Genomic DNA, 109089 nt, shown 5'->3' on the forward strand with positions numbered 1-109089 from the left:
TCCAGGACTGTAAGAAATAAATGTTTGTCATTTATAAGCCACCCAGACTGGGGTATTTTGTTATGGCAGCTCAAACAGACTAAAGCAGCTGTGGACACTAGGCAATGTCGCTCACTGGCGCCATCTTCAAAGATTAGCAACCACATTCATTCAGACCACAGTCCTTAGCAGGTCTAGCTAACATCATTTGCAATTTGTGGTCTCCAAAGTCAGCATGGCAGAGGAAACGAAAGAAAGAGAGAGAGCTAGAGAAAGTACAGTGACTTCTGAATGTTTCTGTTCATTGGCCAGAGCTAGCCCTACAACCACAACATGACTGCAAGAAAAGTTCAGGAATGGAGAGGAGTGGGGGACTATTTAATCAGCCCCAGTGGCCTCTGCCCCATCATCTACTTCCTCTAAGGATGGCCCCTGTGTTGGTGAGCACAAGCAGATTCCCATTCACTGCGGGTGGGTATGTAAACCAGGACAGCCTCTGCTGAAGGGCAGTGCGACCTGCCCAGCTTCCTGCTTGCTCTGGGCTCTAGGACTCAGTGGACATGACTAAGCCACAGAAGACGAGGGCTGAGGAACATCAGGACACCAACCTCCTGTCCTCTTTCCAGAGTATTTTGTGGTGTTGGCCAGAATAGAGAGGAACTCATTCCTCTTGAGGGTGGAGGCCACTGGTGTGACCCTGTTGATTCCCACCTAGTTAAGGAGAACACACAGTATCATTGTGGGAGGCAGAATTGGCCACATTGGGCAAGTTGATTTGTACAGCCCTTTCACATACTGTGCCCAATTCATGGTGCCATATTAGCACAAAGGTGGAGAAACCAGAGAGAAATCCAAGAACAACAAGTCCACTTGACCTATAAGTGAAGGTGGAAGGGACTGGGATTAACTCAGCAAATGAACAGGAAATGACTCAACATCAAATGCCTGTGAGCAGCAAGTCAAGAGTGTGGACATGGGTGTCGAATGGACCTGGCTTGGATCACTGGCTCCATCGTTTACCAGCTGCAGGGCATTAGTCATGTTACTTAACCTCTCTGAATGTCACGTTCCTCATCTGTAAAGTAGCCAAAGTCGTAGTAGCTCCCTCACAGTGACCATTAAATTAAACCATGTGTGAGCTGGGCTCATGGTGAGCTCTCAGTAAATGTGGGTGGTGTTCTTGCTGTTGATGTTATTATCCCGATTTCCAACTATGTTGGAATAACATGACAATCTCTACAAGCCATTAGGTTAACTGAGAGAGAAATCATTAGTAGTCCATCAGTGACCTTGACAGATCCTTAGTGTGGCATAGCAAACCCTCCTAGCCCCAGCCCTTGTCTACCTCTCCAGCATGATCCTACCTCACACCACACACCCCATCCCTGATGAAGGATTTACAGTTTCAAATGGTTAGGGTTCTTCTGGATGAACCTGGATAAACTTAGGCAAACTGAAGATGTATTGAAATATAAACACTAAAGAAGCAGGACTCAGGAAGGGCAAGAACCAGGCAGTTCTTAGAGAAGGAAGGACTTCAGAGACCATGCCATGTACTCTGGGTTTCAGATTTACATGGAAGACAACCTCAGCTCACAGGAACACAAATGACCAAGGATGGCTAAAGTGTAATTCAGGGAAGACTGCTGGGGAAACACTGGTGTAGGGTCAGTCTTTCTGGCAATCTGCCTTAGCATAATCCAATCAGCATTGCCTGGAACAAGGCGCTTGTGCCACTGAGGGCAAGAGAGGATCCATGTTTTATTTTGTGCTAGGAAAAAACCCTGCTGAGTACACCCAACTCTTGTTTTTATGGGGATTACTACTTAGGAAACATAAAATAGGCCTTTACTTTAAAAGAACCCATTTGAAACCCATTATTTTAAGCAAATAGAGGTGGCACCTGGATATATAGCAAGTCACAGAGGGCCTTCAAGGATTAATGCAGCTTAAGGAATGTGGCCTGAAGTGGGGGGGGGGGGGGGGGAGTGTTTCTGCATGCACACAGAGAGCTCCTTATGAATAGAAGTGCTCTAAAAAGTCCAGCATCCTAAATGCAAATTTTAGGGATGAGACAGGAAATCTAAGTAAGCTGGGCCAGGAGTGACACAGTAGGGAGCAAGGGAGCCTGTGGCAGCCTGGAAGAGGTACAATCCAGCTCAGTTCCACTCCATTCATGAGCCGCAGTGGGGAAACACAGGCCCAGCACTGTTGGATCTCCACTTCCAAAGAGAGGTTGGACATTTTTTCAGATTTTTAAATGAGAGTAACTCATTGAGAGTAACTCAAAAGTTTTAAAGCAATGGGTGAGGGTATTTGTTTTTCAACAATACATCATTATGAAAATGTTCAGACACAGAGCAAAGGTGGAAGAATCTTACAGAGAATGTCCTTATCTCTAGTGTCCACACTCTGACATTAACCATTCACTATATTTGCTTCATCATGTCCTGACCCCTCTACCCATCCCCCCAGCCACCATCTATGCAGCCTCATAATGAGGTTCCTGGTAAATTAGCAGGGATGAGGTTTTGAAAGGTGTCCTGGTTCCCCTCAGATCCAAACTCCCACGTTTCCTTCCTCTGCTCTGTACTGAAGGGAGGTAGAATTCCCAGGCCCTGAAGTCTTCTAGCTTGCTGGAATGGACCGACACTGGTGGAATCACACAAGTAGGAGAGAAATTCGGATAGTTCTACTTCTCTCTCTCTGTGTGTTTGAGGTCGCCCCCAACTTGACTACAAGGAACATGCTAGTCATCCTTCTGGGGTTTCAGCTCCTACCTGACATGTTTGAAATGACTCCAACATCAACCACGTAGCCTGAGATCCTGGGCTCCAGCAACACCTCCTCCTCCTCTGTTTGTCCCTATAGCCTAGAGAGGAGAGTGACTTTCTCGCTCATGTCTTGACTGCCTTATCATTCTGTGTTCCACTTCTTACCTCTTTCCACCACCATGGAAACACTTCCTTGCATTGTGTCCTCTATCTGAAATGATGAGTATGGATTCTGTTGTCTTGATTGGATCCTGGATGAAACAAGAGGCCAGCAATTTGTGACCTCCAGTCTTCTGGAAGGCATAGGTCATGATGCGAGATGCTTGTTGTGGATGACGCCTGTGAAAGAAGGAGGGGAGGGAGCTATAGAGGAGGAGACCAACTCAGACCCACCCTGATGGAAGCCACCAGCATGAGGGAAGATGGCAGCCATAGTGGGAGCGTGGGAAAGAGCCCCAGAGGGTCCTGCATGGGCTAGAAAGGGCCAGGCTCTAATCCCCCACTGTGCCCAGAAACTGTCAGGAGCTACCAATAGGAGCAACCTCAGCCCACACACCAGAATAGGTCCTAAAGATGCTGAAGCCAGAGGCTTCCCACAAACTCACTCCACCAGATTTCCAGCAAATTCTTCCTTGAAGGGAGAGCCAAGAGGTACACTTTCATATCCACAACAGCAAACTACTTCTTTGTAAAAATTGTCTAAATTATATCTTAACGTCATCTTAAGGGAACCCTGCTTGAACTGAGAAGTGAACAAGAATGGGATCCAGCCTCAAGAAACCAATGTATGTACACCCACTACCAGAGTTTCTCCTCCATGGACACTTGTATTTTTTTTTTTAAAGATTCTATTTTTAAGTAATTTCTATACCCAACATGGGGCTCAAACTCAAGTCCCTGAGATCAAGAGTTGCATATTCTACCGACTGAGGCAGCCAGGAATCTCCTCAATGGACAATTTTAAATAGGTGATTAATCACAGGGTCACAGTGGATGAGATGGTTAGGGCCCATCTGGAATGAGTTAAATGCGGAAAAATGTTTTTAAGAAATAAATCTCATCCAGTTGTCAACTGTAACATGGGAAACTATACTCTAAAATTGGTATCTAGGAGTGTGCCTGGGTGGCTCAGTCAGTTAAGTGTTTGACTCCTGATTTTGGCTCAGGTCATTATCTCAGGGTTGTGAGATTGAGCCCTGTATTGGGTTCCGTGCTGGGTGTGGAGACTGCTTAAGATTCTTTCTCTCTCTCTCCCTCTGCCCCTCCACCCTTCTAAGAAATAAAATAAAATAAGATAAGGTAAAAAAATAAAATAAAATTGACTTCAGTAACCAGCTCTAGCCACTGAGTCAAAAACCTCCTGCTCACATTTAGGAAAATCTTTTTAATCAGATACAATTTACATCTAATAAAATACACTGATTTAAGTGTACATTTCAACAATTTTTGATGAATGTATACACTTATGTATATGAAGTATACATCTTGATGAATTACAACAAATGTATACAACTATGTAGTCACAACCTCAATGAAGATATAAAACATTTCCATTGCCCCCAAAATGGTCCCCTGTGCCTCTCCTTTGTCAACCCCTACCCTTGGCACCAGACAAGTACTTACCTAAACTAAAAGTTTTCAAATTTCTGGAAGAAATGTCCAGTGATCCAATTGCTGGGCCATATGGGAAAGGCATGTTGAGTCTTCCAGGAAACTGCCATGTTCTTTTCCAGAGGGACTGTACTACTGTACATTTCTATCAGTAATTTAAGTGACTTGGTTGCTCCTCATCTTTCCCAGCATTTGGTGTTATCACAATTTTTTGTTTTAGCAATTGTTTTTTTAAAGAGTTTTATTGATTTTTTTCATTTTATTTTATTTTATTTCTTTTTAGTGTTCCAGCATTCATTGTTTACGCACCACACCCAGTGCTCCATGCAATACGTGCCCTCCTTAATACCCACCACCAGTCTCACCCAACCACCCACCCCACTCCCCTCCAAAACCCTCAGTTTGTTTCTCAGAGTCCACAGTCTCTCATGGTTTGTCTCCACCTTCAATTTCCCCCAACTCACTTCTCCTCTCCATCTCCTGATGTCCTCTGTGTTATTCCTTATACTCCACAAGTAAGTGAAACTATGATAATTGACTTTCTCAGTTTGACTTATTTCACTCAGCATAATCTCTTCCAGTCCTGACCATATTGATACAAAAGTTGGGTATTCATCCTTTCTTTTTTTTTTTAAAGATTTTATTTATTTATTTGACAGAGAGAGTGAGCACAGGCAGATAGAGTGGCAGGCAGAGGCAGAGGGAGAAGCAGGCTCCCTGCTGAGCAAGGAGCCCGATGTGGGACTCGATCCCAGGAGGCTGGGATCACCACCTGAGCCGAAGGCAGCTGCTTAACCAACTGAGCCACCCAGGCGTCCCGGGTATTCATCCTTTATGATTAAGGCATAACACTCCATAGCATATATGGACCATATCTTCTTTATCCATTCATCTGTTGAAGGGCATCTTGGTTCCTTCCACAGTTTGGCAACTGTGGCCATTGCTGCTATGAACATTGGGGTACAGATGGTCCTTCTTTTCACTACATCTGTATCTTTAGGGTAAATACCCAGTAGTGCAATTGCAGGATCATAGGGTAGCTCCATTTTTAATTTCTTAAGGAATCTCCACACTGGTTTCCAAATTGGCTGCACCAACTTTTATTCCCACCAAGAGTGTAAGAGGGTTCCCCTTTCTCCACATCCTCTCCAACACATGTTGTTTCCTGTCTTGCTAATTTTGGCCATTCTAACTGGTGTAAGGTGGTATCTCAATGTGGTTTTGATTTGAATCTCCCTGATGGCTAATGATGATGAACATTTTTTCATGTGTCTGTTAGCCACTTGTATGTCTTCTTTGAAAAAGTGTCTGTTCATGTCTTCTGCCCATTTTTTGACATGATTAAAACTGGGGCATCACGTTGTCTGATTTTAAGCTTTACTATAAAACTGTGGGATGAGAGTCAAGATGGCGGAGAAGTAGCAGCTGAGACTACTTCAGGTAGCGGGAGATCAGCTAAATAGCTTATCTAAACATTGCAAACACCTACAAATCCAACGGGAGATTGAAGAGAAGAAGAACAGCGATTCTAGAAACAGAAAATCAACCACTATCTGAAAGGTAGGACTGGCGGAGAAGTGAATCCAAAGCGACGGGAAGATAGACCGCGGGGGGAGGGGCCGGCTCCCGGCGAAGCGGCGGAGCAACGGAGCACAAAATCGGGACTTTTAAAAGTCTGTTCCGCTGAGGGACATCACTCCAGAGGCTTAACCGGGGTGAAGCCCAGGCGGGGTCAGCACGGCCTCAGGTCCCACAGGGTCACAGAAGGATCGGGGGTGTCTGAGTGTCGCAGAGCTCACAGGTATTAGAACGGGGAAGCCGGCTACAGAGACAGAGCCGAGGAGTGAGCTCTAAACTCGGGGTTACCTTGAACCGGTCGCAGGCTCGGTCAGCTCCGAGCACGGCCGGAGGCCAGGGTGACGGGAGTCATTGGGCGCTGTTCTCTGAGGGCGCACTGAGGAGTGGGGCCCCGGGCTCTCGGCTCCTCCGGGCCGGAGACCAGGAGGCCGCCATCTTCATTTCCGTCTTCCAGAACTCTACGGAAAGCGCTCAGGGAACAAAAGCTCCCGAAAGCAAACCCAGCAAACCCGAGCGGATTACTCAGCCCGGCCCCGGGTAAGGGCGGTGCAACTCCGCCTGGGGCAAAGACACTTGAGAATCACTACAACAGGCCCCTCCCCCAGAAGATCAACGAGAAACCCAGCCAGGACCAAGTTCACCTACCAAGGAGTGCAGTTTCTATAGCAAAGAGAGCGGCGGAATTCCAGAGGAGAAGAAAGCAAAGCATGGAACTCATGGCTTTCTCCCCATGATTCTTTAGCCTTGCAGTTAATTTAATTTTTTTTTCTTTTTCAATTTTTTTTTTTTTCTCTTCTTCTACTATAAAACTGTGATCACCAAGACAGCATGGTACTGGCACAAAAACAGACACATAGACCAGAAGAACAGAGTAGAGAGCCCAGATATGGACCCTCAACTCTATGGTCAAATAATCTTCGAAAAAGCAGGAAAAAATATACATTGGAAAAAAGACAGTCTCTTCAATAAATGGTGCTGGGAAAATTGGACAGCTACATGTAGAAGAATGAAACTCGACCATCCTCTTACACCATACACAAAGATAAACTCAAAATGGATAAAAGACCTCAGTGTGAGGTAGGAATCTATCAAAATCCTAGAGGAGAACAGAGGGAGTAACCTCTTCGACATAGGCCACAGCAACTTCTTTCAAGAAATGTCTCCAAAGGCAAAGGAAACAAAAGCGAAAATGAACTTCTGGGACTTCATCAAGATTAAAAGCTTTTGCACAGCAAAGGAAACAGTCAACGAAACAAAGAGGCAACCCACGGAATGGGAGAACATATTCGCAAATGACACCACAGATAAAGGGCTAATATCCAAAATCTATATTGATTTTTTTGACAGAGAGAGACACAGTGAGAGAGGGAACACAAGCAGGGGGAGAGGGAGAGAGAGAGAAGCAGGCTTCCCACTGAGCAGGGAGCCCAATGTGGGGCTCAATCCCAGGACGCTGGGATCATGACTTGAGATGAAGGTAGACGCTTAATGTAATGACTGAGCCACCCAGGCACCCCTATTTTAGCAATTCTCACAGACAATGATACCTAATTGTGGTTTTTCTGTTGCATTTGTCTCATGACTAAGATGCTAAGCACCTTTTCATGTGCTCATTTACTATCTGTGTACTCTCTTTGGTGAAATATCTATTCATGTCTTTAGCCCATTTTCTTTTTTTTTTTTTTTTAATTTCTTTTCAGCGTAACAGCATTCATTGTTTTTGCACCACACCCAGTGCTCCTGCAATCCATGCCCTCCCTAATACCCACCACCTTGTTCCCCCAACCTCCCACCCCCCACCCCTTCAAGACCCTCAGGTCGTTTTTCAGAGTCCATAGTCTCTCATGGTTCACCTCCCCTTCCAATTTCCCTCAACTCCCTTCTCCTCTCATCTCCCCGTGCCCTCCATGTTATTTGTTATGCTCCACAAATATGTGAAACCATATGATAACTGACTCTCTCTGCTTGACTTATTTCACTCAGCATAATCTCTTCCAGTCCGGTCCATGTTGCTACAAAAGTTGGGTATTCATCCTTTCTGATAGAGGCATGATACTCCATAGTGTATATGGACCACATCTTCCTTATCCATTCGTCCGTTGAAGGGCATCTTGGTTCTTTCCACAGTTTGGCGACCATGGCCATTGCTGCTATAAACATTGGGGTACAGATGGCCCTTCTTTTCACTACATCTGTATCTTTAGGGTAAATACCCAGTAGTGCAATTGCAGGGTCATAGGGAAGCTCTATTTTTAATTTATTGAGGAATCTCCACACTGTTCTCCAAAGTGGCTGCACCAACTTTTATTCCCACCAAGAGTGTAAGAGGGTTCCCCTTTCTCCACATCCTCTCCAACACATGTTGTTTCCTGTCTTGCTAATTTTGGCCATTCTAACTGGTGTAAGGTGGTATCTCAATGTGGTTTTGATTTGAATCTCCCTGATGGCTAGTGATGATGAACATTTTTTCATGTATCTGATAGCCATTTGTATGTCTTCATTGGAGAAGTGTCTGTTCATATCTTCTGCCCATTTTTTTTTCTAATTGGATTGTTTGGGTTTTGTTTTGTTTTATTTTTTTCACTGTTGAGTTTTATGCATTCTTTATATACTCTAGATACTAATCCTTTGTTGCAAATATGTTCCCCCAGTGGGTTGCTTTTCTTTTCCTCCTATCAATAGACTGTTTTACAGGGCAAGAGTTTTTAAATTTTGATACAGTCCCATTTATCCCATTTATCCATTTTTTTTTTCTTTTTTCTTTTGGTGTCAACTCAACTAACTCTTCACCTTGCTCTGGTTTAAAATATTTTCTTTCTCTCTTTTTTTTTCATAAAAATATAGGGTTTTATATTTTATATTTAAGTCTGTGACCCATTTTCAGTTGAGTTTTATGTAACATGTGAGATTTAGGTTAAGGTTCATCTCTTTGCCCATGGACGTCCACTTGTTTTCACACCATTTGTTGAAAAGGTTATCCTTCCCTCATTAGGCTGCTCTCACACCTTTGGCAAATATCAGTTGGGCATATTTGTGTGGATATATTTCTGGGTTCCCATCTTGTTGTATTGATCTATATGTCTATCTCTCTGCCTATTCCATATAGTCTCAATTACTGTCACTATATAATGATGCTAACATCATAATCCATTCCTTTAAAAAAATGATAATTTGAACAAAATTTCTGTTTACCTTCTCTTGGATGCTTTGAAGATCCTGCCAGAGATGGGACACAGGTGAGAGTCAAGAAAGTAGCACAGATGGTCCTGAGCCCAGCCACTGCTAGGAATCCAATTCTTGGATAGAGAGGATGAGAAAGGCTCAGCAGGGCTCCCACTTCCCACAGGGTAGTGGACTAGGGCTTTAGTCACAGGGCAGGAAATTTGGATAGAGGCCCTGCCAGTTGGCTAGACCAGCCTCAAGACACATGAAAGAATTACAGTAGAGTGATATTCAGTGCCACATTGTTATATACATGGAGCCATTACTGGAGACTACTTACCGGCAACCCCAAGATTCTGTGCCTGAGACATCTGTCCTGAAAAGAGGAGCCTTAATCAACAATGAACAGGGAATTGTTGGATAAAATCTCAGCTTCCTCAGCCCAGGCTGGAATAACTCTGAGGCCTGTCCTCCCTTGCCTCCCCATCCCCCAGCAGATACAGTCTCCAGTTGCTCACGGTGGTAACCATCTAAATCATACACTCTTTGACCTCAATTCCTTGTCTTAGGTTTCCCACTCACCTGCAGGTGCTTCCTTGGGGTGGCCTCCAAAAATATTATTTGCATCAAACATGCTCAGGGTCTGCTTCTAGGCAACACAAACCAAGACAAGGGGCCCAGGGTTGACTTTGAGCTGGTTGCCCTTGGCCTACAATCTGCGTTGGTGCCATGTTCCTTTCACCATGTTTCTGGATTCTTACAAACCAGCTGTACCCTTAAAATTCTGATTCTTGTGTGATGAAACCGACTGTGTCAGCTGACAGTGGCTGCGGCTTAGGCATTTTAAACTGGAAAGTTGAGAAATTCTGTGTTTTGTTCTTATCTTATAAAAATGAGTAGTGTTGTGGATTGAATATGTCCCTGCAAAATTCATATGCTGAACCTTAACCTCCTCTCCACCAGCGTGACTGTGTCTGGATATTGGACTAAAAGGAAGGTCTATAAATTTTAATGAGGTCATGAGGATGGAGCCCTGATCTAATAGGTTTGGTGACGCCTATAAGAAGGAAAAAAGAGACCACAGATCTCTAAGACACACACACACACACACACACGCACGCACGCACATGCAGAGAGAGAGAGAGAGAGAGAGAAAGAGAGAAGTAAGGCCATGTGAGGACACAGCAAGAAGACAAACATCTATAAGCCAGGAAGGAAGTGAGCTCCAGGAACCAAACTGATGGAGACCTTGGTCTTGGACTTCTGACCTCCAAAAATATGAGAAAGTAAATTTTTGTTGTTTGAGCCACCCAACCTACGGTGTTTTGTTTTAACAGCCCAAGCAGACTAATGCAGGTAGTCAGTAGGCAGGGAGGGAAGGGAAGGAGGGGAGGGAAGGGGAACTAACGGGAAAGGAATAGAGGGAGTAGGTGGGGAAGGAGTGGGGAGTGAGGAGAGAGGAGGGGGAAGGAGGGAGGGAGGAGAGGAAACTAGCTCATACTGGGGAAGAATGTCCTTAACTCAAAACAACTGAGACAGTGATGGAAGTCTTTAGAAAGGCCAGAGCAGGGAGTTGGCTTTGACCAACACTCAAAGGACCGAAGGAAAAGAACCAAATTAAACAACACTTTAGAATCCTAGCAATGATTTCCTTAATCTAGAAGAAGAGACATAACTATGGAATTCTTCCATCTTTTCTAGGTCTTGTGGAATAAACTCCTTTCCACAAGTAAGTTTCTGTTCAGCTTCCAGTCACCCTAGTGGGACAGTGGGAGAGGGCAGGTGTGCCCAGACCTGAGCAGCAGTGGGAGCAGAGCTGGCTCAGCTGCTGCCTCCAAGCTCTACACTCAGTTTTCACGCGGACACACGGACGCACCTGCTGGACTATGGCCACCTGACTTGGGCAACTGTCCCAGAAGGAGGACTTCCCAGGCTGGCAAGCATCATTCCAGATTTTACACAGGGGACATTTTGGCAGAACCACTGCTCTCACTGCTCTCTCCAGACGTCTGAAATCATTCGGCCTGTGAAATCAAGCATAGACGTTACAAAGATTCCAAAGACCATCAAGTTGAAACCAGATACCTAAAGACGTGGCAAGCCAGTTAGCAAAAGATTATAAACATTAAAGTACTAAAGCATGCCACTTAGGTCTGCTCAGGAGCAATCTGTGCTTGTCGGTGTCTCGGACACTAATGGAGACCATCTGGGCTGCCTACAGCCAAGGCTGGGAGGGCTGCGTAGACTCTGCATGTTCCAGGTCAGGGCAGATGGGCACATGGAGAAGATCGGGGGATGCGGTGGGGCTGGTATTAAGGCCTGGGGTGTGTGGCTGGTTTTCTTGAGTTTGCATGATCCTGAGTACCGCCCCACCCTTTCGATCCCCGTCGCCATCCCCGGGGGCCTTCAGGCCTAGAGAATAGGCCTCAGTAACTGACTCCGGCCAGTGGAGGGCATCAGAGGACAGCAGGATCCAGTGGGTTGTGCTCAGGGGCCAGTTGGCCCGGGAGCCTGTCTTTAAAGGACTGAGTGCGTCCAGGCTCAGGAGGAAGCTGCCCCAGGAGCCCCGGGAAGCCGGTGGACAGAGGCAGGCCGTCATCAGGCTCCAACACCACATGCCTTTTGGGACACGTGGTTCTTTCCTCCCTCCCTCGGCACAGATCCCGGGGTCTGACCTGTGTGGCTCTCCAGCTCGAACACTTGTTACGTGCCAAGGCCAAAGGAGCCGCCAGCCTGATGCGGGGGAGACCCACACTGAAGGCTCAGCATTGCGGGGCCAGAGTCTGAACATGCAGCAAGGATGGGGGGCGGGCAAAGCCAGGCTCAGGGAACGGGGAAGGGCTAATGGGGAGGAGAAATGCCCGCCAGAGGCTTGCTAACAGAGAAGGGAGGCATTTAGTTGCAGGGTGAGAAAGGCAGCACCGGGAATCTCTAGGCTGTCCACTCCAGGCCAGGACGCTGGGGCCTGGGTCAGTCTGCAGTGAGGGGATGAAAGGAGGGTCTCCAAAGGCAGGGTACTGGAGAGGCAGACATTAAGTCCTACTAGCTGACACAGCCCCGGGTGATTCCCACCTGAGGGCCTGGCCCAGTCACCACCAAACTGGGGCTAGTGGAGTTGCCCTCAGCCGTCGGCTTCCAAGAACCACAGCAGGCATGCTGAGGGTCCCTGAGGACCTGGGGGACAGAAAGGGTTACCAGGAACTCAGAAGCCCCAGGACAGGTGGGGCCATCCTGTGCAGGAGCTCTGTTTGCCCCTCCAGAGGCCCTCCCACCCCTCTCCATCTTGCTCAGTGTCCCAGACTCTGAACTCCACGTCCCGCATCTACCGAGGCCTGACCTTCCAGCTTCCCTGTGGGCTCAGCCAAGGAGGGGCACCAGCCAGGACCTGGAGAGCGGTGAGAGAGGCCACAATCCTTATTGTCCTCCCTCCCTGCCTCGTGGCCCCCCACTCTATATACCCCCACCACGCAGTGGTTCAGTCTCTCTTCCAGCCACTTCAGGAAACCACTCCCTGCTCTGCCCCTTAAGGCCTGAGTGGGCAATGGCTTCCCCTGGGACCAGCTCCAGGAGCAAGTCAGCCTCCTTCGCTGGCTCCCTTCAATCTGCCCACATCTCTGCCAGGGTTTCCCCGGGCAACAGCTCCACTGGCTGTTTCCTGCCCAGACTCTAGCTGGCAGAGAGAAGGTGTTCAGGAGGTCCATGTGGTGCACAGACCGGAGCCCCCCTGAGGCCAGCATGAGAGAGTGTGAGCTCAGTCCTTGGGCAGGGATCCCTGAGGTTACCAAGTCCTGCTGGTGGAGAGCAGGGGGAACAAAACCCAGGGCACAGGGTTGGGGGGCCCAGACTTACCACGGAGAGTTAGGGTGAATGACAACTATGAGAGGACATCCCCCCACCAGGGAAGCCCCCTCCGGGGGTAGGTGCTGGGTGTGAACGGGCAGCAAAAAAGAGCCCTCCCCAACCCCTCTACACATAGATCCCTCCCTCAGCTGCCTGGAGCCCAGGACACATGTTCCCACAGCCACAGAGGCCCGGCCCCAGGCCAGAAACCACACAACACATGACATGACGAAGTAGCCAACAGGGACAGCCAGTTTCCCATTGTTCCCTGGGAAATGGCAAGCCAGGTCCCACGCCTTCACATCCTGAGAATCAGAAGTTATGTCTGGCCCCTTCTCCCACCCAGCCCCCCAGGGCCACCCACCCACGGTCCTCCGCCCTTCAACTCCGGCCAGATGGGCTCCCCCAAGGCTCTGCCCCATGGAAGGAGGCAGGGGCCAGGTCTCTGAGGGTGATTCAGGCCAGAAAGGGAGTCGCTGGAGGTTCCGTGTTCTTAACAGAAGCTGCTAACTGGGGTTGGGAAGGAGGGGGCAGCCCCAAATGGACAGCTCCAGGCAGCTGTGGGTGGGTCCCTGAAGGCCTCTGCAGGCGCCAGGGGTGTGAAGGCACTGAGCCAGGGATCTTGACCTTGTATGTCGGGATGGAGGGAAATCCCAGAACTCCCATTCCCCTACCCCCGCCCCGCCCCTACGCTCTAAAGGCCCAAGGATTCCCTAAGCTGCACTCCTGAGATCAGAAAGTTTGGTGATGCAATAAGGCTGCTGGTCCCATGACAGTCCGCTGAGGGGGTGACTCCCCAAGGGGCCCAGCACAGGAGGGTTTGGACTACCAACAAACCAGACAAGGGCACCGGGAGAGGCAGGAGAAGAGATTCTTTAGAATCTGATATTAAAAACAAACAAGCAAAAGACCAAAAAATGCAACCAAGTAACTACCATGGATAAAAACACGGGGTACTAAATTTCTATAACTTAAGGGCTCCTGGGTGGTTCAGCTGGTTAAGCTTCAGACTCGGGTTTCGGGTTTCAGCTCAGGTCATGATCTCAGGGTCCTGGGATCCAGCCCCACACTGGGCTCCCTGCTCATCTCAGCGGAGAGTCTGTTTCCCCCTAACTCTCATGCTCTCACTCTCTCTCTCTCTCTCTCTCTCAAATAAATAAATAAAATCTTTAAAATAAATTAAAATAAAAGTCCATAACTTATCTACACCTTGGTCTGGTCTTGTGTTGACTCACATGGCTGGGAGGGGTAAGAGCAGGGTCACCTAACACATTCACTGTTCTGGGTTTATGGAATGCCGTCAGGTCCCCATGAGGTCCCTGTTGCCACTGATCCACCATACAGTATGGTTTGTGATGAGGGTCACAGTAAAAGGGCATGAGGCTGGGGGTTCTGCCTTCCAAGGCATCAGAAACCCCTGGGGTTCCATAGGGAAGGACTGGAGAACAGAGGACAAGCATTTTCTAGATTCTCATTTGCTGCAGACATCTGCCAGGGGTGGAGGCCACTGGGCCACAGTCAGCCCCACCAAAGGGGCAGATGTGCAAGGGTGGGGCCCCTGCATGCTTGTGAGGGGCTCACCCCCAGCAGAAACCGCATCTCTGCCTTTAATTATGCATTTGAGTAAAACTGGATGCAAGCTTGTTGGCAGCAATGGAAAGTCTTCAAGGCCCCAGCCAGGCCTGGATTGGGGGAGGGGAGGCTTAGGAGGAGGAAGGCGCGGGGAGGGAGCCCTGCTAGTGAGAGGATGAGATGCCCCCTTGCCCACGCTGCACTGAAATCTCACTCGCTCAGCCCAGACCTCATCCGAGCTGCATGGGGCCCTATTTCACACTCCACAGCACTTCGCTGAAGGCTAGCCCCTATCCTCTGAGCTCAGTCGCCAGAGCATGGAATCGTGTCCCAGTGTTAAAGGTGGGGAAGCTGAGGCTCTAAGGGGCAGGGGTGTGGACTCTGGTGCCAGCTGGCTTTAGCAGAATGACTGCCCTGGCCCTGACTGCCCCTTTAGGGCAAGATGTCAGCCATTGAGTGCCCTGGAGTCCACTGGCCATAGGCCTCTGTCACTCCCTCTCAGTGCAGAAGAATCAGGGGGCAATGGCCCAGTGGCAGGCTTGGGACTGCTCCTCTGCTGTCCCTAAGGCCTTGCCTCGCAGGGCTCCCTGGGTTTCTTCTCACTCTGCCATCCAGGGCAGGAAGCTGGAGGGAGCAGCCACGGGTCCTGGCACTGTCAGAGATCAGCCCTGGAGGGTGCCTCCAAGTTCCATTCATTGCTGTGTCTCCAGCAAAGGTGGACACATGGTCAGAATACAGGGAGAAGGGCAGAAAGTAGAGGAAGGGAGGGAGGATGTCTCAATGTGATAAGCACTGCCCTGAGGGTTTTTACACAAAGCCTTAAAATCCTAGAAAATAGCCATAATACAGATAAAGAAAATATTAGCCACTTAGGTTTATTGGGCCAGATGCCAGGAAGGCAAGATGTGTGCATCCCTGGTCCACCTCGTTTTTATTGTGCATCTCAGACAAGCATTCTCCCTGCCATTCAGTCCTCTGGGAGACAGGGACCGCTCGGGCACCCTCCTTGTGTGTGGTGTGGGGAGGGCCTGTGACTGTGTGGGTCAGTCCTGTAGGACAGCACCGTGGCTAAGGGAATGGTCACCAACATCCTAGCGTAATAGTAGACAATCGGCTCCTGGAAAGCCTTCCAAAATCACACAGCCAGTGGTGACATCCTGCAGGGCTTCCTGATTCTGACTATCTGTGGTTTATAAGCCAATGATTTGGAAGTGACCATTGAAGCACTTTTGTGACACTGATGTCTGCAGTCTATTCATGACAACTGCTCTCAATTATCAGATAATTCCAACATCAGGTTCATCTAAGCACTAGCATTCATGCCCTGTCTCTGCCCCATGCCAGTGATTTCCCTGGATCCTGGTATGACAGGGATTTTGTGCTATATCCTGGACATTTGGGTTATTGATCCCAACGAAATCTATTTTTAGCAGATAATCACCTACTTCTGTTGAGGCAAGGACAGCCTAGTCTTCTGGGCTCAAGGCACATCTTGCAAGTGTTCTTCTTTTTTCCAGTGTTGCTGGGGCTGCTGCCCTGTCCCTCCTGATATCATCTGTGGGAGTAGAAGGCACTGCCCTGAGCCACCTGTGTCACTGAGTGAACTTCTGCAGGAAGGGGCAGAAGCCACGGGGCCCAGGTATCCTAACGCCACTGGGCCGAGGGCAGGGAAGTACATGGCTTCTCGGGCCCCACTGCTGCAGGCAGCATCTGTGGGCAGGTGGGCCACTGGGGATCCTGTCGTGGGGGACTGAGACAGTTGCTGCTCACAGATCGTACTGCTTGCTGGTGCTGGGTTGTTGAGTGAGGCTGGACTGTTCACTGAGTCTCCGCTGGGTTCCCCTTTCTCAGTGTCTTAGCCAGAGAAACTGGGCTTTTTGAGGTTTTCTTTTAAGCTTTGCCTGGGGAAGGTTCTGACTGCAGGTCTTCTGGGACCCAGATAAAAAGAAATCCCATGGAGCATCAATCTTCTGGCCCTGAGATCCTCAGCCCTTCAACCTTCTTCCACCCAATGCTCAGAGTCCTTTGATCATTGTCAGTTGAGTATTTTCCAAGGTATTAGATTATTTTTAGAATAGAGAAGCAGGGGAAAGGGCATCCAACATCTTTTTCCGGAATCAAAATCCCAAGTCCTTTATAATTGCATACTCCAACCCATCTCTCACCAGCTCCCACTAAGTGCCCCAAAATACACACCAGTTCCACCAGGCTGGTTGGTCTCCTCAGGGGATGGTTCCATATAAAGGGCTCATCATCAGTCAGATAGGCAGCAAAAAAATAGATCAGCCTTGGTGAGATGAAGCCCATACTGCTGGACCACATTGCAGACACTCAGGTGAACCAAGACAGAGGCTGTCCTCCACAGGATGCCCAGTACCTCTTCTGGCTCAGAGGCTCTTCTGCAGTAGATGGCCTCTGGTGGGCATTGACCTGAGATACTGATTCACACGTGGCGACTGCCACCATCTTGGATCTTGGGAGAGGCTCATGCCTCTTGTCTCCAATCTTCTTATCTTATTTCCTCTGGTTCCCTCTGGTCCCCTAGCCAACCAGAGAGGCTTGCATCATTGCCTTGACCTGCTACAGAAGAGAGTCCCCCCATGTTCTGAGCCCGACTCAAACCTGTCAGCCTTCCAACTCGCTTGCCAACAGGATTGGAGCCCTATTCCCAAGTGAGGCGTACGCTACCTTCAAAACCCAGAGGTTCGTCAGGTGCTGGTGGCTGTCTGTCGTAGGGGCCACAAAGTAAATAACTTGACTTTACCTTAAAAGGCATATACCAGCCTACTCTAGATCATTGGACCCCTGAAAACTTCCCCCAAAGTTGCATACATCTGGGTCTTGTGTATTTGCTTCCAGCTTCTAATACTGTCTTAGCTGGACAGCCAGTATCTTGCCACTTCCAACATGCCAGGTCTAATCAGAAAAATATCAGTATGTTGGACAGGCACGTTCAAGGTTACAGAGGATTATATTAAAACACAGATCAAAGAGTTAGGATAGCCCTGAGACAGCAAAGCGGGGGTATGCTGCTTCCTTCCTCTTTCCTGATGAGCATCAGCTCGGGCTCTGTATCCCATCACCCTCCAAAGATGGAGTGTTCACCTTCACCCAGTACACAGTTACTCCGGTAAGCAGCGATAGGCCCCCTGGGGGGAAGGAATGTGGACTATTTATGGTATATATCATAGTGACACTGTAAGGTCTGTTCTCCAGGGGCCTGGCTTCTCCTTTAGTCAGTGGGCTCTGAGTCTGAAAACTAGTTGAGATCTGGACACTAGGGGAGGGATGGGGACTATTCACTGGACTTTTCACTGCAGCATGTGATATTAGCCCCCTGTTCACCAGTTCCTGAATTCTTCTGCATATACCCATCAAGCAATGTTCTGGTTGGATGCTCATTTTTTGAGTCCCAAGGAATGCCATGGTTCCTTAGCCAGCCTCACTGATACCAATGGACCAGTGGCTCATGGTCACATTTCTGGATATTCTGCCATTATGGTAACTTAACCCACCTTGCCTCTGTTAACTGAGCACCTCCACCTAAACTCTATTTGACGATCTCAGCCTCCCCTTTGACACTAGGAGGTGAAGTCTTGTGGTGTTAGCTACTGTCTACACTAATGGCGTTGATATGCAGAGATACCTCTCATAGGTGTGTCCCTTGCTGCCTTGGTGAGGGAAGTGTCTTCTGGGCCCTCCCAGGGAACACAGTCAAGTGGTAGAGCCTTCAGCCTCACATAATAAATCCACTCACACATCCCTACTTCCCCAAACTGTCTCCATTCTCTCTCAACGCTAGCAAGAGAACCACAGCACGCACACCTCACTTACACATGCCCAAGTTTGCAGGCCCACTTCGGCCGTGTGTTTGGGTAATTCCCAAGCAAGCATCCTTGCTGAGAGGTCCTATCCTAGGGCATAGCCAAGCTCTCCCAAATCAGTAAACTCAATTAGTTATCTTCAGCGTCCGCTCCCACACATTTCCCGGCTGCTCGGCGACACATTCAAGCCAGGACCAGTGCCCACATCCGTGAAGATGTTGTTTATGCCCAGAACAGGAATTTTCTTTTCCCACTTGGGCTGGTCACTGGTCTAGAGGAAAGAAGGACAGGTGAGGACAAGTCTTGAGAACAAGCATCCCATCGCAGACATCTAGCACTAGGAACGTGTCCACATAATGTCCAGGTACCAGCACTGTGGGGGAAGGGGAGAGCTGCTTCTTTATGCCCACAAGTGTTCTGGAGAATCTGGGTGTTCAAGCTCAGACTCATCCACCCAAATGTCCCCATGCTGGGTCATGGGATGCCAGCACTCCCCTATCAAGGCCCTGGCTACAGCACAGAAAACCTATCCAGGGTGTTCCCTTTGTTGCTCTGACACACATTTGCCAGATGTCAATACGAGATGACCAGTAAAACTTGAATTTCAAAAAACAATGAATATTTTAGTAAAAATATGTATGTCTCACTTAGAACATACTTACACTTGAAAAAAAAAACTGTTCACAGTTAACCTACAATGAGCATTTAAGGAGCCAACTCCTACCTTCTCTGGAAAGCCTACACTGGCATCCTTACATAAATGTTGGTGCTGGGTCTGATCAACACTTTCTGCCCTAAGGTGTCAAGAGATAGGGATGTCTTTCAACATCGCTAGGAGGGCTCCCAGCTCCCACAGCACACCCTGGGAGACACCAGCCCCTGCCATTCTGTCCCCAGGTATGCATTTGGTTTTGTTTTGTTTTTTTTTTTTTTAAGATTTTATTTATTTATTTGACAGACAGATCACAAGTAGGCAGAGAAGCAGGCAGAGAGAGAGGAGGAAGCAGGCTCCCCGCTGAGCAGAGAGCCCGATGTGGGGCTCGATCCCAGGACCCTGAGATCATGACCTGAGCTGAAGGCAGAGGCTTTAACCCGCTGAGCCACCCAGGTGCCCCTGCATTTGGTTTTTATTACAGTTTTTAAGTGGCTTTAAATACCGGAAGATTCTAATCAAGTGTCTCCAGAACCCTGAAATACATTTATAAAACTAACTTCAAAACTGGGGAGCTATTCCAGGCTCCTGGGCAAGTCGGATCTGGCCAGTTTGGAAGGTTAACTTGGGAGGGACGGAGGACAGGAGGGAAGGCACAGAAGCAGGTGGATGTCAAGTTTCTACCCTGAACCAAAGGCCTATCTATGCTCCCCGAAACAAGCGTGTCCACCTGGGCTTGGGGGGCCAGGAGCTGTGGGAGAGGGGGCTGGGCATTTGAACTGGGTTTGGGGTGCAGGTGGCTAGTTAACGAGAAGACTGGGAAGAGTATGGGGGTAGGGGGAAGGCGGGGTGAGGGTCAGTGGGCGTAGGGCGGAGGGAGGACGGGGCGAGGCGCTGCTGGAATCTTACTCCTGGTTTTGGGTTGGTTCCCAGTTGTCACTGACCTCAAGCCCTTGCCAGCCTCCGGACATCCTGCGAGGGTCCGGGTGGCAGCAGCCCAAGGGAGCGAGCGTGTGACAGGTTTCCTTAGCAACACTGCAAATGTTCAGGAACATTCAAACAGGAGTGTAATGTGAAACATGAAAGCCCAGCTTACGCCATTGAAACTAAAATGAAGTCATTCTATGAGGCATGGACATGAGGAAGGGGTGGGAAGGGTCATTACCGCAGTGCCTGACGTGACTGTGGAGACATGGGAGCACGGTTGACGACCGCCACACCCAGAGCGGTCCACACTTTAGGGCCAAGTGCTCCTGAGCTGTGTGTGGCTGGTGACACCCTGGGGGCCTCTGGCTTGGAGCGCCTGGGTCTGCCCCTCATAGGCTCCTGCCTCTGGCTGTGCTGCCTGATGGAGAAGTCCTCTTCCTGCTGTGCTGGGAGCTGCAGGGACCAGGCTCAGGGACACCCACACCTGGGCTTGACCCTGACCGCACCACTCTAAGCCTGTGGCCTTTGGGCAGGTGTCTCAGCTTCCTCGCCTGCACAACCCCAGGGACACCGGGTGGGTCATGCGCCTAACACAAAAGCTGTTGACACAGCAGGCACTCACAGTGCCCACTTGGCACACAATAGGTCTCCAGTGAGGTCCCACTCTCCTCCCTTCAGAAGGGGGTCTTTTGAGAGTAGAGCATAAAACCTTATGGCCTGAATTCTTTCCCTTCAGCTCAAACCATTTCTGCTCAGTTCCCGAATCCTCAGGAGTGAAAGTCCCTAATTACACTAAACAAGGGAGAGCATGTACTCATTGGCCCAAGCTTCACGTGATCTGAAGCTTCCAGAACCCTGAAAGCCCGAGTGTTCTGATGGTGTTAGAGTCACGGGTTTCATTCCTCAGGAGACTTCACTCTCTTCTGGCTTGGCTTCTCTGGCTAATTAGAGCTTCTTCTAAGCTCTAAGCAATATCAAAAATATCAAAACCTTATTCTTTGTGTGTTCAGGTGAGGAAAAGCACGTTGCCAAAATGAATTTGCAGATTCTATGTTTCTGAGAACTTGAACCTGGGGTAGGAACAGGCAAATGAAATTCTGTCAGGCTTTGAGTAGAAGGAAATTCTCTCTTGCCCTCGAACACAATCTTCCTGGGGAGGGAAAGCCAAGATGACCTCAGACCAACTCAAGAGAGAGGCGGAGTCTCTGAGTTGGGGGCTGGGCTCTCACAACACAGTTAAGGGCCAGTGAGTGGCAGAAGCAAGAGGAGAAGGATCCAGACGCTTCGGGCTTCAGTGAGGCCGGTGAGCCTGGTGTCAGCCTCTCCCCAGCAGACTCAGTTCCCCAGGAGGGTGCCAGGAGCACAGGGCGGTAGGGGCAGAGCTCTGTTTGGAAAATGCCCATCAGTCAAAGTTAAAATCAAGGGCAACATCATTTGCAACAACATGGATGGAGCTAGAGAATATAATGCTAAGTGAAATAATTCAATCAAAAAAAGAGAGAGAAAGAGAAAATAAGTCAATGAAAGAAAGACAAATACCATATGATTTCACTCATATATGGAATTTAAAAAACAAAACAAACGAGCACAGGAAGAAAAAAGAGGGAGAGACAAACCAAGAAACAGACTCTTAACTCTAGAGAACACACTGATAGGGACTAGAGTGGAGGGGGTGGGGGATGGGGGAAACAGGTGATGGGGATGAAGGGGGCACCTGCTGTGAGGGGCACAGGGAGTTGTAAGGAAGTGTTGAATCACACATTGTACACCTAAACTAACTAGTATTTTACTACAGGTTAACTAACTGGAATTTAAATTAAAACTTTTTTAAAAAGTCAAGGGCAGGGGTGCCTGGGTGGCTCAGTTGGTGAAGTGTCTGCCTTCAGCTCAGGTCATGATCTTAGGGTCCTGGGACCCGATTTGGGCTCTCTGCTTAGCGGGGAGCCTGCTTTTCCTCTCCATCTGCCCCTCCCCACCGCCACCTGCTCATGCTTTCTCTCTCTTGTTCTCTCTCACTCTCTCTCTCAATAAATAATTTTAAAAATAAATAAAAAATCAAGGGCAACATCAAAACACATAATCATGATTACCAAACAATGTTTATTCAACAAGTCGTTATCAAAGGCCTACTATGTGCCAAGCACCATGGAAGGAGGCAGGCACACCAGAGTTCATGAACATTGTGGTCCTTGGGCTCCCAGAACTTAGAGTTGGGGAGCAAAGATGTGAATCAGGTCACCACATACATGGCAGGTAAATTATGGGAGTGTTTCTGCAGGAACGTGCAGGGAATAACAGAGTCCAATGGTGGGGATGGCTAGAGGCTCAGAAAATGCTTTTCTAAGGGAGGACTGTAGAACTAAGAACCAAGAAGAGAGGAGGACCAGAGCAAAGGAGGGGAGGGGCGCCATCCAAGGAGGGAATGGATGGGAGTCAGCAGACAAGTGCTTCCCAGTGGTCCTGACCCCACAAGAAACACAGGTCAGTGTGTGTCCCCCAAAGTGTGGGGGACAGTTCCAAGGCCTCCTGCCCTGAAGAGCTGGCTGAAACAGCGTCAGGCAACACCTCCCCAAAGGCCCTGTGATTCCCTGCCCAGCCCCACAAGCCAGAAGAATGCTCCCAAAAATGGGATTTTTTCCCAATTTTCCAGATTCATAAAAGAAAAAAAAGTCATTCGATATCTGATGAAAACACATTATCTTGTAACTCACAGGTAGTTTGCTGGACATGGCTGGGGTTTGGGGAAGTATTCTGCATATGTTCAATTTTCCATATGTTCACCTCGAAAAAATCTACATGCCCCTGTTAGCCCGATGCCAAACTGGCCCAGAGGCATCAGAAGAGGGGAGAATGAGGGGTGGGTTTTAACAGCCTCCTGCAGGGAGCTAGAGAACCCAGGAGGGGCAAATGGATCAAGGACAGCAGGCCTTTCAGCACAAATCCTGGACTCAGCCATCTTGTAGAGATTGTAGGACACTCCCTGGTGGGCCAGGGGTCTCCTTTCCCCTGGTCCCTGGCTATGAGCAGAGTTTAGGCTAAGTCCAAGCCCAGCCCTCCGTGATACTTGCCCGAACACTAGCCCTGGAGATGGGGGCTTCCCAAACAGTGACATTCAAGGCTTCTCCTCTGATGGCCATCTTCCATGTTGAGCATCCTTCTGGAATGGCCAAGACAATGATCCTTCCCTCCTTGTACTCTGCCCCTAGATCTCTACAACAAAAGACAGGGTCTCCAGACAGCTGCCATGAAGACAAGACAGTGGAGAGGAGCCCTCCACTGCCCTCTGGTGTCCAACTATCAACCAGATTTCCCAAGAGCCATGGTGGCTTAGTGAGAAGCTCTCTGTTAGAGAGGGAAAAGGACCCTGGGTGTATCGGCCTCTTCTCTGGGCATCAGTTTCCTAATCAGTAAGAGACAGAAAACACTAATTCAAAAGGTATATGCACCCCTCAGTTTACTGCAGCATTACTAACAATAGCCAAGATATGGAAGTAATAGTCCATCAATAGATGAATGAATAAAAAAGATGTGGTATATAGATATATACACACAGTGAACTACTACTCATCCATAAAAAAGAATAAGAACTTGACATTTGTGACAACAAGGATGGACCTAGAGCATAATATGCTAAGTGAAATAAGTCAGATAAAGACAAACACCATGTGATTTCACCTAGATGTGGACTCTAAAAAACAAAAACAAACAAACAAAAAAAAATGACCAAACAAAACAGAAAGAAACTCATAAATACAGAAGACAAACTGATTGATGCCAGAGGGGAGGGGACAGGGAGATGAGCAAACAGGTGAAGGGGATGAAGAGGTACAAACTTCCAGTTATAAAACTACTAAGCCATAGGGATGAAGAGTATAGCATAGATGTACACACATACAGTATTGTAATAATGTTGTTACATTGTAACTGTTAAATGGTAACTGCACTTACCCTGATGAGTGGAGCATAATGTACAGAATGTCCAGTCACTACGCGCTACATTGCTGAAACGGATATAACATTATATGTTAACTGCTCTTCCATCACTCAATCAATCAACAGACAGGATTAGCCACATAGTGTTGAGAAAGACAACACCAGCCCCTAAGCAAGTGAACAAGGCAGGATAGTCCCAGGGGCAGGGGCAAACTGTCAGGGAGCCACAGGTTACCACCAAGGGGAGCCCCCGAGAAGCTGGGGAGCAGATGGAGGTGGGCAGAATCCCAAAGGTGAGACCGGGCAAGGCAGGAATGTCAGGGGGAGGAGAAGCAAGGACGCCCAAGATCCTGGCCATGAGCCACCAAGTGCCCCAGCTAACCTCTCTCTCCTCTCTTCCCTGTCCCCTCCCCATTTCCCCCAAATAGCTAATATAGGAAATCAAGACATTCTAAATTGGATCCTTTGCAATAAAGGATATTACTGAGATGACTGGCAAAATTTGAAAGGGTTCTCATGATTAGAGACAGCGACTTATCACGATTTTGACGGTTAGACCACAGTTAACTATCCTTCAATAGAAGACTGTAAAATAATTATGATAAACGCAGGCAATGGATACTCTGCAACCATTAAAAAGAATGAATTGGGTCTACTATTAGTTGTAAACTTTTACCAAATCCTCACTGCATAGCAGGTCTCATCCAAGAGCGTTATGTATATGGATTCAGAACAATCCAGGATGTAGAGGGAGAAGCGAGTCCTGGGGGAGGTTAAGTAACATGCCCTGGGTAACACAGCTGGATGGTAACACACCCAGCCGGGAGTCCAGCTCTCACAGCTGGATCCAGAGTCCATGTACTTAACCACCCACAATAATTCTGGAACAATGCACAAGACCCCATTAGCAATGACTCTGGGGAGTAGGACTGGGAGCAGGAACAAGAGGGAATTTGACTTTTCGTTTTATACTGTTTATATTCTTTACCATACATCTTTATCGTGTATCATCACGTATCACGGCTGTACATTCTTTATAACCCACTCATTTAAGTAAATAAACACTAAAGTATTAAAAAAAAAAAATTAAAACCCACTTCTGCCCTTAAGGAACTTACAGTCCTGAGGCCAACTTTTAAGAGATTCATTAATTTTACAAGCAATGGTAAATATATGGTAAGGAAATGAAAAAACAGGAATGGGCTCCCATGGGCTAGGGAAGCTGGGCCTTAAGTTGCACTATTTCCACAGCTTGTGCACTCGAGTGCCCACACACACATACACACACACACACACCCCAGTTGAAGATGTTTGGTGAGAGTTCCTATCTTGAAGCAGCCCAAGGGCCTGAAACACCCAATTTCACTTGCAGGGCTTCGCCAGGCAAACACTTACTGCAGCAGCATTTTGTGGCTTTTGAAAACTCGTTACAAATTATCCAATGTGACATCGCAATGATCCCATGAGGTCTAGTTTCCTTGTCTGCCAAATGAAGATGGTGGTGTGTCTTCACCTAATAGCATCTATTATGTATTTGTTAATCATCCTATCACCATTTTGTAGCTATGGAAACTGAGTTTAAAAGGTAGCTCCTGCGGCGGGGAGGAGACGGTGTACTTTTCATTTCAGTGTTTTTTAAAGACAAGGGAGAAGGAGGAGGGGAGCACCAACTCCGGAAGAGAGAGGGAAGACGGTGGTCCCCAAACTATCCCTGGGAATTCCGAAGCACAGGTGGCTGGGGCTGGTGGCGGCGCTTGGGACGGCTGGGTTTGAAGCGGTCCTGAGCTCCTAGTCCTAGACCGTGTCCTCTGATGGCACCCCGTCTGGTCTGCGCGCCCCATCTGCTGACTCTGCCGAGAGCCGCGACAGTGCAACCCGCAGGACGGTCCTCGGTTAGGCAAGGCCTCGGTGCCGAGCCCGCGCGGGGGATCCTGGCGCTGTGGGCTTCCCGGCCCAGGAGCTTCCCGACGCCGGGCAGGATGTAGGGCGGCCAGAGGTACGGGACCTGCGCGACGAAGCCCGGGACCCCAAGTCCCACTCACCAGTTGGCATTCCCACTTATTAGTCGGTGGCTTTGGGTAAAGCTCTTTCCCGAGTCTCAGTTTCCCCATCGGTAAGGCCAGAGTACACCGCGTTCCCCTGCAGAGCTGGGTAGGAGCTAAAAGAAGGGCCGCGCGCTCCGAGGGCGCGTTCAGGCGACGGGTCCCCTGGCGCTGAGGGCAGGGCCAAGTCAACAGCAGCACCCGGCGAAGTCGAAACTCCCGGGTGTGGGCTCAACCCTCCCCTCCCCGCCGCCACCCTTCTCCCAGAGGTTGGCTTGGGGCGCGAAGTCTGGCGTGCTCCCTGGCACCCGCGCCACCCGCGCCACTTGCACCACTTGCGCTGGGTGCCTTTGCTTGCCACCCGGAGGCTCTCCCGGAGCTGGGCGGGACCGGGGGGGGCGGGGCTCGGCCCACGTGACCCGGCCGGCTGCACCCGGACCTAGCCCGCACCCCGCCGGGCCGCGCAGATCAGGTGCTCTGCGCCCCGCGCCCTGCCTCGCCCTCCTGCGCCCTCCCTGGCCCGGTGCTCCCTGCGCCCTCCCTGGCCCGGTGCTCCCTGCGCCCTCCCTGGCCCGGACCATCCTGCTCTGCCCCAGAGCGCCTGGATCCGACGCTCTACCTGGTCGCCTTCCTTCCCTCGCCGGACCAGAGAGAGCAACCCCCGGGACAGGGACAGGGCCTGCCCGTCCCTAGAAAGCAGCTGGTGAGTGCAGTCAGAAGGGGGAACGACGAGGCCAGTCCGGATGGTGCCCAGGACTGGGGGCCCAGGCGTCGGGAGGGTCCGTGGTGCTGTGTGCAGCTCCGAGTGGTGAAAATGCCCCAGGGCGGGGGTGGGGCTCCCAGGCCCTGGTCCAGGCTGTTGAGGAGGGCGCTCCCTTTCCACCAAACCCAGGTCTCAAGTATACCCTGATCAGACTGCTGGGTTTTCAGGGAGCCCATTTTGGACAAAACAGTGCTTTCAATCAGCGCCTACAGCAGTCCGAGCGCGGACAGGGCTGAGGTTTCGGTCAATGGAGGGGACCCAAGGCTGGATTCCCAGGGGCCCAAGGCCTTCTGATGAAAGTCTTCCACCTCCACTGCGGGGCTGATTGGGGGGGAAAGAGCCCTGATGATGTTTTGCCACGGGAGGGGGTCCTGACCTTCCTCTTGCTTTCCAAAAGCCCCAGCCTTATTATAGTCATCTTTGTTTACAGAGAGTACTCCCTGCTTCAATCCCCCCATTCGCCTAGTTCCAGAGATATGGGCACTCCCCCCCCCCCCGCCCCGACCCGTGGATGATGGGCATGGCGTAGTGGACACGGGACCCAGGTCCTGGCCTGAGCTAACCCTCCCTTATAAATCCCCTATAGTTTCCCAGGCTTAGTTAGACACCTGTTTCCCACTAACCTTAACCCAGTATTGAAAACTCTATTTTCAGTTGGGCATCTACTTTTTCTTTTAATATGGTGTGTTGTTGTTTTTTTTTAATCATATTTACATATTTTTTTCTGAGAGGTCCGGATGGTAATGGGGGAGGTGTGGCCCACACGAGCCCATTATATGCCAAGGCAGGCACTGGCCATGGCTGGGAGGCCCGCAGAAAGGGCAAGGGCTTGCCACCTGTGGGGAGCGTTGGATCCAGCTCCTTCACCTCTTTCCTGACCGTCCCTGCCTCCACGTCATTGTTGGGCCACTCAGAGGACCCTAGCCAAGCCACAGCTTTCCTGGGCAAGAGCCCCATCCCCTTCCAAATCCCCAGGGCCTCCCCCACATCCAAAAAATGGGTACGGTGGTAGATGCTCTGGAGGATTGACTGAGGACAGTTCCAGGATCACGGAAGAGAAGTCAGTGGGTCTTACTGATTAAGACATTAGAGACTGAGACATGAAAACCAGCTGAGTGGGTCTGCTGGGGGGCTTGGGGTGGTAAGGAGGTTTCAGAGCCCTGAAGGCTAACGGGAAAGGTGACTTCAGTGCCCTTGGATGACAACATGGTACTTGCTTGTGTGTGTGTGTGTGAGCCCACATGGTTGGGTCAGCCTTCTGGGGCTGACTATCTTATTTGCTTGAGAAGCAACCCCTGAGGAAAAGCTCTGCCCCTCCCCTCATCCTATAGCTTCCCTTTTCTCTAATATTCGGGCAGCTTGCAGGGCTGGAGAGGGCTGGAGAGCTCCTGGAGCCCGAACCTGCCCATGACCCAGATGGGAAAGCTGAGATCCAGAGAGGCAGGAAGTTGTCCTAAGTCACAGGGCCAGCTGGTACCTGCACCGGGATGGGACCCCAGCTCCTGACCCTCGGCCCTGTCCTCTCCCTGCAGCCTCACCCCTCACCTATTCTCGCTGCAGACACTGGGGCTGAAGCTTTAGCTGCACATGCAGAAGCTATGTCTGTGTATGGATGACAAGCGTCACCAGCAACCGCCCAGAGACCTGAGAGAGCAGAGAGAAGGGACAGGTGGCAGGGGCGGGGGGGGGGGGGGCAAGCTATAGATACCTCCCCCAGTGCAGTTGCTGCTGGAGCAGCAGCACCTTGAGTGGGGGTCTGGGGAAGCTTCTGGGTGGAAATGCGCTCATTTTGCAGCTGACAAGGGCTGGGGCTTTGGTTGCTTCTAAAGAGCAGCAAGGCTTGGCCGCAGAAACAGCCACACCTGCCAGCGCAGAGGGTGGCATTTGGGAACCAGCCAGTGGGGTCAACACCGAGGGCGCCACAGCTGGCACATTTGCCTTCCCTGGGGAATGTGTCTGCACCTTTATCAGCAAGGACACCGCCGTGGCCTCGATTCTGAGTCAGAGAGCCTTCCTGCCTCCTTTGGGAGTTGGGCATTTCTTGACAAACTTGGACTTGTTTTCCAGCTTTATTTGCTCAGGGCAGGTGACCACTCATAAGCGCCATTATTCCAAGGCTCAAAGGGCAGCTGACCCAGGAGGTTGGTCAAGTCAAATGTCCTGTAGGAGGAGCCCCCACCCACACTTCCCTTGAACTTGGCCAGACTATGAATGCAATTCTTGAACAGAGAAAGAAACATGACGCACCATTGAAATTCAGTGGTCCGCATCTGGGATATATCCACGGTGTAAAACCCATTCCATGGTCTTTGCAACTCTTTTATCACCACGACACCCTTGCTTTTCTCCATTACAACTAAAAAACCATTAGGGAGGGCTAAACGTCTCAGAGATTAGAAAGGTGATTAAATCTGAGCAGTGGAACAGGCGAAATTGAAAGCATTTCATGTACGAACCTCATGACTTGGAGACCGGCGGAGTCGGCCCTCCCGGCCACACACGCCCTGGGAGGTTTCCCTGGGTGGGGGCAGGGACAAAAGCAGCCCCTATCCTGGGTGGTGGGTGGGTCCACAGGCTCTCTGCCCTCATGCTCCCCCGGGACTATTGTGGGTGGAGGGGTTCCAGGGGCAGATCAGGGTCTCAGGGAGCAAGCACAGTGTGTAGTGATGGGAGACAGATAATTAGTTGAAGGGCTGTCCCCTCCGTGAGCCCATTTTGTCCCACGATGTGGCTGTGCCTCGCAGGGGGTTGTCCACAGCAGCATATCAGCCCGAGGCAAGCCACAGAGGGTGCCAGCAACTTTTGGTCTGTGCATTGTAAATGCTCAAGTCGAAAGTATTCTCCATGCAATTTAGGGTTACTTTCTAAAGATAGTGTTCAAAAAGCACTAAAAGCCTCCGCATGTCCTTAATTCACTAAGTGGGAAGACTCAGTCACGGTAGATGCAGACCCGGGTCACAGGCCCTTGGCTCTCAGCCCCTGGCTGCGCCGGGAGCCTCCCCCTCCATTCACCCCAGAGCATGGCACAGCCTCCTACAGGCGGATTCGAGCTTTGGAATCCCTCTTCCTTCCCTCCTCGCCCCGCACCCCCGGCTCTCCTGGAAGTTGGGTCAGAGCTCAACATAAGCACTAAGCTCAATTTTTCAGGTGACGTCCAACCGCATGGTGCTTGGTTTGGCTGGGTCAGATCCATGTTTTTCACAATTTAGATCACATCCATTCTGGCTTTTTAAACAGAGTATAGTGAACATAGGTCACTTCCCATGATAACTCAGTGTCACAATCATAACTTCCAAGAGGGAGCTAAGCCACGGTGCCACCATTTCTGTAGAAGCAGGTGGGGCCGCTTGTCACTCTCGGCCTTCTGGTCCCCCTTGTGCATATGTCAGCCTGCTTCTGAGGGGCTCACCCGCTCTTGGCGGGCACCCCTCCGCCAGAGGTGCCCAGACCGTCCAGGTCCAGCGTGCATCTGGTCCCTGGGGCCTTGGTAGTCTTTGCTGTCTGAGCTTGGAAACCAAGAAGCCCTCCTTATGAGCAAGAAGCTCCCAAGAGAAAGAACAGTCTGGGGAGGGGGCCCCTGGGGAGGGGAAAGGAAGGATGTGGGAGGGGAGGGGGGCCACGTCTTCAGCATCAGGGGACTGTTCTGGTGAGCTAGCGGCCTTCCCATCCATCCACTTACCAGCCACTGAGCTTGCTCTCGGCTAACTAGGCTTGCACAGCGAGAAGAGTATCCTAGCTTCTTTTGTTTTGCCTCTCTCCCCCGCCCCTCACTATCTAAGCTTCTTTTTTTTTTTAATTTTATAAACATATATTTTTATCCCCAGGGACTATCTAAGCTTCTTAAAGGAAGCTTGGAATTGTGTGTCTCTTTCGAGAGGAGACCGTAGTATTAGTCAGCTGACGGTCACGGCTCTCTCACCGTGAATGTGCTTCTTAGGATACAATTTTTTTTTTCAAAACTGGTTTGAGAAAAATGAATCAACCCCAGTCATCCACCAAGAAAGAACTTTTTCTTCCAGTTTTTCAAAAACCAGAAATCGTGTATTCCAGAACGGCAACAGGGAATTTTGTTTTAACGCTTTCTTGTCCAAAAATCTAAATTCAGCTGTCGATGAAAATAGTTTGAATGAGTCTGGCACATTGAGGCGACTTTCGAACGCATCATTCACAGCATCATGCTCAAAGGGGGAAATACTGAGGATTTGGTGCAAAAAAAATGAAGAAATTATTTCTCACCAATTTAAGGCACAAGTCAGGGAATATTTTCGTTGAGGGCCATGGAAGCTCTGAGGAAATTTTCGTTTTAGATGGTATCTGGATGCTGCCCTGAAAAGGTCACTTGACAAAACTCACCCCTTGTGAAACAAATCCGAGTCCATCCCTGGCCCAGAGCAAGTTCGTTGATGTCTCCATGATGAACATTCAAATGGTCAGCAGCACTGGAAGAGAGCTGCTCCCCAGAATTCAGAAGCAAAATCAAGTTTTCATTCGGCTTAAAGAATTCCCAGGGAGAGCAGACAGATGGGATCCCAAGAAATGGGTTTTAGTCCCCAGTGAAGACTTGTCGAAGTCACACGGAGATTCTCAAACTCTGTTCCCCCCGGCACAACTGTCACCCAACCCACATCTTCCCCTGAGCCTTGGTGCCTAGAGAAGAGCTGACATGAGTGTGGCAGCCTCGTCCTTGGTCCCAGGGGCAGTGTGCAGGGGGTCAGAGCACTGGGAGCCCAGAACAGTGCCTGCTGCGTGCCAGGCAAAGGACAAAGTCTGTGCCTCCTGGAGCTTGACAGGGACAGATGGGACAGCGGCAGTCACAGCAGAAGGTGCAAAGAAATGTTCAAAGGATGGGCATGATGGGGTGAGCAGGGTGGTCCCCTTTGGGAAGCTCCCCCAACCCTGCTTGCTCACATCCCTGGGCAAAGTCCTCCCTGGTGTGGTAATGCCTCAGTGTCATGCCCCGTGTGATGGCAGCATTGACATCTGTGAGGCCCATGTGATTTCTCTGTGGGAAGAGCCAGCAGGAGGGCCCATCCGTCCCCGTTCTCTGCTCAGCCAACCCCTCAGTGTCCCTGTCCTGCTTCACTAGACCTTTCCGGCTCAGAGGGGTCCCAGGACCAGCAACATTGGCCCACTCCTGTTTGAACATGACCCCCAACCCCGGGAATCTCATTAAAACACAAATTCTGAATCAGGAGGTCTGGGCAGGGCCTGAAAATCTGTCCACGAGGCACACTGTTTTTGTGTTTTGGGGTTTTTTTAGATTTTATTTATTTATTTGAAAGAGAGTGTGAGAGCCCAAGTAGGAGGAGTGGCAGAGGGAGAAGGAGAAGCAGGGTGCCTGCTGAGCAGGGATCCAGACACCGGGCTCCATCCCAGGACCCTGGGATCATGACGAAGGCAGACACTTAACTGACTGAGCCACCCAGGCACCCCATAGGAAGCACTTTGAACAGCAGGCAAGGTTCTAAGGTTCTACTTATCTTGGCTTTTGGCGTTTGAGTTTTTCTTCCTTGTCCTTTTAGCATTGACTTGGATCTGGCTTATCGTCTACAAATAGGGCATAAAATGACCTGAAGTCTCCTTCCTGGCCAGCAGGTGACCTAGAATCAGGGCGTCACACAATGTTAAGGGCCCTTAATTCTGTTAAGCAGTTGAATGAAGTCAGGATCTTGGAGGGTGAGGCAGGGATGTCAGGACAGCCCGAGCTGCCGGTGAAGCCAGCGTGCGCCCGGGTTTGCAGCTCCCACAGCCGACCTCCTTCGGGTATACCGAGCTCCCGCTGACTTTGCTGCCTACGGGCTTGGTACCCCGTCATTGGCCTGCACTTCGACCTCACCATGGGAAGAACGCACATCCCCCTCCCCCACCCACAGACACTGTAACCTCATAGGCATCACACCAGGGCCACCTCTCAGCAAGCCAGGGCACGCACTGGCCGACTCTGCACCTTGACCAGGAATCTGGGGAGACATTACCTCTTTTCCATGGTGTTGCTCCCCCAGGAGTTCTAAGGCAGAAGCCCCAGGGATGGAGCACATCTTCAGCATTTCCCCAGCATTTCTGGGGTTCCCGTGGCAGAGCATGGCCCGGGAATGGGGGAAAGCGGGGTGCCCCTAGATACTGACATCACCGACGTTATGTCACATCGGAAGGACAGAGGGCCCTGTGGCTAAGTGTGTGAGTCCCAAGGGTGCTGGGATTTCACACATAAATAGGACACCTTTAAACTACACAAATTGGCCTGTTTTAGAAAAGCATTCCACCCAGGTCCAGACAGGCTGCCCAGAACTCAGTGTGTTCTGTTTTGCCTCTTACTTTGTGGCTTAGCTGCTGTCCACAGGCTTCTGGGGTGACCACCGGTGATGCTGTCTTTTCCAGGTGTGACCCTGACAAGCAGGATGGGGAGAAAACTGGATCTTTCCAAGCTTACGGATGAAGAGGCCAAGCACGTCTGGGAAGTGGTTCAGAGGGACTTTGATCTGAGAAGGAAAGAAGAGGAAAGACTGGAGTAAGTGTGTGGGGCCGAGCTCCTCTCTCTGGCATCCTCTGCGGTGGGCGGTGGGGGGGCCTCACAGGGTGCCCCAGGATGGGCAGACAGCAGGAAGCATCAGTGCAGGACACGGGATGGGAAGCCAGCCGCTGGGAACCGTCCCCCTTTCTGGGCTTGCCTTCCACCTAATTAAAACTAGGGGATCTGACTTTCTAACCTGCGTGTAGGTGTTCCCTGAATAGTCTTATTTCCTGTTGACCCAGCTTCAGGGTCACCTTGTCTCCTGAGCCTGGTGATGCTGAGGCCGTGACATAGCAAGCTACAGGTGATAGAATAGCGAAATACCCAGAAAGCCGGAATGGAGCCGTTTTAGGACCAAGGCTGGCTTTGTCTGTCTTTCCAGAGTGCTGGGTGGCACCCATCCTCGAGTGGGCAGCCATGGGTGGAACCAACACCCTCTGCCATTATTTACCCCTCACCCCACCCCACCCCCATAACACTTAGCTGTGCCCTGTGCACCTTTATCATCCTTTCTCAGTGTCTGTGGGGGCTGGTAGTCCTATCAAGGGGACACTGGAGCAAAGATTCAGGGAGGAGGGGGGCAACAAAGCAGATGCCTGAAAGGGCACTCTGGGCAGAAGCAGAGAGCAGGTAGGAGAGGAGTGGGGTGCCAGCGTGTGGGGCCTGGCAGGCCTCTGTGGGACCCAGGCCTTCCGAGTCCCAGCTGCCGTCAAGCAGGGGTTGAGACCCGGCTTCTACTTGGTGAACCATGGGCTCCCGAGGAGCAGTCAGGTGGACTTTGAGGGCGGAGCCAGCAAGTCTGCACACACCCACATGCATGGGTGCCAAGGGTGACTCCAGGGTCCTGGCCTGAGTAGCTGGGAGGCTGGGTGGTCACCACCTCCCCGGGGGACGGCAACGAGGAGCAGGTGTGGGGGAACCAGGAAAGGGTTCAGACACATTGTGGTTAGGCTGTCTGTGGGACATCAGATGGACAAGTGGATGCTGCGTGTGCTGGCTGGGAGCTCAGAAAGGATTGTGGACTTTTCACCAATAGCTGGTATTTGTGTCAGCTTCCTGGGGCTGTTGTCATCACTGTAAATTTAGTGGCTTATCATGCATTCATTTCTCCTGGTTCTGGAGGTCAGAAGTCTGAGTATCAAGGTGTCAGCAGGCCTGTGTTCCTTCTAGAAGCTCCAGGGAGGAATCTTTGTCTTTGCCTTCCCCAGCATCCAGGGTACCCGCACTCCCTTCTCACGCTCTTGCTTTCTTAAATAAATAAATATAATCTTTAAAAAAAAAAAAAAACATAGGATTATCTCAGTGCCACAGAAGAGTGTTTGGTAGCTTGCTATTTCTGATAATTTTGTTAAATTAATAAAATAGAAATAAAAATAATTTCTTAACATGATGAAAGAGTCCCTCAAACAAGAGTCATCAAGATATATTAATGTTAGAAACAAGCAAAGGATTTCTATCATCAGCATTCATCACTGCTGATTTAGCCTTGTTCCTGATGTGCTGGCCAATGCAATTAGAGAAGATAACAAAATAAAGCCTGTGGTCATGGAGATCCATAGCTATGACCTGCAGATGTGAAAACCCAAGTTCGTTCTCTGTAAAACCAGGAAAAAAGAGAATTTTGTAGTCTGGCTAATTACAAAAGAATATAAAAAATGTCCCCTTCTTCGATGTCCCCTTCTTAGACATCGAAAATAATCGATTAGAAGATATATAGAAAAAGATTCTATTTACAATAAAGATGAGGTACCCAGAAATATACATATCAGCCATGTGCAAAAACAGTATGAAGAATAACACAAAACATTATGGAGCAACATTCGAAAATGTGAAATAAATAGCAGGTGACACCACGTGCTCTAGAGAACGGGAGCGTCTTACATCGGGGGAATCAGTGAACCATAACCCCAGTCAAATTCCCAACGTGAGAAAACGGTATGGAAAAACAAAGATGTAAGATAGAACAGTTTAAATAAAATTAGTAAGAGGGGCTTTGTTCCAGGAGATAAATTATTTCAGTGCTACAGTAATTAAAGTGTTCCTTCACAGATGTCACCAATGAAACAATATGGAAAAGTCTGAAATACAGCAGTGTGTATAACAATTTCTGCTACAACAAAGGTAACATTTCATACCAGTAGGAAAGTTGGGGACTGTCTGGGGACAGTCTGGGGACAGTTGACCACCAGCAGGAGTGAGAGTTAATCTCGGATTTTTAATTGAAATGTTAAAAACATGAGCCATGTAACTAGGAATATTCCTGGGAGAGAATATGGGTAAATACGTATAGAATCTTGCAGCAAAAGAACCAACATATGGCAACGCAGGGAGAAATTAGAACAGAAACAATAGATAAGTATTGACTAAATAAATGCGTACATATATGAAATTTTGAAAAAATTTTTAATTTTTAAAAAGAAGAAACAATATAACAGAAATGGCAAGGATTCCTATCCTTGATATATAAGGGGCTTCTTAAAATCAAAAAGATAAGTAAGTTTTCCAAATTAGAAAACCACCCAAAACACCAATGAAATGGGAAAAGGATATGAACAGGAAATTCACCAAAGAAGAAATGCACATAGTCAAGAAAAAAATGAAGAAAAAACTGAAAGAATAACAAAAGAAATTATAACTAATCAAAATATATCGTTTTCACCTATTTCCAAAGATGAATGAGAACCCCTGTAGTCAGCCTGGCTGAAGAGTGTGGGTGAATGCAGGGCTGAAACAAGGGATACATTAGACCTTTGCAGAGATCAGTCTGGCATAGCATAGCCAAAGCCCTACAATGGGGGCGAGCCCTTTGAGCCAGCAAGCTCTTGGCTAAAAGTCATACAAAGGAGAGAACCAAGAGAGGCTATTCCTCACAGCAAGGATCATTAAGAGTGAAGAACTAGAAAGACCCCAATGTCCAAAATTACAAGTTTTCGCCAAGTAACCAACTTTAACCATGAATTCAACAATGGATCACCTGGAGCCCATTAGAAATAAAGCTGTAGCAATAAATCTTCATGACCAGTTCGCAAGGTACCAAGTGGAAAAAGCAGGTGGTGAAAATGTATGGGTTTGTGGCATTTCACTTTTTTAAAAAATGCATAGAAAAGTCTAATAAGACCAGAGGCTCTGAACTCATTGACCTTTTTCTTGCTGTATTCCCCCACACTCACATCTGGGGGTCTAGTGCCTTCTGTTTCTTTGCTGATCTTCCTAGACCCCCCACCACAGTAGTCACATTCAGAGGAATCTGAGCTCTGCTCTGTGCGCACCCATTCCCTGAGGGTGCACACCAGCACCATGGTTCTGATGCCCCCTGAACCCACACTGCCCCATGGACCGAGGAACTGAGCTACATCTCTCTCCAGAGTGGGGACCAGTAGCCACCTGCACCTGTTAAGCCCTTGAGATGCACCTGATACAACTGGGGAACCAACTTTTGTGTTTGTTTTTCTCATTGTAACTGGCTGAAGTAACCCCGTGTGCTTTGTGGCTACCATATTGAATGTTGTGGGTCTAGACAGCAAATCCCAAATATATGACCTCAGCCAAAAACTGTCTTCTGAACCTGCAAGGCATGTAGACAAATGACTGCTGAGCCCCTCGGCTGGGGTCTAACCGGCATCTCTAACACAGCGTGTCTAAGGCAGGTCTTGATTCCTCCAAGGTCTCCACTTCCCCATCTTGGAATCAGCCTGGTTGCTGAGGTCAAGTGCCCAGGCATCATGGTCATTTCCACTCCTTCCTTCTCATCCCACATTTCATGTCTTGATAAGCCTCATTGAGCCAGCTGTGACTCGCTGGCCACACAGAGCCACCCCAGTTCATTCCAGTCCATCTTTCTGCTGGACATCTCCCCTCCACCTCCCTGCCCTGCTGTCTTTCTCCCCATGGCCCCCAGTAGTCACCTTTCCTCCAGGTCTCCCCATTGCACCCTCCTTCATATCACTCCCATCCCTTCTCAGACATCACCTCCTCAGAGAAACCTCCCCAGATTGCTTTCTGAAATAGCCACTGTTCTCTGAATACCATTTCTTTCTGCTTAGCCCGCTGGATCTCCCTCTGCAGCACTTGGGTCTGAATCTGTCTCCCCGCCCATATCTAAGCCCAGTGAGGGCTCAGTTTGGTCCCTAGCGCCCAGCCCAGTGCCTGACCACAGAAAGACTCGGCCGTCTTCAAATGTGCACAAATGATGAATGTGCGCTTGGGGCTTTGAGTGTGTTACATCATTTACTCCCTAGACAGGCTTGCCGCTCTGCGGTTCTTATTAGCTGTGATTCCAGGACCAGACACCGAGGGTGGGCCCGCCTGTGAAGAGTGTCCAGACTGGTTAACTGTGAGATTGTGTGGGGGAGGGTTTTCTAAGTGTTCGACGTTCATCCTCATGACTCGGGTATTAAGAGGTCTTAGCTACAGAAAAGATACACGTGATTTTTTAACGTCATGTAAGTACAGACTAGCACTTCAGGAAACCTCCTTGCAGGGAACATGCACGGAAGGGCCCAGCTCTTTGACTCCCTCCATCCGGGGAAGAGCCCGGGCCCAGGACACCTGCAGCCTCACCCGACGGACGTGCACAGCAGAGAGAAAGGGGAGCCTCCACATGGCATTTCAGAGCCTGTACTCAACGGCCAGTGTGCGGGCTGCCCCCAGGATCCGGTGAGACCCCGAGTTTGCTGTCTGCTGGGCTGCACCCCCGTCTGTGGAGGTGGCTTCTCAGCAGCCTCTGTGCTGGAAAGGACTGGGTCATCGCAAAGCGCAGGGGGAGCGGGAACGCTCAGCCCAGGCAGTGACTCATGCCCCTAGGCGAGGACAGAGCTTACTGAAATAGCACACCCTGTTTTCAAGGGCACAGCCCAAAAATCAAATATTAGCCGTGCGAGCCTTCCCCAGAAAGGCAAACAGGTGGAACTGTGGGTTCGCAATCTGCAAACAGATCCGGGCTCCTGAGACGCTCTCGGGAAGCTCTCCTGGCGTGAGACGTGGACAGACAAGGCTGGCCTTAGAAATGCTGCCCCAAGGGTTGTGAGGTCCCCCTAGCTGGGGGACCGCCCTGGGCCTGAGGGGCGGGCTTAGCCTGAGAGCGCTGCCCGGACTCCCACGAGACCAGGGGCCTCTGGCTTTCGCAGCTGCAGACTGGTCAGACTTGTCCTGTTGGCATACATCCTGTGGTCAGTCCCCTCCAAGTACTTCACAGAACTTTAGTGAGTTTCTGTTTCCCGTCATTATCCTTCCTGGTAATTATTCACACACTTGGGACTGTGGACTGTCCTCCTTCCATCGCGACTGAACGTCCTGCTGAGTTTGGGCTCTGTGCTTTCAATAAGTTGGCATCCTGATTCTGGGACTCATCGGCCCCAGCACCGCGTTCCTGGGCTCACACCTGGGAATCGTCGCTCCGTCAGGAGCACGTCTGCCGGTTATTTTCTCAGGAAGGGCACGGACTGTGGAGTTGACGTTCAGGAATCTCTGCTGGGAGTAAGGTCTCCACTCACCCACTCTCCTTTCAGAACTCTGGCAGAATTACCCGCCCCCAGAGACGCCCACTTCCCAACTCCCGGAATCTGGACTGGGGCAGGTTATGTGGATGTGCGGGTAGGTGCAACAAAGGCTGCTAATCAGCCAGCCTGGACGTGGGGAGACGGTCCTGGGCCACCCGGCTGGGCTCAGGGTGATCACCACGGTGATCAAAGGAAGGGGGGAGGCAGGACAGGGCTGGGAGGGGCACCCCACCGCCTGGGCTGGCTCTGAAGGGTAGAGGAAGGGGCCTCAGGCCAGTAATAACGCCCTCGGGATGCTGGAAAAAGCGAGAGAACAGATGCCACCCCACCCCCTCAGAACCTCCCTGAAGGAGTTCAGTCCTGCCAACACCTTGATCGTGACCCAGCGACAGCCACGTCAGATGTCTGACCTCCAGAGCCATCGGGTAAAAAGGCCGTGTTATTTTAAGTCATGAAATGTGTGGGCATTTGCCAGAGCAGCAACAGGAAACTGCCCTGTGGCCTCCAGCTTCCTCTCTCCGCCTCGCAGAGAAGCACCTGCCTGCCGACTTGTGGCCCCCCAGCGCGAGCTGGCCGCGTCCTAACCGAGCTGTGAGGATCGTCCACCCGCCCTGCGGTCCGCCAACTCCTGATCTGAGGACCCAGCTCCTTTTCTTCTCCTGCTTGGAGAGTTTTCCTGTATTCCAGTGATCGCCACTTCCGTGGCACAGTCAAAACTCACAGCCAGCTGAGCTGTGCGGAAAAGAGCCGTTCGTTCGTTTCCCATCTGAGATTGTTCGTGGGTCCTCACAGCCTGAGCAAAAGGAGCCTTCAGCTTCCTCTCTGGTGTCTGACACTCTGCTCTCTTCCTCTGACTCTTTATGGCTTAGTCTTATCTTTCTTTTTATCGTCCCCACACCTCCTGCTTTGGGTCCTCAGAGGGACAGAGCTACTGGGGTCTTGGCTGTAAGCACTGCCCATGGGCTCCCTCCTGGTCCCTGAGACAGAGTGGAGGGTCAGGCCTGCTTTCAGAATGAGGACCTCGGCTCGTGAATCATCCTGGCCAGACATTGGGAGGGGCTGGCACCCCCCACTGAGATTCCTGGTCCCCAGTGTCAGTCTCACGTGCTGTGGCTTCTCCCAAGCCCAAGACTGCCAGTCCCCGGGCTTCCCAGCACCTCATGCTGTCCTCCAGGGACAGGGTCTAAAGATCACCTAATCCAAGAGCCAGAAGCAGAAGCTGTGGTCCGAGCTCATCCCTGTTTCAGTGGCTGCTGGGGGACACGGGTGCGTGGCCACTGTGTGCTCCTCCCTAGCTGATCCTAGAGGATGCACCACACACCCTGGGTCGTAGGCCGTCCCCAGTACTCACACGTTTCCACCGGACTCCCCCTCCGGACTCCCAGCCTAAGAAAGGAAGAGCAAGGACACGTGGGTCTGCCCTCTTCATTTGCCCCTAGCCCCTTCCATACCCAGTTGTGGCCAAGAGGGGACCTCGCTTCCCCTGTCCTATCTTGAAAGGGCATTCCTTGCACCAGACCCACCATGTCCTGCAAGGCCACTAAGCCTGTCTTGAGGACAGCTGGCATCTCTCCTCTACTATGGGCTCTGGATGTTGGCACCCCAGGGCAAGCTGGAAGTCCGCAGGCAGAGCACCGTGCTGTGGGTTTCTGATCCCAGGGTCACCCCTCTGCGGAGCTTCTGCTCCATCTGTCCCTGATTCCACCGCCCATGCGCATCCCTTCAGCCCTCTGCTCTGCATCGGCAGCTGCAAACTTGCCCCGGAATCAGCTGTTCTCAAACATGTTGGCCTCAGAGTCCCTTTACATTCTTAAATCATCGAGATCCCCAAGGGGCTTATGTTTGAATGGATTATATAAGTCAGTATTTACCCTATCAGAAATTAAAACCAGGCATTTTTAAAATATTCATTGATCCATTGAAAAATAATAACAGTAAACCCCTTATACGCTAAATGTAAACAACGTTTTTATGAAACATAACTTTTTCCAAAACAAATGAAAAGACAGGCATGTTCTGTGTTTTTGGAAATCCCTTCCATGTCTGGTGGAATAGGAGATGGTTGAATTCTCATTTTGGCTTCTGTTTTGAATGCATTGGAATATGTTGTTTTGGCTGAAGTACTTGAAGAAAATCTAGCCTCGTGTTGATGTGTAGTTGGGAAAAGGGGGTGGGTTTGGGGTGTCTTGCCAGATGATTACAGATGCTGTGCTTTCATATTACCGGGAAACCCAGCAACTGGGGGTTTCTTAAAGTAGGTAGACAGTGAGATCTGAACGCGTATCAGTGAACCAAACTCCATTGATCTGTCCTGCACTCAGATCCCATTTTGTATCCATGTGAGGTTCTGTCACACCATAAACAGTTTCCAAATGGTGACACATTTCATCATATGCCGAAAAAATCACATTGATGACCGTCACCACTGATCTCATCAGCAGCCTCTAGGTGACAGACTCTGTCAGGTTCATGGTAGCAGACATAAATTTCCCAAGGTTCTTCTTCATGCTCGAAAGCTTGAGTTTTGTCATAGGCCACAAATATCGCCACTTGTTTTCCTCACAGTGATGAGCTCACTGTGTTCATTTCTAAGAGAATGTCTGGCCAACACACAAGACAGAAGAGTTTAGCTTCCTGTTGTGCTTTTAAGTAAAAATGATGCTTCGTGAAAAAAAATTCTAGTTCATGTTAGAACTCCAGCAACTGGCTGCCTCCTTACGTCAAGACCCCAGTCGTGCTTCAGGATGGAACAGAAATGCTTTCAATGTGAGCTGCTCGTTTCTTCACGTGGGGTATTACAAAGACACAGCTCAAGGGTCAAGGTTAGTAAGATGAGTAACTTATTGGGGCATCAAGGACCTGCCTCTAATCAGGACATACTTCATCAAAGACATGCTCTTCTTTACCCTTGTGACAAATACCGCAGGTTGCTGGTTCGGTTTGTGCCTCTGCCTTGACCCACGCTGAAGTCCTAGCTGTTTAGCCGCCATTGCTTCTCCGCCACTGGTGCAGGTGACAAGGCCAAACAAGAGAAGTAACATCTCAACACTGTTGTTAAAATAGTTTTGACCTTGTGGACCCCTTAAAAGACCTTGAGAATCTCCAGAGGTCCTTGGACCACACCTTGAGAACCCCTGTTCTAAATTGTGGTACACAGGATGTGCGGGGGTCATTCCGCCCGTCTTCCTCCCATTGTCAGTTTCCATCCCTTCCCATCTTTGTTTGGGCCATCTCTCCTCCACCTCAGTGAGCATAGCCTGTGGTCTTTCCATCTCAGCCTGGTTCCTTCTTTATTTCCTCCTCTCTCTGAATCGCAGGTAGCTCACAAGCACGCTTGTTTCAAGTCTTCTTCCGGCTCTGGTGGTCGCTCACAAACAGGGTGTTTTCTCCCTGGGGCTGACTTGAACTTAGAGCGGCATGTTGGTCTTTTGCCTGCCGATGCAGGCATCATGGAGAGACATCTGGTCGACCCCATTTTGCAACAAGCAGAATGTGTGCATTATTCTGCACCCCCACAACCTCCTCGCCATGCAACTCCAGATCGGGGTGATTGACCCTGGAATATGTCAGCGTCCAGCTGCCACCCGCATGGCTCTTATCTCAGAGGACTTCCGGTCCCAGGATGTGGTGTGTCCTACAGGCCCCCTTCCTTCTTCCTGCTGGGCTGGGGGTGTGGTTCTGCCTGGATGCAGAATAAGGGCCACTCCGCTGGGAGAGAGGCAAAGGGTGGTCTCTAGATTTTCTGGCTGATCCAGACCCTGTCAAAGTGGAAATGGAGGAGGTCAAGAGACCCTCCCCACCGGGTTCCAGGTACCTGTGCTCCCAGGCTTGAAGCACAGATGTCAGTGCAGCTTTCTCCGTGGATGACAGTCCTCCCCCTAGACTGCGGCCGTCACGAGGCCATGTTCGCTTGGTTTTCAAAGCTGAGGCTAGAGTTTCGTTTGTGGGACCTTCCAGAGTGTTTGAGCAACAAACGGGGAGCGGGAAGTCAGAGAAGTGCAGACAAGGCCACTTAAAACCGGGCGTCCCATCCCAGAGCTTCCTAGAAGAGCTCTGGGCTGTCCCCATCGGAAACCACAGCCCCGGAGTTCCCACAAGACAGTGGCTCCCTGGGTCCGTCTGATTTTGTCACTAAGAATGGATTAAGTAGATCCCTTTGAAAACTAAAATACTGCATTTGGCAGACATTCTCTAAAATCCAGAACAGACGGAGTGTGTCCATGACGTGGAGGGGACATTTCCCAGTCGGTTCAATTTGGTGAGCCCACCAGAAGGGTCTGGCGGGGGGTGCTGTGGTTTTCCCAGTGCTGGATGTTTCCTGCACCAGACACCTCCCAGACGAGGCCACTACAAGCTTGCTGTGTGGGGACAAACTGGGGGGAGGTGGGCAGCTCAGCTTGCCCACCTATTAGAAGGGACCCTGAACTGTTTGCGAGGAGATACCTCCCGTCTTTGTCCCCAGGACTCTGTGTGGCCTCCTGGGGACAGTGCCCAACCCCCACTTGCCGGGCGTCCTCCCTCCACACAGAGCCATTAGCTCAGGCCACAAGGCAGAGCAGGGCCTCAGAGAGAGGAGCACAGCCTTGCCCTTGTGATGAGCTTTATCTCTGCCATCTCCGTGGCAGCGCTGACCAGCCCGTGAACCCCCTGGACTTCTCTCTCTTCTCTAACTTCCTCTCAAACAACTGGATTGGGCAACAGATTAGAGTTGGAAATAACCCTGTGGCCAGACCAGGTGCACCCCCAGGATCCCACCTGGCTCTGGCCCTGCTGGGCTTCCCAGAGCCACCAACTTCACCCCGCTCTGAGGAACATTGGACCCCCCAGTGCTAGGGACTGCTAGACCCACCCTCATCCGGTGAAACGGGGTGCTGGAGCACAGTCTCTGAGCTCTGGGCTGCGCGTCAGCAAAGCTCCGGGCTCCATCTCCAAGCTGGGGTTCCGGACCTCTGTCCCTCCTCTCTCCGTTATGGGTTATGTGAGGTGGTGAGGACAAGTGGTGGCAACTGTCCCAGCCTGTGATTCTGAGCTCTGTTGGGTCGTGGCCCTTTAGCACTGAAAGTCACGGACAGGCAGCCTGAAAGAATGTCAGATTGTGAGGAGGCACGGAAGTGTTTAAAGGCAACTTTATTTCTATAAAAATAGAGTTTCAATTCCAATACCCTAACTGCACATGTCTGACCCCAAGTTTCTGGGCTTTCCCCCACTGCCCCCCCCCCCCGGGAGAGAGCAGGACCGTGGAGCTGGCCCTGCAGACAGTGAGGACTGCCTGGGGGTGACTTAATCCGTTTTCTGTATATGAGAAAGTTCTGTGTGTATGTGTGTGTGTGTGTGTGTGTGTGTTCTTGCACATCCATGCGTGCAAGCACTTAAAACCTATTGCAAAAACAAGGCGGGTGTCTCATAGATTTCTTGTTTCTGCTATTTTCCCAAGGGGGTTGAAGGGCCGGATTAAGAAGGAGAGCTCCCAGAGGGAGCTGCTTGCTGACACAGCACACCTGAATGAGACTCACTGTGCCCGCTGCCTGCAGCCCTACCGGCTCCTTGCGACCCCCAGAAGGCAATGCCTGGACTGCCACCTCTTCTCCTGCCAGGACTGTGGCCATGCTCACCCGGAGGAGCAGGGCTGGCTCTGCGATCCCTGCCACCTGGCCAGGTGAGTCATGGCCCGGCATCCGAGGGACCCTGTGGGTGCCAGGGCCCGACGGGTCCCCTGGGGAGTGCTGGCTGAAGAAGGGTGGGCATGGACGCATGCCTCCCGGCGCCGTGCCTCGGCCTGAACCCCTTGTCTCTGCAGGGTTGTGAAGATTGGCTCTCTGGAGTGGTACCACCAGCACCTGAGAGCCCGCTTCAAGCGCTTTGGGAGTGCCAAAGTGATCCGTTCCCTGTGCGGACGGCTGCAGGGGGCAGGTGAGGAGGGCACCCCTCCCTGGGCTTGCTTTTTGTTCCTATGCGTGTTTCAGGTTTCAGGACCAAGTAGATCCTTTGGAACGGATGTGAGCCCCTGTCAGGCCCTCTCGGGTGTTTTGTACGAGGTTGGCTGCTTTCTGTGGCCCCCTGGGAAGTCCTGCATGCTGTCGACACCCAAACTGCTTGAAATCCTACCTTTCAAGGCTTCCTAGCAGGTTGAGAACTCATAGCTAAGGTCTTAAACTCAGTGACTACTCAAGTAACCAGGCGCTGGTTAATAGAACATGTTCTCCAGGCCCTTCCTCCCTGGGCGTCTGATTTGGGGCCTGGATCTTCTCTTTTCCACAAACATTCCCTGTGCATCTGATGGGCCGAGGGGTCTTCCTGCAGCTGGAGGTCTGGCCCCCGCCACAGGGCTCAAGGGTGAGAACCCCAGGGAGCAGGGCAGAAAGCCACACTGCAAAGCGCTTGGGAAACTCGACCCCAAAGGCGGCCCTGTTCACAGAGGCCACATTGGACCCCTGAAGACCTAGTATTGCTCTGGGAGGTGCCAATTCCAGGGACCGGGACGGCTCAGGAATCTGTGTCGTATGAAAGGTTGTGGGGATTGTGAAGCCCAGCCGAGGTCGGGAGCTTCTGGAGCCAACACCAACCCGCACCTGCCGATTTCAAAGTTGTCAGAGTTATTACCACAAGGTGGCGCTGTGGGACAATAGGAACCCTGACTCCCTGCTGCTCCCACCTGGCCCCAGAGTCCTGCGTCCTTGGGATGATGCCCAGTCTGGATTCTCCCCCTGGGGCACCTGGGAGCACAGTTCACTGAGTCACAGAAGGTGCGAGGAAGAAAAGGTGTGTGTGTGTTTTCCAGTAGTCAAACTGAAAAAATAGACATGATTGAAGTTACTGTTCTGAAGCCTTGGCCGGCCAGGGCCGAATGCAGACTGGTCAGCTAGGTTGGGGGATGGGGGTGCAGGGGGTTCTCCCGGTGAACCTGCAGAGCAACCAGAGCGTTTCCCGAGGCCCCCACAGCAGGACGGGCGGATGCTGCCAGAGACAGCCGTCCCAGGGCTGGGAAGGAAATGAGAGGAAACGGGAGCTCAAACACGCGGTCTCAGGGGATGTCTTTCTTCCCAGCACCTTTCCTTTGGTTCCAGGTTTACCTGACAGAGCGCAAGGCTCGCCTGACATCCACAGTAAGTCCTCGGAGCTCGTTGGGCTCGTGATTTTTCCCTCCTCCCTGTGAGAGCGGCTGAGAACTGTCTTCCGTGTCAGGATCAGGGACTGTCCTTCGGGCTTGCTTAAACCCTTGTCCCAAGTGGAGAGAGAGATATAAGGAGTCAGCGACCAAAAGGGGCGCAGAGCTCCTGTTCCTGTTCAGTCCTGGGGGCAGCTCCATGCTGACGGGCCACACGCACACACACATGCACACACACAGACACACGCGTGTGCCCCAGGCCTCTGGAAGCCATGCCCACATTCCCTGCACACAGGCAGAGCTCAGCTCAGTGTCTTCTGTCTGGTGGTTTGGGGTAAGTCTCCTCAAGATTCACAGTCCAGAGAATGAAAATAATCAGCCTGTCTGCCCGCTGCACGGGTCCTAGTGTGGGGGCCCGCTGCACGGGGCACTCTCAAGTACAGTAAATGCCCAGCTCGTTCACACTCGAGACCTCCCCTGACACAAAGGCACAGGGATGAGGGCTGGGGGTGTGCAGGGGCAGCACGTGTGGGCCCAGCCCCACAGCCCACGTGCCCCCAGTGCAGGGATATCCTCACGGCCCTTGAGGGAAAGTCGACGATCCATGCTCTAAAACCCCAGAGCTCGTTTCCTGGACCCCTCTGGAGACCTAAAGGAGAACAGGGGCCAGGTCAGTGTGAGTAGGGAAGCAGAGGGAAGAGGCTGTGACGGGGCTGCCAGGGTGCTCAGGTGAGTCAGGGGGCCTGGAGGGTGGAGGAGGGGCGGGTGCCCTGGGGCTGAGACTCACCTCCTTCCAAGCTGTGTCTGCAGACTGCAGATAAACTCATGAAATGATTGTTTGAGAAAACGTGATTTTGCTCTCAGCCTCCTTCACCCACCACAAGGCCAGGGATGTGCATTACCCGAGGAGTCCCTGGATGGAGGACAAATGCCTGCTGGCATGCTGACAAAACAGATGCAGAGTAGTAGTTTTCTTCTGGGGTTCAGACCAAGTCTCACTGATGCTTGGATAGGTCTTTGGAAGGCCAGCAGATGGTTTTGCCTGGATGTGTCATCCTGGGTGGATAGGTGGACACATTTTTGCAGAATGCATGAATAAGTGGATGGATGGATAGTTGGATGGAAAGTGGATGAATGGGGGCGCCTGGGTGACTCAGTGGGTTAAAGCCTCTGCTTTCAGCTCCAGTCATGATCCCAGCGTCCTGGGATCGAGCCCCACATCGGGCTCTCCTCTCAGCAGTGAGCCTGCTTCCCCCCTCTCTCTCTCTGCTGCCTCTCTGTCTACTTGTGATCTCTCTCTGTGAAATAAATAAATAAAATCTTAAAAAAAAAGTGGATGAATGCGTAGGTGGGTGGGTGGATGGAGAATGGATGAATGGGTGGGTGGCTGGATGAGTTGTAGGTAAGCAAGTGGGTGGGCAGATAGGTGGGTGAGTGGATGGGTTGTAGATGGTCGGGTTGGTTGGATAGACTAGTAGGTGGGTGGATGGGAGTGGGTAGATGGGTGGTGGGTGGGCGGTTGGATGGATGAATGGGTAGGTGGATAGGTGGGCGGGGAATGAATGGTTGGCCCCCATCTCTCTCCCTGGGTTGAGTCATGCGGGCATCTGTTGCAGGTGGGCCTGAGGCAAGCGCTGGCGAGGAAAGTGGAGATAGTGAGCAGACAGTTGAGGATGGGGAACTGGACACAGCAGCCCAGGCCCAGTTCATTGGCAGCAAAGTAAGTCTTCCCCGGTCACCCCCACCGCTCCCCCAGCTGGAGCCTGGGGTTCTGATGTCCTAAAAACCTCAGTGTTCTCCTTGACTTTACCAGTTACTGTAGCATGAGCACAGAGACCCTACCTCCCTGGCTGTGCCCGGAGAGTGTCTGAGACACCGAGCACCAAACGGGATCATTCCTTCAGCACGTGGTCTCACCATAAGAAACCCCAAAGCAAACTATGGGGTGGACAGAGCCCGCAGGAAGCCCACCCGACCTGTCCAGTCTGGGTCCCAGGAGCACGCTCTGAGGTTATGAGGGCAGGCAGGGGTCCCAGAGGGCGCCCTGCTGTCTTCCCAGGTGGCTTTGGTATCCTTCAGGGAAGTGAACCTCTTTGACTCCCCTCTAAACATTTTACTTTTTTTACAGCCAGCCACGAGCCTTGCTTTTAGGTTCATTTCCATCTTCACTTATTTCGTAATATGTTTTTGGTGACAGACAAACGGAATACCCCCCCGGGTTTCTGGAGATTGGAGGGGGGAATGACAGAAGGGGAGCAGTTTGGGGCGGGGGAGACAAGGAGTTTAGTTGGAGACACCGGGAAGAAACCAGGATCCATGACATTCAGCTCTGGCCAGGTCTGGCCAGTCTATAGGGAGAAAATTGTAGACGTGCCACTCAGGGAGCAAAATATTAGCCAGTGTCTGGAATATTCCCTATATCATGCCGTTAAAGGATCAAGATTAGCATGAGGGAGGATTTCAGTAGGTGGGTGCTGTTCATCTGGACAACTTGGAACTCTCCCCCGCCTCTGGGACCTCCCAGGGGGTGCCCCTTACCTGCCTGAACCATCCGTCCCCCCACCTCTCAAGGGAGAGAAGCATCTGTGAGCCTCAGAGGAGCCTGCCTGTGCTCCCTGCCCCCCATCCCGAGGCTGCCGCGCTCTGGCGCCTGTGTCCTCGGCACATCGGAGCAGTGTTAGGCCCCTTGGGTCCAGCAGGTGTTTCCTTCTGCTCCTCTAAGAGAGGCTAAAGAGGCAGACCTCGCAGGGGATTCCGAGCGGGGAGCCATCTGGGCCCCTTAGTGCTGCCTTGAGCTCCTTCAGGTTTGTGTCTAGGGTGGGAGGTGAGGGTGCCCCTGGGGGCGCCCGCCCTGCCCAGGACAGAGGGGTCCCGGGTCCTTGCCATCCAGCTGACGCCAACTCTGCTCCTCTTGCCCACGTCTGCACCTAAGAAAAAGCGTCTCTCTATTCACGACTTGGACTTTGAGGCCGACTCTGACGACTCAACTTGGTCTGGCAGTCACCCCCCAGATTCATCCCCAGTCCCAGCAGCCACAGACAGCCTGCAGGTCAGTGGGCTCTCGTTTCTGCCCCCGTCCTTCCCAGGATAACCTGAGCGACAGGTGCTCGGGCCCCAGGTAGGGGACGGCACTCTGGGAAGGAGTCCGATGGCCATAGCAGGCCTGATGGGCCTGATGGGCCGGAGGGATGGGGGAGGGAGTTGGGGTGCTGAGGATCTGGGATCCCACAGGATCCAGAAGCTTCACACCCTCCATCTTTGCAGAGATGGGGCTGGCCCCTTGGAAGAGTGGAGTGCAGGAGGGGAACCAAGGCTGGACAAATGAGGGGCCCTGGGGATTCAGATGGGCTGCTTGTCAGGGGAGTGGGCCAGAGGAACGCTGTCTGTCCTGGACTCAGGGCCTTATAGGTGCCTGGGCATCCGTCTGGCAGTTCCAGGCCTGAGCTGGGCGGGGCTGTGTCTGCCTGGGCTGATCCACAGACTGCTTCAGGGGAGAGGACAGCAGGGCAGCAAGCCAGCACCCCAGAGGTCTTTGGACAACAAGTCCTGCTCCAGCTGCAAGACCAGCCCCTGTGGCCTCTGCTTCCTGTGGTCTCCGGGCCCTGAGGACCGCTTCCTCCCTGCCCCCTCAAGCTGGAAAGGAGCTGGGGCGTGTGACTTCCAGACACCCTCAGTACCTTGTGTCCTTGGGGGCAAGGGCACAACAGAGAGAAGCTTCTGCCGGCCAGAGGAAGGGTAGAGGAGGAGGGGCTGGGGCTGCAGCCGAGGGGTCCCCAGGGGTCCTGCCATGCTCCCGCTTACCTTTCTGGGAGTATTAGGGTATATGCAGTTAGAACAACACATTCCCCCCCAGAAAATAGCTCCCCCACCCACCTCCTCGGGGCCTCAGGCTCTAGGTGGGTCAGAGCCCTGAGCTGTCAGATGTGTTCCCTTGTACAGTGAGTGGCCCAGGGTCTCAAGAGCCCCCCAGCCTTCCACGGACACATGATACAGAGTAGGCAGTAAATGGTTCTCTGCAGGATTTCTGCAAATAAAGGGACCTGAGTTGCAAGGGGCCAGAGCAGGGAGTGCCTAGCGTTTGCTCCCGTGAGGTCTGGAAACCCTCAGACTAGGATGGAAAGACCCACGTGCCAGGGAGCTGCCCTTCCTAGTAAAACCTCACGCACCCTTCAGGTCCCGTGTGCTCAAACCTTCATGGATGAACCCCGTGCCAAGGACGCCTCCCCAGAGGCCATGGTTACCCCTGGATGCCACCCCCCTCCAGAAGAGCAGATGGACAGCCTCTCCCCTGCAGGACAGGACACCCTCACTGAGCTCTGCATCCCTGGAGAGTCCCGCAGGACAGCCCTGGGGACTGCTGCTACAGCTGGTAGGTCCCTTGATGGGCTCTGCATTGGGGATTTATGCAGACACGCCGGCCGATTGATAGCAACCCCTTCATTCACCGCCTTGTCTGGCATGTCTGGTCCTGGTAGACACCACTCCCCACCCACTCCCCCCCACCCCCAGGCTGGGCACTGCCGTCCTGACACTCAGAAGTCCCAGCATCAACAGCTCAGCTGGTCACATAGCTCGTTATCAGCTGTAGGGAGGGTACTGAGCTGGCTTGGGGTAGAGACAGGCAGGTGTCCCTGAAATGATTAGGATCACTGGTCACCTGGACCATCCATCCTGACCAAAGGACAGGTCAGGTCCAAGCATGGGGACTGACATTGCACCTGGGGATGAACAGTACTCTTGGGGATGGATGGCACATTTGGAATGGATGGTGCACTTGAGGACAGATGGTGCACTTGGGGACAGATGGCACACTTGGGGACAGATGGTGCACTTGGGGATGGATGGTACATTTGGGGACAGATGGCACACTTGGGGACAGACAGTGCACTTGGGGATGGATGGTACATTTGGGGACGGATGGTGCACTTGGGACAGACGGTGCACTTGAGAATGGATAGTATACTTGGGAATGGATAGTACACTTGGAGGAGGATGGTACTCTTGGGGATGGACAGTGCACTTGGGAATGGACGGTACTCTTGGGGACAGACGGTGCACTTGGGACAGACGGTACACTTGGGGATGGACAATGCAGGTCCCGTTTGGACACTGCTTCCTCCTGGTCCACCGCCAGCGCCCAGCTGCGAATCATGAGATCTGCAAGTGCTGAGAACTAGACTTGCTTAGTTTAATTTTGTTGTCAGACAGTGCGCTTCATAATGAAATCCTGAATTGCTGTCTTTTCCTGTGCCCTGTGGGGGTGTGGGTTCAGGAGTTCAGACACCCTAATGCAGGAGCAGATGAGATCACAGAGGCAGCCCGGTCCTCCCCCTAATAGCCCCCACGTGGCCGCCGTGTGGGGCCAGCTGCCGGGAAATGTGGTTAAGGCACCTTCTGCCAGGAAATCGGTCCCCTTTCCATTTTTCCTTTTCATTATATTATAGGGAACATAATCTCATGGTCCACAGGCTGATTAGGGTGCTGGAGGCATTTGGGGAGGAACATGGGGCTTTACTTCCCCCTGAACAGTGAATAAATGAATCTGCATTGAACAGGTCATAGGATGGAGATGGACAGGGACGTCACAGACTCCCTGCCCCCCACCATGATCCCGTCCCGCGGTGAGGACACCGACGGGGCGGCAGGCGGGGAGGGAGAAGCCGAGGGGAGACCATGTTTCTGACCAACCAGCAGTTTCACTTCATCCCTGGAACAGGGAGCATCTCAGGGGACATGTCCCGAAACGCAGGGGCATCGTCGAGGCTGGGTGGAACGTGGCAAGCAGCTTCTTCCACCAGCTTAGCCATTGTGACTCAGTTTCTCCTCCCTGTGAAGAGGGCTTATGCCTGGCGTGTGGCACTGTTGTAGCCACTAAACAAGATTGTAGTGTCACAAATGTATTGACTTAAAACAGCGCATCTCCACCCTGTCCGTATGGGAGGGATTCCTGGGCACTGCCAGACTGTGTCCCCAGCATGTGGTCTCCCAAGCTGAAACCAGAGGGGCACGGGGTTGCAGTCTCGCTGGAGCTCGGGGCCCTCTCCCAAGCTCGTTCACCTGTTGGCAGGACTCGCCAAGCCAGTGGGGCCTGGTGCCTGTGGAGGACAGTAGCGGCCATGCACAGTGACTCCCATGCGGCCAGCCCTGACCGCCTCTCCCTCCGACTCTACCTCCCAGGGAGGGGTCTGGATCCCTGGGGAGGGACCTTCCGGTGAGGCTGTGGGGACAGTAAGGTCCCCCCAATCTGGAGCACAGGATGAGCATTTCTGGGCATGCTGGAGGTGACCTGTGCCCACACACAGATGTGAGAAATAGCCCTCAGGGACCAGCGTGGACAGACTTTCCAGAGCCCCCACCACTCACGGACACTGCCTGGGCCCCACATCAGCCATGCTCCGGGCACACAGTTTCGCGTGGTGGAATTTGGTGTACTGTGGTCACCCAGCTGACATGGTTCCTGCTCCTCTGGCCCCACTGAGAGTTCTGGGCAAGCTCCTGTTTCCTGAAGGTCCCATGTGAGGGCTTGCGATCTGCTCGACTCTGACCTTGATCTAAGGTTCTCTGCTCCCTCGCCTCGGAGGGCTGAAATCATTCTTCGGTTTCTGTCATCTCTCATTTTTCTTTACTGGGAAAAGCGTGTGCACTGGCTTCCAGCCTTTTGCTCTGGATAATGCGATCCTACTCTCACTCCAAAGGGAGGAGCGCCATCGGGAGTGAGCGGCTCCCCTCCCAGTATCTGGCCAACATGGACACCTCGGAGGATGGCGAGAGCCCCGGGGCTCCCCTCGCTGCCTCCCACCCTTGCGGAGGAGGAGGCCACACCCCGTCCCAGAGCCAGGTAAGGCACCTGCGAAACTTTCCTTCCTGCCGATGCTTTGGATGGAGGCTTTTTAACCTTCATGCCAAGTTGCTTCGGAGAAATCAAAGCTTTCAGTGCTTTCCAGCCGCACGTTTGCCCAGGCCTGTGTAGCAGAGACGTGCGAGCAGTGTCATCCAAATGTCCGCTGTCCCGTTGGCATTAAATCCACATAATGTAGAATTCACCGTCACGAAGTTCATGTTCACTGCACTCAGTGCATTCACAGCCTCGTGCAGCCGTCCCCTCTGTCGGTCCCAAAACGTCACTGCCCCAGAGGGAGGCCGATCCCATGAGCCGTCACTCCCCATCCCCTCCCTCCAGCTGCAGCGGCCACTGGCCTGCTTCACGTCTCCCGGCTTCACCCGCCATGGGCATTGCACCCAGACGGGAGCATTCACCACAAGACGTGCGTGCCTGACTTCCTGCACGCGGAGTCACAGTTTCAGGATCCGTACTGTGGCCTGTGCCAGTGCTTGGTTCTGATGAGGTTCGGTGGGCTGAGGTCTGGAGCCGATGACCCAAGAAAGAATTCTTGAGACATCTTTGGTGCAAAATGGTGGCTTATTAAAGCACGGGGACAGGACCCTTGGGCAGGAGGAGCTGCTGCCCCGGGTTGTGAGGGGTGGCGGGTTCTGTACCTTGAGGTTGGGGGAAGGGGAGGGGAAGGGAGGTTTCAACGGAGTTTTCATATGCTAAAGACGGCCTACAGGGATACCCTAGGCCTTGCGGCTTGATCAGTGTTGTCTTTTGGCAAGCCATTAACATCAAGATAGTTGGGAGATTTTTGGTGGGATGTTACAATCCTGCTATCCATCGTCTTTGTTAATGAGATTTAGGTTCAGAAGAGATTTAACTATATTTATATTCCCTTCTATCTCAGCCTCCTTCAGTTTCATTTATGGTGGGGAGGGAGACATTAGGGCTTGAGGAACGGAGTTATTTGCCTCTGGCTATTGATTTGTAAACCAAGGGAGACTCCTGTCTTGCAGGATTGTGATCTCTGCAAGTTAACTATTTGTTTATCGTTTATGACAGTCAGGGGTGCCTGAGGAATGCTACACATATTACCGAGGGGGAGCGGGTGGAAAGGGGTGCAAGGTGCCAGCTTTTGCTTTGTCTTCAGCCAGCCTCCTGCTCCCTCATCAGTTCCTCTGGAGGCAGATTCTTAGCTTACACCCCATCAAGCATTCTGCCATTTACAAGAGGAGCAAATACTCCACCACGGTATGCCTTTAGTAGATGTTCCGCAGGTTTTAAGAAAATTTAACTTAACATACAAAACACCTGTTAAATGAGTGAGACTCACTCACGTTGTAGACCCTGATTTATGACCTAAATCACAAGATCCCTCTGAGTACCCCGGGTTCCCTTCCCTGAATTTAAACCATGGTCCCGCTTACAGACAGCAGAGTCAGATCTGAGCAAGTACGTTTTATTGGGGGAAAGGCCACCCCACTTTATACGAGGACAGCCTGACCACAGGCTGATGCAGACTCATGGAGACCCTGGCAAGGCCCAGCTCCTACAGAGGAGATCTTGGGATTAGGGCCTTTTGTTAGTGAGCAGCCAGAGGCAGGAAACCAAGAGGAGAGCCCTGCTCTGGATGGAGTCCCAGAGCCAGCTCAGCCACCGCTGGTCTCAGGCATGTGTTCAGGAGCGGGGACTGACCCAGGCTCTATTACCTGGCTCAGAGCTCCTCCTGGGACCCTCCCCCAGAGAGACTTGAGGGGTGGGAGGTGACCCTGGGAATTCTCCCTTCAGGGGACCCAGGGATGGAGCTCAGGCTGTTAGGTGGAAGGAATGACTGATGTTGAGCCTGTTCAGAGAAGGCGGAAAGCAGCTGGGACCCATGCAGCTGTGCTTGGCCCCCTTCTAGACACAGGTGGGAGGGGGCGCTCTGCAGGGAGCTCCGGCCTTCCCCAGACCCTTAGCCTTGTGCGCACTCTGACAACCCAGGAGGAGCTTCATCTGACACAGCCCCAGTCCACACACACCCCTAAAACTCCTGGCTGTCACTCTACCAGCACCGTCCATGGCCCTCGGTGACTAGTGGAACTACCCAGTGGGACCCAGACTTTGCTGAACCCTCTGTCCCCAGCAGCAGAGGTGCCAGCACGGGGCGGGACCCCCATGGGGCAGGTGGGGTGCCAGACCCTCCCCAGTCTCAGCTGATGCAGGAAAGGTGAGAGGTTCTTCCAACCTTGATCCTCTGTCCAAGCCTCGGGAAATGGGATCTGCCAAAAAAAAAAGCAGCAGACTTGTAGAAGAAGCACTTCTTCGCATGGCTTTTGAGGAATCGGTGTATGTTTTTTGTTTTAAAATTGGGCTAATGTCAGCAGAACAGAAATGTGAAGTCTCTCCCTCTCCAGAGTCCGTGCCCTGAGGCACAGCTGACTCTCTTTCCTGGAGCGCTACCCAGAAGCTTCCTACAGCCATGGGCTAGAGTTCTCTGTGCCCACCCTCTGCCTCTGGAAGAAGGGCGCTCTCCCTCTGCCCTGAGCACAGCAGGGTGTGAAAGACCCTGAGAAGGTCTGCAGTGAAAGCCGTCCAGCATTCTCCACCCAGAGTGGCTCACACTTCTTGGGGCCTGGACCCTCTTTAACGGAAGAGTGAGGAAAACACTACACAGGAAAGTAACCTTTGATCAGACCATGGGTCAGTCCCCAGCAGGGCTGGGGGATGGTGATGGAGGGGCAGTGAGGCCAAGGCAGGGACCTCCCAGTGTGGCAAAGCCACAGTGGACAGAGGAACCCCAAGTCAGATGACAAGGTGATAAAGACTGGAACTGTCTGTTTTCAGTAAGTTTTTAATTTAACGACTGTAGGAAATTTCAGTAAGTTTTTAATTTAACGACTGTAGGAACTTTCAGTAAAACACATTCCCTGACATCTAGCCAGCCCTCCTGGTACGTGCCATCCTTCCTGCCTCCTTGAATGATTCCCTATTTCATGCTCAGAGCTCATCTCCAACTCCACCTCCCACAGCCTCTCCCAGAGCACGTGTCCCACACTTTGTGTAAAGGCCAAGTGGGCAGCAGGCCAGGTACCCTAGGGAAAACCCAGGGCAGACCATTCCAGGGGTCCCTGCAAGGGGCTGTGGGTCCTGTCACCGCCCAGCTCTTGTCTCTCCTCTAGCCCCAGATGAGAACAAGAACCCCAGTTCCTTGTCTCTGGATGCTTTTCTTTTTCACTCTGGAAGTGACATTTGACAGCAACTGTGTCAGGCACCAGTGGGTCACCCTCTTCTTCTCAGTAAGGGGGTGGGGTCTTCTGTGCCGGCCACGTGTCCTGTGCACGTGTCCCGGAAGACAGAAGCAGTCTGTGCACACTCTCAGCCGGGTATCGATCCCACCTCTCCACCCCAGGCAGCTCAATTACCAGCAGTCGCTCCAAGTCCTCACCCAGCGGTGACGGTGACGTTTCTCAGCTTTTGTATTCTTCTTTGGGCAGCTTTGCCCACTCAAAGCCCTCGGTGATGTGAAGATCAAACCAATTACCTACCGAACAAAGCAAACGCATCCTCTCGCTCAGCATTTCCCTTTGAAAACAGGGTGAGCTCCAGAGGAGATAATGGCAGGAACGATGCACCTGCTGGGCTTGGAAGAAAGGAAGGATTGATTTTCTCGGGTCTGGTCTGGGCGCTAATAGACTCTGGTGACTCAGAAGAGGAGGAAGTTGTACTTTTAGTCATTTGAGGCTGTTAGCTGGTGCCTCCTGGCCCAGAGCAACCCGAGGCTCTTACCAGCTAATGACTTCTAGTTCGAGCAGCCTGGCATAATGAATTAGTGCCTTCCTGTGCCGACCAGGAGTGGCAGTGACCACAGCTACCTTACAGTAGTGACACATCATACCTTTCAGATCCAGCTGCCTCACTTGCTGAATTTGTCATTCTTCTGTGCTCACCCTTTGCCCTCTCTTGTGGTGCCACTCCCAGATTTTACTTGGTGTTCTAGAACTCTCAGTGTCAAAACGGGCCTCACGCTCCCCTTCCCAGGTCCCGTTATGGATGGTGGCCTTAGCTTTCCTTCCAGTTCTTGGGAATTTAGTGCTTCTGCGGTGTTGGGCCCCAGATTCCTGCTGGTGACAGTGGGCTCTGTCTGCCGGACACTCCCTCATCTTGAGGACCCCATTTAGGGTCAGAGGGAAGAACTGTCCTCCCATGGTAAAAGTGTCCCCAAAGGAAAGCTCAGTGTCTTGGTCACGAATGGTGGATCTTTGGCCTGAGTGGCGACAGGATCACAGGAGTGCCCTACCCTACAGACCCCAGTTCACGAGGGCCAGGACTGGCCCCAGCACAGGCACTGGGCGTGAGTAATGGAGACTTCTCCCAGAGCCCTGTCTCTGAGCACAGTGCACACAGATGACCAGCTGAATGCCAGTCTGTTTGGTGGTCTCAGTGTCTCACAGGCTGCGAGCCCACAGATGCCGACAGAGAAGAGGAGACCCTCAGGAGGAAGCTGGAGGAGCTGACCAGCCACATAAGTGACCAGGGAGCCTCGTCCGAGGAGGAGGGGAACAAGGAGGAAGAAGCAGAACTGGACAGGAACCCCTCCATCAGGGACCTCCCGGGGGCAGGCTTGGAGGTGAGGCCGCATGACTGGGCTCAGCAGGACCTAGGCAGAGGCAAGAGCTTATGACTTAGCCCCTTGCCCACCCCAGGCAGCCAGCCAACCTCTGGGGGACCCTGGGCCCCAACAAGAGCTGCAGGGAGGCTTAGCCCCCAGCTGGCCAGCTAGTCAACCAGCCCCGAGTTCAGAGGAGAATACCGTAGGATGGGCCCATCTTGGGGAGCGCCCTGCCATTTCTCGTGCTGTCGTCACGCTCCATGCTTCCCTTTCCCAGGTGAGTGGGGCTGCGGGCCAGATGTACAGACTGGAAACCTGCCCCGGGGACCCTCAGGACCTCGTGCAGCCCAGCAGGACCACAGACAAGAAGCTGCTGGAACTGGAGGACAGAGTGGCTGTCACGGCCTCGGAAGTTCAGCAGGTGGAAAGTGAGGTAACACCAGTCCCAGGGGCGCGGGGTCTCCAGGCGGAATCATGGCAGGATTCTGGCAGCTGTGGACAGCACACCAAAGCTCCAGAACAGGAGCTTGGGGTTTCTGTGGGGATTGCCCACACCACCACCCCTGTCTTCATCCTATTTACCTTGGGGAGAGGCAGGCAGGGTGTTCAGCCCTACAGGAATGATGCTGACGCTTACCCCTCCCTGTCCCAGGAGGAGGGGCCTTCTCCAGAAGCAGGCTCCAGTTTTAAGACAACCCTGGGGCTCTGGAGCAGACTCTGACCCGAAGGTCATCCTGTGAGCCCGAGTGTGGGTCCAGGACTCAAGCGTCGGGAGCCTACAAAGGTCGAAGGACAGAGCCAGGGTCTCTCAGGGACAGCCAAGATGACTGAGCTCTGCTCTGCCCTCCCCCGGGGTCCCCCAGAGAAAAGAGGGTCTGCCCCTCGGGCTGCAAGGGGAGTCCGCACCCACATTCCTTTCTTACTTCTGCTCATCAGCAGGTGTCCACCAGGAGTAAGAAGTGTGTCTCCAGAGCTGTGCGTGTTGGGGACAAGCCACCCCGAGGACTTTGCATTAGTTTATTCCTTCTTGCTCAGCAAACGATTTTCAAACTCCTGAAAATGGCAAGGCACAAAGGCACAGCTGTTGCAGTCTTAGATTGAGCCTTGCCTTCATGGAGTTTATGCTTTCGTGGAAGGAGATAGAGGCCAAGCCAATGACCAAGGATCAGTTCTTGAAGCCAGCCGTGCAGAGAGGATGTGAGGGCGGCTTGGTGGAGCCCCCAGGTGGGCTGCTCAGCAAGGAATATTGCAAGGAGAAGGCAGCACACATATGTGGAGGTCCTGGGGTGGTCTTGAACTTGGCATGTTCAGGAAGGAGCAGTGAAACCCTGAGCCTGGGGCAGAAGGAGTGAGGGGGAGAGGGTGGGAGGCAGCTGCAAGAGGAAGACAGAGTCCAGAGAGCCATTGGAGGGACCAGAACAGGGGTGATGGAGCCTTGATTCTGTTTCCAGAAATTTCCTTTGGCTACTATGGGAGCCAGGGTTGGGGGCTCATTTAAAATGATGTCAGGAAGGCAGGCTCTGCCAGACGCCAGCCAAGCCTTTGCCCGTAGTGTATGCTTGTCCCTTAGAGCTATGGTGACAGTCTGCTGTCACTGCCCCTCCTGCCATCCCTGGGGGGAGCCAGATTTCCCGATGCGCCTGAAAGTGTACAGAGCCCCTCTCCTCCTGCATGGGGGTGACCCGTGAGGAACAGCAGCCCCCTCCCCGACAACCATGAAGATACATGAAAATGGGCCCCCAGGAACCGCATCTGTTGGGACCCCATCTTAAAGGGACCATAAGAAAGCTGGTGAACGGGAGGCTACTCTTCCTGGACTGTGACGTCAAGCTGGCACATCAGAGTGACGTCCGTGTGTCTGTCCTTTTCCCGCAGGTTTCCAACATCAAATCCAAGATTGCCGCCTTGCAGGCTGCAGGGCTCACTGTGAAGCCTTCGGGAAAGCCCCGGAGGAAATCTAACCTGCCGGTGAGTGCAGGAAGCCCGGTGCCAGGCTTTGGGCCCAGAGCCCCTGCCAGAGCCACCCCCGGGGCCTGAAACCAACAGGCTGACTGGCCCCCTCCCTTCCCGCCCCTGGCTGGGTGTGACCGGAACAGATTCCCTGGGGACAGCAGGGAGGGGGCTGCCCCCCACCCTCCGCAGCAGGTCTCTGGGACCAACATTCATCTACCCAGAGTCAAGCTGGGGTCCCCGGAGCCAGTCACACCAGTGGGGTAACCTGGCAGGCAAACACAGGGTGGTCCCGGGGGAGCCCCAGGTCTGGCTGCAGGAGGTACACAGGACATTTGAACTTCAGATAAATGACGTGTCACTTTCGAGTATGAGTATATCCCTTGCGATACTTGGAACAGACTTATAAACCGTATTCGTTGTTTCTGAATGTCAAAGCTAACAGGCTGTCCTGTGTGTTACTGGGCTGAACCTGGCAGCCCAGGCCACTGGGCTGGTGAGCTGGGGGCTGACGAGCCATCCCTGAGCACCTGGCCCCATGTTTACGGAGAAAGGCCGTGCCCCTGTGCTGGTCCCCCTGGGGCGGGCTTCAAACAAGCCACCGTCAGGTACAGGCCTTTTCCTTGCCCCCAGATATTTCTTCCCCGGCTTGCTGAGAGACTGGACCAGAATCCTAAGGATCCGAATGCAGACCCTACGGAGGAGGTATGTGTTGTTCCAGGAGGAAGAGATCGGGGCCACTCTCTGGCAGCACAGCGAGCCGGGGGCTGACACGTGTCAGTGGGGCTGACTCGGACACACCGTGCGGCTCGGCCTGCCCCACAGGGTGGCTTCCCCAGAGGCACACACAGGGTCAGGCTTGGTGTCAGAGCATTGGTTGGGGAAATCTGGGAAAACCCAGATGGGGAGCAGGAAGGTGGGACAGACGGGAGAAGGCCAGCAAGCCTCCCACCTCGGCAGACCCCACGCAAGGTATCTGTGGCTCCCAGTGACGCCCCGGGCATTGTCCTGTGTGGGGCAAGGAGGCCGCATGGACCCCCCGCCCCCCACAATGCCATCAGTCATGGACGAGGTCCGTTCTGGGCTCTTCTCCCTGGCCCCGTGCGGGCTGGCGGGCTCCAGCGGCCTGGGGACAGGCCCACCAGGGGGACGTGGGGGCCAGCTGTGGAAGCATCAGGAGCCAGCGAGCATGCGGTGTTACAGGGCCCGGGGTGTGGGGGACGATGGCTCCGCTCACAGCATGCAGGGGATCTCCAAGGTGTAGGCCGTGTGGTTGCGGGTGCGGTTGGAGGTGCCCTCCCCAGTGCCCCCAAAAGAGTGGCGTCTGTTCCCAGTCCTGCCTGCTGCCTGATGTCCCCTCGGAGCCACAGTGAACACGCAGCACTTCTGTGTGTCATGACAATGACACTGGTAGCTCTTTATAGTTAAAAACAGTGCTTTTCTGAAGGATCCTTCCATCTGAGGTTTACAAACCTGGTGAGGAAGCATTGCGGCTAACCCTGTTGTCCCAGTGAGCAGACCAAAGCTCAGAGAAGTTGACGTCCTTGACTGAGATCATGCAGACCATAAATGACAGGATAAACGATGGAGGGGTCTCAGCCCGGGCCCCCTGGCCCTGACCTCCCACCCTCTTCTGGAGGCCATGGGGCTTCCTGATGGGCTCAGGGAAGCCCAGCCCTGGAGGCCTCTCCAGCAGGCTTCCAGGTGCATCCCCCACACCAGCCAGGCAGAATACCAGGCCAGACGTGGGAAGATTTCCAGGGGAGTGAGGCCACCTGCTCATGCCCAGCAAGGCAGAACAGGGAGAGGACAATCCCATCACGGAGAGGCAGTCGGCAGGAGTGAGGGTGAAAGGAAGGCATAGGGACCAGCAGCCATGGGATTTGGGAACATGTCAGGAGCAGGTAGTCTCCCACTAAACCCGGGAGGGGCCACTGCCTCATTTTCCAGATGAGTTCAGAGAGGACACACAGTCGTCCACATCATGGGGGTGGGTGGGTGGTGTCTGGACTTGAACCCAGGTCTGTGGGGCTGAAATGTGTGCTCCCCCTGCCCTCCCACCCACTGCTGACAAACACAGGCATCTCTTTTATGCTCTGATATTTGGTGTTTCATTTATTGATACCGTGTATTTTAATATTGATAAAAGTTCCAATATTGCCAAAGAACAGAAGGCAGCGGACGGAATTCACTAGAATCTGGAAGAATCGTGGGAAGTCCCAAGTTAGCTCCCCGTGTGGCTAAGAATGACAGCAATTCATGACGCCCAGAGACGTCTTCTTTCTTCTAGGTGACAACGGCGCCCTATCTTCTCAGAAGGAAGTTCAGTAATTCCCCGAAAAGCCAAGGTAAGAGTTAGCGGCTTCACTCATCCCTGCAGGCTGGGAGATGAGCTGGAGGGTGTTGGAGTGGCCAGTCGGGGTTCTGCATTTCTGTGTCATCCCCACGACACAGCATCTCCTGCCCCGGAGCCTGAAGGGCCCTCCCCGAGCCACCACGGCCACCGGCAGGAAGCATTGCGGTGGCTGGGTGTTCTGGAATTCTCTGCACTGAGCACGCAGAGGGGGTGATGCTGGTATTCTCCATGTTTTGCGTCATAAATGGCTCTCTGGCTTGAGCAGCTCCCAACCCTCTCAGGCAAAGCACAGAACACGGCTTAGCTTCTCTTGATGTCTCAGTAGCAACAAGGACATCAGCTTCGCTCAGGGTGAAGGGGAGGGAAGGCCCGGTTGCCTTTCCCGTGGTGCTCGGCCGGGCTGCTGGGGAATCGTGTGCTGGTGCGTTGCTCCCCTTGCAGCCCGACCACGGGTCGCCAGAGAGAAGCAGCCTCCTTTCTGGGTCAGGGTTTAGTCCCCCCGCTGCTCTGCCAGGCCTCTGAGCCGCCATGGCATCTCCTCTTATCCCTGCCTCTGAGCTGTGCCCTCACAACCCCATCATTACAGCTCTGCCCACAGCCACGGTCCCAGCGCTCAGCTCCCTCTGTGTTCCACTTCTGCTCCTGAACAATCGTTGGCCCCCACCTGCTGGCAGAATGAGCGGGATTTCTTAGCACAGCCTTCTAGACTCTCACCTTCCAGCCCACACAGGAGCCCTGGGTGAACAAGACACACTCACAGGCACATGTGGGCATTGATCGCTCTGTGCACACACACACCTCCGTACCTTTGCCTGGGCTGAGCCTTCTGCCCAGAGCCCTCCTGACTCCCTTTCCTACCCACCTCTGCCTTCCAAGGCCAAGTGCATTGTCTCCCCCGCAGGAGTTTCTCCACCACCTCCAGAATATTCTCCACCTCCTCCTCAGAACAGGTCTCTGCACATCCCTGTTTGTGCCCAGCTCTCCTCCGTGCAGCTCCCTCTCTGCACCCCAGAGCTCCCTGTAGCCGGTCAGGCGGGAGACAGGGCAGGTCCCGAGACCTCTGAGGTGAAGCCCCACTCAGGGCCATGAGGCCACCTGCCAGGGGGCCGGGAGGAGGCTCCTGGAGCACATGCACCAGCGCTGGGGGGAGCTTCCAGCAAGTGCCATGGCTCCCACCCAAGTGAGGGCTCCCAGTTCCAGCGGGAGGAGCCCAGGTGAGCGCCTGGTGTCCGTCAGAGGCCGCTCACCTGGTCCCAGTTCCCCTGGAGCTGGCAGGCTTCCCAGGGGCCGAACCAGCCCAGCTGTGGCTGCTGGTCCCCACACGCCGCTCCTACCACCACAGCCAGTCTTGGCGGAACAGCTCTCAGCTGTGGGCCAGACATCCATCCCCACATCGGAAGGATTCACTGCCCCATGGCTGGGATCTCTGAGTGAGCAGTTCCCTCCATAGAGTTTGGTCCGGGAGCAGGAACACGTAGCAAATCCCGGCAACACGTTCTCCACCCAAAATGGAACCCCGAGCTCGTTTGCCAGCCCCCCTGTGTAAACGCGACCGTCAGCCCTCCTTTGTGGCCTCTGCCGGTTTCCATGGTGTAAACCTGTCCACGGCGGCTGATGTCAGGCTGCCTCGATGTCGCAGAACATGGGGCTGGGCAGAGGAGACGCAGCCCAGCACCCCCTGCACCCCCGCCCCGAGGAACAGGTACGTGTCAGGCGGCCCCCCGACACCTGCCGGAGGACAAAGGCCGCTGGCTGCCCGGGCCCAGGGTTTGCTCACCTGTGGCTCACAAACAGCTGACTAGGATGGGAGACCAAATGCCCCGCTACATGACTGAAGCCCTGGGGGGACGCCCTCTGTTCTGAGGGGCAGAGCCCCGCGCCCCCAGGCCCATGGCACATCACAGAACTGAAGGAAATGCCGTGCGTTCTGTGTTTCACTCGAGGGAGCATTTCTGCCGCCACCATGAGATAGGGTTTTAACGCTCGCTCCAAGGCAAGGGAGAAAGAGTAGCACTAAACTGTTTTCTCCTGCGCTCCCTGAAGGTAAAGACGGGACCTCCTTTCATCGGCAGTCGGTGTACCGCGGGTCCCTGACACAGAGAAACCCCAACAGCAGGAAGGGGGTGGCCAACCACAGCTTTGCGGTAAGCCCGTCTCCTCCCTCCTGAGGCGTCTTTAAAGCCCCGGGGCCCCTTCTCTAGTTTCCGTGCTGGCATTAGGACTCCAGAGCAGAGAAAATGGGAGAAACTAACAAGAGTGAAATCAACCAAAGACTTAAAAAAAAATTGAAAACGTTTCTTAAAGATACCAGAATATACCAGTGATAGGGGTCTCCACTTACCCTGGACTGAGTCTTGGCTTGGGGAAGGGGACCATCCGTGACAGAGAGAGTACACTCAGGGGAGGGGACCACCCACAAGACAGTGAGGACACTCAGGGGAGGGGACTGTCCATGAGAGAGAGGACACAGGGGAGGGGACAGCGCACGAGGCAGTGAAGACACTTTCCTCAGCCCCAGCAGCTCAGCCGTGCAGTAAAGCTAATTCAGCAAACCATGTGTGCAGATGTTGGGGTCAAGGCTGTCCCCAGGGGCCATGGGAGAGAGCGCTCTGCAGAACACCTGGGCTGGCAGCCCCTCACGAGAACCTGGGAAGGCTCCCGCTCCCCTGCGTGGACGCTGCCTGTCCAACAGCACCTCACACCTGTGGCTCTGTGACAGCTCAGAAGAGGTCATCTCTGGGGACCTCCAGGTCATGCCCATGTCCTATAGATGGGCTTGATGACTTGGGGCCAGTGGCTGCAGTCAAGGCCCAAACGCCCCATGACCCCAGTGGCTGTCCACTCCCACAGGCGCTGTATTCTCTCCGCAAACTCCATTTTTAAAAGGGTTTCCAAGCATCTCACACTAGGGACGCACGAAGGTGGGGAAAGGCTGTTCCTAACTGTGTGAGCTTATACTGGCAGATGGGGAGGGGTGGCTTGCCGTCTTTAGGTCACCCCAACAAGGGGACGAGGACATGTGTAGGGGTTGCTGGGGAAGGGTAGAGGTGCCTGCGGGCCTGACAGAGGGCTGGTGACCATTAGTAAGAAACTGGCCAACAGGGACTTGAAAGTCTAAATGCTTTCAAGTTCGAAAATACCTCCCTGGGTTTCAGAGCCTTAAGTTTTCAGATACTTTCTATCTATACACCCCCTCTGATGAGGGGCAGGTGCCTCTGACCCAGCATCACAGCTGGGGGACCAGAGTCAGAGACACTGCAGAAGTCCCATGGGGACTAACCAGCACCTTCTGACCAACATGTACATGTGTCTGTGTTGCTGTGTGCATTCATGTGTATGTGTGTGTACAAGTGTACGTCTGTGTTTGTGTGCCCCTGTGTCTGTGTGTGTGCACCCTCCTATGTATACACACTCATATGTCTATGTACGGGCCCACTTGTGTCTGCGTGTGTGGACACATTCCTGCCTGTGTGTGCATGTCCACGTATGTCTCTCTGTGTGTGTGCACTCCTGTGTGTGCACCCTCGTATGTCTGTGTGCGTGCCCATGTGTCTGTGCATGTGCACATGCTCATGTCTGTGTTGCTGGGTGCACTCCTGTGTGTGTGCGGCATGTGTACATCTGTGCATGCCCATGTGTCTATGCGTGTGCACACATTCATATGTTTGTTGCTGTGTGTACTCCTGTGTGTGCACACATGTACATCTGTGTGTGCCCCATGTCTGTGTGTGTGCACACTTTTATGTCTGTGTGTGCATGCCCACGTGTGTCTCTGTGCATGTGTACATGCCTGTGCGTGTACACACTCATTTATCTGTGTGTGCATGCCCACATATATGTCTGTGCACACCCGTCTGTGCACAACTATGTGCGTGTGTATTTGTGCTCCACAGAAACCTGTGATGACCTACCAGCCCTGAAGGGGGAAGTTTGTTGGAACAAGATGGAGCAACCCAGGGGCCCTCCCCTCACTTCCCCTCTGCTCACCATCCCGTCCCTCCAATCTGCCCCGTGCTCCATGGTGCACATGGTCCAGGAGAGACAGGACACAACACCGTCCATAAGGGAACTCCATCTGCGAGGGGACAGCTTTCCCAGACCCTCTGCTCCTCACTCACGTTCACGGACAACCTCTGCCCCCACCCTTGCTGGCCTGCTCTGACCCGTGAGAAACATCTAAACTGACATGTTTTTTCTTTAGGATGGTGTTAAACTTTTTGAAGGATACAAGAAGAATGTTCTCGGTGTGATCTTTTAGCCCTTTCCCTGCTGGCTCGGTGCTGCACCCTCTGTGTGTTCCCCACACGGTGTCAGAGCACAAGCAGGTGCTCTGTGTGTTTCTGTGTGCACGTGTGTGTGCACGCATGCAAGGAAATCGGGTATCAAGATGAATGACTGAACTCATGGCCAGCTGGCCTCACTGAACCTCTCACAGCTATTCTGTGGGTCCCCTGTGGTTCACAGACCAGGAGAAATTCCTCTGTGGTCAAGGGCAGCACGAGCACAGGGCAGCAGGTGGGCCTCTGACCTGTGTCCAGGGCAGATGCAGAGGACCTGTGGGAGAGGCAGATGCTGGAGCCCTGGGCAGGTATGTGAGAGGCTGGGGGCTGGCCCGGGGCTGCCACTGCTGTGGTGACATTCAGCGGGACAGAGGGCCAGGGGCAGTCAGGGATGCCTGCCGGCCACCTCCAGCCACCTGCCATCCATACTGTCCTGAGCTCAAAGTCCTTCTCCATCTGGGACAGTCTGGCATTCACTGTCACTTCTGGGTGTCTATGTGGCTTCCCCAGTTTTCAGAGGAGCCCGCTGCGACCCTTGGGGCTGCCTTGGAGCAGTAACTATAATTGGAAACACCCCCCCCCCCAAAACTGAGCAGCGGTACATGCTTCACAGGGACTCATGTGTTTAATCCTTGGATTAAATTTAGGCCCATTTTGTAGAGGAGGACACAGCCCTGAGTGTGAGGCTCCTCTCCTGCAGCGAGAAGCCACCATGTGATCCTCTGTTACTTTCTAAAGTGACTTTGGGCCAGCTTTGACATTTCTCTCTTAAATTGCCTGGTGTTTGTGTTCAAATGAAAAGGGAACTGGAAGCAGATGGAGAAGTGGTACCCGGAGCCTTGGCTAGCGAGCCCGTCTTCTGCCCTGACGCTGGACAGAGCTCCACCCCACCACCACGCAGACCCTGTACCGCAAGCTTGGCACGTTCACTGAGCCCAAAACACAGCCGGTGCAGAGGAGACGCCATCCCTGGGCTGGCCCACTGGGTTCAGGAATCAGCTTCTGGGTCAATCCGAACAACCAGGCTACAGGTTGTGCTGGACCTGTAGAAAAGACAGACCTGATGCCCCTTCCCGGGTTGGAAGCTGCTGAAATACATAGCTCCTGACTCACTGCTCAATGATGGAAAGGTTCCTACAAATGAAAGGGGATCAGTTTCTTTTTTGGCACACCTCTCCTTATTCCCAAAGTAAGCTAAAGTCACTGTGAGTTCACAGGAGTCAGAGAGACAGCCCACTGGCCCTGGTGTGTCCCTGAGTGTTGATGGAATAAGACAGTGGGTCCCTCATCCTACTTGCCTGTACCCCAGCCCCCCATTAGCCGCATTCCTCCACTGCTAATTTGAGTGCTGACAACTTCAAACTCAGACGTACCAGTCTCCTCTTTCAGAGTGGCCTTCTCGGGCCTGTGAATTGTCCCTGTGCCCGTCAGGTGGAACAAGCATTCGTGCCCTCGGCGGCCCCGCAGAGCACCCCCACAGTGCAGGAGGCCCCGGGATTGGTGCTGATCTGGCGCGTCCTCAGCAAGGTTGCCTGGGACCACGTCTCTCCCCGCCCCCTGCATGGGTCCCTCAAGCCCCCTGGATGCCGGAGCGCCTTTCCATGTCCACTGAGCTCCCTGCCTTCGGGCACCTGTGGGCTGGAAGTGTGGCCAGTACCACACCAGAGACCAGCCATCACCTCCCCTGGCATCTCCACGCCGCCCTTCCAGCTGAACAGGGTCTCGCCCCCCGGCTGCTCTCTGTGCCCACTTGTGTGCACTCCAGCCCTCCGGGGCTCGTCCCGTATTCCTCTCCTTCACCCCACACTCTGTCAGGAGAACCTGGCTCTGTGGAATGTTCCACGCGGTTCTTTCCATGACCTCCGAATACTCTGCTGCTCACAGACACGTCGCCCACCTTTTGATAAAGCTGCTGAGTCTCCGACCGTCACGTGGCTCAGTACTGTCTACGCGCACACATGTTGGTGACCCGCGGCTTGTTGCTCTGCGGAGACCTTGTCTGTGACTTATGAACCTGCAACCCCGGGGAGCACTGGCCGCTCCAGCTACCGTCCTGTGGGGACAGCCCAGGGCGTCAGGAGGGTCACCAGGCGCCCCACTGCCCAGATCCTCTGGCCTTCCCAACAAGCCTCTGGGAACCTCGTGAGGCCTGTCGGTTTGAGGGACCTCATCCAAGGCAGGCCAGCCCCTCCTCTTTTCTCCAAAGCCCCCTGCTCCTGCTCCGCCTGAAGACACCCACCCCGTGGTGAAGGCCTGGCTCCACCAGTCTGGCCATATCCATAAGCTTCTTTGTTGTCTGTGTTGTTTTTGTGCTACAACAACAGAGCTGAATATTTGCCGTCCAACCCCCTCCGGGGGAATGGCGACTCCTGGCCTCTGTCCCCGACTTCTGCAGCAGGGCTGGCGAGGGCAAGGGCAGCACACCAGTCTCTCTCGAGTCTGGCCACCACCACCGCCGCCCAGCCGCCTGCGCTCTTGGCCACCCTCCACCCCTGCACTGCCTGCCCCCTGCATGTTTGGAGAGAGGCCTGTCGCCCCACGCTAGCGCACAGTCTAGGCAAACACTGAAGACATTACAGCTTGGGTAGGTGATGGCAGCCAGCCCGGATCTCGACGGGCCCCGGGGCTGCTAACCAGTCATCATAGTCTGGGCTTCTTCAGACCAGAGGTTGACTCTCTGACTGTGCTGGAGGCCAGAAGTCCAGAATCTGTGTCCACAGGGCCCCGCTCCCTCCAGAAGCTCCAGGACAGACTCCCTTCTCTGCCCTTTCCAGCCTCGGGGGCTCCCGCGGTCCTGAGCCAGCAGCCCTGTCCTCACAGGGCCCTCTGTGTCTGTCTCCGGTCTCGCTCCACCCTCCTCTCACGGGGATGCTTATCATTGCATGTAGGACCCATCTCGATTACCCAGCATGGTCTTCTCATCTGGATATCCTTCCCCTAATTACAAGGACCTTTTTCCCAAATAAGGTGGCATTCTCAGGTTCCAGGAGCTAGGAGGAGAGTTTGAGGAGACCCCGTTCCACCCACTCCAGCTAAGTGGGGAAATCCGTTCTAATCCGCAGCTGATGGAGTAAAACCCTCCATGCAGACCCTCAAAGAGAACACAGAGCCGGCAGAAGGAGCCCTGCACCCTCGCAGGGGAGCAGCCTCCTCCCCCGCCTCCCAGGGAGCCCCGGGCCCCGGCACACACTTCACTTCTGAGCGTAGCAGCAAGCTCGGGCAGCCGGCCTCCCTCTCTGCCCTATCCTGCAGCACAGCCACGCTGCCCCTGCCCTCCTGGCCCCAGGGCCCCATAGACACCCCATCCCCCGGTGCCTGTCCTTCCTCACCCAGTAGCAGACTTAGCCCTTCCTGCCACCATCAAGGCCTGAACACCCGTTTTGTGCAAGTAAACCTCCGGTTCCACCAGTTTAGAGAAGAGAGATGGGGGCCCAAGGCACAGAGTGGCCCTGGCCAGACACCCCAGAGCCCAGCCTGTGCTGACATAGCAGAAAGCTTCAGGAACAATGGCTGTGCACATGTGACCTCGCCAAGCGGTAACTTGGGGGCCCGAGCACAGGAAAATCCCACACCTGTGGGGTCCTCAGCAGTCGGGGTTCCACCCAGAAATGGACACAGAGTCACTGTGCTGCCAGTGTTCGGGGGGCTGTTGGGCATGAGCGACCATCTTCCCCAAGGCAGTGGCCTGTGGGTAGCCCAAGGCATGCATGTGATCAGCATTCCCCAGGCAGAGAGAGGAGAGGCTCCCCAGGGCTGTGATGGTCATAATTTCAAAGGTCCCCCAAGCCGCCCATTCTGTGACAGCCTTTCCAGGGCTCACACTACTGCTCACATGCCAAGGTTATGTCCCTGGCTCAGGGGAGGGCTTCCTTGGGAATAAAAAAAAAAAAGAGGAAAAACGTCATGAGGAGCTAAAGGCACAGACCTCCTGAAGATCCCTCGGAGTTTCAAGTGAGCTTGGAGCAGGCAGCCAGAGGCACTCTGCCCAGGTCACCTCGTGTCTGACCCATTGTGGTCCAGGCCCAGGTACCCAGAGCGTGCCCGGGGGTCAGTGTTCTTCCACCACAGTGACAGAGCAAGGCACAATTCTGTAGGTCTCTGCAGCACGGAGTGGAAACACCCACTTAACAGGGGCTGGATAACCCACCCCAAAGCCACGCTAAAACTCTCTTGTGCTTGCTTTCTGATCCCCAGGCTCTTGGCATCCAGCACGCGGGCCAGCCATGGGACCTTTAAGCAGGCCCACAATGCCCATAACATCAGAGCTGTTTTTGCACAGAATTATTATGACCTATGAGCTGTCTATGTGTTTTGTTGGGAAGAAAACAGAAAATGGAGACCAGCTAAGGCAACAAGAACAGTCAGAGTCATCTCTCATCCAGCAAGCATGCCCATCCCTCCAGACATCCATCTGGATGTTCACGTTCAATTTAAAACTACAGGTGACTTCCCTGGCAAGGAGGTGAAGCCCGTCCCAGATGTTACCCCACAGCTGTGGCTTCTCAGGAAAGAGCCAGCTCCAGACAGAAGGGCTTTACTCCCTCCTGCTGCCCAGATTCCCCTGAAGTTGTCCCCAGTGAAGTCCACCCAGAGAGAGACTCGCTTAGAATCCCAAAGCAAGGGTCATACTGGAGAAAGGAGCATTTGACTATATCCCTGCAAACACAGCAGTCTGTGATGGTCAAATTTATGTACCAGCTTGGCTAGGTTATGGTGCCCTGATATTTGACCAAACACCAGTCTAGATGTTGCTGTGACAATATTTTTTAGGTGTGATTAACATTTACAATTAGCAGCCTTCCAGTAAAGGAGATTCTCCTCTTAATGTAGGTGGGCCTCGTCTAATCAGGTGAAGGCCTTTGGGGAGAAAGTTCTCCCAAGAGGGAATTCTGCCCGAGGACTGCCTTTCAACTCCAGCTGCAACATTATCTCTTCCATGGGTCCCCAGCCTGTCATCCTGCCTTGTAGATTTCAGACTTGCCAGCCCCACAATCACATGAACCAGTTTCTTACATCTCTATACACACACACACACACACACACACACACACACACACACTATTGGTACCAATTCTCTGGAGAAAACTGACTCATGCACAGTTCCCACATAAGAGCTGGTCTAATAGTTTCCACGCTGGAAACTTAGAAACCCTTTGGGTGGGAGTCATGTATAAACGTTGGAGAACACCATTTCCGTTGATCACAATATTATGCCAAGTTCCCAGAGCCACTGCCCTTTGGGGCAGGAAGATGCTCCCACCACTGCTCATCTCTCACTAAAACTTGATCTCAGCTCTCGAGGACTTTGCTTCCCACATGACACATTCTCAGGGACTTTGCTTCCTATATGACACATACTTGAGAAATGACTTTCTGACTTAAAGATGAGTCCTTTAAAATGTTCTCAAGAATTTGGATTTGCAGTGGACAGAAGATATGAACAGACATTTCTCCAAAGAAGACATACACATGGCCGACAGACACAGGAAAAAATGCTTAACATCACTTGGCGTCAGAGACCTACAAATCAAAATCGCAATGAGATAGCACCTCATACCAGTCAGAATGGCTAAATTTAAGAAGTCAGGAAAAAATATATGGTGGCGAGGATGCAGAGAAAGGGAAACCCTCTTATAATATTGGTGGGAATGCAAGGTGGTGCGGCCACTCTGGAAAACAGCATGGAGGTTCCTCAAAAAGTTGAAAATAGAACTACCCTACAAACTAGCAATTGCACTACTGGTTATTTACCCTAAATATACAAATGTAGTGATCTGAAGGGGCACATGCACCCAAATGTTTATAGCAGCCATGTCCACAATAGCCAAACTATGGAAAGAGCCTAGATGTCCATCGTTGGATGAATAGATAAAGAAGATATGGTATATACATACAATGGAATATTACTCAGCCATCAAAAAGAATGAAATCTTACCATTTGCAATGATGTGGATGGAACTAGAGGATATTATGATGAGTGAAATAAGCCAGTCAGAGAAAGACAATTATCATATGGTTTCATTCATATGTGGAATTTAAGAAACAAAACACAAGAACATAGGAGAAGAGAAGGAAAAATAAAGTAAGATGAAACAAGAAAGGGAGATAAACCATAAGAAACTCTTAGCTCTTGAGAACAAACTGAGGGTTGCTGAAGAGGAGGTGGGTGGAGGGATGGGGTCACTGGGGGATGGGCAGGCAGGGGCACAGGTGATGGAACGAGCACTGGGTGTTATATGCTTCTGATGAATCCCTGATGTCTACCTCTGAAACTAATAATACACTACATGTGAATTACATTGATTTTAAATTTAAAATTTTTCAAAAAAAGAGTTTGGATTTTCAGAAGCCTTCTATAGCAGAAGCAGCTTGGTCGCTGACGGAAAACCCACCCCCCATCAACCACCACAGCCACCCTGCTGCTCGGACTCCAGTGACTCCCTGTCCCCGAGGCCACCTCTTTCCCATCAGACTCTGCATGTCTTTCTGGGCCTCCAGAAGGACCCCATGTTTAAGACACACAGGCCAAAGCCACAGGACTAGCTGCTTCTAGAAATAAGCACCAGGAAGAAGTATTTCGTCAGTCACTCTTGACACTTATGGAGCACCGCTTCTGTCTCCTGGAGCTGCTTCACACAGCGCTACGAGCCAGGTGGCTGAGGACAGCTGAGATGGACTCTCTCCCAGCTTGGGAGGCTGGAAGTCCAAGTTCAAGGTGCTCACAGTGCTGGTTCCTTCCGGAAGCTCCAAGGGAGAAGCCATGTCATCCTCTGCCCCAGCTCCTGGTGGCTGCTGCCACCTGGGCTTGTGGCCACGTCACTCCCATCTCTAACTCTGTCCTCACGGCACCTTCCCCAAGTGTGTCTCCATGTGTCTGTCCTCTTCTTAGAAGGACCCCAGTGACTGCATTCAGGGCCCACCTTACTCCAGCATGACATCGTCTTAATTTGATTACATCCGCAAAGACCTTATTTCCAAATAAGATCGCATCCTGAGGTCCCTGGTGGACATGAATTTTGAAGGGACACTATTTGACCCATTGCACCATTATGGTCCCAAATCCAGGCCCCAAAACAGCCACCCATCATCACATTTCCTGCTGCGTGTGCCTGGACATCCACCTTGTTAGAGGTAAAAGTTCAAAGATCTCAAAAGAAGCCAGTTCACTCCAAAAAGTGGGGTCCCCTTGATCATGCCAACATGAAGAACAAAGAGGGGTGAGTCCCTCAGGAGGATCTCTTCAATGTGGGCTCCTTTCATTGCAAGGAGCAGAACCCACTCAAACCGGCCCAAGTGAGAGAGAGAGTGTGTGTGGGACTCGTGGCACTTTCCTGCAGGACAGTGGGGACCCAAGACCCAGCCTCAGGAAGGTCAGGGCCAGGGGAGGCTCCAGGGCAACCATGCTCTTGTGGACTCTCTGAGGTATCCCTTGTGACCGTGAACCCCCAGCGGCCTCTGCAGTCCCAGTCCTGACTGTCCCCTGCAGTGGTCATAGTTCATAGTTGCAGACCCAAAGAGACAGCTTGCACAGGGCTGTGAGCCTCCCAGGTGCTGGCCAACCTTGGGTGGGGCTGCGGGATGGAGAGCAGAAGCCCCCCACTCGACCAGCAGCAGGACACTGATCCCACACATGGGTCGCCACGCCTCCCGCATTTGGACTACGGAAACCAGACCGCGGTCTCTCCACCAGGGTCTGAGGGCCCCTCTCTATAGTTCATCAGGAGCCACACCTGCAATGAGTCATCTGCTTGCTGGAAACACAGGGGGCAGCTGACCGCCACCCAGGGGCCCAGTCCAGCCCACAGCCCAGTTTTGTTAGAGTCCCTACCAGAGCCCAGCCGCCCACGGTCATGGCCGGGTCACCTGTGGCCGCAGCAGAGATGCCGGCCCACAGAGCTGATAAGATCTGCCAACCCCTGACAGAACACAGAGTGCCCAGGTGGGTGAGGGCAGGACCGTGGATGGCTTTGAACTCTGTGTGCCGGGCAGTTCAAGGACGGGAGGGCAGGTGGGAGTGAGCCACAGTGCCTGTGCCGCCTCCCAGCCCTGCTGCTGGCCGTCACCTGCTGGAGGGCCCCTACCATGGCAAGGTGCCAGTGCCACACTGGGACAAAGCCACTTAGTTGAAAGGGGAGGATTCACTGTCCGACACACTCACAAGCACGTGCATGCACACACGTACACTTGACCATGTGTGTTTAAGTACAAGGATGTGCACACATGCATGTGTACACATGGACAAACACACGTGTACACACGCGCCTACACGTGCACATACGCACGCCTAGACACATACATGTGCACGTGCATGTGTACACACGGGCAAACACACGTGCTCCCACGGCTCCTCTCTTGCACTGGGGGCCCTGGGACTGCGCACACATCTGTGGGGATGGCCAGACGAACCCCCCAGACAGGACCACACCACAGGAGAGAGTGTCCTATGTCACTATCACTACTCTTCACCACGAGCACCAGCAGCTTTTGACCACGGATGACACAGAAATTCTGGTAGAATCCAGTCTTGGTGTCCTTACCCTGCAGCCCAGGGCAGAAGACCCCGCCCACCCTCCCCCTCCATGCTCCTTACGCTGCCCTGTCCCTGCTGTGTCCCCGTACTCCCGATCTCCAGGGAGCCAGAGAACCTTCACTGCCGGGAATGGCAGCTTCGGGGCAAGGGAGAAGTGCGTGGGACAGACACCCTGAGGGTCATGTGCACCCTGAAGCTTTCGCTAGAAGTCTGACAGAGGCATGAAGTGGGGGGTTGTCCCCCCACGCTCACCCAAGGGGAGCCACCAGGAGGCCTCTTCCCCAGAAGGGGCTCCTGGCCACTCCTGCCACAGCGCGCATGACCTTCACGTCCTCTGTAATCATTCCGAACACAAAGTTAGCTTCCTCAGTCCCAGTTAGATCGTAGAGTATCATGCAGCTATTTTAAAGCTATTCTCTTCACAACTTGAGGTCCTGTTGAAGGGAAGCAGCGAGATTCAAAATGCAGACATCCAGGGAATGTACCCTGACAATGGGCAGGGAGACGCCCCTCTAGAAGGAGACACATCACATGTGCTGAAGGACTCACGTCCTCCACGGGACTGGTGCTTGTTCCCCTCATTTCCGACACATGCTAAATTCTTCCAAAATGTATATAAATTGCTTTTATAATAAAAAACAAATTTGTTTATTATTGTACAATAAAAATTAACTTACTTGTTTTAGAACAGTAACGAACTTGCTAGTTCTACACCTCAATCGTGAAGACTATGGAAGGCCTAGGAGAAAGCATCTTGGGCATTACGGAAACAGGACAAAGGTGGTCTGCGTGTCACTGGCGGGGACAGAGGGCAGGTGCCGGGCGGGGACGGGCTCGGCTGGGGGGCTCGAGCCACCATGCTGCGTTCACAGCGGGCCCTACGGGCGCCGGGGACTCTGCCGTCAGCCCAGGGGCCAGTGTGAAGAAGGAAGGCTAATGTGTTTTAAAACCACTCGACCCAAATGCAATTATATAACAGGAAGGGACAAATCACGTAGCTAATGAGTTTTTTTATAAAAAAATAGAAGACAGAAAAGGGAAAAGCTCAGACTCTGTCCTGATGCCGCCCTGGGAGGGAGGGGGAGGTGCGGGGGGCACCTGGGGGGTGGGCTGCCTCCTCCTCGGGTTATAAAAGGGGGTGAGCTGGCTCTGTCTGGGTCACCACCGAGCCGCAGCACCCTCGCCGCCACCCTCGTAGGGACCTGTGGTGAGTAGCTCTCGCGCTGTTTCTCTGGGCTCCTTCCCGCTCACTATCCTCCCTGGCAGGCTGGAGGTTGCTCCCTGAGTCAGCGGGTGGTGTGTCTGTGGGCCACCAGATTGCCCAGAGGCCCCCACACTCAAGCATGGTCCGCAGTGGAGACAAAAGGCAAATTGTCCCGTGCAACTCCTCTGGGAATACAGACCGGGAAGCCCAAAGGATCAGCAGCAAAAATCTCTAGCCGGCAGAGAAGCAGGTCCTTGGGGACCGGGAGCTGGGTGCTGCCAACCTCTCCAATGCCAATCACTTGGCGTGGGTCCTGCCCAGAGGAACAAGAAACAGCCCAGCCGGTCTGGTTTGTTCCTCTGCTTCCTGGTGATACCGCTAGTTCCTCCAGACTGGGGACCCCAACACTGCCCAGTGTGTGACACCCCAATGGGCCTCTGAAATGGAGAGAGGTGGTCATTTTAAATAGCTCAGACCATGAGCACTCTCCATGGGGCTCAGACAGGCTGGAAAGTCAAGGTCAGCAGAGGGGGTCCTCCCTGAAGCAAAGGGGGCTCCCAGGCGTCTTCCAAGTGCCAAGGATGTAGATGCCTGCAGGCGGGGCACCAGGTCAGCCTGACGGATGCCCCTTAGGTAGGTCAACGCCTCCACTCCGGCAGGGTGAACAAGGACTTTCTGAATGCCTCTGGTGCCCACAGCCCTCTGGTGCTGCCATGCCCCATGCGTGGTAGGGGTCCTGCTGCATGAGAGCAGGTCCCACCTGCTGGAGACACAGCAGGTGGCATCTGGGATTATGATGAGGGTGAATGCACTTGGTAAGGACAGAGGACCGACTCCCCTGCATCTCCTGGCTGCTGCCTGCCCTCTGGGGGGTGTCCGGAGGTCCTGGGCTGAGCAAGGGAAAGAAGCCTGCACCAGGGTCCCAGTCCACGAGAGGCAGAGGCACGACACACCTCACCCCTGGCCGTGTCTGAGGTAGGCAAGTTGCCCCCACACCTCTGCAGTGACCCTGAGCTCCTTGGGATCAGACCCCCCACAGCCTACTCACCTCTGCCCTCCCTGCCTGGGTGCACGACATGCACAGCGGTACAGAGACCTCCCATCCTTCCAGTTCCCTAACACAGATGGACAGAAAGACCAAGGCAGGTCCAACACAGCCCATCACTCTGCACCCACTTTTATACACCTCCCGGATCCTTCCCACAACAGAGGGTCGGTGCAAACCTAGGCCTGTCAGAGGCAGACACACACATGATGGCCTCAGGTAACTCTCTCTGGACAGAGAAGACAAGGAGGTCCCAGGGAGGGTGACAGATTTCACAAAGAGTTGGGTTTGTCTGCTAGGTATGTGCCCAGGACCACCCCAGCACAGATTGGAGTGTGCAATGCAGTGTTGCCCCACACACGCGCACTCACATGTGCACACACTCCCATGCACACTGGCTCACATGCACACACAACTCCATGCACACCGGTCCATATGCACTCACTCGTGCACATACTCCTATGCACACCAGCACAAATGCACTCCTAACACCTCGTGTGTGCACACACGCACTCACATGTGCACACTCACGCACAGTTGAATGCTGTGCACTCACGTGTGCACACACATTTGTGCACACAGACACACACAGTGCTCACATTATCTAGGGCAGCTACCTTGGTGAGCACACACCTGCACGTGTGCCTAACATCACTCTGGTCTTCCGCCCCAGGTTGCGCCCTCCTGTGTGGGATCCCACCTCCATTGGGGCCTGAGTGAGGAGCAGGGGGGATGAAGGCTTTGCAGACCTGGCTGCTGTGCCTGCTGCTGCTGTGCCTGGCTCTGAAAGGGGCTGCCGGCCAAGCCCACCAGCATTCCATGGAGATCCGCAGTGAGTGCCTAAGACACCCAGATTTAGCCTCCCTCACCTGCCACCACCGCTCCCCGGACAAGGGACCATGGCTGGGGCCTGGCCACCTCCTAACCAGGGGTCCCGGCATCGCTAGGTGCCTCAGCTCTGGAAGGGGTGTGGCCTGCTGTTCACCAGGCTTTTCCGCGGAGAAGCCCTGTCACCGGCTCTCCGGCACCCCTGCCCTTGCACAGCACACGGTGGAGGTGGTCGCTTCCTGCCCCCGAGGGTGGCCTGGACCAGAGTTGGCCTTTCCTACCCCTGGCCCAAGTACCTGGGTGGGGGAGTAGGGGTTGCTGGTGAGTTTGCATTCCCATTTCCCAAAGCTTCCCAACTGTCCAGCACTGGCCTCATCACACACTCTGGGTGTCCCTGCTACACAGGTGGTCCCAGCATGGCCTGGGCAGGTGGAGCCGTGAGCTGGGGACCCTGGGGGAACACTGCATGTGTGCACTGACCCTGCCACCCACAGGAGTGCACGGCGTACACGTGCCGTGGACACAGCACCCACACCCATGTGCAGCCCTCACCCTTTCCTTCCCAGCCCCAGACATCGACCCCGCCTGGTACACGGGCCGCAGAATCAGGCCCGTGGGACGCTTCGGCCGGAGGAGAGCGGCCCTGAGGGACGTGGCGATGCCCAGCCTCTGGCGACAGCCTGCCTGCTTCCCCCTGCAAGGAGGTGCCGAGCCCGCCCGGGATGGGTGACAGCCCAGCCCACAGAGGAATAATTGTGGAGCTGTCCCCCCGCATTCCCCGATCCACAGGCTACTTCCCCTCCAGTCCTAATAAAAGCAGCTGGCCTTGCTTAGACATGTCTTTGTGGTAGCCATGTGGGAGCTGTTTGTCCTCATGGCACGTTTGCTTGAAAGGACACTCAGAGCCCAGCAGCCCAGAGGTGCCATGACTTGCCTGAAGGCACCCCACACTGAGTAAGGGAGCTGGGGCCTTCTGGGGTCACCTGCAACCTATTGCATGTGTGCCCTCCACCTGGGCCACTCTGAGTGGCTGCCTAGGCTGTGCACTGCACCACCCCATGCAGGAGGCCCCGGGGAGAGGGCAGCACAGCCCCTCAGCCTGACCTGTCCCTCTCTGAGCCCAGTCCCTTTTACCTCCTTTCTGAGTACTCCAAGGAGAAAGAGAAGCATGAGCTGCTTATTTCAAACTCAACCAAGATGTCCCTATGTCCTGCCTCCGACCGGGCAATGGAGGCCAGCCCTTCCCTCTGAGACTCAGTTTCCACATCTAAACACCCTGGGGCAGTAACACCCATCTCATTCGACAGCTCAGGCAGGCATAGCACATGTTTGCTGGCCAATCCTGTGTACGTTCAATGTAGACCCCTTCCCCATGGCCCTCTCCAACCCAGCATGAGGGAAGGAGAGCAGTGGGGACAGGCTTATCCAGTTACTTCCACACCCAAAGCACATGGGCCTCTGCTTTCACCCTGCTCGCAGGGTCTCAGGAACCGACCCTGACCACAGGACTTCTGTCGGGCCACACTCAGGAGGCCCCAGAGCAAGCCTGCAAGACCCCAGACCCCAGCTGTCCCTGCTCCCATTCAAGGAAGGGGCGTCCATGGCTCCCCAGACATGGAGAGGAGGCAGAGCTGCCCCTCCTCCCCAGCCACAGGGAGACCCCAGGGAGGGCAGAGGTCAGCTCTCCCAAGGATGAGCCCCTGCTACGTGGGCACCTCCCCAGGGTGCAGTGAGCACAGGGATGGGAGGGGCGAGGACTGCGCCGAAGGCAGGCAGGTGCTGGCCCAGGCCTGGAAGAGCGAGCAGCCAGGAGAACAGTCTGGCACGTCCTCAGACAGTTACACATCTAGTCACCATATGGCCCACAGCACTTCCAGGTACGTCCCCAGAAGAAGTGAGAACAGGTGTTCAAACAAATGTTTATACAGAAATGTTCACAGAGGCACAATTCACAAGAGGCAGAAAGGTAGAAATACCAAATACCCAGCCAGGGATGAACAGATAAACAAAACGTGGTCCAGCCACCATGGATTATGATTGGGCCATAAAAAGGGACGGAATTGGACTGAATGCTCCAGTTTGGGTCCTTGAAAACGTGATGCTAGGTGGAAAAAGCCAGACACAAAAACCCACATCCTGCAAGATCCGATCTACATGAAAATTTGCAGGAAAGAGTCATCGCCAGTTGTCAGGGTGACTGCTTAACGGGATGAAAATGCCTTGGAACCGGACTCAGGTGGTGGCTGCAGAACAGTTTCAATGGGCTAATACCACTGAATTGCACACTTTCTCAGAGAAGAGTTCACAGTTCAGGGTGAAGCTCAGACAGGACAACACAAGGGCGTGAGGCTGGGCAGCTCCAGACTCCGGCACCTCTTCTGTGTCCCAGAGGGAGGAAGGGGCGGGAGGTTGTATGTTTCCTACAACTTATCATGAAAATTTTCCAAGCATACAAGGAAGTTCAAAACGTAGCCTAACGAGCATCCACACACCCTCCACTTAGTTTCAACCACTATTACCGCATCTCTCTCTCTCTCTCTCTCTCCCCCTTCCCATTTGGAAGTAAGTTGTAGACATCGTGACATTTCCCCTAGATGTTTCCATATGTTCCTCCTCAAAATAAGGACGGTCTCCTGTATAGCCATAAAATTATTGTCCCTGATTCATTTTTTAATAATTCTGTAATATCATCTAATTTCTAGTCCATATTCAAAAAATCCCCAGGGCCAGAAAGTCTTGGCCGTCTTATTTTCTTTCTTTCTTTTTTTTTTTTTTTTTTGAAACCAGGTTGCAACCTAAATCCACTGTTGCTATTAGGCATTGCTCCTTAGTTTGTCATGACACGGACATTTACAAGAGCCCAGACACGTTATCCTGTGAAATGATATGGGAGGTGATGTGTGGATTGTTCCCCAGAGGGTGGTTACCTTATTCATGTTCTGTCCCCGCATTTCCTGTGGTCTGAGAGGGAAAGGCAGGGCCTCAGTGTGATGGGTTACTCACTGGGGACACCAGGGCTCTGTGTCCCTTCTGTCCTGCATCATCTGATGGACAGTCCAGGCCCCACTCGGACAGATGCTGGGGCCGACCCTCCCATGGAGGAGGATCTCAGCTCTAAGGGGTCTTCCTGTCCCTCACTGTGTGCTTGAGGCAGCAGCCGGTTTACCCGGAGCCCCCAACCCACTGAACATCCCCGCTGGGAGCCCATGTCCTCACCAGCGCCTTGCACCAGGAAGATTCTCCAATTCCTTCCACATTTATTACCATATTCTTCTAAAGGAGGTATCTCTCTCTCTCTCTCTCTCTCTCTCTCTGTTCAACACTTACAAATAATTTTTGGGTGCTCAGATTGTCCTCAGTTTGGCCAGTGGGAGCTCCAGGAAGAGGATAAAAGGAGCCTGACGCAGGCCCTGAACTCACAACTCTGAGATCAAGACCTGAGCTGAGATCAAGAGTCGGACGCGGGTGGCTCAACGGACTGAGCCCCCGGGCACCCTGGGAATACATTTTGGAAGAAGAAGAATGGATCTGAGTCAGGTCCTCTGGGCTGTTAAAAAAAAAAAAAAATGCAAACATTTGAAGATCTAATTGGCTTTATTAAGCTATTCATGAATGGGGCCACATCCAGTCTAGCCAGTAGTGAGAGGTTCTGTCAAGGTGCAGAGAAGGAAAGGTGTTGAAAGGCAGAGAGAAGGCTCCTTTTGTCTTACAGAGTTTATTAGCCTTGTTGAGGTGAGGCTGCCCTGGTAGGGGAAAAAGGGTTTCTCAGAGGATTGCCTCCAGGAAATTCCAGTGCGGCAGGCTGAAGGTCACATTCCAGAGAGAGCAGAAACTGCGGTTGGGTTGAGGATGAAATCTGGCTTTACTGATGCCTTAATTTCAGTGGCTCCTTGGGCCTGGGGTTTTCTTTCTGACCATGTGAAAGGGACCCTTCCAATGGGGTTGGAGGAGACACCTCCCACAGAAGCAGAAGTTTCTGCTCCGAGGGGCGCCGTCTCAACCCCCGGAGCCTCCTGCCCCCACCACCTACAAGGGGGCACACACCTCCCCCAGCTCCAGAGAGGACCCCGGCACAGACCCAGGCTAAGCGGGGCAGGAGCAGCTTTCCCGTGGCAGGCAGGACAGGGGCCTCCCAGGCTGACCCCCATGGGGACTCGAGGCCAATGCAGACCTCTTCTCCCAGGAGTCTTCATGGGGAATGCATCTCTCTGCGTGCTCCACGCCCACTGCCCACCCTACCCCCCATCACAGGTTCCAGGATGGAGCTGACATGAGGTGGGCAAAGCATGGCACAGAGACCCTTCCAGAATCCCCTGTCTGTTGTGATGGAGGCTGGTTTTGGAGGGCCTGCCTTTCCTTTAGGTCTCGGGGGGGAAGGAATAGTTTCTATCTTCTTGCTGGACAAACGTTGGTTGAGCCCCTGGCATGTGTCTGATGTTGCCAGGCACCGAGCACCCCGCAGAAGGAAACACAGAGCCCTTGGCCTCGGGGCATTGCCCATCTTGCCAGAATATTAGGTTCACCGGGGAGGTGAAACGCCCTGGGCGCAAGCTCCCTGGAGACCCATGGAACCAGGGCAGGTGGTGATGGGCCAGGGGTGCTGCCGAAGGAGGCTCCCAGGTGATTCTAATGCAGGGTTGAGCCACCTGCCTGGTGGGGCGGAGGAGAGGGTGAGGAGCCATCACATCCAGAGCGATGGGGAACCTGAGCTCCAGAAGCACAAGGCACCCCATCCAGTGTAGGGGCACGGAGAGGGATGCCTGGTGGAAATCCGTCCAAGGATATGTTCTAGCAATAAATTCTAGCACAGCAATACGAACTTGACAAAACAGGAGGGAAAGAGGCATAGATATGTGGGCATCCTACACACATCATCCTTATTTCCCCCACTTCCTGTTGCCTCAATCAACTCACAGGAAATTTCTCTGAAAGCCTGGCATTTAGCAGAGCAAAGGCGGGGACCCTGGGCCCTTGAGCCCCAGGGTTTGTCCTGAGTGATGCTGGAGCGCCACCTAGTGGCCAGGGGTGACCTCAGCCTCCTACCGCCTCCAAGGTGGGACCCACCAGGTGGGCACTGGGGGTCCAGGGCCTGCTGCAGCCAGGAGGTGAGGGGAGCACTAGACACAGCCTGGCACCCCGGGGACTCACCCCCACGTACTGCATCTACATGGGAATAATATGAAATAGAGTGCGGCTTGACTACTGTCAGAAACTGTCACCAATGAAATTTTTTAAGGAACAAAATAGAGTGAGTGGAAATCTGGGTAACAGGCCCTCTCAGACGCTTTTATTTCTGTATTTATCCTTTAGCTTTTCTCAAGCATGACAAGAGACGCCTTGGGAAACCTGCATTTGTCTGGGAAGACATACCATTATCTTGAGGTTGGAATGCAGGGGGTCCCAGGCCTGCAGGATGGGGGAGGGACCAGGGGCCAGAACATAGGAGGGAACCTTTTTGGGAGCCCTGACCTTTGGCAGGATACAGCCACACTGAGACGACCCCAGCTGGACGGGTCCTAGCCAATGCTGGGGTGTGTCCTGATCAGTTCAGGGCTCCCTGCCCACTGGGCCCCAAGCAAAGGTCCAGGCCCTCGGCTGGGATGATAGGCCTGTGGCAGGGTGGACGCGAGCAGAGAACCAGTGCAGAGGAGCCCCTAGAAACGCTGGCTCGCCCCTCATGGATGCCAAGAGTTCAGAGTAAGCGTGAAAGGATGCTTTACCCTGTCCTGCTGTTGATCCTCCCCGCGATACAGCGAAAGCAGCCTTTTCAGGTGGACCGCGGTGTCTTAGTGTTTACAATTTCAGACTTGTTTATCCCAGTCCCCGGGGCAAGGATGAAAACCAACAGCGCCTCTCCACCTCACAAAACGGCGCACCTTCTGAAATACCCCCAACTTGACATCAGGGCTAACCTCCGCAAAAGACCATCTGGTCCTCCCCCAGGAGGCAGGCGGTAATGGGGTGAAAGCATGATGTGTCAGCCCTAGAGAAGTGTCCTGCGGCCCCGAGCCACAGTCTGGGCCTGGGCCCACCTCCTCATTCACTCGGAACAAGCCCTCCTAGAACACGCACCATCACAAACCCCAGCCTTGCAAACTCGGCGACACCAGCTCAGAGAAAGCGGCTGGATGTCTGCAGACATATGGGCAGCTCCGCTCACACCACAGGCTAGAAATCTGTGTCCTCAGGCTCCCTGGGCACAAGCATCACCGGCTGACCTCAGAGCCAGGAGAAGAGAGGGTGGAGGGGCCGGTCCCCCACCCCCAACCCCGCCCCAGCTGTCCCGTTAGATGCCATCCCTCCTGGGGCCACCGCCCCGAGATGTAGGAAGTGGACGCAGCCCCATGATCTTCCCGGCACTGTCACCCCCATGCGGGCCTGTCCCCTCCTCCCCCAACTCCCAGAACCAGGCGGGCCCAGCCCCAGATGGACAGTGAGACTGCGGAGGGGACAGCCATCTGGGCCAGGGAGGGCACACCTGGCCCGCGCATCGGGTATCAATGTCAGGGGGTGGGGGGACGGCCGACACCACTTCCCATCAATGAAAACTGAACAAACCTTTTCTGAGACATTAAAGAGAAAAGGAAAAGCGTTTTCTTGGAACCCAAGTGGAGACCGCTGCCCAGGACACACAACCTTCACAAAGGAGAGCGTGCTCCCAGGAAGAAACGTTCGACACAGGCTCATATATGTCTTCTGCATAAAGAGTTACAAATCATCGCGACAAAGGACATTCCAGAAAGTTACAGATTTTTATCTTGGTTTTAGTGTGTGCCAGGTTATAGGACTTTAATCTTCCAGGAACCAGGGAGGTGTTTCCTTTCCCTTATCTTTATGTTTAGAATGTTCCTTGTGGGTTTTTTTCCCGTGAGGGTGATGCACAGTGTGTGCTCGGGGCAGAAATGCAGCCCAAGCTTTGGAAAGGTTTTGCCGAGTCACTTTGACCTTGGTAAGTATTAAAGCACAGCTTCCCTGGGAGCCCAGGAGCAGGGCCCACAAATGCTAAAAGGTGAACGTTCTCTGTATCGGCCCTAGAAGCCCTCTAGCCCCGGATCTTCTCCTGAATGATTCCCGCCGGCTCTGGGAAGTGGGAACACTGCAGATGCCAGCTTCCAGAACCTCTGGGACTCAGGGAACAAGCCTGTTTGATGGCGACTCAGATCCTTGGTGGAGGCAGTGGCTCCCCCTGCTGAGCCTCCTGGCCTGGGGGGCATCCTCCCCAGGCCCCCCACCCTAACGTGGCTGCTGCTAGTGGGGGCAGCATCTGGCCTGCCCGGCAGATGCCCCATTCAGAGCCAGCCCTGCATCTCCACGCTGCTGCCGTCCCTCCTTCTTCTCTTCTCTCTGCAGGAGTTCCCAGGCTGCAAAGGGCAGAGGAGAGTGGTCTGGGAGAAAGCCCACGAGGCTGTCCCAGATCCCACCCTCCCTGACATTTACACAGAGCCACCAAGTTCAGGCCCATGGAGACACTCTGCTGGGTCCCGGGATATCAGAAAGGAGAGCCAAGAAGCAAAGCCAGAGCTGAGCCCCAACCCCACCCCCGCTCTCCTGGGGGCTCCACCACTCACCTACAGCGTTGAAGACCTCGGTCACCTGGTGGTTTAGTTTGGCTGAGGCCTCCATGAACAGCAGCCTCTTGCTCTCCGCAAACTCTTTCCCTTCCTGCCGGAAAAAGCAACAAAATTCCCGCACTGGTTACAAAACACACTTTCCTAGGAATACTGGGCTGCCTTCAAAGACCCAAGAACCAGTGAGGGTTCCTCCGTTCTGGGTCGTGGTGCTCCTGGAGGGGCCCAGGGCTGGGGAGGTGGGAGGAGGGTGGTGGGGAGGCAGGGAGGTACTCGCCCCTCCATGAGGGCCCCACACCCCAGCAGAGCCCCAGCACCAGCTTCCCCCGGTGGCTCCCTGCCCTCACGTCTCCCCTCTGGCACCTGGGGGCTCTGACAAGGGGGAAAAACCAAGTGAGAAGGCAGGAGATATGGAAGGGAAGCAGGCAGAGCTCCTGGCGGGGGGAGCGCATCTAAGCCCTGATTCTGGGGGTCCTTCCTGGCTTTCCCCGCAGGGTAGCACTGCAAGGAGTGATACGTAAGTGTGCTAGTGCGAAACTGTTGAGATCCGAGAATGATGAATACTTCGTACTATTGTAGGAATATCCACTTTCTGATTGGATTCAATGTTTATGTGAAACTTTAGCATTCAGGAAGACTGGGAGTGGGGGCTTGGGGGGGGTCGGGACAGACAGGACCTTTTTGTAGTACTTTTGCAATGCTTTCTGTAATTCTGAAATTACTTGGAAATGAGAGCCAAAAAATTCATCTGAAATCTGTGCTCCCCTTGTCCCCGCCTTGGCCAAAGCACCCGACGTCGTCCCCATGGCTGGACGCCCGTGTCCCTGGCACCTGGACCTCCAGGTGTAGACTCAAGGTCCAGCTGTGCTTAGTGGGAGCTCAGAATAAAGAAAAGGTCAGGGGGTGGCCCAGAGCCCCAGGTGGTCAGTGGGGTCTACAGCCCTGGCCTCAGGGTGTCCGTTAGTGTGAGCTCTAAGCCAGGAGGCCTCCCTGCACAAGCCGAACGGGCTCAGCCCAGGGCAGGGGTGCCGCCGCCTGAGGCCCCTCGCTCCCCCAGAGCTCGGCTGCCTGCCTCCCAGCAATCTCACCACCCAGGGCCTGGTCTCCCCAACTAACTTGGCCTGACCTTGCCCCCAGATACTCTTTCCTCAAATCACCCATCACGCCCTGGCCCCTAGCTTCTCAAAATCCTCTGAGGACTCCTTATTGCCCCCCAAATACTGCCCCCCCTTAACGCCACACACTGGGATCTCTGCTTCTGAGCCCACATGCCTTCTCATCACGCCTTCCCCTCCTGGCGGCATCAGTCAACCCACTACAGCGAGCACCCTGCCTTTCCCTCTGCCAGCCATACTCCACTCATCTGCCTGCCCGTCCACTCCCAGACCCTTCCCTCACACACACACCTACACACCTTCCTACGCACACATATGCTTGGCCTGCACACACACCCTGCAGGCACGGACCCACGCACACACCCCTTGCTCACCGCCTGCCGTCTCACAGTGCTCTACGGGCATCTCCAAGGCTTCTATCCCACTTTGGGTTGCTTTACAAAGCTCTGGCTTTCTTCTGGTCTATCCCTCCCTCAGTTGCTAGCAAGGAAATTTGGACTTAATTTATTGAGCACAAAGAAAAAGATCTCAAAACCCACCGAAGGGAACACAGGAGAGCAGGGCAGGAAGGGCGTGGGTTCCTCACAACCCTGGCTGAGCCAGCGGGTCCCTGCAGTCTGGCAGCACGGCATGTCCCCACTCCTGGGACACAGGACGCAGGGCCGACCTGCCACCAGCTCGCCGCGGAGCTGGCCTCCCCACGCCTGGGGAAGCGCCATCTCTAGACTTGATGTCTCCAGGAGAGCCCCAAAATCTTTGTCCCAAAGGGAAAGTCAAGCGGGAAGCATATGTGTTTGTGCATGTGTGATCAAGCGTGTGTGACATGTGTGCGTGTGGTGTGTGTGTGAGTGGGCGGGTGACAGAGTGAAGGCTGCAGGTATGTTTTGGGGTCACTCTCTTTGCCCCTCAGGGAACAAAACGACACTGTCAGGGCTACCTGGAACGTCACCTCCCGCTGCTCGCCGAGGTCCGTCTTGTTCCCAACCAGCATCACCACCACCTCCCCTGGGGGGGACTCCCTCTCTAGGTCCTTCAGCCACTGCTGAGCCTTGCTGAAGGAATCCTGACAAAGGGGAAAACACATAAGAACAAACCCCGTGGATGGTTCCACCGGCTATCCTGGCAAAGAGCAGGCAGAGGCGGGCGGTCGTCCTGTTAAAAGGCGTATGATCCCATTGGCCATATGACAGCCCCCCCGCCCCGCACATAGCCCCTCCCCACACCGCTGAGCTGCTCAGGTGGGCAGCCTCCCACGCTGCAGCCCGTGGCATCGTGCTTGCCCCCAGCCCACCCCACCCACAGACTCTGTACTCTTCCTGCTCACCTGCCCTCAGCCACCTCCCTGCCCCGCCCCACCCCAACCCCAACATGCTAATCCCCACTTTCCTCCCTTTCTGCAGGAAGCACCCCCTACCCCAGGCTGAGTCAGGTGCCCCCCCACCATCAGCTCCCACAGATCCCTGCCCTCCCTCCTCCGGCTCGTACTCAGCATCTACCCAGACAACAGCCTGCGGATGTACAGCCAGGGGCCGTCAGCTCTTTCCACGACACACCCCTCACCAGTGCCGTGGGCCCCCAAGGCATCAGGAGTGAAGATGGGGGTGCTCTATGCAGGGGTTCTGAGAGGACCGTGGAGGGGCACGAATTCAACCATGCAGTAGCAGGAGCAGGGGTTATCAGCGAGGGCTTCCTGGAGGAAGTGACAGACTTTCACAGAAGTGCTGCCCACTGGCTGTGGTGGTTTTACCATAAAGCACCAGCATGGGCTGGTCACAGGAAGCCTTCAGAAGAGAGTGTCCCTGCGCCTGGGAGAACAGAAGGCAGATGTCTTGCAAAGGAAGGTGGGAACATGTCCGAGGCGAGCCTCACCTTCCTGGTGATGTCATACACCAGAAGCGCAGCGTTGGCGCCCCGAAAGTACAGGTGGCAGATGCTGTGGTACTTCTCCTGGCCAGCTGTGTCCCAGATCTCAAACTTCAGAGACTTAGAGCCCAAGTCCACCACCTTCGTGAAGAATGCACCTGAAACAGAAGCCCAGGGTGGGGGGCTTTAGAAGACATGGTCTTTAGAGCCCGGGCTGTGCCACTGAGGCAGGATGCAGACAGAGCTGTGGGGGGACAATTCACCCTGCTAGGAACAGAAGCTAAGGGATGAGTCTGGGCTGAGATCATGATTCTTTGGCATAAGACTCCAACTCCGGGGGGCTCCTAACAGAACCCACCCACCCCGGTGTCCGCCTGTTCATCCTGCCCTTTGCTGCACAGCCACAAATCTGAAGTCAGATAAAACCTCCTAGAGGCCATGTCCTATCCTATCCCCCAAAGTGATGGTCTTAGGAGGTGAGGCCTCTGGGGCATAATCAGAGTTAGATGAGGTCAGGAGGATGGGGCCCCCACTGTGGGATCAGTGCCTTTATAGGAAGAGACACAGAACCCTTGATCTCTCTCTCCCTCTTCCTCCCTCCCTCTCTCTCTCTCCCTCTCTGTCTCTCCCACCCTTCTAAATCTCAGTGCCCTCTTTTTCACCACGAGCCAACAGTGCCCGCTTCCCACAGTGAGTGTCAAACCACAAGAAAAGAGAGGAGAGCAGGGTCTGTGCCTGGAGCTCCCCTTCCTTTGCCTGCCCTGGGCTCTCCCTGATTCACAGGGTGGGATGGTGGCCTTCTGTCCACATCCTTCTATCATGTACAATCACATTCCTGAACTTGATTTTGGTTGTTCCCTAAAACCGGCCACTGGCAGGTTCCCCACAGGAAACATCTTCGGGTCAGCCTCCCCAATTCAGCAACCCTAGCTCCCCATCTGCTCCTTCTCCGCTTTATAAATGATGGCTGCTGGTTGAGCTCCAATCCACGTGCACCCCAACAAACTTGCAGGGAGGGCTTTCAGTCCCAGCAATGATGAGGCACGAGTGATGGGGTGTTTACAGAGAGGAGAACCTTAACTCCCCCAGAGAGAGACATGAGGTTCCTCCAGGGCCCCTGGACTCCTCTCCAGGGCAAACTTCCTCCCCAGACCCATGGAGCCCTTGGCTCCAATCAGGGAAAGAGCCCACATTAATTATCTCTCTTGTTCAGAAACCCACTGACCACATTTTCTACATCGTCATAGCTAAAGCCAGGAAGAATAATTGATATTGGCCTCAAGGTCGGGGGTGGGGTGGGATTGGGCCAAGAACCAGGAATTTTTCTGTTTCTAGAATACGTAGCTGGAGGTGACACATGGGCACATTTTCACGGGGCCTCGGGCGGACTGAGCTGGGCCTCCTGGTGCACTTACACATCGTGGTCCTGTCACAGCACAGACCGGGTCTCCTGCCTCCTCTGGTCCCACCACAGACTTCAGCACTGGCACCCCAGCAACAGCCCCGCCCTGGTCTCACCTCCATCCTCTGGGGACATGGGGGGAAGGGGTGTGGCTCCTGCAGACAGGTGAGCTGTGCAGCGCCCCCATCTGCACAGCGAAGGGCCTAAGAATGACAGACTGCCCTTCCCCCACCTTACTGTATTGCCCCAGATTATAAAGTATCTCCGTAAACGTCAACCTGAGGAACAAGGTGGTGCTCTGTCTGGTTTTAATGTCAACAAATAGCTGATTCTGCTCATCGAAGCCTCTCGGCCACATTTGCCTTTCTTGGACAGAGTATCAGTGGGGTCGGGGTTGAAGGGAACCTGAAATTTTTTTCTTTTTTTTGCATTTCAATAGAACTAGCTTTATTATTATTATATTATTATTATTATTATTTTAAACAAAAGAAATGGCCTAAAAGTAAATGCAGATATGTACCAAGGAATGGACATGACCTGGTACTTACAGAGGAGCTGCTGTGTCAGAAATGAAAACAGAATTTTAGGAGAAAAATGGTATTTCGGGTGCTGTCTGCTTGAATAATCTGGAGATGCATGTTAACTGAAAGAAGGTGCTGTGCCAAGCAATCAGAGGGAACAAGGGCCAGGATGGTGACAAGGCTGAAGGAGGGCTGTCTTTCCCTCCCACACAGGAAACGGTGACCCACCAGTAAATACGCACACCAGCACTAGATGTCACCATTGCTCCAAAAGATGTCACTAAGACAGCAGGGCTAGCACCAGGAAGCAGGGAGAATTCCGGGGCTGTGACCAGTTGGGACTCCAGGATGAGGGCTCTGTGGGGAGCCCAGTGGGGCTTCGGGAGCTCCCCGTGGTTCAAGCCCCCAGCGCCCCCCCCATAGTACTCCCCCTTGGAGCTGCCCCGCTTCCCCTGCTAGGCGCTCTTCGGCAGTGGGACGTGGACGTGGTGGGGGGGGCGGTGGGGCTTTTCGGGTCTCCCCTCAGTAGGCTGACCCCCAAGGGCCTGTGCTCCCTTGAAATTCACACTCTCATTCTGCTTTGGGGACATGAGCGTTCCAGCTGTCTCAGGGCAAGACCCGGAAGACCCCGTCCAGCCAGGGGACAGACAGACAATGGAAGCATCTGCCTTTGGAGGGCTTTTGTACAACACAGACTACACAGACGTAACTGAAAGGAGGGATCGTATTCTATCACCTCGTTTGAAGTGGGAAGATCGACCTTTATGATAACATACAATGATGTACTAATTATAATGGCATGAGAACTAATAAATCCTGTAGAATATAATATACAGATAAACATCATAGTATAATAACAAATAAAATCATTAACTGCCCTTCTTTATTTATTTTTATAACAATGTAGCCACTGTGACAGCAACCTCCACAGGTTGTGGTGTCATAAAGCATGTGAAGTCAGCTCTGAGATTTAAGGGTCAGGAAGTTCTAGCCCCGTGGTAGGCAGCTGCTTGAATAAACAATTGCCAGACCCAGCTGGAGGCTCGCGGCTCCATGGGCGCCTGTCTGGTGGTTTCTGGTGTCTGGTGGTGCGCACACGTATGCACTCCAGGGACAGTGGGAAGGAAACAAAGACCCGAAGCACCAGCCCCAAGGCAGAGGCAGGGTCCTGAGCCTGAAAGCGGGGAGGACAGCCAAAGCTGCCCATGAGGATGAGGTTGGTCCAGGGCCCAGGCAGAGGACCACGAGGTGAGAGAGCACCCTTAGGCCCGCCCCCCAAGCAAAGACCCCCACTCTGACCTGAGCCCAGGCTCTGCCCACCTGCCTGAGCCCAACAGAACCTCTGAAGGGTATGAGGGAGGATGCCAGCATGTTCCCAGACCTGCTGAAGGAACCTATGCAAGTTTCTGTGGGCAGGGACAGGCCCTCGCCCACCGTTCCTGTACCTGCTATGGGCTGGGAAGCACTGTCTGCCAGGCTTGGGAAAGTTAGTAAACTTCCCATTAATTCAGAGTGACTGCACTGTCCTTGGCGTAGCTGGCTCTGTGCTTAGGAGTCCCCTCCTGTTCCCCAGGGAGTGTCCTCACTGCAGCCCACCCCCAGGACTGGCCCCCTCTCCCATACTGGTAGAGCAGAGGCCCAAACTGTTTTGGCAAAGGGCCTTCAGTAAGTACTTTGGGTTTCAAGGTGCTACCTCATAGTTATCCCCACAGGATACGCAAATGATGGGCACGACTGGATTCTGACTGGGCCAGTCCCCCTTCTCCCGTCTCTGCTCTCCACAGAAGCCCCCCACCCCCCAGGCCAGATTTAACACTTTGTTGTGTTCTTTTAAGTCCGGTCCAGTATCGTGGCTGACAAGTGTCACTTTTCCTGCAGATGGAGAAGGTCGCCCTGGGCCCCTTCAGCCAGCCTGAACCACCATCTTTATGAGCTCTTCCGGAGATTCCCCCCCTCCTGGAGCCAGCCCCTCACCCCTTCTCTGCCCGGCTCACCATGAGTGCTGGGGGCCTGGACCTGGCAGGTCTCTCGGCCCCCATGTCCCTCTGGCACTCTTGGCAGTCACTGTCCTGAGAAGCCTGCAGGGCTTCCAAGTAGCTAATGCACACGTCAAAGTTAGCATTGTGTGTCCCTGTCCAGTGCCCCTGTTTGGCCTCTTCTAGAACCCTCCACACCTAGTGCAGGCCTGGGACAGAGGCCATGCCCAGCAGGTACTCACTACATGAGTGAGGGAGGGAGTAAATGAATGAATGAATGAATGAGTGAGTGAGTGGACTCGACTAAGTACCAAGCAAAAGGCTTGTCCATGTTAGAGTCCAAGTCTGAGGCCAAAGCTCTGGTTCTGAGTGGGGGATCTCTCCTTGGCCATGCTAGCCACCTCCCAGGAGGGCTGGCATGAAGTACGGGTTGAGTTTCTATTTTAGGTGGAAAACAGGATTTCCAGCCCCAGAACAGCGTGTGACAGAAGTCAACAACCCAGCAGATGCTCCAAAGGCCCTTTTCCCCAAGAGCTATGACCTGTTACCTCTTTAAGAAGTAGAGAGTGGGTCTTCCCTCCATGCCACCCCATCCCCCCAATCCAGGCCAGGTGGCAAACAGAGACCAGGCAGAAAGGGAGCTGCTCTTCAGGACACTACCCAGGGGAGCAGCATTGGCAGGAGGGACCCTGGGCAGGGTACGAGGTCAGCCTATCTGGGCGGCTGAGTGGCCGAGCCTAGGGGGCCTTCCCTTGGGCTCCCAGTCCACCAGGAACAACCCCTCACACCATGCCCTAGGGGCCCAAGGCCCTGACCCTGAACCCCTGCCCCCTGAAGCCTCCCCCTAAGCTGACACCAGACTGCTCTCTGGACGGCACATGTGTCTGACCAAGGGGGGCCTCATCCCTTCCCTGCTGTGCTGGGTGCCACCCGAGGCCCCGGGAGAGTGTGGGAATGCCCCACCCCTGGGCCACCGCCCTGGCTTCCCCTCTAGCAGACTGACCAAGGGCATGCTGTCCCATGTCACTTACATCCCACGGTGGGCAGGATGCTCTTGAAGTCATTCTTCACGTACCGGAGAGCCAAGCTGGACTTGCCCACAGAGCCACTTCCCAGGAGGACCAGCTTGAACACGCAGGGCTGGTCCAGGCCAGCCCCAGGAGAGGGGACCTGTCCCGCCTGTGCCATGTCCTGCCAAGAGACAGCAGATGCAGGAGGTTGCATGTCTGTCGCCAAATCAGCTTAGTGAGCTCACCCCTGCGGTGCCGCTTCCCTGGGGGAAGGCAGACAGCCTTGAGCAGCGGGGAGCTCAGGGTCTGAGGCAGCAGCCTAGGTTGGTGACCCTGTGCCACTCAGCACCCTGTTCCCTCACCGCAGAGCGGGGCGAGCAGACCCTGCATGACAGGTTCGTTGCGAGCAATGCTCGGGAAGTGTCTGAAGGTGTCCAGCAGGACCCACTGCGTTCAAGCACTACATACCCTGGAAAACAGTCCTTGTGTGCTGGCCATCACGCTGCCTTGTCGTCCTCGTTCCCATTACTTCTCACTTTTTAAAAAAATCGATTGCTTATTCCAAAAAGTACTGAAATTGCCCAAGAGGCAATGTGCTCTCTCCATTGAGGCTCATGGGTTGGAGATGGTGCTTTGAAAGGATCTAGGATCTACCTAAAGAAAAGGTCAGTGGTGTTTCAAGGACCTCAAAACATTTTGGTCTTTCCCGCTGTATCTAAAGCCTCAGCACCTGTGAGGGATACGCCGTAGAGAAAACCAGCTCTGTGATCAAAATAAATTTGACTAAACCCTGCCTATCTGTTCATTACAGAAAATTTCAGGCACCCTCCACCGTGGAATGGAGACCGTCCTAGTGGGCCTCACTCACTCTCCTCCACTTCCAAAACTTTGGTCCCTGCCCATCCCCAGACCCCCTCCCACCAAGACCAGTGTGAAGCAACCTCAGGCACCCTGTTGTTCCATCTGCAAATCTCAGTATATATACACGTATTCTTTTGTTTCTTTGTAATTAATTTGTTCAAGAAATCAGCTTCGCAGTCTTCCTCTGGCTGATTGGATCCCCTGTTCTTGTCCTGTGAACCCCGTATTTGTTCTAGCCTGGAGGATTGAACAGCAATCTGATCAGAATCAGGCCATTGTTTGGCAAGGATGCTTCATGAGCATGCTTTGCATTTCTTCAGAGGGCCAATAATGGCCAAGCAGTCTGGGGGTGATGCTCGGGGTCCCTGAAGACCATTGCCAGATCCACTATTTCACTAGGACCAGTGATGTTCTAATGTCCCCACCTTGTCTCCCTTTATGATCTGGGCCGCTTCTAGGAAGAAAAACTTCCCCTAAATTACATCGAAACCCACAAGGGGGTGGGCAGTCCTGGGAACAGCCTCCCCCTCCTCCTCACTCCATGGACAGGAGGGAGGCCCCCAAGGGTGATGGGAATGGAGGAAGGAAAGAACTTCCAAGAGGAACGGAGACAAAAGCAACAGCAGCAAGAAGCACACCATGTCCCCCACCCCCACCCCGCAGCTGTCCCTGTCTGGTCTGCCTGCAGGGACAGGAGGAGTAGGGGCAAGCTTGGGAGTGGGGAAGGGGTGGGGACAGGAACAAGCAGCCCTGAGTCCTAACTACTAATAAGACTGTCCCCAGCACAAGTGAGCGGGGAGTGACAGGGTCTGAGAGAAGGATTCAGAGCCATTTCTGCCCCTTGAGGACAGGGTGCTTGACACAGTGGAGGGGAGTTTTGGGAAGGCGTGTGGAAGCCCATCTTATGTGGGATTCACAGGTCTCACCATTAAGTATGATGCTTACAGTGTCGATGCGTGATGTTTCAGAGAAGGATTGGAAAGATAAAGTATTTTAATTTTTCTATCTCTGTTTTTTTGAAGCGGATCCTGGGGTCACTTGGGGAGCTGCTAGCTTTGAGGAAATCTGCTAGATCTGCTCAGATCTCTGTCCCATGGATGCAAACCTCTGTCCCACCACAGCGGCCACCCTGATCACATCCAGTCCCCAGCAGCAGCAGTTGATAAAACAGACAGTCTCTGCCATCACATGCCCCGAAGTCAGTCCCTGTCCCTCTTCCTGATTGAAATAACTCTGGTTTTGAACTCTGTCTTAGCTCATAAAATTATTTTTTAATGACTTATCTCTCTTGCAGGACTGTAACCTCCAATAAGATTCACTTTATATAATTATTTTATTAATACTCACATGCTCTGGGTTGTAACCTCCCAGGAGAGCAAGGACCATAATCATGGACCTTATAGTAGGTGCTCAATAAATATTCCATGCACACACAGGAATGGCTCCACAAAAAAGCCATAACTGGACAGACATACTGTTTCCACCCCCGCAGTTTGCATGGCTGGTCCAACCCCAGGGAGCTGTCCTCGCAGTGAACTGGGCTATCTGCCAAAAGGCTGAGCAGAAGAAGCATCTCCAACAGGCATTGGGAATACCTGCTTTGCGTTTCCCACATCAAGAACAGTGGTTTGATGAGCCCGCCCAGGGGAGCCGCCAGCCTGGGCTCACAGCTGAGAGGGCAAGTCAGCTCAGCAGCAAACCCTAATTTATAAAGTGCTGCTTCCCCCCTCCCCAAACTCAGAGGAACAGAGTTGAACACTGGTTACCAAAGACGGGGGAAGGGAAATGGAAAGATGCCAGTCAAAGGGTACCAACTTCCAGTTACAAGATTAACAAGTTCTGGACATCTAATGGACAACATGGAGATTATAGCTAATGATACTATATTGTGTCCTTGAAAGTCCCTAAGAAAGTAGGTTTTAAATGTTCTCAGGGCCAGAAAGACTTGGTAAGTATGAGATAGGACGGAGGGGGTCACTAACAGCATGGCGACCATCACATTGCAGTATACAAATGGGTCAAATCAACATGGCACACACCTTGAACTTACACAATGTTGGATGTCAATTACAGCTCAACCAAGCTGGAAAAAAAATCCTTTTAAGAATGGAATGTCCAGACTTTTCGGCGTTACCCCAAGCTATTCCCTTGTTTCTAACCAGAAGTACTTAATGGCTGCTGCTTGGAAGCATGCATCCCGTTGATTCAGACCATAATTTGCACAGAGAAAGTTCTAACACACCTACAGTGATACATTCTTGAGAAGATAAAGATACCCCTTCAAGGGTTCTTTGCTATTTATACACTCAGATTAATAAAGCTCTTAAGTCAAGAAAATCTTTAGCGTAAGACATGTGTGAATTAATCAAAACAGTTGGGGTATGAACGAGTGATCCATTCCTCCAATATCACATTCCAGCATCTTATTCCTTTGGCAATGATACATCTCTTTGTTTAAAAATAGTATTTTACAATAAATATAAAGACATCATTGTCAATATGAAAAAATCACCCCAGATCCCACCCCCTTAATATAACCAGGAAAAGCATTTTTGCCCATTTTCTTCTTAGTTTTCAGGCTATGAATCTTAAAACAAGCAAACCAAAACCCAGAGCTTTAACATAAAATGATGTATCCTCCCTTTAAAAACATAACATACGTAAAAAGCAGCTTTCCACACTGCTGTGTACATTCCACACGCATTCAGCATGATATGCTCACTGACCACAGAACATTCCTACAGCTCTTCCACTTTGCTAACCCATTTCCCCACTACAGGATTTTTTCCTTGGTCATAATTGTCTTCTTGGTAATAAATAAGACTGCAGAAAGCACTTTTGAGTACAACTTTTTGTGTGATGACATGTTGTAAGCTTCCGATAATCACAGGCTGGAGCCCTCTGGTCAGAGAGAAAATTGAAAATGTGACTTCTGACCCAGCCTCTAGAGTTTAATCGAGATGAGGTTATTTGAAGTCTTTCTAAACACAAAGATGTTCTCAGGAACGCAATATTCATGATTAGGAGTAAGAGACGCCCTCTGGAGCATCCTGATTAGGGCCTTTGTAACATTTCTTACCAGCTCATCTTTTTTCTACCAAAGGGAAAACGAAAGGATTGCAAATCTGAGCTGGTCCTTTCTTGGGGTAGGGGAGGACATTTCGGGGCATTTCCGGGAGGCTCTGCACTGCTGAACCTTCTGTCCAGGATGTCACTGGTGTCCTCCCTGCCCAGGGGCGTGTAAAGAACAGGGAGATTACTGAGAAGCTGGTTATGCCTGGGCCGATCTGCACTAACTGGGCTCCCTGATCCCTCCAAGACAGGTCCCTTGAAGGGCTGGCTCCTCGCCCACACCAGCGGTTTACAGTCAAGGCCTGGAGCTGGACTTTTCCCAAAGCCACCGTATAAACAGGAGTCTCCTTCCGGGAAACCAACCTAGCCAGCCACAGGGGTTCCAAACAGGGGCACTTCCTGTCCTCCGGAAAACAAACTCCGCCCCCAACCCTTGGCCCTTTTGTTTAGGCCCACAAGGGCAAAGGCACGGACACCCTCACACACACGTGTACACAGACACACACACAGATATACACGGACACCCACAGATACAGACACTCAGACACTCACACACAGACATGCACACACACACACACACACACACACACACACTGTGCAAGCAGACAGAAGTTAAAACAATGACTCACGTGTTCCCGAGGCCTGATCACCTCCAGGAAGCCTGGCAGCCTGTCATCACCGGGTCCTGTAGGACCCCCACCTGTCTCCCCTTTCTCCCTCCTCTGGCCCCTGGCAAGGTTTGCTTCCCCTGCCCCCCCCACAGGCAGGCAAGCAGGGGATGGTGGCCCGGGTGGGGACAGACTGAGGTTCTGCTCCAACAGAAAACAGGTAAGAGACAGTCCCGCCCCTGCCCCCGGGTCAGGTCTCCTCCTCCTGTCCCCAGAGGCTCCCAGGACAAAGTCCACCACCGTCATGCGTCACCTGGGACAGGGCAGGGCGGGAGGCTGGATGGTGAAGCCGATCTGTGAAAGCACCTGGGAGCCCGAGGGAAGCCGGACTCCCATCTGGGGTGTGGGGGTCACCCACCTCAAGGGAGTGTCTCAGCTTTGATATCTGTCTCTCACTTCAAAGCTGAGGGTCTCCCCTTGGCTCCTTCCTGGGAGCAGCGCGGATCTTTGTTGCCCTCCAAGCCTGGAAGGAAAGGATGTATTTTGGTCAAATGAAGTTATTCCTGCCCCCAAAGAGCTGGGAGACGGCTCTTGTGGGTCCCGGCACCCGGGGCCAGAGGCAAGCCGGGCAGGCGGTCCTGGGCTTGGACACCTGCATCCTGGCTGGACGCCACAGCGGGGGAGGCTCTGTGTTTCTCTAACGCCCCCTCCCAGGTTTGTCACCCTTCAACCTGACTGCTCCTCCCAGGGATGGGAAGATTGGGCCACAGGACAGACGGAGGGCGACTCTGGTCCCACTGACCTCCAGGGTTTCCTCCCTCCCTATCCCTCGCTGGGGCATTGCATGGGGCATGTGCAGGGAGGGGCCCTGGGCTGGCTTCTTGCTGGGGTGCCCTCCCACGACCCCTTCAGGACCAGCTCCTCTCTGCTGCGCCCATACCACCTCGGGGGGCGGGGGTGGCTCCCCTCTCCACACATTCCCTCCAGGGTGTGGCCACCTCCCTGAGGGCCATCAGCAAGCTTGGCTGGGCCCTGCCACTTGGGAAGCTCAGAAACACTACCCCTCATGAATGCCCTCCTTAGCCCCCGACCTGAGACCCGCAACCAAAGGTCTGGGTGACGATGTGTTTCTCGGCCTATAAGCCATAGATGGAGGGTCCAATTCCGAATTCCCATGAAGTGGCCACCTTCCTGCAGGTTGGAGAAGGGGGCCCAGAAGGAGAGGGGGACGCCAGTTTCTCAGCAGGAAGGCAGAGACGAGATAGTTAATAACCAGCATCTGACCCAAAGCGGGAGATTTGCACCTTCGGTCAGACAATGGATTTGAAAGCCAGGCCTTGTCCAGAGGAGAGATTTCTGGAGACCGTTCAGCTCCCATGTGACTCTCCAGCTGCACCGAGATTGTGTTACCGAGGGTGCCACCCGGAGGCTCAGACCCAGTCTTCATCCCTCCCTGGCTGTGGAACAGAGGGGTCATGAGCATGTTTGCTGTCTCTCCGTTTCTTCTCCTGGCTCCGTGGGCCAGGAGCGGGGGCACAGCTTCCTGGGTTCTCTGCCGAGGGTCTCACAGGTTGCGGCCAGGCTCTTGGGAGGCCAAGGTCCTTTCTGAGCTGGTCGTTTGCAGAATTCAGCTCCCTGCTGTTGTAGGAGTGAGGTCCCACGGCTGGCTCCCGGGGTCACTCGAAGTTCTTACAGCCCACCTCCTGGTCCTTGTCACATGGCCGCTCACTGACCCTCCCACACGGGCCAGCCTACTCTTCAAAGCCAGCAAGAGGGTCTGTCTGACTTTCAGACCCTCTTTTAAAGGGCTTGCCTGATTATGTGAGGCCCACCAGGCACCTCTCCCTTTTCATTAACTCAAAGTCAACCACTAAGGGGACTTAATTACATCTGCAAACCCTTTGCCATATTACAACAACATAACTCAGGAGTGATGTCCATTGTATGTACAGCCTTGGGCACCCTCAGGGAGAGGGGATCCCAGCGGGTGTGGACACCATGGGCCAGCCATCTTGAGGGACACATTAGAATCCTGCTTACCCTAGTGTGAGCTAAAGCCCACACTCTGCCCAGCTGACCCAGAGGGAAAGCTCCCCATCAGCACACTGCTGTTGGGTGGTGGGGAGCCACCCGCTGGTCCTCGGATTCAGGCCAACCCCAAACAACCTGACCCTCTCCCAACTTACAAGGCCCAGGGGCACCATGAGAGGCTAGGACCTAGCTCCTCGTGAGGTCTGGAGGCTCATCCCTTCTCTGGTCTCAGTGTTAGCCTGCACGTGCTTCTCCTGACTGGGTCTTGTCCCTCCCAAGGGAGCTCCGCAGTCACTACCCTCCACACCTTCTCCCCAAGAAGGTCCCAAATGTGTCGTTCATCTCTGTAAGACAACCTCACCACAAAGAGACATCCACCAAGAGAGAGAAACCTGTGCACTCATGTTTAAATCTAAAGACACAGGGCACCTGGGTGGCACAGCCCGTGAAGCATCTGCCTTCAGCTCAGGTCATGATCCTGGGACCTGAGATCGGGCTCCCGATCCGGAGGGAGGGTTCTGGGATCAGGCTCCCTGCTCAACGGGGAGCCTGCTTATCCTTTTCCCTCTGCCCCTCCCTCCTTGCTCAAGCTCTCTCTCGCTCTCAAAGAAATAAACAAAATTTTTAAATCGGTCAGTCAGTCTGAAGATGCATTCCCCCGTGGACACAGTCAGACTCTAGCACCAAGAAACTCCCGGACAGGGAGGCTCAACACTTAGAGCGCGTTCTGCCCCATAACCCTAATCGCCACTGCTTGTCGTGGAAACTAGGCAAAAATAGGACACAAGCAAGTCACTTAAGTGACCACCGTTTACATCCTCTTGAAAGAGCTGCGCCAACTTTCTAGCTTTCGCTCTTGGAGTTTCACTCACTTCCCTGTCTTGGCAGCAACAGAGACGCCACTTGGCTCTGGCCCTTCAGCAGCCCACGTATAGAAGCATGCCTAGTCACCCGCACAGACTCCCCCTGTGGAAAGAAAGCCCAAATCCTGCAGTTCTGAAGCCAGAAGCCCTCTGGGGATTCTCCGGTCCGAGCACCCCGCTAGTGTCGGAAGAATCTCAGCAGCACCCCAGCCGACGGGTTATTTGGTCTCCACTCCCCATCTCCAGGGCCGGGGCTCTTCTGCTCCCTGAGCCCCCTCCCTACCCCCACCGCCTGCAGCTCCTTCCCGTGCACACCCACCTTCCATAACTTTCCACCCATTTGCCTCCCTGACATCACATGGCCAACACCTGAGCCGCTGCCACAGAAACATTTCTGAGATTTTCGACGTGGTCATCAAGGCACGTAGTGGACACTGCCAGTGACCTGCCTGGACCCCACGGCCCCCCGGCTCCTGGCACAGAGGCCACCGGTGTGGCCAGGACGGGTAATACAACCCCGTCCCAGGAGACGTGCCCTGTGGGCCTGTCTGGGGATCAGTGGGGGAAGGGGTTCTTCCCCGTCCTCCTCGGGCTTCCTTACAGAGCTGGAGTTAAGGATCAGACTCAGTGTGGTGGATGGCTGCGGGACAGATCTTTCAGAATGTTATCTCCTAGGGCCTTTGAGATAAGCAGAGAGGGTCACCTGCCTTGCCTCAAAACCTTCACCCCTGCTTATCTCAACGGAAAATTCCAGCAGGGATTTCTGAACACCAGTTAAATTCCTCAGCTCAGCAATCAGGCCGGCGCTTGGCTGCCTGACAGGCTGGGCAGAGGAGACGAAGCAAAGTCCGGCCCCGAGGCGTCCAGGACCCACAGGCCAGCATAGGGGCCTGTGCAGGGAGAGGCGACCACCTCAGCTTCGGACCAGGCCTCACAGTCCCGTGGGAGCAGACAGAGGAGATTGGCTCACCTGACCAGGTGGGAGGGCAAGGGGCAAGGCAGACTCCTTCGGGGAGGAAACATCTGACACACCGAAGACGGATCAGAAACTTCCCTAATGACCCACGGAAGGAGGGCTTTCTGAAGGGAAGCGGCTGAGCACAGTGAGAGGAGTGAGGCCACAGGGGACGCTGTCCAAGCGCCTAGAGTCTGCGGTGGGCGCCCAGAGGTCTGAGGATGGAGGGGCCTTGCCCAGTTCCTAACGACTGGAAACATAACAAAAATAAAGTAGCACCTTTTACTGCGCACCTACTGTGTGCCAGGCATTGTGCTGACCCTTGACTTGGGGTTCTGATCTCATGGTCACCCTCATGGCAAACCCACCCTGGGAGCCACACCCAGAAGGCCGTTCCACCGGCCCTTCCCCCACCGTGCCCATTCTTGGGGGTAAGAAGGTCATAGGGCCCCCACTTGTAAGGCACAGTCCCAAATCCAGAGATGAAGAATTCCTCACCCAAGTAACCCCACCACCCTCCTGCAGGGCCCACATGGGTCTCTGTGCTGGGTCCGCTCTACTCCAGCACAGGAGGCCACCAGGATGAGCACCCAGGCTCCTCGTGCCCAAGAGACCAGTGATGGGGAGTATGGGGGGAGCACATCAACCCCTCTCTGTGAGAGACAGACGCAGTTCAGGAGCAAAGGAGGCCAGTGGGGCTGGGCCGTCATGTCCTGGCAAGCGCTCCTGGGAGCCCTCGGGTTCTAAGTGCAAACCTCGGCTTCTGGATTCTTTTGAAGGTATACCGGTCAAAGGAGGAGGGTGGGACATATTTAATTCAGCAACGTGTGTGCTTGGCTTCATTTGTAACTTTTAAATACTTAGATGGGTGGTATATGGACTACGTTTTGTATGCCTGTCCCAGTCCCTGCAAATATTAGGGGCAGGCCTGATGGTTTTATCCCACTTTACAATTGAGGAAATAAGCCCAGAAAGGAAGAGCTGGCCCAGAGAAGAACAGCAAGTGGACAAGTCCCACAGTCAGTGGGAAAGAGAGAGGAGGAGCTAAGCAGACCTGGCCGCGAGCCCGCCCCTCACCCCTCCCTCCCCTGCCTCAGATGTTTGGTGGGAGGTAGTCGCCATCCCCTGGCCCTGGGCACAGAGAGCTAACCTTCTTAACAAAGGCCTGGGTCTGCTCCCGCCCCTACCTCGCCCATTCCTCACCCTCACCCCTGCCTTAGCCAGTCTTCCTTCCTGTAGGGCGCTCCCATCAGCATGTAGACAGACTCTCCCCTGTACTGTGTCCCCCTTAGAGCTGCCTCTGCCTGGGTCCACATTCCCTCTTCCCCATCTCTCTTGACCCTGCTCCAAGTGGGCGTGGCCACCTCCTGGCCCTGGAAAGTTCTCGATGATCCTGTGGCCTCCAAGCTGCCCGGGCCATCAGCCCTCTGCCCTCATCCCTGTCAGCGCCAGCCCCCCATTACAAGCACTTTCTTCTAGTGGCTTTTCGGACCCACCTTGCAGCCACGGATCCTCCTCGGTCCCCTTGGCCAGTTCCTCCTCATGTCCAGGACCTGCACACCCTGGGGGGTCACCCTCCATCTCCAGCCCCCCTCCATCTCTGGCACCCCTCCCCCCATCTGCTCTCACCACCCTGCAGGCCATGTAGAATGCTGCATGTATGCCAATGGTTCCCAGATGGGATCTCCCTCCTAGCCCACCCCTGGCAAGTCCAGAGTCCTGCACTAGACTGCCTCCCTGGCATCGTCCCTCAGATGTCCACTGGGCTTCTCAGCTTACCGAGTCCAAGCTTCACGTCTTGGTTTGTTCCCCAAACTTACTCTACCTGCAGCCTTTCCCATCTTGGTTGATGGCATCTCTATCCTTGCATTTCATTTGCTCTGTCCAAAGTTCCCCATCTCACCCAGACCAGCAGCTCTGGTCCTTACTGTGGCCCGGAAGGCCTTGGTCATCTGCCCCCTGCCAGCGTCCCCCATCTGTGACCCCTAACCTCATTCTGCTACTCTCCACTGGCCACAACCACCCTGATTCCCTGGAAACATCTCCTCGTACATGCACACATGCCTCACCCACCCTCTCACCCATCTCAAGGCTGTATTTGCTTCCATTGTAAGAAATGACAATAAACTGGGGACAGTGGGTGGCTTGAAATAGTTCTGGAAGCTAGAAGTCTGCAATGAAGGTGTTGGCAGAGGGACTTCCCTGAGGAGCTTCTGAGGGATACTCTGTCCCTGGCCTTCCTCCTGGCTTGAGGTGGCTGCTGGCAGCCCTGGGGGTCCCCTTGGCTGTGGCTGCCTCAGGCCAGTCTCTGCCTCATCCTCACATGCCTCCTCTGCGAGCCTCCTCTTCTCACAAAGACACTTGCCTTGGGTTTCGGGCCCCCTGGTTGGTTAGTCCAGGATGAGCTCATCTCCAGATCATTACTTAACTCAATTACAACTTCCGCCAAATGACGTCATGGTCACGTGTGAGCTGGGTTGAGACATGGACACGTCATTCAGGGGGCCACGGTTCGGCCCATAACAGGGCCCGCTCACCCATCACCCTCTGCAGGGGACCTTCTCTGACCCACTGACCCAGGGGCTCCCCACCCTACAGCCTCCCAGTTTTTTTGTCCATGACACAACAGCTCACATACTTTATATTTTCCTTATTGCCTCTCGCTGTCTCCTCCACCAGACTATAAATGCCTAAAGGCTGGATTTGGTAACTGTCCTAATCACTGTTGTAACCTCTAGGCCAGGAACAAAGCCTGGCACGTAATAGTCACCGGAGAGTAAGGGTCGAACTAATATTCACGTGTAAGTGTGTAGAGAAAATTCTGTGTGCACGATTTCAGGATACTGCGGGATCAGACCGCGTCATCCGCAAACTCAGCATGAAGCATTCCTGAGTTAGAAGGAAGGATTTCGGGGCGCCTGGGTGGCTCAGTGGGTTAAGCCACTGCCTTCGGCTCAGGTCATGATCTCAAGGTCCTGGGATCGAGCCCCGCATCGGGCTCTCTGCTTGGCAGGGAGCCTGCTTCCTCCTCTCTCTCTACCTGCCTCTCTGCCTGCTTGTGATCTCTCTCTGTCAAATAAATAAATAAAATCTTTAAAAAAAAAAAAAAAGAAGGAAGGATTTCTGAAGACAGGAAGACCTATTTTTTTTTTTTAAAGATTTTATTTATTTGTCAGAGAGAGAGGAGAGCGAGCGAGCACAGGTAGACAGAATGGCAGGCAGAGGCAGAGGGAGAAGCAGGCTCCCTGCCAAGCAAGGAGCCCGATGTGGGACTCGATCCCAGGACGCTGGGATCATGACCTGAGCCGAAGGCAGCTGCTTAACCAACTGAGCCACCCAGGCGCATCCCAGGAAGACCTATTTTTAAAGTCAAAACTAACATTACACTTAATGGAAAGGCAGCAGGAGTATTCTAATTAAAAACCAGGGGTCAAACAATGATTTCCTGTCTAAATTTTCCTTTTATTATTATTTTCCATGATATTATATATCCCTGTGTACACATTATGACAGCAAAACCAAAGAACGAAAGAAGGAAAGAAAGAAATTAAGATAAGAAAGAAGGACGAATGTCATTATTTATGGATAATTTTATACTTGGAAAATCCAAAAGGACATCAGCTATAATATTACTAAGGATAGACTTTTAGAAAGTAATCAGATAAAAAGTAATTAAATGATCAAACATTAGTTGATGGGAGACACTGGAAGACTGGATACATGAAAACACTTAAGAAGCTCTCAGAGATTGAGTGTCATGACCTTCACACTTCCTCTAACCCAGTTTCACGCAACACCACCTGCCATTGCATTAGCATGCTTGACAAAACGTAGAACAATCCACCTGTCAATCCCAGGCTGTTGGAGTCTGACTTAAGAACCTATGCCCCATTTCTCGTCTCAGTGGGATAACGAGTTTCAGCTTTCAAGTATACCACTTATAAATAAGTGTTCTGAGCGCAGCCCACGGTGGGACAAACTCATGAGCATGAAAACATCCCTCATCCTTCCCAACACATGGCTTTCAAAGGAGTTCTGACTTCGTCTTCTCTCCTTGCTCCCTAATCCCTGCTTTCCACAGGACTTTCTCTCCCAGCCACCTGGTTCCAGGCCTCGTTTGCTGACTTGGGAGTGTGGGTGATGAGCGAGGAGGTAAAGGGGTACAGACACACAAGTGCAAAGTGAGAAGGCCTGTCTGCATGTTCATGCTTCCCATGCATGTCTTTACAACAGCATACAGGGTTGACTGCCTTCTGATTTAGAGGGTCTGGTCCATTCCCCTTTAATGTAATTAAGGATATGGTTCTGTTCAGTCCGCTATCTTGCTGTTCATTTCCTATTTGTTCCCTCTCTTCTTTGGTCTTTTGTTCTTCCTTTGGAGGTCATCAAGTATTTGTAGTATTTGTATTTGTACAAATGTTTGTATTTGTGTAAGTATTATACAAGTGTGTGTAGTAGTCCTTTCTCTCTCCTGTACTGGTTTCTTAAGCATATTATATCTTGTTTTCCAGTTCTCCAGTTTCTACTGGGTACCTTTTTTCTAAATCTCTTCTGAAATCATGTGTCTTTGCCTCTTCTATGATCTTTCTTTCCATACAGATTCTTGACCATATTTGTCAGAGTATTTTTTTTAAGATTTTATTTATGTATTTGACAGACAGAGATCACAAGTAGGCAGAGACAGGCAGAGAAAGAGGGGGATGCAGGCTTCCTGCTGAGCAGAGAGCCCGATGTGGGGATCGATCCCAGGACCCTGAGATCATGAGCCAAAGGCAGAGGCTTTAACTCACTAAGCCACCCAGGCAACCCCTTGTCAGAGTATTTTATTTATTTATTTTTATTTTTTTAAGGAGGCCCCACGCCCAGCCTGGGGTTTGAACTCACAACTCTGGTCCTGAGAGTCACAAGCTCTGCTGACAGGACCAGTCAGGCACCCCCGTCAGAGTATTGTAAACTCCTTGTCTATTAATTCCAACATCTGGTTAGTTTGTGGGTCTGTTTCTATTGATTTTTGTTTTGTTTTGTTTTTACTTGACCCTGGGTCACATTTTCCTGTTTTTCCATTTGTCTGGGAACTATTGGTACGTATTAAATATCATGAATGACAGGTTGCAGAGATTCTGGATTCCTTTCCTTTGGAGAGTGTTGACTTGTTTCTAGCAGATGGTTAAATTACTGGTGGATCACCATGAACCCGTGGAAACTTTGTTTTACACCATCATAGGGTGGAACCTATTTTGTTTTGCCATTAATCCTAGGGTCAATCTTAGTACTGGCACATAGTCTTTGCTCCTAAACTGAGGCCCTTTTGAGATCTCAGTGGAAAGCCTGAGGCATCTACCAAGTTCATCTACTTGGCAGAACTTAAACTCCAAACTCTATCTCTCCTACAGTGGGCAGAAGATAAGGTTCTAACATCTCTTCACACCCTACGGGCTTCTTGAAGTCTTACCTGTGTGTGCACTGTTGAGAGGTCAGCTAAGGATTTGAGGACAATCAACGTGAAGTTCTGGGAGGCTCTCTCTTCTATGGTTCTCTTCTCTTTAAGATTCTATCCCTCCACCCAAAAATAGCAGGATACACCTTCTTCTCAAGCTCATGTGGAACATCCACCAAGATAGACCACATTCAGAGCCATAGAACACACCTTCACCAATGTAAAGAATAAAAATCATACAGTGTCTACTCTCAGTGCAACAAAATTAACCTGGAAGTCAGTAACAGTAACTGGAAAATCCCCAAATACATGGAGATTAAATAATACAATTCCAAATAACACATGAGGCAAAGAAGAAATCTGGAGGGAAAATTAAAAATGTCTTGAACTAAGTGAAAATGAAAATACAACTCAATCAAAATCTGTCAGATGCAGGAAAATATTGCTTAAAGAGAAATAGATAGCTGAAAATGCACACAATTTGAAAAGGAGAAAGATCTAAAATCAATAATCTAAGCTTCCATCTGAGGCAACTAGATAAAAAAAAAAAGGACAAATTAAATCCAAAGTAAACAGAAGAAAAGATACACTAAGAACTGAAAGAGATATCAATGAAATTGAAAATAGAAAATCAATAGAGAAAATCAAAGAAACCAAAAGCTGGTTCTTTGAAATCAATAAACTTATAAGCCACTAGCCAGGCTAAGAAAAAAGAGGGAGGAAACAAACTATTGGAAATGAAGGAGGGGACATCACTATAGGCCCATGGACAATAAAAGGTTAAGGAAGGAATACTATGAACAGCTCTACACCCACAGAAGTAATGACCTAGATGAGATGGACCCATTCCTGGAAAGACACAATTTGCCGAAACTCACACAAGAAGAAATCATCCGAATAGGCTATATCTATCAAAGAAATTGAATCAATAATTAATAATCTTTCAAAACAGAAAGCAGCAGGTCCAGATGGGTTCACCAGTGAATTCTACCAAACATTTAAAGAAGAAATCATACCAATTCTCTACAATCTCATTCAGAGGACAGAAGTAGAGGGAATACTTCTGAACTCATTCTATGAGACCAGCATGACCCTAATACCAAAAGCAAAGACATTATAAGAACACTAGAGACCAATATCTCTCACGAACAGATGCAGAAATCCTCAACAAATATTAACAAATCAAATCCAACAATGTGTAAAAAGAATCATTCAACCACGACCAAGGGAGATTTAGCCTAGGTACAGAACGCTAGTTCAACATTCAAAAATCAGTTAATGTAATACACTCCATTACAAGGCTGAAAAAGAAAAATCACATGATCATGTCCATAGATGCAGAAGAAGCATCTACAAACTTCAACACCCATTCATGACAACAACTCTCAGTAAACTAAGATGCTGCGCCTTATTTTTTAGCCAGTCTGGCAGCCTGAACTGAATTCTCTGAATTTTCAGACTTATCAGTTTTAGCTGCCCTGCCCTGAGCACAATGGGGAGGTCCTCAAAGAAAAGTCGTATCAACACAGAGTAGGTCCCTTCCTTCCAGGGCCATGGTCCGCCCTGTGCCATTCCAGGCTCTGTGCTGGGGCTTTTACCTACCCCATCCTTGACTGCTCACAACCTCCTGTGGCCTAGGCCTGCCTTTATTCAGGAACCAAGGCTCAGAGAAGTCAGAGACCTGGGCCAGGTCCCACAACCTGCAAAGCAGAGAGTGGGCTCCAAACCCAAGTCTGTCTGATCCCAAGGCCACGCCTTGAACTTCCCTCTGTGCTTGCTCGCCAACCCATCGTAGTTTCTTCTCTGCAGTGGGGGAGGATAAGGCAGAGGCCAGGGGGGCCTTATGCTGGCCTCTACAGGGAGTGGAGGTTCCAGCTGCCAGGGTGAGAGGTCAGAGCCCATTCCCTCCAGTGCTCCCCCAGAACCCGTCCTATTGCAAAGCATGGGGAGGAGCCCTGCACCAGCTGGTCTCCAGGTGGGGGCTCCTGACTCATGCTGGTTGCTGCCATCACCCTAAAGCTCCACATTATCAGCTCTGCTCCCTCTTTCCCCAGCTGCAGGGTCCCCAGTCCCTGCCCAGCCAAAAGGGACAAGACCACCACGTTGTTGGTTCTTCAGCTGTAAGGAGTGACAGGGACTTCAGTGAGATTCTGGCCACGCAGTAGAACTCCTGGGGCCTGCGCTGAAGGGATTCAGGACTTGCTGCAGTTCTAGGGACCAAATGCTAATCTGCCACCTCTTAGAGTCCCACGGCTGTCCTTTTGTTCCTTCTTGGTCTCTGTTCTTGTGGCAAGTGCTTAACAAGAGAATATGATTGTCCTAGTTAGTCACTTGGAACTAACAATTGACGTAGTGAGTGTGTGCTCGTGTTACAACCATTGTCTCTGTTGGGTGAAATTCGTGCACGGCTCCTGTTGGCT

At 52.9% G+C, this 109089-nt stretch overlaps 3 protein-coding genes across 7 annotated transcripts; 2 read left to right on the top strand and 1 right to left on the bottom strand.

Annotated features, from left to right (window-relative positions):
- The first annotated feature begins 26188 nt into the window (after positions 1–26188).
- MLPH (melanophilin) lies at positions 26189–67120 on the top strand. Of its 3 annotated transcripts, none has more exons than XM_047722253.1 (16): positions 26189–26597; positions 33036–33165; positions 44101–44322; positions 44464–44576; positions 45731–45769; positions 47388–47491; positions 48704–48820; positions 49945–50140; positions 52467–52609; positions 57027–57212; positions 57472–57615; positions 59070–59162; positions 59778–59849; positions 61435–61492; positions 63544–63644; positions 65394–67120. In XM_047722253.1, exons 2-16 carry the CDS (start codon positions 33056–33058, stop codon positions 65418–65420), a joined length of 1725 nt encoding a protein of 574 aa, XP_047578209.1. In that variant the 5' UTR covers positions 26189–26597; positions 33036–33055; the 3' UTR covers positions 65421–67120. The 3 variants fall into 3 exon arrangements, with proteins under 3 accessions (XP_047578209.1, XP_047578210.1, XP_047578207.1); XM_047722251.1 differs by having other exon boundaries at positions 26194–26597; positions 57472–57627; XM_047722254.1 differs by lacking the exon at positions 45731–45769 and having other exon boundaries at positions 26193–26597; positions 57472–57627.
- Positions 67121–77291: 10171 nt separating this feature from the next.
- Positions 77292–78117, top strand: PRLH (prolactin releasing hormone). The gene is made up of 2 exons (XM_047720538.1): positions 77292–77391; positions 77954–78117. The coding sequence occupies exons 1-2, from the start codon at positions 77292–77294 to the stop codon at positions 78115–78117; spliced, it is 264 nt and encodes an 87-aa protein (XP_047576494.1).
- Positions 78118–84120: 6003 nt separating this feature from the next.
- On the bottom strand, positions 84121–97597 carry RAB17 (RAB17, member RAS oncogene family). Of its 3 annotated transcripts, none has more exons than XM_047722484.1 (6): positions 97426–97595; positions 92864–93023; positions 87940–88091; positions 87008–87133; positions 84956–85049; positions 84121–84748 (listed from the first exon to the last, which is right to left on the bottom strand). In XM_047722484.1, the coding sequence occupies exons 2-6, from the start codon at positions 93018–93020 to the stop codon at positions 84636–84638; spliced, it is 642 nt and encodes a 213-aa protein (XP_047578440.1). In that variant the 5' UTR covers positions 93021–93023; positions 97426–97595; the 3' UTR covers positions 84121–84635. The 3 variants fall into 3 exon arrangements, with proteins under 3 accessions (XP_047578440.1, XP_047578439.1, XP_047578441.1); XM_047722483.1 differs by having other exon boundaries at positions 97405–97593; XM_047722485.1 differs by lacking the exon at positions 87008–87133 and having other exon boundaries at positions 97405–97597.
- Between the last annotated feature and the right edge of the window lie 11492 nt (positions 97598–109089).

This window comes from Lutra lutra, chromosome 3 (assembly GCF_902655055.1).
Source record: "Lutra lutra chromosome 3, mLutLut1.2, whole genome shotgun sequence".
Classification (NCBI taxonomy): domain Eukaryota; kingdom Metazoa; phylum Chordata; class Mammalia; order Carnivora; family Mustelidae; genus Lutra; species Lutra lutra.

Coding starts and splice junctions, on each gene's coding strand:
- MLPH (XM_047722251.1), top strand. CDS start 33,056: ATGGGGAGAAAACTGGATCTTTCCAAGCTTACGGATGAAGAGGCCAAG. Junction 33,166..44,100: donor AAAGAAGAGGAAAGACTGGA/GTAAGTGTGTGG, acceptor TATTTTCCCAAG/GGGGTTGAAGGGCCGGATTA. Junction 50,141..52,466: donor GGGGACTGCTGCTACAGCTG/GTAGGTCCCTTG, acceptor CTCACTCCAAAG/GGAGGAGCGCCATCGGGAGT.
- PRLH (XM_047720538.1), top strand. CDS start 77,292: ATGAAGGCTTTGCAGACCTGGCTGCTGTGCCTGCTGCTGCTGTGCCTG. Junction 77,392..77,953: donor GCATTCCATGGAGATCCGCA/GTGAGTGCCTAA, acceptor TTTCCTTCCCAG/CCCCAGACATCGACCCCGCC.
- RAB17 (XM_047722484.1), bottom strand. CDS start 93,020: ATGGCACAGGCGGGACAGGTCCCCTCTCCTGGGGCTGGCCTGGACCAG. Junction 87,134..87,939: donor TGTATGACATCACCAGGAAG/GTGAGGCTCGCC, acceptor CCCCTTTGTCAG/GATTCCTTCAGCAAGGCTCA. Junction 84,749..84,955: donor CGAGGTCTTCAACGCTGTAG/GTGAGTGGTGGA, acceptor TGCCCTTTGCAG/CCTGGGAACTCCTGCAGAGA.